Raw genomic sequence first — 144,179 nt, forward strand, 5'->3', positions numbered from 1 at the left:
CTTCACTGCTGCGCGCGGGCTTTCTCTAGTTGCAGCGAGCGAGGGCTACACTTCGTTGCGGTGCGTGGGCTTCTCATTTGCGGTGGCTTCTCTTGTTGTGGAGCACGGGCTCTAGGCGTGCAGGCTTCAGTGGTTGCGGCATGCGGGCTCAGTAGTTGCGGCACGTGGATCCTAGAGTACATGGGCTTCAGTAGTTGCGGTGCTCAGGCTCAGTAGTTGTGGCGCACAGGCTTAGTTGCTCCACAGCATGTGGGACCTTCCTGGACCAGGGATCGAACCTGTGTCCCCTGCATTGGCAGGCGGATTCTTAACCACTGCACCACCAGGGAAGTCTCTTGATAAAAATTTACAAATAAGAGCTGTATACCTACCAACTTTTACCATTAACATTTACTATCCTTACTTATCTCATGTCTATCCATCTAGACACCATCTGTCCATCCATCCATCACCTCATCTTACTTCTTGATGCATTTCAAACCAACTCCTACTTATGTTTTTAATTGATTTCTTAGAAGACTAAATTCCTGAAAAACTACTTACTTCATATATTTAAATACTATCATTTTACTTGTGATGGTCATAGGTCACTTGGGATATTCTGCAGAATAAATCTTTGTAGTGTTGAGAAGGTCACCATGACATTTATTAAAAATTTGAAGCTGAAATTCAAGCAAGGATAAGCCCAGAGCTTATTAAGGAGAGACACTGAGAACAGGGAGGCTGTGGCATTTCTCCCACCTCTCTTTTGGGAGAGTTTTCAGACCAAGGGTAAGCAGCTTTCTGTCAGGAATGGTTTAGTGTAGTGTTGCCTGAAGGCAGAGAAACTTCCCAGGTGATCTATTAAGGTCCTTTTCATTAGAGCCAACTGACTGAGATCTCCCAGTCTTTACTAAAGGTTGATAATCAGGGTGGAAGAAGAAAAAAAAAATGATGAAAACCAGAAAGACACCAGATTCAAGCTATCCCTTCATTAAATAAGATTATACATCAAGCCTCAGATGGCCTTTCAACTCACTCAGTGAATCCTGGTAGGATGTTCATACACCAGACAACAATTGAGTAAATGTTTCTGCTCTCACCGAGGTCCCAGCCTTTCTTCCCAGACATCGCTAAGTTGCCAACTCACAGCTGGCTGGCCCACAGTTTACACTGATGCTATCCATAGTCCTAAAAGAATCTGACCTTTTCCTTTGGAGACGAGAAATACTATATCCCCTCAAGATCACATTCCCCAAACTTATCATGTTTAGCAAGTAGTTAGTCTCTCCAAAACATCAAAGCTGACAGGGACCTGTCTAAAGTGCATTGGCTGTAGACTGTGGCATTTCCAAACATCTAGGATGTTACTGAATGGATGGAGGTTGGAGTCAGTCAGTCAGTGAGATTTATTCAGTTATTCCAGGGCTGTGGTCAGGGTCTGAGCTGTTAGCGTGTTACCAGACAGGGAGGAAAGAGGACTCAACCACAGAGTGACCCTGTAACGTGGGTGGAGAGCTACTGAACAATGAGTAGTGAAGTAAGCAATCTGTATCAATTGGAAATTTGGTTTGGGGGAGGCAGAGGATGTGCATCTACCAGTTGATTCCGGGAAGATTTACTCTGGGCTCTGAATGGATGGGGAGCAGAAAGTTTGTCCACTAGTCTGGAGGATGAGAGAACACAGTGTAGCAGATGCTGAGGATACCCTGCCCGCATCACCCTGGGCCTTGACATTTTGTGCACAGCAGCCTGACTTCCAACTGCCGGAGGGCTTTGTTTGGTGGTTTGGGTTTGCTTTGCCTAGACACACAGCAGGCCAGAAGTGCTGGAGAGTTAGTGCCTTCCCAGCTGCAGCCTTCGACCAAACACTGTGGAATTGGTGTTTTTATACCCCAGCTCCATAACTCCTTGTTCAGGATAACTGAGGCTTACATTCTGCACTGGCCCCCCAGAGTTCCCCAATAGGGTTAAGTTCCAATTGTCCATGGTGGCATCTTCCTTAAGCAAGCACCTCCTATTGGCTTCCGTCCCTCCTGTCTCTGTTCCCCACTCCCCTACTCAAATAAACTACTTGCACTTGAACTTTTGCCTCAGAGTCTGCTTCTAAGGGAACCTAAACTAAGACACACAGGCAGTGGACAAATGCTTTGAAGATCCCTCTGGCTCATTATTTTCTCTCTTGTAATGTGTTAAGACAATCAGAAAACAGAGAAGACAGGGACTGCCAAGCACTCTTACCTCAGCCCAGGAAATGCAAGGACATCTTTTCCTGGTAACAAAAAAATTCTTTGCCTTTGGGAACAGCTGCCACATTGTCAGCTCTGGCTTCATATCACTTACCCACACAATACTATCTTCCATTATAGAATTTGAGAGCCATCAGAAATACACTGAGAGAACAGTGACAGAATCCTAGCTGTTGCCTCAACAAATCTCCTGTGTTCCAGCTCATCTCTGCCCCAATCTGATATGTAGCAACATGAAATATTTTCAAATGCAAATCTAATCACTAATGGAATCCTTGTAGAAGAAGTTTTCATGCCCTTGGAAGCCACTGTGCTTACACTGAGCATCTGAGTGAGAGTCAGGTGGACAGATCGATCTTCAGTTTTCCCCCAGAAATTAGGCCAGGAGACAGCCACTGAACTACTAGGACACAAAAGAAACTGTTTCTCCTCCAATGAGGTTAAATCCTTTGCAAAATCAGCACTTAGAATAGTGATGTTTGTCTGGGGATGTAATCCATTTTCTGGAGGTGGTAGGAAATATCTCTATATTTCGTAGAACTAAAATAACTACTGTTGTCTATGTCCTTACACTAACAGAAGTTCAATCGTGGAGATAAAGTGTCATCTGCTATCATGGGAGGATAATTAGCATCCTAAGGCTCTTTCCTCTATGATGTGGGTCATGGTGGGAAGCAGGATTCACTTCCTATTGTAGAAGCAAGCCAAGCCAGATGGCCCTTTCCCTGACCCCTGGCTGAAGAGGGCAGTCACATTATCCAGCCTCAGCAACTCAGGTGTTCCCACCCTGGATTTTTAATTTAGACTCAGGAACAGTTCAGAATTCCATGGCAGCAGAGGCACTTGGGCTCTTGGCCTCAGCTGTGGTGGTGTCCATCAGCCAGAGAGGCATCAGGGCCAGGGTTAGGGACATTCAAGTCAGGCTGTCCCTGCAGCATGACCTCAGCTGTGTTCCTGCGGCCCAGCCTCTCTCAGATCCTGCCTGTCTTTAAAACCTAGTTATCCAGGCTTCTGGTCAATTCTGTTAGCCCCCATTATCCTTCTACTAAAGTTAGCTGGAGTCTACTCCTGTTATGTGCCATCCAGAACCCCGAGGGGCACAGAGAGTGATATCCCCAAGTGTACAGAGTCTCTCCTGTAGGTCAGAGACCTAGCTCTTGTCTAGGGGACATCTAGATGTCTAGATAACTAGTCAAAGGAGCCTTATCTCCTTCGCTGCAGGGGGCTTGATTGCATAATTGTTAAGTTTCCTTTCCTGTTCTAAAAGCCTATGACTCTACATGGAGTGTTGGACAGTGAAGACACAAAACTACTTGAGCTTCTGTATCCTTAGTGGTAAGAAGAGGGTTTCTAGAAAAATAAATGCCATTGTGTGAAGCCCACAGATGGATCTGGTCCATATCAAACAATCAAAGAGTATCTCAAGTCTATACTATGTATATGTCCCCAAATATCTCAGTTCTATATCGTGCATATGATTGTATCTGGTAAACATTGTTTGGGGCATATCAAGGCAAAGGAAACCCATAGTTCAATTAACAATGTTCACAGGTGTCTGTTATATGAATGGTCCCATTGGAGACAAAGAATCAGAGATGTTAAGACAGGGAGAGTGACTGGCACTTTTACGTACTCAGTAATATGAATGACTTTGTAGCCATGAAAACAGTCTGGAGAGTGGGCAGTGTGGTCATAACATGCATAGATCATGGAGTTTGGTTGGGAGAGTAGAGGTCATTTGTTTTTAAGCCCTTCCCATGGTCACACTATAACAATTTCAGGGAAAACCCACTTGAAACATTATGAATCAGGGAAACTTTTGTAGTTAATGATAAACCAATCTGGAGAGTGGTTCAAAACAGTTTTTGAAGGAAAGGGAGACTATTATAGATTAAAAGAGGCTTAAGAGATATGTCAGCCAAAAGCAATGGTAGATCCTTGTTTAAATCCTGATTCAACTAAAACTGTAAGAACACAGACTATTAGATGATGTTAAGGAGTTATTGATGATTATCTTGGAGGTATTAGTGGTATTGTGGTGTGTTTTTTTCCCCAAGTCCTTATCTATTAGACATACATGCTGAATCTATGGGTGAAATAAAAGAATGTCTTGGATTTGCCTTAAAATATTGTAGCACAGTATTACTGAAAGTGTGGTCTGTGGATCAGTGCCAGTTAGCCAATTGTGTGCTATTAGTCTGTGGTAAGTGCAGACATTGACAATGAGTGTTTAGAAACAGTGACAGCACTTTGCATTGTCATGGCATCCAAGCAGCTATGAGTGGACTTGTCTCATTGACCAGTGCAGAGCCCAGTTGGGTATTGTTGAACTTGCATGCCCAACTGCCTGTGGTCCATGACAGATTGGAAATTAAACAGAAGGATTCTTCACCACTGATAGCTTAAGAAGAATTGCTTTAGCACACACACAAAGAGGGGCAGGGGTGGGTAGAGATAGATGAAAAAGAATGGCAGAAAGTTGATGACTGTTGAAGCTAGGTGATGGGCACATAGTACAATTCTCTCTATTTTTGTGAAGGTTTGAAAATCTACATCATTTGGTTTATTAAATAGTTTTTAAACACCCAGCCTGTTAATGGAGATATTTTAAATACATACATTTTCAATGCATATATTTATATCTAAACATATAGTATATATGTATGTGTGTATTTCAAATAAAATAATATAAAAATGACACAGAATTCATAGCTCACACAGCTTACATAACATATGTAACGTTATTTTACAGAAATCTTAGGTAAACAAAGTAATTTCCTGGATCATAAGCTTGGTGAGCTTTTATTATGTAATTATAATAAACAGATTATATAATAAACACCTTGAGGCCAAGGATCCTGTGAGATATCACTTCTGTTCCTCCACAGCACTCAACCCACAGTACTGCAGAGTTAATGGTCCCTAATAAACCCTGGCTGATAGGCTAAACTCAGGAACTGAATTGTTATGAAGAGTGGTTTAACTCTCCATGCACTAACAACACACCACTCAATCAATCAATTTGAAAATCAGTTTCCTGAATCCACCCTCACAGAGATTTGTCACGGAACATTTGAGACTGAGGAGGACTTCAAGCTTTGCTAATGTCCTCATTTTGCAAATGGAAATGAGGGCCAGAGAAGTTATATGAGCTTCACTGGATATTCTGCTTGTTAGTGCCAGGGCTGTTGCCTCTGATGCCTACAATTGGACTGTTCCTTCTGCCATGATGTTTCTCAGAACGTACAAGTTCACCTCCCACCCCCTGCCCCTTGCTCCTCGTTTAAAATTATATGGTTTCAGTTGTAGGAAAGAGAAAGAAGTTGTCAAGCTGACTCCACCAGGAGGCTGAACAAGAGGTGCGACTATAGAATAGGTTCATGTAATGGTCAGTATTTGCCCAGCACTGCTCTGCGCCTCTGGCCTTCAGGAACTTTCTGTCTATTTGGGGAAAGCAGATGTACACATGTTAATAGAGGATGGTCCTGATGTGTAGGATTAAAGCATAAATGAGTAGCTGGGTACAGCTGGGGGTGGGGGGTGGGGCTGGAGAAGGGAGGAATATCTTGGAGGCCGTAGAGCTTGGGCATGAGGTCAGAGAACCAAGGAGAGGGAAGAATCCTAGGGTTAGAATCACACAGACCTGGGTTTGTGCTTCAACCTGTTGGTATTAAAGAGCTTGGGAGGTTTCTGTGGGGAACAGGATGGGATCCAACACTGACTGGATTTAGAAAGACCAATATGGTAGCAACAGTGTGTGGGAGTGTCTGGCAGCAGGGAGAACCATGAGGAGGGCCTAAGGAGATGAAAGCGTAGAGCAGGTGATGGCAGTGGGAAGAGAGAGAAAAGGCAGATGTGAGAACTTTGACTTTTAAGTAAAAAAAAAAAAAAACACCAAAAATCCCCCCAAGACTATGTGATGTGCCAGGTACTGTTCTAATACCATACAAATCTGAACTTATTTGAACACCCTGAACTAGTATTATTGTTATTCCTGAAACTGAGACACAGGAAGGTTAAGTCACATGCCCAAGGACACACACTGATAAATGGTAAAGTCAAGATCACACCCAGGCAGTTTGGCTGCTGCGTCTCAGCTCTTCACCACTGCATGCTATAGTGAAGTAAAGGTGTTACAGGTTAAAGTCATGATGACTCCATCATGACTAAGTGACTTAGAAACTGTTAATGCCATTGACAAGTTAGATACATTAAATGAGAATATTAGCCTGGGGGAAAGCAGATACATATACTTGGTTTTTTATATGTTTTGTTTAAGTTGACAAGGCTGCATCTGAGTAGAATGTCCTGTGGGAAATTAGAACTATAGGACAGGAACTCGGGAGAGATGTGGTTGTTAGTTCCTTTCTGTCAGCACTTGAAAAATGTTGTGCCACTTCATTCTGGCCTCCATGATTTCAGATGAGAAATCTGCTGTCATTTGAATTGATATTTGCCTGTAAGTAATGCATCATTTCTCTCTTGTTGCTCTGAAGATTTTTTTCTTTAGTTTTCAGAAGTTTAATTATGATATGTTTTGACGAGGAGTTTTTTAGATTTATCCTATTTCAGGTTCACTTAGCTCTTGAGTCTGTAGGTTTCTGTCTTTCACCATTACTTCAGCCATTATTTCTTTGAATGTTTGTTTAGTCCCACAGTCTCTCTTGTCTCCTGCTGGGATTCTGATGGTATATATGTTAGAGCTTCTGTTACTGTCCCACAGGTCCCTCTTTTTCCCTAATCTCTCTTAGCTGTTTTTCAGATTGAGTGAATTTGATTGAATAGTCCTCAAGTCCAGTGATTCCATCTTTTGTAATCTTCAATCTACCATTAAGCCTATCCTATGAGTTTTTTATTTTAGTGGTTGTACTTTTCAGTTCTATAATTTTCACTTGGTTCTTTTTTGTAACTTCTATTTCTTTGCTGAGGTTTTCTATTTTTTCATGTTTCTGGGGATTTCATAATTGCTGGCTGAAACCATTTTAGAGTGGCTGCTTTAAAATCTTTGCCAGATAATTCCAACAACTGATTCATCTCACTAGTGGTGTCAGTTGATTATCTTTTCTCATTCAAGTTGTGATTTTCCTGCTTCTTGGTATGACAAGTGATTTTTTTTTATAGTATTTGGACATTTTGCATGTAATGTTAGGAGACTCTTGATCTTATATAAATCTTCTATTTTACTGGGCAGCCACTCTGTTTAGTTTGTTTTAAGGCTTACTCTTGTAGGCTATCATTTCAATGACAGTTTAGTTTTCTGAGCCCTTGCAATGTTGCTCTGATCCACTTTGTTCTTCTGGCTCTGCTTAAGCTCCAACTGGATCCCTACATATGATGCCTACATGGGTTAAAGGTGCTTCCCTGGGCTGCTTGGTGTCATTAGGCAGATGAAGGGGGTTGCCCTGGGTTACCTTCTGTCACTGCATAGAAGGCTGGAGACACTGAGCCTGCTGGCACTACTAGTGAATTTGGAGGGGCTTGCCTGTTGTCATCTGGTGTGGGGCAGTGGATGAGCTTGGTTCCTGGGTTTCTCTGTTTCCACCGATGTGGGCAGATTGGGTCGACTGTTGTTTGGGGTGGGAGGGTAGGGCATGGGATGGGTTGGCCGACCTGCATTTTGCTGTTACCACCACTATGGGCAGATCAGTCTGCTGCTGACTGTGACTGTGGGGTGAGGGATGGGTTGGAAATTCATTTCTGCTTCTTGCTGCTGCTGTGAGTGGGTTGGTCCTGCTGCTACCACAGGGTATGAGTCTCCCCACTAAGGCTTTGGTATCATTCTCTTTTCCTGGTCCTTTAGCCAGAGAGAACAGGCTTTTCTCCCTTCCTCCTCTCCTTCTTTCCTTCCTTCCTTCCTTCCGTCCCTTTCTTGCTTGCTTGCTTTCTCTTGCTCTTTCTTTCTCTCTCTCTTTTTGTCCATTGTTTTTGTTTTTTTTTAAATCTGTTGTCTGTTGTTGGTTTCAGGTTGGCTGGTACCCAGGATCTATGGAAGATAAAAGAACACTCAGAGAATTCACCGTGGTGTTTTTCTTCAAGACATGAGGTCCCCAGCCAGTCCTTTTTCTTCTTTCCATCTTTAAGAGTCCTTCAGAGTAGGATTGTCTGTCGAATTCTTTCCATGGCATTTGGCTGTTTTTAGAGGGGAGGAGCCAGGAAAAATGAGTCTATATCATCTTCTCCTGGAACTGGTAGCTGCCTCAGGATTTTGAGCAAATGTGTTTGTTTAAGCCACTGTATTAGCTGCTGACTGCTGCTGTAATAAATTACCACAACCTTAGTGGCTTAAAACAACACAAATATATTATCTTGGGGCTGCATTCCTTCCAGAGGCTCTGGGGAGAATCCATTCTTTGCCTTTCCAAAGAATGCTATCTGTGGTCCCCTTCCAGCAATGGCATCACTTTGACCTCTGCTTCCATCATCACATCTCCTTCTCTGACTCTCAAACTCCTGCCTCCCCTATATAAGGACACTTGTGATGATATCAGGTCTACCTGGACAATCCAGGATGACCTTTTCATTTCAAGATCCTTAACTGAATCATACCAATCATATCTGCAAAGTCCTTTTTGCCACATAAGGTAACATATTCCCAGGTTTTAGGGATTAGGTCATGGACATCTTTGGGGACCAGTCTTCTGTTTGTTACAAAGCTAATAGATCTACTTTTGGATATAGATTCCCCAGCTCCCCAGCTCTTCTTCACAGAGGCAGCAGGAGTTATGTTTCTTCTGCATGTCTCCAAAGATATTTTACGCATCCACAAACATTTCTCTTTTGCCTCCATTTCCCCCACACAAATGGTAACTCACTGCATAGACTCTTTTTCTCCTTGCTTTTGTTTTCCAGTTAATAATAGAGTTTGGAGATCTTTCTACATCAGAATAAAAAGAACTTCCTCATTCTTTTACAGCTGCATAGTGGTCCATAATGTGGATATGCCATAATCTATCTAACCACTCCTTACTATGGGAAATTAAAGGCTCCGCTGGGATTTGAGGGGGTGACTAACGATGGCCTTACTTTCAAGGGGAGAGGGTACTAGTCACAGTCATGGCTGAAAGGGGCTTCAACTGAGCAGCAGTAGGGCAGAGGCCAGATTAGAAAGGGATGATGAACTAGTGAGCACAGAACATTACTGCCATTCTTACAAATTCACAATTTCACTGTGCTCTATAATTTACAAAGGGCTTTCAGGCATGTTTTATATTAAGATATGTTGAATATTCATTAACTTATGAGAGCCTCATAAAGACTTTGAGACATAACAATCACCTATTATCTACAATTTGCAGATAAGTAAATTCAGGCCCACAGAGGTTAAGTGACATGCTTGGGGGTGAACAGCAGCAGAGCCATCTCAAGGTCTTCTCTGTTTCCAAATTCCAGCAACTTGTGTCTTAGCTATTTCCTTGGTCCAGAAGATGGAAGCAAAGGGAAGAAAAGGAGCTGGAACAGGGCTAACATCATTAAATGAAGGGTTTTTTTTTTCTCTCTCTCTCTGTGTGTGTGTGTGTGTGTGTGTGTGTAATTCTTTTTTTTTAAGATAAAGGAAACCTGGAAATACATGATGGAAAAGTGAGAGGAAATGGGAGAAGGCTGAGGATACAAGACAGTGGGGAGAGAATGTGAAAAATCACGGGAGGGTTAGGCACTGCATCCTTGCTGCCAGGAGTTCTTGAACCAGAGCATCTGAGAATTCCACACCTTATATCCAAATGGGCCACACACCTTCTAGAGAGTCAGTGGGGCAAGCATTAATCAGGATCCCAGGGGTATCTGGCAAAGGTAACCAGAACGCTTTCACAGCTCGAATACACATGAACTACATTCTCATAAAATAATAAAGTGTGCTTAAGGCATCTGACATTAAGCTGCAAATGCTGAAGGAGGCCGAGGAAAAAATAACAGTGACAGAGGGGTCCTGAGTCTTGTGTCTTCTGTGAATGCACTACCCAGAAAGACAGCAGTTGGAAAGGATTCACTTGGGTGGATTTGTAGAATTCTTGCTTCAGCTGCTGGTAAAACCACTTTCTCCAATGCACAGCTTTCAGGTATTTAAGAAAAAAGCAATGAGAGAATAAGGCCAGTGGGTTGCAAGCAGGTAAGCAGGCTTGAGTCTGGTTCCACAAGCCTATTTCTTGAGAGAATCATTTATCCCAAAGGGGCTGTCATTTGGGTCTCCTTAACATGGACTTTCTCCATCCAAGCAAGAAACTGACATAGGTCGCCACAGAAACGACTGTGCAGAGGTAACCCAAGCCCTCAAGGGACAGTTTGGGTTTTCTGAACACTGTGTTTTTCTGGTAAACGAACCATGAGAACTGATCAGCTCTGGAAGGTCTAAAATCATGGCCCATGGACCAATAACATTCAGGGATGTGGCCATAGAGTTCTGTCAGCATGAGTGGGAATTTCTCGACCCTGTTCAGAAGAAGTTGTACTGGGATGTGATGATGGAGAACTATAGTAACTTGGTCTCAGTGGGCCATTCCATTTATAAACCAGACACAATTGTTTTATTGGAGCCAGGGAAAGAACCCTGGATGGTTGTGAGGGAAGAAACAAGAAGCTGGAGTACAGATTTGTATTCAAGTTATAAAATAATCAGCGAAAGAAAAACTTTTTTATCTGGAAAATGTTCATCTCTTTCTGCATCAGAGAATTCATAGTGGTGAGAAACTCTATGAAGATAAAGAATGTGGGAAGGCCTTTAGTTATGCCTCAAACCTTGCTCAACACGGAAGAGTTCATATTGGAGCAGACAGCCAGGACTCCAAGATGGCATCAGTCGTACCACTGAAGGAGAAGTTCCTGGATGTCAAATTAGGGGAGCTGCCACACTGGATACTAATGCAGGATTTCATCCCTAAATACATTGCTGGAGCATTTCAAAGAGGTTATTACCAGTATTACCACACTATTTTAACGTGAAGAAGGGGAGTGTTGCTGGGCTTTCTATGGTGCTGGCAGCTTACGTGCTTTTCAACTACTGCCATTCTTACAAGGAAATTAAACATGTGAGTTCCCTGGCGGTCCCATGGTTAGGACTCCACTCTTTCACTGCCTAGGGCCTGAGTTTGATCTCTGCTCATGGAACTACGATCCCGGATTTTGGGGTCTTGGTTCCCCAGCTGGGGGTCAAATCTGAGCCCTTGTGGTGGGAGTGCCAGTCCTGACCACTGGACCACCAGAGAATTCCTGGCCCCAGGGAATATTAATTGTCATGAGCTCTCCCGGAGGTCCCCATCTCGGCACCAAGACCCAGCTCCACCCAACAGCTTGCAAGCTCCAGTGCAGGACGCCTCATGCCAAACAACCAGCAAGACAAGAACACAGCCCCACCCATCACCCATCAGCCTAAAGTTGTACTAAGCTCACGGACACCTCAAAACACACCCCTTGACACGGCCCTGTGCACCAGAGGGACAAGACCCAGTTCCACCCACCAGAGCACAGGCACCAATCCCTCCCACCAGGAAGCCTACATAAGCCCCTGGACCAATCTCACCCACTGGGGGCAGAGACCAGAAGCAAGAGGAACTATGACCCTGCAGCCTGCAGAAAGGAGACCACAAACACAGTAAATTAGACAAAATGAGATGACAGAGGAATATGCTGCAGATGAAGGAATAAGGTAAAAAGAAATCTTCCATAAACATGAGTAGCCAAATGAGTACCACTGAAGAGGGCACACTCTACATTCCTGACCATGACCTTTGCCTGACAGCCCTGAATCCTCTCATGTCCTAATGGAAAATTAACAATAAAAGATGACTGGTTAAAAAAAAAAAAAAAAGGATCTCTCAGCAACTTTCAAGTATGTAATACAGTAGTATTAACTCTGCTCACCATGTTGTATGTTACATCCCCATGACTTATTTTATAATTGGAAATTTGTAGCTTTTGACTACCTTCACCCATTTCACTCACTGCCTCTGGCAATCATCAATATGTTCTCTATCTATGGCTCTGGTCTCACTTTTGGGTTTTTTTTTTTTTTTGGATTTCACATATAAGTGAGATCATACAGTATTGGTATTTGTCTTTCTCTGTCTGACTTCACTTAGTGTGATGCCCTCAAGATCCATCCATGTTGTCACAAATGGCAGGATTTCCTTCTTTTTATGACTAATATTTGACTGTATATATGCCACATTTTAAAAAACCCATTCATCTCTTGATGAACTCAGGTTGTTTCCATGTCTTGGCTTTGTGGGTGGTGCTGCATTGAACACTGGGTTATAGATATATTTTCAAGATAGGGATTTTGTTTCCTTTGGATGGATACCAAGACGTGGAACTGCTGGGTTATATAGTAGTTCTAGTTTTGATTTTTTGAGGAACCTCCTCACTGTTTTCCATGGTGGCTGCACTAATTTGCATTCCCTCTGGCAGTACATAAGGGTTCCCTTTTTTCCACGTCCTTGCCAACACTTGTTATTTCTTGTCTTTTTGATAATAGCCATTCTTACAGGTGTGAGGTGATATTTTATTGTAGTTTTGATTTGCATTTCCCTGATGATTAGTGATGTTGAGCACCTTTTCCTGTACCTGTTGGCCATTTGTATGTCTTCTTTGGAAAAATGTCTATTCAGATCCTCTCTCCATTTTTTAATTGGGTTGTTTGTTTAATTTTCTATTAAGTTGTATACATTTTAAAAAATATATTGTGAATGGTAAGTCAACTATACTCCAGTATAAAGTAAAAATTAAAAACAAAAAACATGGGCTTTCTCTGAATGTAAACTTGCTCATAGAGATTGTGCTCTCTGACAGATAGGGAAAGTGGTTTTCCCCTGGAAAAGAAAGTAGAGTCTGAGAGAGTCAGCCACTGCAAAGTAACCTGGGAGAATGGGAATAGAGAGAGGAAAGGAATAAAAAAATGTTTTGAGTAAAAATGCAGACAAAAGCAAACTGGCTTGTCATTTACTTGGATGTACACAAACCAACATGCGAATGAAATTGATCGTATCTGCTTCATCTTGCTTCCACTGAAGTATTTTAAAGTAAATTACAACCATCAAAATGTTTTACCGCTGAATCCTTCAGTACACATCTCTAAACAATACAGACATTTCCTACATTTTATTTTATAAATATAAATAAGTATCGCTGTTTGCCAGCCTGGACGTGCTAGGCATGGGTGAACAAGATAGAGCTCATGTTCCTTTGGTGGGGGTGGGAGATGGAGAGGTGGGAAGAGACTTAAACCATGTACCACATCGTTACATTTGTTTGGTGTAATCAAGTTATGAAGGTGATGCTCTGTGCTGTATCCATCACCTATGGAAGGTAGCCCCTCCCATAAGGGAAGGTGGGAGGGAGCGGTCCCAGAAGGCTTCTCTGAGGAAGGCACATTGTGGGTGGCCCTGGGGTGGGAGGAAGGTCAGCATTCTGGAGCAGGGAGCAGAGGAGGATAGCTTGGGGTTAGGTATGGGCTCTGACACCACCTCCACTACCTATTAGTTCTCTGTGCCTCTGTTTCCCCATCTGTAAAATTGGGCCAGTAACAGGGGTGTTTGGAATGATGGTTGACACTTATTAAGGAATCCACAGTCCTACCCAAAACCTGTTGGTTAAGGAGATGGCATGTTGAGCAACTGAGAAGCCACTGTGGCTGCAGCAAAGAGAGTAAGGGTGAAGCCCTGGGATGGGCAGGACCAACTGCTAGACCAAGGGCAGCGAGAAGCATGGAAGGCAAGTGGCAAGGTTGGGTCTATATTTTTAATTTTTCAGTTACTTATTTCATTGCAAAGGTAATACATGCTTTCATTTTGGATTGCCATGTCCCCACACCTTTGTTAACACTTCACAGGATTGATCTTTTCAATTTCTTACCAATCATATATATTCTAAAATGGCAACACTTTTTAAAAACTGCATTTCTTTTTTCTTGGCTGCATTGCGTCTTCATTGCTGTGCACAGGCTTTCTCTAGTTGCAGCGAGCAGGGACTACTCTTTGTTGTGGGTGTGGGCTTCTCATTGCAGTGGCTTCTCTTGTTGTGGAGCGTGAGCTCTAGGCGTGCGGGCTTCAGTAGTTGCCCTGCATGGGCTTCAGTAGTTCTGGCGCACAGGCTCTAGAGCTCAGGCTCAGTAGTTGTGGCTCACAGTCTTAGTTGCTCTGTGGAATGTGGGATCTTCCCAGACCAGGGATGGAACCTGTGTCCCCTGCATTGGCAGGTGGATTCTTAACCACTGTGCCACCAGGGAAGTCCCTAAAAACTGCACTTCTGTGATAACTTATATCAAGCGGCTATTCATACTGTCCCCTGAGAAAAAAATGCACAACCTAACAGTTGCGAGTATTCAGGGAACTTACTGAGGACTATAGCCTGGGAAGGCAGCCTCCCAGATAGCTCTGGGGAACTGTTCCAAAGAGCTAAGGGAGGAGCCAGGATATATAGGAGTTTTTGCTGAAAAACACAAAACAAAACATGTAGTTGAACATCAAAAGATTACTGCTAATCCCCAAAACCAGACATTTCAAGTTAATGATTTTAGTGCTTTAGTATGGGAAGATGCAAGAGTCTGGGCTCATTGAAATTATTCCTTTGATATGAACCTTAACTATGAAGGGCCAGCATCTAGTTTTTCTCTGTACTGAGTTCCCCTCAGGGTGCACCATCAGGGCAGCTGCCTTGGCTGAGGGCGTGATGGCTGCAACAGTCATTGTTTATTGAAATGCCAGGCAATGCTTTTTGCCCACAATATTTACTAACAATTTGCATTTCTTCTGTGAAGTACCTGTTCATACTCTTAGTTCATCTTTCTATCCATTTGCCATTTTAGCATTTATTTACAGAAACTCTTCATATATTACATTAAACTCTTGTTTGTTAATATCTGAGCAAATTTTTTCTCAAGTCTGTCTCTTGTCTTTCAACCTTTCTTTCCTTTTTAAATAAACTTTTTTTCTATTATTAAGATTTCATACATAGAAAAGTAGAAAGACTAGTGAATCTCCATATACTCATTACCTAGATGTGGTAACTGATAACATTTTGTCATATTTGTTTCATTATCTTGTTTCTGATAAAGTATTTTAAGTATTATATTTTTTTTAATTTAATAAAAAATTATAGACATTAAGACATTTACCCTAAATCCTCCAGTATACATCTCTATTTTTTTTACAAAACCATAATACCATTATCACATATTTATGATATCTTTCAAAGTTTTTTACTTTTATGTAGTCGTAACTGTCAGTCTTTCATTGTTTTGCATTGCTATCTGTTTTAGGAAGTGCTTTCTCATGCAAAGATTATTAAAAAACTTATCTTTATTATCATCTGCAATTCTATAGAGGTTTTTTTTTTTGCACTTAGATCTTTAATCATCTGGACTTTATTTTTGTGTATATTGTGAGGTGGAGATCTCACCATTTATAGAATATTTAGGTGATTCAACATTTACCAGCGTTTTGAAATGTTGCCCTTAACACAGACTAAATTCCCATGGGGACTTCCCTGGTGGTCCAGTGGTTAAGAATCTGCCTTCCAGTGCAGGGGATGCGGGTGCAATCCCTGGTTAGGGAACTAAGATCCCACATGCCGAGGGACAACTAAGCCCACGTGCCACAACTACTGAGACCGTGTGCTCTGGTGCCTGCATGCCACAACTAGAGAGAAGCCCGTGAGCTGCAACTAGAGAAGCTTGTGCACTGCAACGAAGAGCCTGTGGGCCACAACGGAAGGATGCCACATGCTGCAACCAAGACCCAATGCAGCCAAATATATAAATTAATTTTAAAAACTTCCATGAATATGGCAACTTATCTTAATTTTGCTTAAAATCTTCAAGTCCCACTGTCTTTAGAATAAAATTCTAATTCCTCATCTGGGCTTAAAAGGCCTCCCCCTGCTTACGAAACTCATCTACCACTCTGCCCTCTGCAGACTGTGCTCTAGCCCCAGGGACCTCCTTCCATCTGGGCACTCAGAGCTCATACCAGGCTGTTTCACACTGATTTCGCACATGCCATTCCCTCTGCCTGGATGCTCCAGCCTCTGTGTGGCTGGCTCTGGGGAACCTTGCAGCTCTTAGTTCAAATGGCACTTCTTCAGAGTCCTTCTCAGACCACCCAGTCTAAGCAACCACCCCAGGCACTACTACATCCCTTTTATTGCCCCAAAGCACCTCTCATTATTTGAAGTTACCTTGCCTGTTCTGTCACCCACTAGAGGGTAAACTCCATGACAGCAGGAGACCTTCCAGGTCTGGTTCCCTGCTGTTGGGTCAAAGAAAGTAGACTTTCATCATTTTGATAGAAGTTGCCAAATTGCCCTGAGAAAAGCTTTGCCACTTTACTTTCCCCTTGATAATCAATCAGAGCACTTGTCTCTCTGTACTCTTGCCAGAACTAGAGTCCTTCCAACTTTTTACCACCTCCAAAATACAAAAATCAAGAAACAAAAACAGACAAACCCAAAACAACTAAGGGTATCTTATTTAAATAAATTAAAATTTAACCTCATAAATTGCAGTTCTTCATGTTTGAGTATGGTTGTTATGCTTATTAGCCATTTATATATACTTTTTTCTTAACTATCAGTTCATATCCTTTGTCAGGTTTTTCATTTGGTTTATTTCTAATAATTTGTAAGAATTCTGTTTATTAAAAAAGTCTCTTTATTACATGTGTTCCCAGTATTTTTCCCCATTTTGATCTTGTTTATGACCTTAAATATTTTTTGCCTGCAGAATTTTAATATTTCTAAAAAGTCAAATTTATCATATTTTTCCTTTAGGATTTTCAGGTTTTGTGCCATTCTTAGAAAGATCTTCTCTATTCCAAGATATCTGGATAGCTCTTTCCATATATGTATATGTATACACTCATTTTTTATTCTAACATTTTTATGATTTTATTTTTAAATTTTGAAATCTTTAATCCATCTGGAATTCATTTTGATGTCAGGAGTGAGGTGAAGAATCTAACCTTTTTTCTTTTCCTCCCCCAGGGTGGGGAGCCAAATGTGCTAAGACCATTTGCTAAAAAATCCACTTTTCCTCATGGATTTGAAATGCTACCTTCATCATATATTCAGTTTCCATCTACATTTATATCTATTTATGGGCTGAACTATTTTTCTTCGTCTATCTTTCTTTTCTAGTTGCTTTAATCACTGTAGAGTTAGAAACATTTTCACATTTGACAAGGCTAGCTCCTTCTCTTTAATTTGCTAGCTATTGATGCATATTTTGCTTTTTAAAAGGATTCGCACTGGGAATTCCCTGGTGGTCTAGTGGTTAGGACTCCACCCTTCCATTGCTGGGGTGGGGGTGCCCAGGTTCCATCCCTGGTCAGGGAAATAAGATCCCACAAGCCACGTGGTATGGCTAAAAAATAAAGTAAAATAAAATGATTTGCACTATGGCTGCAGGGTAAAGAGAATGGAAAAGGTGGATGTGTCTTGACCTGATGGAACTTCCTTGTAGTATTCCAGGAGAGAGATGGTAGAATAGAGAATAGAACACAGAAGTTACCATAGATTACCCCATTGTATTCCAAATTTTAGTCATTTTCCAGTATACTACCTTTCATAATTATTGATATATCTAAATGTTACCTACACTATTATTAAGTTAATTTTTCACTACTTCAATTCATTTTAAAATTTTAAATACTTACATTAGGTGCATCCTATGTAATATCTGTAAAAGCATAGATCAGACATAGTAGTTATAATATTTTATAGTTATAAATGAATAGATAACAATGAAAATAAACATTGTCCATCTAGCACCTAAAGTTCTTTTGTGTACAACCAGTGGTTTGAGAAACGTTGATCTGAGCAAACCACTCTGATCAGTTCTTTGAAAATCTCCACTCAGCCTGGGCTAGCTGATAGTGCCTGCTGCCTGAGCGGGACGCTGGTTAACAGGTGGGTTCAGTTTGCAAAAATCTTCAAGATGTTCACTTATAAACACTTTTCTGTGTGATTGTAACCAATAAAAAGTTTAAAAAGTAAGTTTTTAAAAGTGTTAAAAGTATCACTGTATTGTTTTGTGCTAATTACCGGTAATAAAATCTATTACATATATAGGTCATGCAAAGAAACAGATTAATGAAGTGAATAACAGTTACACAAACTTAAAACACTGGTAGCTGTTCTCTTCCTTAGAATTCTGAGGTTCCTGCAAGCAAATCCATCCTCCCATACATCTCTGAAATGGGTCACAGATGATATCTTAGATAGAACATTCAGAGGATGATAAGACGTCAGTGAAGTGATCTGTAGGGCAGAATTAGACAATGATGCCAGAGGCCAGAGCCTTAATATCCTTATCTCTTAGTCTTCATTAAAGGTAAACAGTGATAAATGGAAAATGCCATCCTAACTGCATGAAGATCAAATTAAGGAGTGAGATTGCAGGGAATCAAATATTTTGTACTGACCTGTCACAAGCACTTACTCAGAAACAAGTAAACACACACCACAGTCTTTTTTTACCTTAAGGTGATTCTGGTTTTTAGACTTCTAAATACTCTGCTTTCAGAGTTTACCTTTTTTCTGAACAGCCACAGCACTGATATTAATAAAGTTTACAAATTCGCTGATATTAAAATCTCACTGCCAAACAGAAGCTGCTGCTTCCCAGCATGGAAATTCAAATAGCTTGTATCTTTTGTCCTTCAAAAACAGTATAAAATAATCTAGTTTCCTTCTGTTGGTAGCCATGGAAACTAAAGTCCAATATTTCGGTGACAGAATAATGCTAAAGACTACAGCATTCCAGGGCATCTATGGATTTGCTACACATCAATAAACAATAAAACTAGCAACTTCAAAATTCAACCTGTAGATTTTCAATTATAAGTCTCCCTGGTTTCATAATTATTGGGGGGGGCAACTGAATTGGAGAAAATGCAGTTGATTGCTTGTCAGAGGAAGATCTGGTGTCTTGTTTTCTCAAGGACGTGTTCATTTCCTATTTCCTTTCTGTTAGGTCTCCTTCCAGTGGTGCCTGCCCTTCGAGGTGGATATTCTTCCTACCTCTAATCATCCCAAAGCTGGAAGCCTTACTATGTAATTCCTGACTTTTAAAAGGGCTTCTCTCTCCAGTCAAGAGTCCCTAAGAGACCTGGCCTGAGAGGGTGCCTTCATTCTTAACATACACACGTAGGCTGATCTATTTGCATAATCTGCTTTCTGGAAATTTTACAGAGTCTTATGCCAATTAAATTTCATCCAGAGTTTCTCAAAGTCTAATTTTTCAGTATTTCCAGCTTCTCTCACTGTTCCCCAGTCAAGTGATAGAGCCCTTTCTGTCAGTACAATTTGTTCGAAGGACCTTCGAGAGAGGGATTAGCGCAGCGATTAGCGCGAGGCTTCTGATTACAATTTCAGGGAGCTCAGTGCGGGGAGATGTCCTTCTACCAACCAAATCTCAAACGAACATTCGGGACACAGCTGAGAAGCAGAGGACTTGCCAGCACAGGCCTGCTCAGGCTATTTAAAGCTGCGCTCCATAAAAAGAATGAAATAATGCCATTTGCAGCAACGTGGACGGACCTAGAGATTGTCATACTGAGTGAAGTTAGACAGAGAAGGACAAATATCATATGATATCACTTATGTGTGGAATCTAAAAAAAGGGTAAGGGGACTTCCCTGCTGGCGCGGTGGTTAAGAATCTGCCTGCCAATGCAGGGGACACAGGTTTGATCCCTGGTCCGGGAAGATCCCACATGCCGCAGAGCACCTAAGTCCGTGCGCCACAACTACTGAAGCCCGTGCACCTAGAGCCCACGCTCCACAACAAGAGAAGCCACCCCAGTGAGAAGCCTGTGCACCGCAATGAAGAGTAGCCCCAGCTCACCTCAACTAGAGAAAGCCCAAGTGCAGCAATGAAGAGCCAACGCAGCCAAACATAAAAAAATTAAAAATAAATTAAAAATATAAAAAAAGGGTACAAATGAACTTATCTACAAAACAGAAATAGAGTTACAGATGTAGAAAACAAACTTATGGTTACCAGGGGGTAAGGGTGGGGAGGAATAAATTAGAAAATTGGGATTGACATATACACACTACTATATATAAAATAGATAACTAAAAAGGAACTACTATACAGCACAGGGAACTCTACTCAATACTCTGTAATGGCCTGTATGGGAAAAGAATCTAAAAAAGAGGGAATATATGTATATGTATAACTGATTCACTTTGTTGTACACCTGAAACTAACACAACATTGTAAATCAACTATACTCCAATAAAAATTTTTTTAAATTAAAAATAAATAAATAAATAAAGCTGCTCCCTGGCGAAGCAAGGGAAGGACAGGGGTGAGGGGCCAGCCATTCAGAGGGTGACAGAGGGTGCTGGCAGCAGGCAGGCAGAAGACAAAAATAATGAGAGGAAGGAGTCCACTTGGGCAAAGGATTCCTTTTTCTCTTCCACCACAAATTGACAAGCTTGCATCCATCAGCCTAGCTTATCATAAGTGATCTTACACATACTTTGGTGGGTGGTACACATTTTTTTTTCTCACCTTTCATGTTTACAATCTGGTGGAGATGAAAAGCCTTTTTTAAAAAAAATGTGCGAATCTTAGCTGTTATTTTAGATGGCTCAAATGTTCCTTCCATACCCAGTTAATGTTATAAAACAGGAAACTCTGGTTTTGGAGAGGCAAAGGTATGATTAAGATGTGATGCACTTTTTGGAACCATATTTAAATCTTTGTATTATTGGGGGACATATGTTCCCAATCACATGGTCACAGTTTTACAATTTGGTAAAATTCTTATACTTGATTCAGCATAAGGCTTTGTTTCCTTCAAAAAAACTCACTGAGGGCTTCCCTGGTGGTGCAGTGGTTACGAATCCGCCCGCCAATGCAGGGGACACAGGTTTGAGCCCTGGTCCGGGAAGATCCCACATGCTGCAGAGCACCTAAGCCCGTGCGCCACAGCTACTGAGCCTGCGCTCTAGACCCCGCGAGCCACAACTACTGAGCCTGCGTGCCACAACTACTGAGGCCCGCGTGCCTAGAGCCCATGCTCCACAACAAGAGAATACAATGCAATGAGAAGCCTGTGAACCACAACAAACAGTAGCCCCCGCTCGCCGCAATTAGAGAAAAAACCCCATGCAGCAACGAAAGACCCAACACAGCCAAAAATAATAAAAATAAAATAAATTAAAAACAAGAAAAAAAATTCATTGAATGGAAGCCTATTCTCTTAGGTCGGCTTCTTCCAGAAGTAGAATCTGAGTCAAGGGTTCAGGTGCAAGAGATTTATTAAGGAAACGCTCCCAGGAGACACCAGTGAGTGAGAGAAGGACAGGGGAAGGAAGGAGCCAGGCAAGAGTGAGATATCATGCGAAGCCCCAGCCTTGGCCTGGTCAGGAGGAGAGCTCTGGAACTTGAATCATGCCTCAGAGCATGTCCTTCCTGGGGACAAGGAAGCTGGACTTTCAGACTCGCAAACCAGTTGGTCACCAGCCTTAGGTCAAAGGGTGGGGTAGGAGATGGGGTGGCCACAGAGGCAATAAAACCCCCAGACACTGCTGGCTCTCCATTTGGGCTGAACTGGCTCCAGGACCAGATCACATATGCCAGCCTTTGCCTGCAAAGCACTTAGCTGGGGGTTGGGCACACAGAGCTGGCAAGAGACCTGAGGGGTTCTGGGTGATGCACCAACAGTATCAGCCACAGGGCTACCCCCCATATGCTTGCTCTCACCACCAGGCAACAGTTATGGGTCTTTCATCAAGTTCTGCTGCAAGAGGAAATGAATAATTTCTTTTGAAAGTCCTGGGGTCAGCTTGTCATCCTCCAGAGACGCACTTCCTTCTCTGGTTGGGTAAAAGTGGGCGTCCCTGGAATGCTTCTGTAAGATGGAGCAGCCGTCCCGGTTGAAGATGACCCGCGCCATTTGAAAACTGCGGAGGGTGTACTTTTGGTTCTCCTTGCCCTTCAGTTCATTGATTTTCTGAGAAAGGCACTGGTAGACAGATGTGGAGAGTGAATTTCCAGAGGCTGGCTGTGGATGGCCAAACACTTCATAGAAGGTGTCCAGAGATTTCCGAAGTCCAGCATCCTCTGCGTTTGTCTCTGGTGGGCCCTTCACAGAAGGGTCAAGCCAGGAGTACTCAGAGGTCCAGGAATCATTTTGTTCAGTATTTAAGTTACTAGTGTCTGCAAGACAAAACACATTCCAACACTCAAACACATATTTTAAAACATCAGAAAGCAAGGCAGGGGCAGATGATGTTTCTTTTCAGTCTAACACACTCACTGTTCCTGGGCAACTGGCAATGGACAGGATCAGCTGATGGCAGAATCTGTTCCCACCATCCTGGGATTATGCCACTTGTTTGCTCAAAGTAAGATACTTGCATGTATCAGGGGTTCTTAACCTGGGAGTCCTTATATAGAAATTCAGGGTGGCTGTGAACTAGTATGGGGGAAAAATCTTATCTTATTTTCATTAACCTCTACCTGAAATTAGGAATTTCCGTCCATGATGAATGTACGCAACAAACTTATTAGCAGCAGTACCTGTGATCCTGTTGCCAACAGATCACAGTTATTTTCATTTCATATTAGAGCTTGTCGAAGATGTTTTAAAATACCATTTATGCTTATCATTATGCTATAGAACAAACTGTGTCCCTCCAAAATTCATATGTTGAAGGCCTAATCCTTAACGTGACTATAATTGGAGATGGGGCTTTTAGGAGGTTATTAAGGTTAAATGAGGTCATAAGGGTGTGGCCCTAATCAGATAGGACTGAAGGCCTTATAAGAAGAGGAAGAGACCCCTCTCCCTCCTTATTGCCTCCTACCACCCACCAGATGTGCAAAAAACCAAGGAAAGGCCATGTGAACATGTGAGGACACAATGAAAAAGTGATCTTCTGTAAGCCAGAAAGACAGTCCTAACCACAACATGACCATGGTGGCACCCTGATCTCAGACTTTCAGCCCCTGGAACTGTGAGAAAATACATTTCTGTTGTGTGAGCCACCCAGGTTACAGTACTTTGTTAGGGCAGCCCAAGCAGCCTAAGACACACTACTCTGAAATCACCATAGTTATTAGTTCTGACACTAGCTCTTATTATGTGAGTCTTAATAAAAAAGCATTACTGGGCTTCCCTGGTGGCGCAGTGGTTGAAAGTCCGCCTGCCGATGCGGGGGACGCGGGTTCGTGCCCCGGTCCGGGAAGATCCCACGTGCCGCGGAGCGGCTGGGCCTGTGAGCCCTGGCTGCTGGGCCTGCGCGTCCGGAGCCTGTGCTCCACAACGGGAGAGGCCACAACAGTGAGAGGCCCGTGTACCACAAAAAAAAAAAAAAAAAAAAAAAAAAAGCATTACATATTCTTTACAATATCATATCTTTGTTCTTTAAATATATATATATGTATATTTTTTTTAATTTGCAAGTTGTAGAATTCCTTATAAAACTACCAGGTTTATTCTTTAAAACTTCATACTTTAAATCAAAGTATATTTTCCTTTTTTCACTCCGATATAAGCTTTATTAAATTACTAACTTTAACTCCACACACACCCCACCCTTGCTAATTCAACAAGTAGTTATAATAAAAAATATTTGTACTTGCTAATGATGAAGAATGTTGAATGATGCAGTGGGTGAAGTTTTAGAAAAGGAGGCAGAATTTGGGGTTTTGACTCTAGTTTTACTACCAGGTAGATATGACACCTTTCTGAGCTTTGGATTTCTCATCTACAAAACAAGAGTTTTACTAAATGATCTCTTGCCTAGAACTTCTATGGTAATACAGGGAATGGAGAAGTATAATCCAAAGCATTAGAGTATCCAAAAAAATGTGGACACATGTTCTGTGAGACACACGCAGGGCCACACGTGGACAAGCATTCATTGACTCAACACACATTTACAGAAAGGTGATGATATAAATGTAATTCATTACAAGTTGCTACAAGGTAAACAGAGGATGCTGAAGACCGTGTTCTTCACCTGAGATAGTTAGACCTTAACTAGGAAGAGGAGACATACTTCTAGACATCAGACAACTGGAAAATACTCACAGGATATACATAAATACACAAAGATGTGATGACATTGACTGGGGACAGTGTGGATGCAAAGGCAAATGCAGAGTAAGGGAAGGATCAGCATGTAGCAGAATTAGTGAGGAGTGCCTCTTTGGAGAAGGCTACGTGCAGTCTTATTAGGAAGGGACCAGAATCAGAAACTGTGGAAACAGGAGGGTTAATGAACAAGGCCATGTGGCAAGAAGAAGCAGAAACTAAACTACTCCATGGCTGGTTGTCATTATCCCCCTCTACCAGCTGGCTGTACCTTCAGCAGCCTAAGACCCAGCCTGGAGGCAGAAGGAGAGAGAATTCACAGAGTGGCCAGACAGGCTCCTGGGACAGACAACAGCGACCACACTTTTTAAACAATTCAGTGGCAGGGATGGCTTCCATTACACTGGATTTCAGTAAGCCTAGTTTATGTCCCAGGTCCCTCAAGCCTAAAAAATAAAATAAAATTTTTAAAAAAGGAAAATAAATTTCCTTTGCTGCTGCTATGCCCAGAGCTTCCGCCTAGTTCTGCCTAAGTTCCTCCCAACAAGCCCATTGCTGAACTGCAGCCTCCTGGATGGGCAGAGGGTGAGGGAGGCAGAGGCTGGCCTCTTTCCAGTTCTTGTGTCAGAGAAACTGCAGGAGAGGACTTCCTGGCCACCTCACTTGGAATGCTGAGCACACTTTCCAATAGCAACTTTCTTATCCATGTAGGTCAATAGGTTCTACAACGTGGAAGGTGATGTGGATAGACAGAGTGGAAAGCTGGGGATCATCTAAAGCAGAGTGATCTGTAACACAGTCTCCAAAGTCAAGCAGACCCAAGTTCAAATCCCTGCTCTGCCAAATTCAAGTTGTGCAACACTAAGTTACTTAACATCTCTGAGACTCAGTCACCTGGTGTGCAAAATGGAGACACTACCAGTTATCAGCTCATGATTCTCATGTTGTGAGAATTAGCTAAGATAATATATGCAAAGCATTTAGCCCACCCTGAAGAATGGCTGATTCCAGGCTGGTGATGGGAAAGTACAAGATGAGCCTGGGCATCTCACCATTCTCTAATGCTCAAAGAATGATGGGGGCACAGCAAGGGGGAGCTGAGGCCGGCTCAAAAGGGATCCCTTGGCCAAATCTAGAACAACTTGAGCATCAAAATAATGAGAGTTAACAGATTATAACCCATTTATTAAAACAGAAAACCATGAATCCATAAAATAATTGAAAGTTTGAAGAGGAATGGGATACTTACAGCCTCAGAGTACCTCCCCATAAGATACTTATTAGTTACAAAGGGAAAAAGAATAACTTTAAATACAGTGGAGAAGCGTGGCAAATATCACCATCCACAAGTGATCTAAATGAGCACCATCAGTAACGGGACAAATCAAAATCATGTGCCACCTGACCAGGTGTAACAGGAAGACCCAGCATCACTCCTCGGATAGTCCTGCCAAAGGTGCATCACCTGAACCAATATGGGGAAGCGGCAGACAAAACCAAATCAAGAGACATTCTATGAAATAAATGGCCTGTACTCTTCAGAAGTGCCAAGTTCATGAAAACCAAGGAAAGGCTAAGCAGTTGTTCCAGACTGAAGGAGACTACAGAGACAGGACAACTAAATGCAGCACACGATTTCCTCTGGCTCCTTTTGCTCTACAGAACGTTCTTGGGCCCCATGAATGGGGTCTGGGGATGAGATGGTAGTAATGTGTCACTGTTAATTTCCTGATTTTGATGGTTTCATTGAGCTTTGTAGGAGAATGTCCTTGTTTGTAAGAAAATCAAGGATGGTGGGCAACAGGTTGGTGGCTTACTCTCAAATAATTCATGAAAAAAAATGTTACTTGTACTTGCAAGTTTTCTGAGTTTGAGATTGTTTCAAGAAAAAAAAATTAAAACAAACCTCTGGAGGAATAATTGTTAAAATTTCTTTGGGTGGCCTATTTGAACATTAAAACAAACCAAACAGCCTTAGTCCAGGGCTTGGCAAATGTACTCACCTAACGAATGTACTGCCATTAGAGAGGCGAGGGGAAAGGGGAAGGGGAAGGGTCCCACCATGGCAGGATGAGGTGTTCCTTCCCACCTTCTTCCCCACAGATGATCTGGTCCTGGGGGATAAGGCAGGAAGCCAGAGGCTGAGAAATGTCAATGGGAAGAGTGGGAGAGAGAAGGCGAGCTCAGCAGTGACACTCCAAGTAGCAGGGCATGTACTTATTCAGTAACTGGTCAATAACTTTGATATGCAGATTTAAAATTTTTCATCTGTGTCTCACTGTTATATTTCATTTAATTTTTGAAATTCAGTATCCACAAAAGAACCTAAAAAACTAGCCTGTCTCCTCTATTTTACATGCAAATGTCAAGCAGACAGCAGCTCATCTTCAAAGAAACCCTCCTTCCCCTTTCCAGAAGAGTAATGACAATATGCATTGAGTTATTTACTACATCAGTTCTTTTGAACACTGCTTCCAGTTCATTTCAGACTTTGATTTCCTTTTAAAATTTGCTTTACTTCCAACTACAAAGCCATCTCTCTAATCATGTGGCTGTTGTGGCCTTTTGGGCATATTAAATGTTTGGGTAAATTATTTAAATTTAAAACATTTAAGTTAAATTTAAACATTTAATATGTTTGGGTAAATTTAATCTAAAAATTATTAAGAGTTATTGTACGCTGTTCAGTTGCTAGGGAATGCACTGCCATTCATGCATGCTGCACAAAGCAGGTGTCAGCACTCACTCAGCATTTACTGTGCTCCCACTGGGTGTGAAGCACGGTCCTGGTGGAGCAAATCCAACCAAGAATGAGGCTGTGAGGCATCTAGGCTGTCTTCCTCACTCCATCCTGGGAGGAAGGCATCCAAATCATTTTAAAATATTTTTATTCTAACATAAAGTAATCCATTTGTTCTCTAAGACATGAACTTTTCCGTCAGCTCTATCCTGTTGCTGTTGCAGTTGAAGGGTTTTGTTTTGCTTTGATTTTTATTTATGTGTAAAGAAACCTGCTGCAATGATTTCACAGATGAGAAACAGGCAGAGAGATACAGGGGTTTAGAAAGTTGCACAGCTAGTTAGTAGGGAGGCTCACACTTGACATTGGGATCCTGACATTTCATTTCTCAGATAGTTCAAGGATCAGTTTTGGCTTTCAAACAACTCCTTATTTTTACATTGGCTCATACTATTTCTTAGCTATTTGTACCCACCATTCCCTTGACCCATCTCCAAAAAAGGTAAACGTTTCATTAAAGAATTTCTAATTAACATTTATAGTACAAATAAAAAACATTATATCATGAAAAAAATTATTTAAATTTAAATTTACCCAAACATATTAAATGTTTCTTCACCAGTATACAAAGCCAATCACTTCTTTTCCTGATGCACCTACACATGGACAGAAGATGGATCTCTGATAACTTGGTCAGTTCCTTCTCAGTGGAGCATCCTCACAGCTATATTCAAACCCCACTTTATTCTACCTGTTGTTAGAGCTCAGACCTGTAGGGCTCTCAACTGGGGACTCTACTCTAGGGACAGACTGGGGACGTTTTTTTGTCAGTGATTGGAAAGTGCTACTTGCATTTAGTGAGTGGGATCAAGGATGTAAACATCCTACAGTGCACAGAACAGCCCCATATATCAAAGAATCATCCTCCCCCCAAATGCCAGTGGTGCCCTCCACCCACAGAAAGCAACACTGGCTCAAAGGATTCTGGAAGGAGTGGGAAGTGAATGCTGAATCCTACTGAATTGTAATAGATTGATTTGCCTTGAGCTCCCCGAGGCACCTTTGCTACTGATCCCTGCATAGTGAATGCCCTTCTTGCTGGCACCTACTTGCACCATGCTTTCCTTCCTTCTCAGACCTTGAGATGGCTTTTTTTTTTTTTTTTCTCAGTAAGGGCCCCAGTCCTAATGATTTTGGCATTATATAAATTGGGTGGAATTTCCCTTTTTATTTCAATATGCTTTCCATCATGAATAGATTTCTTTAGGATTTGCAAGAAGGGAGAAGGGTGGGGCTTGACGCCACAATGCTCTTGCATGCATTGCTTCCAGGTCATCTATTCACCAGAACATCCATTTGTTAAATTTTTTTTTGACCAAGGAGAGAAGAGATAACGTATAGATATTTGAGATTCTTATAAACCTAAAACTATTTTTTATATCTTGAGGAGTTATAGAGGTTATTTGAGTTTAGTAATCTGAGACAGTCAATTAGCATGGAGCATTTGAGATTAATGGCTGCGTTCTGAGATTATTGCCATTGGCCGTCAGAAACCCGGATATTTAATGGGGGTTTCTTCCAGCGACTCTTCTGTGCCTACTCCTGCGGCTGATAAGCGCACAGCGGGGTTTGACCTCTGCGGCACATTTTAGCTTCCATCCTGAACAGGTTCCCTTTAAATGGGCTTGACGTTTAACTCTGCCTCCTCCAGGCAGCAGCATCAATAGCCGCCCACTCTGCCTATTTGTCCAGAGTTTCTTTTACCAGCAACTGCTAATTGGGGGGATCTGTGGCTTCAAGGCTGTACAGAGCTGAAAGAAATCTACTCTAAGACAATAAAAATATGGCGAATTATCAGGATTCAAGGAAAGAAGGAACATGTGGTTTGTATGGTCTTCTATGTTGCTTGGAGGGGAAGCTGCCCCTTTCTCAGGGCACTGCATGGCACACTCCTAAGGGTGACCCTGCTGCCTTGGTTCGTCTGTTGGAGGCTCTAAGAAAAAGCCACGGGCATGAGAACAAGGTGAATGGGAGGAGGGCACACTTTGGATGCACTGACTCATCTTCTTCATGACAGCAGTCAGAGGCCTCCCAAGGTCTCTACATGGGTGAGCTACCAATTTTAGTATATTAGGGTTTGTGGTCCAAGGATGTGGGGCACCACTCTGCTAGGCTGCATCTTCCTGCTCCAGATCTCACCTACCTTTCCTTCATATCCTCTCCTATGCCTCTCATTCCTGCCTCCCCACTCCATACTTTGTGGAGGAATAGAGGATTGAACAGGATCACTGGATGGACAAGAATATGTCCTACCTCCAGCCCCACAGGCTACAGGGTGCTGATACCTCTGCATCCTGGCTTCTTTCCTGATCCTGGAACGTATCAGGAATGTTCCCTCTTCAAAACCTTTGCACTTGCTGTTCCTCCCTGTGGAACATGCCTTTTCCACATATCTGCACAGTTGGTTTCCTCACAACCTTCAGTTCTCTGCTCAGATGTTACCTTCTCAGTGAGGCCTTCTATATTAGTCAGGATGGGCTAGGGTATACTACTTAACAAGCAAGCCCCAAATCTCATAAAACAGCAAAGGATTGTTTCTTACTACTCGCACTCTGTGTCATACTACAAGTGGATCTGTATCATCCTTGCCCTTTCCCTGGAAGCCAGGCCACTGGGGCAGCCACTACCTCAATATTGCTTAGTGACTATAGCAGAGGGAAAAGAGCACAGTGGAGCAGACAGTCACCAGGAGAGCTCTGTCACTTCTGTTCACATATCATTGCCAATGTTAAGTTGTATGGCCAAACCTGATTTCAAAAGAATGAGGAAGAAAAATTCTCCTGTAGGGAGAGGCAGAGATTACTGGTGAACAATAATTCAGTCTGCCATACTTTCCTTGAGCACACTATTTAAAATTACATTTCCTTCACTCCCTAGACCCAGGCTGTCCTTATCTCCCTTGTCTGCCTTATACTTTCCATATAAACCTACTAGTACCTAATAATATATGATTTGTTTGTTTCTTGTCAATCTTCTCCTACTCAAGGCTTTTTGTCTCTCTTGTTACCCGGTGTATCCCCAGGGCCAGCACATGGTAGATACATTTTTAAAATTTTGATGTTTTGTTTTATTTGATGAGTTTTACTTTCAAATGCACATGTAAATGTGTGTATTACTAGGGTGACCACTATTCACTAGTGTGACTGGGGTGCTTGCCCAGGAAATCCCCAGTTTGTGCCTATTGTCTCAATTAATTATTAATAGCACCCTTTTTCACTCTCAAAAGGGCCTTGGGTTACACAATCCACTATGTGAATACATGAATCATGATAAATTACATATATAAGCTGATGCTGGAGGAGGGGGCAGATATATCTTGGTCAACAGTGAGACGTTCCACCACACATACCTGGGGTGGGGCAGGGGGGTTGAGTTTGATGCCAGAAATAATCCCAGTCTGTGGTATAAATAATGTACCTATAGACTTTTTTTTTTTGCTAAACGTTCTGTGGATTTGTTCTACTGTACTCCAAGACCATCCTCTTTTCCTTTCTCTTCTCTTTCATACCTGGTATTTCTCCTACCCTCTTGCTGTCTTTTTATTACTGCCCTGCAAGTGAAGGGCCTCAGTTCACTCTACCCCATCAGCAGCTTGCTTAGATTCCTCTTTCTGGTTTCATCTGACTGTCCCCCTCCCCTTAAGGTATAACACCAGCCCTGTTACTTACTTCCTATCTTATTAATAATGTAAAATTAATGACAAGAAAAATCAATCAGCTTAAGCCTCCTTTTGCCTGATGGTTTATACATTTTAGAATTTGCAGCTGTTCCTTTAAAGGACAAAAACCACATACAAGGGAGCCCAAGGAGGTGTGGACATCAAGATATTTAATCCCAGTTAACACCTCAAAGGATGGATGGTCTGGTCAGGTGCTTTTGAAACCACAGTCCAGGTCTGTACTTACTTACATCTGAAAGTAAAAACTGGATGAATCACCCATGCTGTCACCTTTCATCCTAATGACGAACAGATGCAATGGGCAGAGGACAGAGACCTCTAAAAGGCAACTGCTGAGAAATAAAATGAATGCTGGAAAAATACAAAAATATGTGTGATAGATGAACAGCCCTAAAAGTAGGTGCCCGGGGCAATTAATAAGGCCAATCTTTACTGTCTGATTCATAAGCTATCCTACTTTTACCTTGGCATTTTATGTTTTTATCTAAAGAAATTAAAATGTTCTGAAAATTACAGGGAACTATAATATCCAAGTTCACACCACTCCAGATTGACAATTAACATATGTCATATTTGCTTCAAGTCTTTTTTCCTATTAAAGAAGAATTAAACAATTCAATTAAAGTTGACATAGAAATAGAAATTCCTACATAGAAATTGATTCCTTCCAGCCCATCTTTATACCTTACATATATATGTATCCATAAGCAAGACAGAATGTTGCTTTATGTGTGATGATCTTTTTAATCTTATTTTCAATATACAAAGTTTTGCTTTTTTTCACCCAACCTTATGATGTTTTACTTCTAGCCATTATTGATATATATATATATATATATATATATATATGAATGTAGGGACAGGCTGCATTAGTTTTCATCCATTCTCTTGCTGAAGGACATGTAGGTTGTGCCTAATTTTTCACTATCACAAACAAGGCCTTAGTGAGCCCTTGAGCACTTGTGAGACTTTCTCTGGAAATACATACAGGAGTGGAATTGCTGAGTTGAAGGAAACGTGTTTTCAATTTCACTAGATCCTGCCAGATCACTCTCCAAAGTGGTTGCAGCATTTACAGTCCCACCAGCACTGTCTAGATTTTCCTGTTTCTCCACAGCTTTGCCAAACCCTGATATTGTCAGACATTTCAAGCGGTATCTCATTATTGGGTTCACATTTCCCTGATTACTTGCATGGCTGAGCTGCTCTTCATATACTTATTGGTCACTTGAGTTTCCTTACTGTGAACTGCCTGTTCATATTCTTTACCATTTTTCTTTCTGTTTTTTTTTCTCTTTTCTATATTCTTTTTAACGGCATAGAAAATGAATTATAAAGAAAACAATATCTTTCTCTGACTTTTCTCCAATTAATCTCATGACTAGTTTTTTTTCCAGTCTGAAGGGGATTAAACAAAAAAAATGTGAGGATGAAATAAAGACTTCATGAGAAGCCTCAAGTTCTGTTTTTGTTTTAATGGCAAACCTTCTAAAGCAAAACAACTCTCTTGGTGTCAGCTTATCACTAACCAAAAAGTGATATTATGTTTCTACTTGATTTAATAAAAAAGTCATACACCAAGCCTGATCCAGGGGCAGGGATCACATCCAGCTTACTGAGTCTCATTTTCCAGGCAAGAAAATTAAGATAGGACCAAGTCTCCAGAGTCATTTAATGCAGGGATTGGCAACTAGAACACAAAAAAGGTTAATCTGCTCATTAATTTTCTTAATTAAAATCATTTTCATGTAACTATCATTTGCCATAATGAGGATCGCTGTTGGTTTCACACGTTGGTGATGATGGGCCAGGCAAGGGGTTCAAGAGCCTCCCGAGATGATTCATAATTGACGTTTAGAGAGCACAGGCTTGGATCCTAGAAATGCATAACAATTCTCTTTTTTACAATGAGACTGAGGATTAGCCCAAGTTAATGGGACAGAGAACCTGACCCTTTCACAGCTGGAAAAGCCATGGGGAGTTACCTTGTTCAACTCTCTCACTTTCTGGACCAGAACTGTTTAGCTCCAGTTGGAACAAGAACTGTGGTCCCCACAGACATAGAGAATAGACTTGTTGCCAAAGGGAATGGTGGGTGGGGGAGGGATAAACTGGGAGTTTGGGGTTAGCAGATGCAAACTATTACATATAGAATGGATAACGACAAGGTCTTACTGTATAGCACAGAGAACTATATTTAATATCCTGAGATAAGCCATAATGGAAAAAATATTTTTAAAATGTATATATATATATATATATATATATATATATATATATGTATAACTGAATCACTTTGCTGTACAACAGAAATTAACATTGTAAATCAATTTTTTCAATTAAAAAAATTGTTAGAAAAAAAGAACTGTGATCCACTGATTGTTAAAAAAAAGAACTGTGATCCATTGACCCCGTCCATGTCTGGGTACGAGGAGCCCTGAGAAGGGATGACCAGGAGAGGCCATCAGACAAGGGACCTAAGCTCCTTCAGGAGCCATTGCAAATTAGGAGCTTCACAGTAACATTTAAAGCCTGTGTTTTAAAGTGTTTTTCCCCCAGGTGGTTTTTAAAATCGCATTTACATGGGATGTTTCAGCAGATTTGTTTCAAATCCTGGCCTAGATAGTAAGGAACAATTGTGAGCAGAAAAAGCAAATGATTTGGATTTGGGTTGCTATGGTAACATTACCATTTTTGAATACGGCTCTTTACTTCAGCAGCCTTGATTTAAATGTGAGCCGCTAATTAAGATGATGCTTGAAACTTTAACCTTCACTGTAAGAAAAAAGTAAGCACTTTAAAAATGATGCTTGAAGTGTTGCTGGAGACATATTTAGCAAGAAGATCATTCCCCTTTGCTGGAGAAGCAGAAACCCAATCCATTTTCCTTGAAGAAGAATGAGGGCCTACTCACAATCTGTCCAAATCCACAAGTCAGTATCTCCTAGTTTGTTTGTTTGTTTGTTTGTTTTTGTGGTACGCGGGCCTCTCACTGTTGCGGCCTCTCCCGTTGCGGAGCACAGGCTCCGGACGCGCAGGCTCAGCGGCCATGGCTCACGGGCCTAGCGGCTCCGCAGCATGTGGGATCTTCCCGGACCGAGGCACGAACCCGTGTACCCTGCATCGGCAGGCGGACTCTCAAACACTGCGCCACCAGGGAAGCCCCAGTATTTCCTAGTTTTAAGATTTAAAGAGGAACAGAACAGAATTCCTGTCAAAACTGAGCCAGTTCCAGTGTTGACACCAGCAGTAAGACTTTCTGAGAGTGACAGACAAGGAAAGTCTGATATTTCTCTACACATAGCAGTATTTTTGTTAGACACATATTTGTGTAAACAGATTTCACTCCACATCAAATCAAAGTTAAGTACATCTATGAAGTGACAGACTGAACTGGAAACAAATACACCAGAATGTAAATATATAGCTGAGTGTTCCCCCTTCAAAATAATCACCCTGGGGAGTGGGGGGCAAGCTCTTATTTTAAAAATGTTGATGTTGCTGAGAACATTTTGGAGCCTCTTAGAAAGTGTCTTCGCTTGCTCTGGAAACTTTTTTTTTTTAACATCTTTATTGGAGTATAATTGCTTTACAATGGTGTGTTAGTTTCTGCTTTATAACAAAGTGAATCAGCTATACATATACATATATCCACATATCTCCTTCTTGCGTCTCCTTCCAACCCTCCCTATCCCACACCTCTACGTGGTCACAAAGCACCAAGTTGATCTCCCTGTGCTATGTGGCTGCTTCCCACCAGCTATCTATTTTATATTTGGTAGTGTATATAAGTCAATGCCACTCTCTCACTTCATCCCAGCTTACCCTTCCCCCTCCCCGTGTCCTCAAGTCCATTCTCTACATCTGTGTCTTTATTCCTGTCCTGCCCCTAGCTTCTTCAGAACCTTTTTTTTTTTCTAGATTTCATATATATGTGTTAGCATACATATATGTGTTTTTCTCTTTCTGACTTACTTCACTCTGTATGACAGACTCTAGGTCCAGCCACCTCACTACAAATAACTCAATTTCGTTTCTTTTTACGGCTGTGTAATATTCAACTGTATATATGTGCCACATCTTCTTTATCCATTCATCTGTTGATGGACACTTAGGTTGCTTCCATGTCCTGGCTATTGTAAATAGAGCTGCAGTGAACATTGTGGTACATGACTCTTTTTGAATTATGGTTTTCTCAGGGTATATGCCCAGTAGTGGGATTGCTGGGTCGTCCAGTAGTTTTATTTTTAGTTTTTTAAGGAACCTCCATACTGTTCTCCATAGTGGCTGTATCAATTTACATTCCCACCAGCAGTGCAGGAGAGTTCCCTTTTCTCCACACCCTCTCCAACATTTATTGTTTGTAGATTTTTTGATGATGGCCATTCTGACTGGTGTGAGGTGATACCTCATTGTAGTTTTGATTTGCATTTCTCTAATGATTAGTGATGTTGAGCATCCTTCCATGTGTTTGTTGGCAATCTGTATATCTTCTTTGGAGAAATGTCTATTTAGGTGTTCTGCCTATTTTTGGATTGGGTGGTTTGTTTTTTTGATATTGAGCTGCAAGAGCTGTTTGTAAATTTTGGCGATTAATCCTTTGTCAGTTGCTTCATCAGCAAATATTTTCTCCCATTCTGAGGGTTGTCTTTTCATCTTGTTTATGGTTTCCTTGGCTGTGCAAAAGTTTTTAAGTTTCATTAGGACCCACTTGTTTATTTTTGTTTTTATTTCCATTTCTCTAGGAGGTGGGTCAAAAAGGATCTTACTGTGATGTATGCCATAGAGTGTTCTGCCTATGTTTTCCTCTAAGAGTTTTATAATGTCTGGCCTTATATTTCGGTCTTTAATCCATTTTGAGATTATTTTTGTGTATGGTGTTAGGGAGTGTTCTAATTTCATCCTTTTACATGTAGCTGTCTAGTTTTCCCAGCACCACTTATTGAAGAAGCTGTCTTTTATCCATTGTATATTCTTGCCTCCTTTATGAAAAATAAGGTGACCATATGTGTGTGGGTTTATCTCTGGGCTTTCTATCATGTTCCATTGATCTATATTTCTGTTTTTGTGCCAGTACCATACTGTCTTGATTACTGTAGTTTTGTAGTATAGTCTGAAGTCAGGGAGCCTGATTCCTCCAGCTCTGTTTTTCTTTCTCAAGATTGCTTTGGCGTTTTGGGGTCTTTTGTGTTTCCATACAAATTGTGAAAATTTTTTTTCTAGTTCTGTGGAAAATGTCATTGGTAGTTTGATAGGGATTGCATTAAATCTGTAGATTGCTTTGGGTAGTATAATCATTTTCACAATGTTGATTCTTCCAATCTGTGAACATGGTATATCTCTCCATCTGTTGGTATCATCTTTAATTTCTTTCATCAGTGTTTTACAGTTTTCTGCATACAGGTCTCTTGTCTCCTTAGGTAGGTTTATTCCTAGGCTTTTTATTCTTTTTGTTGTAATGGTAAATGAGAGTGTTTCCTTAATTTCTCTTTCAGATTTTTCATCATTAGTGTATAGGAATACAAGAGATTTCTGTGCATTACTTTGGTATCCTGCTACTTTACCAAATTTGTTGATTAGCTCTAGTAGTTTTCTGGTAGCATCTTTAGGATTCTCTATGTATAGTATCACGTCATCTGCAAACAGTGACAGCTTTACTTCTTCTTTTCTGATTTGGATTCTTTTAATTTCTTTTTCTTCTCTGATTGCTGTGGCTAAAACTTCCAAAACTATGTTGAATAATAATGGTGAGAGTGCTCAACCTTGTCTTGTTCCTGATCTTAGTGGAAATGGTTTCATTTTTGTACCATTGAGAATGATGTTGGCTGTGGGTTTGTCATATATGTTCCTTATTATGTTGAGGTAAGTAAGTTCCCTCTATGCCTACTTTCTGGAGGGTTTCTATTATAAATCGGTGTTGAATTTTGTTGAAAGCTTTTTCTGCATCTATTGAGATGAAATTAGCTAATCCAACAGCACATTAAAAGGATCATACACCATGATCAAGTGGGGTTTATCCCAGGAATGCAAGGATTCTTCAGTATACGCAAATCAATCAATGTTATACATTGTTATACAATGTATACAATGTTATACAATGTATACAATGTTATACAATCAACCATATTAACAAATTGAAGGAAACTTCTTTTGGATGTCCTCATTGGTGGCAAATCTCCATCCGCAGAAGACAGAATTACGCTTTTGGAAAAAAGAGGCATTAGGAGTGAAATCTGATAAATAATGTAGGTGATCCTGCAGGGTAACTGGGCATGGGTTAAAAAGCAAGGTTTATCTCCAAAAGGAAATTGCTTTTCTTTTGTTTTGCATGCTGGTTCTGAAAGTAGTTCTCACAAAGGAATTCCAAAGTCAGTTCTATGCAATAGCAAGCAGCATGGTTTCAATGTACATATATGTTCAAATTTGCTACCTTAAAGGACAGGCTAATGTGGATTTAAGTTCCGACTATTGTAAAAAAGCTCATAGTCATAGATTAGAAATCTGAATATTTTTGTCCTGACAGATAAGATGTTGGTGAGCGTGGACTTTGTATTTAGAAGACTTGAGTTTAGTCCTACCATGGCCACTTACTGCCTATGTGACCATGGGCAAGTTACTTTACATCTCTGAATCTCCATGTCTTCATCTGTAAAATGGGAATAATAGCTCTGCCTCATAGGACTGTTGTAAGAATTAAATGATTTATTAGTATAAAACCTAGCATGTAGTAAGTGCTCAACAAATACTTTATAATTATCACAGTGACAAGAGTAGTACCAGAAGCAGAGTTGTTACATGTAGGTATTAAACTATTTGCCATTTAGCATCTAGGACTATTTTTTTGTTTTTTGGCCATGCCATGCGGCACATGGGATCTTAGTTCCCTGACCAGGGATTGAACCTGAGTGTCCTACACTGGAAGCACGAAGTCTTAACCACTGGACTGCCAGGGAAGTCCCAGCATCCAGGATTTAAAAAAGTGAATTGCAAATGCTCCTGTAGGTCTTCTCTGCAGTGATAAATTAACATTATAAGCAAAGTCTAGATGAACAAGCATTCATTCCTGACTGAAAGCAACATCACTTTTACTTACTGCTCCATCCTGGTGTCAGAGTTAGTGGGATGAATCATAGTGAACATTGCCCATCTCACAGCAGTAGGACTATGATTACAGAGAGGTCCCAAGTGCATGCTCTGCAAAGCAAACACAATCCCACTGTGGGTGGAAACAGCAGATTCCTCAGCGTGTGGGCATGTCAAACACAGAAGCCCAGGCTGGTGGAGCCCTCATCTGTCCCCCCAAGGAGCACCAGCACCAGAGTGTGGGTGGGACTGAAATGACTCAACCTCCAGGGAGTCTGTGGGGGTGGTTGTTTTGGAAGTAGATGGAGATCAAGTGAAGAGCTTCAGGGAAAGTTTAGGTTAATAAATACATATGAAAGAGAAACAGGTTACATTAAAAATAAAAAAAAAATTGAGAAACTAGGAAGAAAAGATCTGGGTTCACAGAATGACTGCTGGCTGAGTCAGAATTGTAGTGCTGAGTTAAATTTTAAAAGGCAAGATGAGACTGGGAAATACAATGAGAACAATTATAGTAGATAATTCTTAATTTCCTTCTCTCTTCTCCCTTCTCTCACTAACAGCTGAATCTGAAGAAAGGCAAAGCTTTGCACCTTCTCTTCTGTAACAAATAACTTCAGAGAACACAGAAAACTCAGTGGAAGTGGGAAAAAAGCCATAAACAAAATTTTTAAATAGCATAATATACAACCTATGCAGAAAAGGCCTATAAACAGCAGAGAAGTGAAAGCTAAGGCTGACTGAACGACAGAAAATATGGGCTGTGAGGGGTTTAGGATGTATTTGTGTTGAAAATGTTTCTAACATGGAAACATGAGCTAGAAGGGCTAGAAGTGGGTGCAAATATGGAATTTTAAATTTCCATCTTTATAAGGATATGACAAATCCTCCCTGTGACCAAATATCTAAAAATGCTGGCTAAGATATTTTTTAAAAATCTCTTACAGTGCATGACTAAGCTGGAATAAAGTAAAGAAAGTCCTCAGAGACCAAAAGGAAAACAAGAGTGGGTGTTCCAAGAGGTAAGTGAATCCTGAGCTGGTGCCTAAACCCAGCATATCAGCTTTAATGGCCACACAGCATTCAGGACACAAAGTCTAGGTCATGGCTAGATGGGGTGCTTGAAAGGAAACTCACTGCACAAGGCCGAGAGCCCTGTAGCTCCACCCTCAGAGAAAAGATGGACTAGAAAGAAATGTGCCTTGGAAAGGGCTGTAGGAACTTCCCTGGTGGTCCAGTGGTTAAGACTCCAAGCTTCCACTGCAGGGGGCATGTGTTCAATCCTTGGTCAGGGAACTAGGATCCCACATGACATGTGGCGAGGCTAAAAATATTTTTAAAAAATAAAAAAATAAAGAAAAGGGTTGCACTAAAAAAACTTGCCTGTCTTGGCTTTGCTCTGAGTGGAGAGAAAAAAAAGAACCATCTCTCCAGAAATATAACCATGAGCCAGACCTCACATATATTTGTGGCCTGAGTTGAGACTATTCTGTGATCTAAAATCCTCTATGCCAGGTATTTATTTTAATATGGTTCCAGATTAATGTGCTCTCATATGTTTAGAGAAAGCAAATGCAAACCCTTTTTAGAAGATTGTACTCTCACTCCAAATCTCAAAAGAAACCCTACTCACAAAGTTCCATGGAATATGTTTACAATAAAAACAATACTCACAAAATACCTATTTAAACAAGGCACCTTTGTTGAGAGGGAGTAAAGAAAAAGCACCAGCACTAGAATGAGACCCACAGAAACAGATTATTGGAGTTAATAGAATATAAAATAAATGTGTTTTTGTTAACGAAATAAAATAGGGATTCAGAAGTTTGACTAAAGAACAAGAAACTACAAAAAATAAACAGGTAAATTAGAAAAAGAGAAAAAAGCTTAGAAAAATGTCAAATTATAATAATAGGTATTTATACCTCAGTATATAGGTAAAACAGAAGATTAGACACTGCTGGACAGAAAATTAGAAAATGGAAATCAGATTTGAAGATTTACTCATAATTTACCACAGAAACAGAGATGGAGAAAACAAAACAAAACAAAACTGAGATGTGTAAGTCAAAGTGAGATGTTCTAACGTGCATCTAATGGGAATTTCAGAAAAAGATAATAGAGAGAATGTAGGAAAGGCAATGACAATAAGTTAATGAGTGAGAATTTCTTAGAACTGATAAAAGCATGAATTCTCAAATTTAGTAATCACAGTGTTTTGCAAGCAGGATAAATAAAAAGAATTCTGTGGCTAGGTACCAGATAAAACTGTAGATTATCAAAGGCAAAAATAAAAATCCTAAAACCAGCCATAAAGAAAAGACAGATTACCTATAAATGAATGATAATTAAGTTGACTGTTGATGTCTCAATAGCAGCAATGCAAGCAAGAAGGCAGTGGAATAATATCTTCAAAGTTCTAAGAGAAAATAACTGCCAACCCAGGGCCACTCAGGAAATAATGAGGAAATTAAGACATTTAACTGGCCATTTAACAAAATCATAAATGTCACAGCCAGACTTCCCTCATATCCAAAGCTCATTCTCTAAGAGTGCTTAAAATGGACAATATTCATACCACCTAAGTCAATTTATGGAGGTTTTATCTTAAGGCAGAGGAATGAGCTACATAGAATTTTCATGTTTTCTTTTCCTTTTGGTGATTCACTAATATAGTTCAGCTATCCTTGAAATGGTATTCCAATGCTAGACTTTGATCCCAAATCACAGGTGATCACCTTAAAAGTGTAGCTTATTCTACATTTTGTTTCCCAAAAGTTTCATTCTGTAATGAATTAATTATGCAAAATCATTCAACTTCAAAGTTGTTCTAGTTGGTTTTATTAAAAATGTAGATGCTTTTAATGTTTTGCAGATGTCATTTTCTCTCTGTAATCAACTGTTTCCATATGTTTTTCAAAAATTACTAACTTGATCTTCCTAAGTCAGCTCATGCTGCTACTCTAGTGCCCTCAGTATTGCAATATTAACTGTGCAGCCATTGGCCTACAGACCAAGCACTCTTTGGGAAAAAAAGGAAAATAATTATTTTTACTCTCTCATGATATTCACTCTCTTTGAAGAGATCACATGAAAGAAGAAATATAGCTTAATTTTAAGAAAGCAAACTTTCTTTTAGCCAATGAACCATGCCAATCATAAGAAGATAAACAGAACAGAGGTTATGACTCACAAGCTTATTAGCGGTAACATTTACTGCCTTATTGATTTTTTGTTACCTAAGATCCTTCTTAAATTCATTTCATTTCACATATAAATGAAACCGTTTTCTTGCATAAACCTAGAAAGGGATACAAATTTGTAGGGGACTATGAAGAAGGAAAAAGAGGAAAATGACCTAGTTATACTGGTCATTCCAGATAACTAAATTTTTTTGACCTCTGAGTGGCAAAACCTCAAATGCATTTGAAACTTCAGCTCTTTTAAAAGGAGCCCCCCCAAACCCCATGCACACAATAAATCTTTCATGCATATTTCTTTCTTTTTTTTTTTTTTTCGGTACGCGGGCCTCTCACTGTTGTGGCCTCTCCCGTTGCGGAGAACAGGCTCTGGACGCGCAGGCTCAGCAGCCATGGCTCACGGGCCTAGCCGCTCCGCGGCATGTGGGATCTTCCCGGACCGGGGCACGAACTTGTGTCCCCTGCATCCGCAGGCGGACTCTCAACCACTGTGCCACCAGGGAAGCCCCATGCGTATTTCTGTTTTCCTATACCCTGACCTAGGTCATAGATAATTGGGTATACACATATGTAAAAATCCACCAAGCTGTAACACATAAGACTTGTGCACTTTATAAGAATTGTATCTCAATGTTAAAAATATCTGCACACATTAGCTTCTGCTTGGAAAGCTGACCATTATACAGCTCTTATGGACTGGAAACCTTGAGACTAAAACCTGAGGTGTATTCTCTGTTATCTGGAACTGTATTTCCACACATCCTTAGCACAGTTCCATCTGTCAGTCTGCCTATCTCTCTCTCTCTCTCCATCTATTCACCCACCCATCCATCTCTCTATGAGAATGACCCAGATAGCAGAATAAAAACATTAAACTGTATCCAAAATAAATATATCAATAAGTATGGACTAAGGCTGAGAGGAGTGAGAAGGGTCACTTCCAAGTCATAGGATGGAAATGTTGAAAGTTCCCCACAGAGGAGAATGTGTCAGCTACTTTTTAAAGACTATAATTTGGAACAGAGACCCTTCTGGGGTGGGGGAAAGAGGAAATGCTTCATCTGACATGACAAGTTATAAATCACAACACAGTCAGTTTGGGAAGGGTAAATATTTGCTGAAGATTAAGTACATGGCAAAGGTACGTCATTAAATCTAAAGTGATTAAAAAGCTCAGTTTGTTACCACATACCTCTACTCCATCTTTAATGAGCACACAGCCTCAATAACCATGAGCTGTAGTCTAATCTATCTCCACGGTGCAGAAGGAAATGATAAATGTTTTCAGCATGACTTCCAACAAAATGAGTCTGAATTAATTATTCCATGTGCAAGTGCAAATGGATTTGGTTAAACAAATGAGCCTACCCACCAAAGACATCAGCCAGATACTGGACTGAATTCATATATTAATCAAACGTACATCAGACTGAATCAGTGACGTGCACAGAAGTAGGACTGCTCAACACTTATATTTTATTGATAATTCCTAACTAATTTTTATGTTTATAAAAGTAATATGTGCCCAGAGCTTTTAAAAGTCAGATGAGGATAAAAGTCTGACAATGAGCAATAATACTTTGGAACATCCCTGGTGGCGCAGTGGTTAAGAATCCGCCTGCCAATGCAGGGGACACAGGTTTGATCCCTGCTTCGGGAAGATCCCACATGCCACAGAGCAGCTAAGCCTGTGTGTCACAACTACTGAGCCTGCGCTCTAGAGCCCACAAGCCAAAACTACTGAGCCCATGTGCTGCAACTACTGAAGCCCGTGTGCCTAGAGCTCTTGCTCCGCAACAAGAGAAGCCACTGCGATGAGAAGCCCGCGCACTGCAACAAAGAGTAGCCCCGCTCACCGCAACTAGAGAATGCCCGCACGCAGCAACAAAGACCCAATGCAGCTAAAAATAAATAAACTAAAAAAACCCCCACAATACTTCCTTGCCTCCTCCATCCTCCTCCCCATTTCTCAGAGTCTACATTCCAACTTGCTGTTCCACCTAGTTTTTAAAATCTTTTTATGTCTAATGACGATGATCCTGTATGATAACTTATCAGTCTTAGACACTATATGTTGATATCATTAGGCCTCATCACGTACACTTACACATGCCCCTGTGCATAGAGACTTACCTTCCCCTGTTCTCCAAATACAATTATGTCACATTTTTAAATTAAATCAACATTCAGTTTTTAAGTTATTATAACTATATAAAGTTGATCACTGCTTTATTGTACGATATTATTGTTTCTGTGCTTAATAGTTATTTCTCTTTTGCATTTGCTTGCTTTGCTTTGTAACTATCCCTAACTCTACCCACACCCCCCAAGAGCCTCTCAGTGTAACGTCCACATGTCCACCTGGCAGAACAAGCTTCCAGTTCCCCAGCCTGCTGAGCACTTGCCTCTGCAGCTCTCCACCCTCCAGCTCCAGGCCTGCTCCACGGCTGTTGACCCGGGTCTCCCCTTTGTTGCTCTCCTAAATTTTTTATATTATTTCTATGATGATTTCCTCTGCCCCACTTTTTGTTTTGTTTTTTGTAGATTTATTCTGCTCCATCATTGTCTCTGTTTCTTTTGAGTTCTTTATTTCATATTAGTCTTGGTTTCTACATTTTACAATGGAGGATTTCCACAAATACCTGGTGATCTTTGGCTATGAGTCCATAATGTAAGGGTGGGGTATTAAAACGCTAATTGGAAGCTCTTGCCATGGGTAGGGTTTATAGACTGGTGGCTGGTGGACTTCATATAGGGTGACTGATTTTCATTCAGGTTTTCCAGAGATGGATCCTCTCATCTCCACAATGGCCAGGGAGTGATGCATGAGGATCCTGTTTTAGACAGAAAGGTCCAGACAGTCCTCTTTGAGGAGATGGCATTTAACTGGGAAGCCCTAAATGCAACAAGGGAAGAAGCAATGTGAATATCTGGGGCAGATGGGTTTCAGCAGAGGAAATGGCAAATGCAGAGTCCCTGAGATAGAAACAGGTTTAGCAAGGATGAGGACCAGCCAGGAGGCCCTGTGGCTAGAGCAGAGGAAGCAACAGGGAAACAGAAGGAACGACGTGCATTTATAATTTATGGAAACAATTTTCACAGAGACCTTGTCAGAGACATTAAAAAGCCTAATATCAAAATATTTAGTGACAGTTTATAAAAACGAATCTGAATCATTTTTATGGTACTTGACATCAGACAAAAAAGATCACAGTAACTTGCCTTTGTTTGGTTAATCAGGCAAGCTTACAGTTATGTGAAATTGTTTATCCTTGTTCAACCTTGTGAAGATTGTGAAAAATGAAAACTCTATACCTCATAAACACTTACACTAGAGACTCTGAATAAGATATAAATCTGTCCACACATCTTAACTAAATCAAAGGAAGCAGCTCATGTTGAGAAAAATCGAAAACTTAAAAAAAAAAACCCAACCAGTTGCCAAGGCAACAAGAAAAAAAATTAGACAGAAAATAAATTTTCCATCTCAAACACTATCACATTCGAAAGCTGAGTATCTTCTGGCCCTGCTTTCGAAGTTTTATTTAACCTTTATTCAGTCATTTCCAGAGACAGTGGAAGAATTGAGAATCCACAGAACCCAGGCCTCTGCCAAAGCTGGGGGGTGGGCAACACACTAGTAAAAAGCACTGTAAGGGGAGGGGAATAAACCCTCTGGTTCACAGGCTAAGGCATAAGAACTACCTTCTTTACTTGAAATTATTCTGCGACTTTTCCTGTATGACACAATTTTGCAGAGAACTTCCACTTATGAGCTAGACACCAAATGGTTATTGAGAGAGTGGAAGGTCAAATAATGTGCTGGAGGATTTCCAGATCCTTCCCCTTGAACCTGTACAATTTCAAAGGGTGACTCAGAGCTGACATTAAACACCATCTGTGCTCCTCAACCAGCCACCCCGCTAAAAGCCCTGCCGCCCGCAGGCTGCCAAACACGGTCCCGACTCTCCCCTTGCCAGCTTTCTCCACCTGGAGGCTCCAGTGCTTCTTGGGGTCCCTGTGGCCCCTCCTCTATGAAGCCCCCGCAGGTCCCCAGGCAGAGCTGACCGGCCTGCCCCACGCCCCGCAGGGTCCAGTGTATGGCACCCAGTGTCTCTTCCACATCCTGCTGAAGGCCAGTGCACAGCTATTTTCTTAGATCTGGTTGTGGCTTCCTCGAGACAGGGACCCTGTCCCAGCTACAGTGAGACACTGGGCCCAACACGAGCTTGGGGAAAGTAGTTTTAGCGAATGAGACAGAATTAATATACTGCTCTAGATTTTAATGCTAAAGAACAATCTCAAAACACCATCAACAAGTAGAGGGAAGAATCTGGAAAGCGGGTGGAGGGTAGAGGGAGGCAACTGTGTCTGGCCCCAGCTCAGGCCCTGGCCAGCCGTGTGACTGCTGAACCTCTCTCATTTTCCAAACTGAGTCTGCAGAACGCCTCCTGTGTCCTGAGAGATGGTAGCAGGTGTTCCATGAAAAAGGGGCTCAGTTTTCCAATAAGTTCCAGATGGTGGGGTCAAAAGCATAAGTCAGGTCTTTTTACCGTAGGCCTTTGTGCAATAGTGTCTCACCTGGAGGAGGATGGAAGGAAGCGGAGCAGGCCAAGCCCCTGAAAACACTGATTCTCATTTTCATTACTGTTGCTCTTCTCATCCATCTACACTCTGTAGATTTTTTTTTCCATAATGACGATAGATTATTTTTCATTAAAAAAAAAAGCTATTTTACTAAAATAATTAGTCAAATTAGAATGTAACCTAGTTGGATGAGCTTGTATTTATTTTTCCTGTATTATTATAGAAATGATCCTTTTTCTAAAGTTACACTCTATTAGTTTCGCTATCAAAATAATTTTTTTTAACTTTGGAAAGTTATATTTGAAGAAAAGCACTCACAGGATAGGAGAAACTCTCACCCTGGGTACGGGAAGCCTCCACCATAAACCTTCCTCCTGGCAGGCAGCTCTGTTCCGGCCTTCAGAAGGCTTGGGCTTAGAGGGTAGCTCCCGATCTGCTTTCCCCAAAACTGGCACTGCGTTCCTGACAATAAGGGCATAAATACCACATCTATGAACACAGCTTAAGCAGATATCTGCATTCCAAGGGTCACAAAGATGAAGGGAATCAAATGTAAACACACGTGAAGTTTTGTCTCCTCAATGCCAAGGACAGCAGGCACTTCTTAGATGAATGGGTTCTAGGCAAGAGAATTATAGGACCACTCAGGTAACTGAACATAGGCCATGGTTTAGACAAAATGGAAATGATAAAGATGCAAATCCAAACTTTAGCCTCTTTCTCTTTTCTATAACTATTTCTACAGCTAGCTTTTATATAACTATTCTGTGTGTGTATGTGTGTGTGTATTTCTCTCTCTCTCTGTCTCTCTCTCATATCTCACACACACACACACACACACACACACACACACACACACACACCACAGGATCTGCATTAGATGGACTCTGTTCAGGACAATCATTTATAATAACATGGTGAAGCAGAGGCCTAGAGATAATGCAGATGTCACGAGGTCCCCAACCAGAGCTGAGCTGAACAAACAATGTTCCCATTAAGGTATTTTAAAGATCAAGAGAAACAGTTTTTCAGGGTTACAGGGGTGATTTTTCTTCTTACCAATGAATAATCTCATTTAAATGAGTATCATTTAAATCCTTTAAGAGTCTAAAGAGAAACTAGGGACAAAACTCAGAGGAATCTGGAGCAAAAAACTGAAGAAAGGAAGAGGAGAAGCAGAGGAGCCTATTTTAGGACTATTTTAAGAGGAAAAAGCAAAAGTACAACACTGTAAGGTGTGTGCACCCAAGGGCACGACAGATGGGGAGCTCCGGGTGTGACAGGAGGACAGACCCATCAGCCACATAGCACTGCTGCAGGAAGGCAATGACCACCTTGTTCCAGAAATGTAAAGAACAGCACAGCCTTGGACAGCTGCCCAGAAACCTCCTCCTGGAGAAGCAGATCTTCTGTAAGATTCTTGAGCAGAGACCTAGGGTTAATGAGATGTTAAGGTCTAAAAGATGTTAAAGTCTAAGAGATCTAAAAGATCTCATCCTGCTTTCAGGATGAGACTGAGAACAATACTATTAGTAAACAGAATGGCTCTATGCTGGAAGCATTCTAAGGCTTTTCAGTGATTTGGAGTATAATATACCCACCAGCCATGCTAATCTCAAAAATGTAAGCAGTGGATAAGAGAAGCTTCAGTTAAATAACATGAAATACTATTCTACGGCCTAGAGCTCCATCTAAGCTCCCCCTTCACACAGGGAGAGTAAAGGAAACCAAGGCAGGAACACATGCAGTTTCCACTCTATCCAAGAATCCTTCAAAAATGTGGAGAAGTCTCTCCTAGGCTCACTTCCATTACTCTTATGAAATGAAAAAAAGAAAACAATAGGGGGAGAGGAGGACAGGGAGCATGAAAGTAATGCATTGTAAGAAAAGAAAAAGAGAATATAACAAAATTGTAAGAGTTTCTCTCTGAGTGGAAGGATTATGGGTGTTTATCTTTTTCTTCTTGTGCTTTTTTATATTTTCCAATCTTCTACAGTAAACATGTAAACAACAAAATGTTTAAAGAGAGAGATCAAAGGGACTAGAGAAATCAAATTGAGACAACTCAAAGGAAGCGACACAACTATTGCCACTTAAAAGCAAATGCTGGGCTTCCCTGGTGGTGCAGTGGTTGAGAGTCCACCTGCCGATGCAGGGGACACGGGTTCGTGCCCCGGTCCGGGAATGTCCCACATGCCGCGGAGCGGCTGGGCCCGTGAGCCATGGCCGCTGAGCCTGCGCGTCCAGAGCCTGTGCTCTGCAACGGGAGAGGCCACAACAGTGAGAGGCCCGCGGACCGCAAAAAAAAAAAAAAAGCAAATGCTTGCTCTGTCTCAGGCAGTGTCTCTGTTCATCTTCCTGTTTCTTCAAGGACAACAGTCATTTGTCAAATATTTATTAAATGTGCACCAAACGCCTGACCCTGGATGGAGAAATGAAAGGTGGGGCTGTTGTCCTCAACAAACTTGCAGTCAAGAAAGACCCAAAAGAAATAAAACACCAAGAGCACTATAAAATGCTAAACCATGTTCTTTTGATGACAGTTATACTCAGAGCTCATAGAGAACAGAGTCAGAGATGCCATAAAGAGTTCACCGAACTGGGACCCCAGACCTGGCTCCTAAAGGAAATGGGGATTTGGATAAACTCCCATGGTTTTCCACAAAATGATCAAGGCTAGGTTGAAGTGTCTCTGCTTTCTTTTGGTAGTTAATTAATATGGTCCTGTTTAAAGACAATGCAGGGCTTGTGTGCCTGGACCTTTTGTCAAAGTGTCACTGTAAACTTCTACCATTTCTAATGAGTTGGCATGAAAATTATAGCAATGTTATATTTTCAAATTGATATATTTTTAACTTTTTATAAATTATACACATATGAAAGTGCCTAAATCATAGCTCTATTAATCTTCACAAACTGAACATACCCGGTATAACCAGCACCCAGAGCAAGAAACAGAACAGCACCAGAACCCCAGGAGCCCTTCTTGTGCCCCCTCCCAGTTACTACCCTTCCAAGTGTTACTCTCATTCTGACTTCTAACACCTAGGTTGCTTTGTCTTTTTTATAGTGTATATAAATGGAATTACACAGTACATACATTTGATATCTGCCTTCTTTCACATAACCTTCTGTTTGTGAGACTCATCCATGTTGTTGTAGAGAGTAGCAGTTAGTTCATCTTCAATGATGTATGTGTACCATTGTATGAATACATGACCATTTAGTTATCCATTCTACTGAAGATGGGCACGTGGGTGGTTTCCACTTAGGGATGTTATAGTTGGTGCTGCTATGACTATTTCAGTGCATGCCTTTCCATGAACATATGGGTGCATTAACTGATGGGATACAGGGTACACAAATGTTCAGTTTTTAGAAATCCTGCAAGTAGGTGTCATAGCTTATCTGAGAATTAAGGGCCCATCTCTGCTTTTTCCTGTTCCTGGCTCTAATGATGGAGTCCTATATCAGGCCTGGTCCAAATCTGATCTATCACCAAAGATGGGGAGCCCCCAAACCATTCTATTTTCATCTACCTTAAAAATATTGTCTTCATAGACATTGCCTATGCTTATTTTTTTCCCAAAGAAAAGGCTGTTAACTAAGAAGGGCAGAAGAAATTACATTGTTATTAAAGGCAAATTATAAAGGACAAGCTGTCTAGTAAAACACAACTTATAATTACAATTATCTTCAAAATAAATCAAATTATCTGTATAAACCCAATGACTCACTGGTAAATTAATGAAAAATATGACAGTGTTGAGTTTTTAATTGCTTCTTTTGCAAAACCCCCAAACCCAAACTTCGGTTATCAGGCAGAAAAGAGGCAATTAGTTTGTAACAGATGTGTCAGTAAAAACCTGTTACAATGTGGCTCCAGAGTTAATAGTTTCCAAATTTATGAAGTCCATCTGTCCAATTTTTTCAGGTTTTCACTTTAGACAATCCTACTTAGATAGTCCCTCCAAACTAATTGCTTTTTGTTTTGTTTTGCTTTTGATCAGGGTCTTTTTTTTTTAATATTTCCAGTATATAAGCTTCATATGAGCCCTGTTATCTCAAACTCCAAGTTTAATTTCTTTTCCAGAACATTTTTTTCATAATATTAAACCTCAGAAAAACAGCAGATGACAAGATTATTGAGCAATGGTAGGGCTGAAACAAATTAAGGCTTTCAGGCTGTGCTGTTGCTGCTGTTTGCAAAAAGTAATCTTTTTCAGGTTATCAAACATCACTTGTGACCTTTAAAAAGAACTCCCTGAAGTCATTCATTCATAATAAAATCTGGTTAGACTATTACAATAGTGAATAATGTAAAATGATGCCAATTTTCAACTATAAGACCTGATAATGCTTATTACACATCTTCAGTATTATTGAATAGGTTTGAAATGATCCAAATAGCAATCAAATATATTTTGCTTGGCACCATCAGATGAAGAAACTACAAATAAACACAATAAGGAAAGAGAAATGAGAAATAGAATAATTTCAGGGAAAAAAATTGCCCCAATAGTATATCCCCTATGGAGATGGAAGGAAAGAAGAATTTGCCCTTGGTACAAGATCTACTCCCATTCAAGTAGAAAGGGTGGTTATTCTACTGATGGGAGAGTGGGGTCATAAAGAAATGACCCCTTAAAGCAGTAAGGAATAACTTGAAAGGCATGAAAAGGAACTTCATGGGCCCTTCCATGGCACCTAGAATCCCTACTCTGCTGGCTTCCTGAGGTTATGACATGACACAGACCAATATGTTTATTCATTCAACAAATACTTATGAAGGATCAATTATGTACCATACACTGTTCTACAGTCTGGAGATTCTGTGATGAAAAACACAGCTATGGTCCCTGCCCTCATGGAGCTAAAGATCTAGAAGAGGAGGTAAGACAAGAAATAGATAACTCCACAGATAAATTCTAGTAAGTGACATATAGGGTGCCCCAGACAGCAACTAAATACTGGATATTTTAGGGAGAGGCAGTTGGGGGTGACTTAGTTACATACGACATGTGATACCAAGTGTCAACCAAGTGTTAAATATGCTGAATCCATTATTCATAACTAACACCATCTGTAGCCAGGTAAGTGATATCAATATTTACTGCATCTTTCCATTAGTCATTTCAATATAACTATTTTGGGGGGGCACTTATTTTTATTTCAACCACAAATAAATGCAGAGTTGAGTATGGTGAGGTCTCTCTTCAAAGAGTGGATGATCAAGTCTACAGAGGAAGCAGCCCCACAAATAACCCTCCAGACCACAACATGAAAGGCACTGTAATGAAGCTGTGAGGGAATCTAACTGAAGGCAGGGGAAGACTGCAGAGAACAAGGGTATCCAGGCTGGACCCTGTGAAAATGTAGCACTTCTCCAGGCCTAGAAGGAGAGAAGGGCACTCTTGGGAAAGGGAATGGGCATGAAAAACCTTAAAGTGGTACACAGGTCATGGCATGTTTGATGGGCAGCCTGCAGACTGTCTGAGTGGCAGGGGAGGGGACCAGAGTGGTGGATTCCAGGGCAGAGACAGGAGGGCTTATGGGTGGAGAGATGGGTGTGGGCCAGGCTACAAGGGGCCATGACTCAAGGCCGAGTGGGGGCTGCAAAGCAGGGGTACCACAGGGCACTATGCAGACATTTTCCACCCACCCTCTTACCTAGATCCACTCTTTACCTGGCTCCACCTTGCTCTGCCCTGGGAGGCTGACCACATGGACTGCACAGATGGTCACCCGTGCCCTCTCTCTTGGGGTTGAGAACCAAAGAGAGGCCTTGCAGGAGATGCAAGGAGGGAGAAAGGTAAGGTGGGGCTACTCCCCTGGCTCCCTTCCTGGGTGGTTGCCATGGGATGACTGCATCCCTCCTCCAAGCTCACGACTCCCATCAGGCAGCCCACTCACCACAGCTCCTGGAAGCACACTCCCTCAGGCCCTGGCCATGCTTCCCCTTGTGGTTTTCTCACTCCTGCTCACAACTTGGTACATAATCTCTTTATTAAGCTTCCCTCAAATTACCTGGTTGGACTGTGTTCTCTGTTCCCCACCAAGACCTGAACTGATGCAGTCATGCAGCAAGGAAATCGGGAGGTGGCTGAGGAAGGCATTAGAGGCAAATGCAGAGAGGGAGATGCCTGTGGGAGAAGGAGGGGACTGGGGGATGGAAGGTCATGATGACAGAGAAGAGTGGGTCATCGGGGAGGTGGAATGCCAGACTAGCCACAGACTACAGCACTTATGTGAAAACTGCCGTGTGCCAGGCACTATGCCACAGGCTCTAACAAAACTCACTTAACTCTTACAGCTTCCTAATGAGGCATCCCATTGAACAGATGAGGAAACTGAGGCACAGAGAGGGTGAGTGACTTGATTAAGGTCCCAAGCTAGTAAGTGGTGAAGCTCAGATTTAAACCCAGGGAAGTCTAGTACCAGAGTCATGTCCTGAAACCTCTGTGCTAGCCTGACCGCTCTGGCTGGGCAGAGAAGGGCCCTTCAGAATTCAAGATCTTGGAGGAGGCAAGGCAATGGTGACAACAACTCTGGGGAAAGCCATCTGTGTAGATTGCTGAAGTAAGGCTACTTGAAGAAAACCTTGCTACCCTGTACAAACTCTACCTTAGTGACAATGTAGAATCTTGTGCAGAAATCTAAAAAAAAAAAAAAAAAACTATGTCCAAATAAATTACAGTCAGTTGGGAATTCCCTGGTTAGGATCCTGGGCTTTCACTGCTGAGGTCCCAGGTTCAACCCCTGGTTGGGGAACTGAGATCCTGTAAGCTGCGAGGTGTGGCCAATAACAGAAACAAAAAAACCCACAGATTTACCATAAAACCATAATTATGTTCCTAAGAAACCTCACACTATCAAAACACATATCACATAAATAGTTATTTCAATATGGGAAAAAAAGGGGGATGGTGGTGAGAGATGGCAAGACTAGATAATTTTTCCTGTAGTAGCTTCGACAATAAAGTTTAATTATATTTTGTTACCATCTAAAAAGAATAAATGACTTGATCACAGACCAACAGAGAACCACAAGCAAAACCTGAACAGCACAGAAAAATAACCTGCATCCAAGTTCACAACCAACAAAGACAAAGAAAAGGGGCCTCACATAGTGCGGCCGTGTGCCCTGTGCTCCACGGGCAGCCGCTTCCTTTCTCCAGCCCAGGGGAGCCTGTGAGGGCACTCACATCACAACCCCTACTGGTCCAGAAAATGCAAAACATGCTTCCAACACACTCAGATGCATAATAACCAGTTCGCAGAATGAACTTACACCGTAAGGAAAATATTGGTCAATAATGTTTGTGTGGGGTCTCCTGCAGCAGGTAAAGTCATGAAATCAACAGGGCTCTGTGACGTGTAATTACAGCAGGGCATGTCCCGTGACTTCTTTTAAACGGCATCTCACCATCTCAACTCACTACCTTAACTCAAATAACTTCCATAGCAACAACTTTCCTTTCCTTAAGGAGAAAGAGAGGAAGGGAAAATGCTCCCTAGCCAGACTCGTGTATTTTTCATTTGCCCGGTGCACTGCGAGGTTGTAATGAGGAATGCAACAACGAGCTCTTAGAAATGTCGCGGGGGGGTGGGGTGGGTTGCAGCTGCACGGTGGGTGTCTGACGATAGCTGACCTTAGCTGCTGACTGTGCTGAAGGGTCTCTGCTTTATTCTGTTCTTCCTGAACATCCTCAGGTGGGGTCCCGGGCACAGGAAAGACGGGGGCTGCAGAGAATAGTCCGTTTCTGCGGTTGTTCCCTCGACATCAGGGCAGGTTGCCGTGACTGTGTGTACACTTAAATTCTTTTTGCAAGAGGGGGCAGCTGGCAGATGACATTTGTTAATCAGTACTGTTCCATACACTCATATTAAAAGGAGCCAAGAAACCTACGCTACTGTGAATATTTATCCTTTCAGGTTCAAACTGCTAATTTGTTTTATAGGAGGACACCCTCTCTTTGCCGTATAACAGGAGACAGTCAATAAAGGACTTTGAAAGGGATAATATGGTTTAGCTGAGTGTACTGCCAATTTTTAAAACCTCCTATTTTCTTGATATCTCAACACCCCTGAGCAGAGGCTGTGAGCACCCGCCAGGCGACCAGATGTGCAGTGTGATGAGGCTGGTCCCTTCTTGCCCTTCCCTGACTGTGACTGAGTGACATTCAAACACACCAGTAAAAATCCCTTCACACCTTTTGCTTGTGTGGGGATCGTGCCTGAACCTGGGTGCTCACTCTCTCTCAGCTCCTGTATAATAAACCCTCTCACTTCGTATGCTTCTCCAAGTGCGGCTGTGCTGACAGCATCCTTAAGGACCCCACAAGGGGCACTAGCTCCCCATTTTCAACACACTAAGCAATCTGGTGGTTCTGAAAAGGAAGCTAACGCCTCTGATGACTGTGGCAGTTAGGAAGACACAGACTTCAATCCACATTGCAGAAAACTGGAGATCTCATCATTAAATTCTTCCATGGGAACATATTTCCCTTAAAAATGCCAGTTTGGGAAAGAGAAATTTTTTTAGCCTGGATATGGTCAATTTATATACAAATGTATATAATTTTAACTAGTTCTATTTCTTATGTTTCTGATCTATTTTAAAACATTGAATCCAGATTTCTTTTAATATGATTTATCCAATGACTGGTAATATTTCTCTCCCTGTTACCATTTGCTTTCAGCTCACTCAATTCCCTAAGCCCCCTCCTTTTTCCAAGAAGGAGAGGTTCACTTCACTCAAACCATGATCATGGGTAAAATTCATAGTCAAAATTCTAGTCCACTTTAAACTACGTTTGATAGCTACCATAAAGAGTAGCACTTCTAGTCCTCTTGACTAAAGGGTAAAAGTAGACAGTAGATAGCTGTAGGCTTTAGATCCTTGTGCAAGATGGTAACTTGAGCTGAATCTTGTAGATTCTACATTGCTACTGCTTCATTTGGGAAATAACACTTTAGATCAAGGCAAAAAGTAGATACACAGGTTAATATTTCATCCCAGATCTCTACTGCAGTGTTTAAACGATAGTTCTTCAATTATGGCGGAAGAGGAATATTAATTAATTCATTCACTGTTTAACACAAATTTCTTGAGCAGCTGTTATGTGTCAGGCATTATTCTAAATGTTGAGGATAGAGCAGTGAATAAGGGAAACAAACAGCTTGCTCTCATGGAGCTTATGTTCCCACTGGTAAAACAGACAATAAACAAGCAAATAGAGACTTTAACTAGAGACAGTGATAAATCCCACGATGAAGATAAAGTAGAGGAAGGGGATAGAGAATGATGCGGATGGGGAAGACAGGTTGGATGGGGTAGGCCAACAAGGCTTCTGGGGAGTCACATTTGAGCAGAGATCTGAAGGAAGAGAGGGAACAAACAATGTTCCAGTGGAAGAACATTCCAGGCTAAAGGACCTGCAAGTGCAAAACCCCAGAGGTGGGAATGAACTTGTGTGTGGCTGGTGAGAAGTGGGTGAGGAGGAGGGGGCATAGCCAGGCAGGGAGGGGCCAGATCACGTGGAGCCCAGAGACCAATGGAAGAGATTTGGATTGTGTCCTAAGTACACTGGAGGGGTTTAAGCAGGAGAGTGAAGTGGCAGAACTGAAAGTTTACAAAGAGGTTGCTCTGGCTGCTGCTGGAGAGTGGATCAAAGAGGGCAAGAATGTGACTGGAGACCAGTTAGGAGGCTACTACAGAGTTAGTGCAAAATGGCAGCTTGGGCTTGGGTGGAGTGATGAAGGTGGTGAGACACTGCCATACCTGGAACACAACTTGGAGATAGAGCCTGTGGGATTTATTTGCACTGGACACAGAGGGTAGGTTTGGGGCCTGAAGAACTGGGTGAAGAGAAGAAAATTAGGAGAGAGGCTGAGTTGTTTGTTTGTTTGAGGGGGATCAAGAGTTCTATTTGAACTTAAGTTTGAGGTGCTTATCAGATGGCCATCTAGAGCAACTGAGTAGGTAGCTGAATGTACATGTCTGGTGCTCAGGGAGAGCTGACGTCAAAGAAGTTAAAAGAGATCACCGAGGGACTGACGCAGAGGGTGAAGGGAAGAGGCCTGAGGTCTGAGCCTGAGATGCTCCAGGGGTTGGAAATCAGTTAGAAGAGCCAGAACCCAACAAAAGAAGCTGAGAAAGAGCAGCCAATGAGGAGGAGGGAGAAGCAAGAGGAAGGGGTGTCCCAGAAGCCAAGTGAAGAACAGGTGTCCAGGAAGGGGGTGACCAGCTGCATCAACTGTGCTGTTTGGTTAAACACGATGAGGACTGAGAACTGACCACGGGAGTTGGGAGACAAAAGGCACCACAAGTACACAATAATAGCAGGGGTGCAGTGTGTGGAGGTAGGGGAGGGGAGGCAAAAGCCCGACTGAGTGGCTTGGAGAGAAATTAGGAAGAATGAAGAGTGTGTCAGACAAGCTAGACTCCTCTTTCACAGCCCTTTGCTATAAAAAGGAACAGAGAAATGGGGCAGTAGCCGAAGAGCAATACGGGGTGAAGGGAGGATTTCTTTTTCTCAAGATGAGAGGTTTTATGCTGGAAAGAATGACCCAGTCAAGAGGGGAAAATCAATAATGCAGGAGAGAGGAGATAATTGGAGGTGTGATGTCCGTGACCAGGAGAGAGGAGTGGGAATTGCGTACAAGTGGAGAGAATGGCCTTAAACAGGAGCACAAACTTAGTCACTGTAACAGACATGGGCCTCTGGGGACAGAGGCAGATGGTAGGTGATGAGAGAGTTCTTTTTCTGCTGTTTGAATTTTCTCAGTAAAATGAGAAGCAAGAAGCAAGGTTTATTGCTCATAGGGTGATCCTTAATAGAGGCCGAAATGACCCTGCTTCCTCTAGACCCGGGCAACAAGCAGCCGATGGTCCGATGGGGACACCAAAGCCCACTGGGCAGCCCAGCTCCCCACGTGAGAACTGCCAACTGCCAAACCCAATTCTTTTTCTTTGTTTCTTTTTCTTTCTCTCTGTCTCGCTCTTTTTTTTTTTTTTTGTGATTGATTCCCATTGCGGAGTTTACTCATGTTGTAAACTGAGCTACAATTTAGTTTTAGCAAAATAATACAGTGTATAACATTTAAATTAATGCTGTGATGTAGCGAATGTGTTAATTATTTTGATCTTGGTAATCATTTCAGTGTATAAGTATATCAAACCATCACACTGTAAACTTTAAATATATACAATTATATTATTTTCACTTATTCCTCAATAAAGCTGTAAAAAAAAATGATGAGCCCATTTCTAAGAAGAGGAAACAGTTGTGAGAACCTGACTTAGCAGCCAGGAGAAGGCAAAAGAAGGCAAATCTCTGAGGAATCAAAACCAGGCAGGGAAAAACTACTAATCCTTCAGCAACACTTAAAAAATTAAAAATATTTGATCCATTTGCTTTCAATTTCCCTAGTGAACCTTGCCTACTTAGTGAGAAAAATACTAATGTTCCAATAGGGAAAATAGGCTAAGGACATTTACAAAGAATTCATAGGTAAAAAATGTGAATGGCCAATCCATATGAAAAAATTACTGCATTTCATCCATAGAGGCAGAAAGTAGAATGGTGGTTGCCAGGGGTGGGAGTGAGGGAAATAGAGAGTTAGTGTTTAAAAGGTACAGAGTTTCAGATTGGGAAGAAGAAAAAGCTCTGGATTTGGACGGTACATAAAAAAAATTCTGGATTTGAGTGGTATAAAAAGTCCTGGATGGACTTCCCTAGTGGCGCAGTGGTTGAGAGTCCGCCTGCCGATGCAGGGGGCACAGCTTCGTGCCCCAGTCCGGGAAGATCCCTCATGCCCCGGAGCGGCTAGGCCCGTGAGTCATGGCCACTGAGCCTACGCGTCCGGAGCCTGTGCTCCGCAACGGGAGAGGCCACAACAGTGAGAGGCTCGTGTACTGCAAAAAAAAAAAAAAAAAAAGTCCTGGATGGTACAATGTACTTATTGCCAGTAAACTATACATTTTAAAAAATGGTTAATATGGTAAATTTTATGTTATATGTTATATACCACAAATAAAAAAATTTTTGCATTTAATTGGTAAAGAAATGCAAATTAAAACAACGAGATGGGGACTCCCTTGGTGGCGCAGTGGTTAAGAATCCACCTGCTAATGCAGGGGACACGGGTTTGAGCCCTGGTTCGGGAAGATCCCACATGCCACGGAGCAACTAAGCCCATGTGCCACAACTACTGAGCCTGCACTCTAGAGCCCACGAGCCACAACTACAGAGCCCGTGTGCCTCAACTACTGAAGCCCGCGTGCCTAGAGCTCCATGCTCCGCAACAAGAGAAGCTACCACAATGAGAAGCCCGCGCACCATAATGAAGAGTAGCCCCCGCTCGTCGCAACTAGAGAAAGCCTGTGCAGCAACGAAGACCCAATGCAGCCAAAAAAAAAAAAAAAACAACGAGATGATGGTTTGCACCCATACTCTATCCTCAGTGAGGTCACCGGGTGGGTAAGACCCCTGTGGAAGAGGTGGATGTTACCCAGGATGCAGGTAGACCAGCCCCCTCCCAGCTTGCTGGGTGGAGGATAAGCAATGTCACTTTCCCAGAGGGCTATGGGACTCAAATGCTTTGACACTGTAATTTGGCTGTCAAGAGTCTATTCTAAAGAAAGCATCAGTAGCCAGGCTCAGAATATCTAAGTGCATATGTATGCATCCACTGTATGCTGGAAGGCCACGAGGGCACTACCAATGGATGACAGCTTGGAGGAGTGTCTGGAAGACACAAAGCACAATGGGCAAGATAGACCATAAAACTCAAAGGTGCTGGACACCCACACCCCACCCAGCTGAAAGAAAATGGAATGCAAAAAGTGAGTTTTCTAGCAGAATCTGAAATGATCCTGCAGTAAGAAGCAGGAGGAGTTGGAAGGAGAAAGTGTGGGGAAAGGAAGAGGAGGAGGTCTGTCTGGATATTATTTAAAGGGATCAGTAGAGTTGAGCCAGGTCTCCCCCGTCACACACCATAAACATGTTCCTTCTCAGAGCTGCCAGCTCTGGTGTGTGTCAGCAGGATGCAACACGAAAAGCATGGGACACTGATGTGCACAGTGACATTATTTGTAAGAGTAAAAATATTAATAATAGCTGGCAAAAATGGTTAATAAATTATGGCATATCTATATAATGCAATATTTTTCAGCAATTAAAAATGATATTTTTGAATTTAGATGATATCAGAAAAGGCTCACAGTATAATGTCTAAAGAAAACAGACAATTGGCAAAAACTGAATCAGGTCTGTGGAATAATCCACAGTGGAGCTCTGTATAAATGTTGATTTTTCTGATTTTGATAATTGTACTGTAGTTGTATAAGAGAATGTCCCATTTTAGGAAATACACACTGTACTAAAATATTTATGAGTGAAGGAGCATTATGTCTACACTTACTCTCAAATGATTAAGAGAAAAAATAATATAATTCTCAAATGAATAAGAATGATGAAGCAAATGTGGTAGAATATTCTCAATGGGAGAATATGAGCGCAGGGTATAATTTTTTAGAAAAGCAAATAACCCAATTTAAAATAAAGAGCCAGTGATATGGACAGATAATTCACAGAATAAATTAAAATATCTAAGAAAATTATATAGGATGATGCTCAAACCTTACGAGTAATCAGAGAAATGCCAATTAGAACAATGAGTTCTTGTTTTTCACCCATATCAGTAAGGATGTGGGAAAACAGTCACTCTCAGACATTTTTGGTACAGGCTTTTGGAGTGTTAGCAGTACTTATGTAACAAATTTGGAAATGTGCATGCCCTTTGATGCAGTAATTCCACCTTCTACGCACCTATTCTACAGAATGAAAAAAAGCAGCATGCAAAATTATACATAGAGAATGACCCTTATTTGGTTAAAAAAAAAAAAAGAGCTACAAGTAAATCACAAAAATGGTGACAATGATTAAGGATTATCACCAGGTTTTAAAAGGAGATGGTTTTCTTCTCAGCATTGCTTTTAAAAATGTATGAAATACTCAAACAAGCAGGAAACATACAAAACTGAAAACAGCAAACCTCCATGTACCCAGCAACCATAGTTCAGTGATGTTAACAGTTATGAGAAAATAAGTCATCAGATATATTTGAAGACCATCCCAACTTCTTTCCATCCTTTTCAGAGTTTCTTCTTTCTAAGCTTTCTTCTTTAAGTTTGTTTGTATTTTACAATGTTAACCTATTACCATTATAACAAATACGAACCTTTAGAAAAGCAGCGTTGAATGGAAACAAGCAAATCATTTGCACACTGCTCAGAATGCCTGGGAGACCTCTGTAATTCCCTCTATTTGTTATTGGAGAAACTGGGGTACTGTCAGGTACCTCCACTTGCATGCCATAAGATTGGCTAGTTACAGGTCTCTGAGTGGAAACAAAATGCCATTTAGAAACCAGTAGATTTCACATCTGAATGCCCAGGTAACTCTTCAGTGGATCAGTACCTGGTGAAACAGCAGTTGCAACATGACTGAGCCGGAAGGAAGGCCTGTGCTGATTACCTTTCTTTCTAGTACAACCACTTTGTTACTGTTGAAGAATTTAAGTTCTAGAGCAAGCATGTGACTTGCTCAAGACCAGACCAGGGACTCATATAGGGGAGAATAAAGGAAGGGCTCTACCAGCAGCCTGGTACTGGATCTCTCTTTCCCTTTTTGGAAAATGAGGGCTAAAAGGCACCATAGCTTTGAGAAGGTGTTCCCAGGATGTTCCACTGAAAATAGGTTCCCTCCAGATTTCCCACACCTTGAGCCTGGTCAGTGCCCCCTTCAGTGGACACAAGAGAAGGGGCTTTTCCCTTGTACTGGGTCCCTGGTCTTGTTCAGGTTGAGATTGTTCATCCAAATCCAAAAGTCTGCTTGGTGATCAATCTGTGCCTCTCAAGTATCAGCTCTTTGGCCCTACTGTATGATAAGAAACTATATAATTGGCCTCATTGTTGGGATTTAAGGACACACACATGAACACACACATTCACAGCCCCACAGCTCTGGATTTTCACTTTATATGTCTCAAGAAGATGAACAACAGAAGCAGTAAATATCAATTCACCTGACCCAACATGATGGACTTTTAAATGAAATGACCACCTGACCAATAGCCCACATGGTTGCCAAGACTCCAAGATGACCCCTAATGATCCCCATCTCCTGGTATTCACACTCTTGAGTAACCTCCTACCATGCTGTAGTGGGGTAGGCCTGTGTGACGCATAGAACATGATAGAAGTGATGGTCTGTTGCTTCCAATATTAGATTATAAAAGGCACTGTGGCTTCTGTTTTGAGCACCCTCCACCTCTCTCTCTCTTTCTCTTAACTCACTTGGGGAGAAGTCACCTGTTTTGTCTTGAGGACACTCAGCAGCCCTGTGGAGGGGCCTGGAGAACTGAAAACTCCAGCCAGGAGTGACATGAGTGAATCTTGTTGGAACCAGATCCTCCAGCTCCAGTCAAGGCTTTGGCTTGACTGAAACCTCATGAGAGACTTAGAGTCAGAAGCCCCCAGCTAAGCCACTCCCAGATTTTTGACCCCCAGAAACTGTGAGGTAATGAATGTTTGTTGTTTTAAGCTGCTGAATTTTGGGGTAATTTGTTATCACTCCCAATAGATAACTGAGCTCACTGTCCCTCAATACCCAGTATGCTACAACAAAGTTTTTACCAAATTATATTTTAGAGGTTAAGAAATGTTGGTCACAGACTTCCACAAGATTTTTTTTTGAATTTTATTTTATTTGTTTTTTATACAGCAGGTTCTTATTAGTTGTCTATTTTATATAAATTTATTTATTTATTTTTATTTGTTTATTTTTGTCTGCACTGGGTCTCTGTTGCTGTGCGCGGGCTTTCTCTAATTGTGGCGAGCAGGGGCTACTCTTCGTTGCAGTGTGCGGGCTTCTCATTGCGGTGGCTTCTCTTGCTGTGGAGCACGGGCTCTAGACACGCGGGCTTCAGTAGCTGTGGCGCACAGGCTTAGTTGCTCAGTGGAATGTAGGATCATTCCCAGACCAGGGCTCGAACCGTGTGCCCTGAATTGGCAGGCAGATTCTTAACCACTGAGCCACCCAGGAAGTCCCCATAATTTCTTATTTTCTCAGTTGATTAAACTCTGATAGTAAAAGATGTTTCAAAGGACTACAGATTGTTGCCATAACCCAATACCTGAGCAAACTGTGCCTTTCAAAGTAGGACTGGGAAACTCTCTCATAAAGGTTTTCAGGATGCTGCCTCCCAGCAGGCTCCCCCTCAGCAGGATGCTGAAATCCTCCATGTGCCTCTCAGATGGCTCTGGATCTGGGACAATACATCAGGCTCTTAGGTATGGCCTGGCTGGCTTTGTCATCCCTGGTCCCTTTCTCCAGGACACGGTAAATCAAAGGCCCAGGCTAAAGCTTACCCATCAAACCCGGAGATGAAAAGAAGACAAGACGAAAGGAGACATAAATAAAACCTTTCCCCTGTGAGACAGCATGACAGCAGCCTAAGCGATCATTTAATATCAGCCTGCAGTAACATTTTCCTCTCTTTATTTTATGAACTTTACTTGGACTTCCACAGCCATTCTTTTTTAAACCTACCCGTGACAAACAACTCTGAGTTTGCTGATAAATATATCACTGGGGGAAAATGTCTTCTAATCTGGACATTTCAGAAATGGGTTGCTTGGATTTTCTATCACTAAAGGGTAAATTTAAATTCTAAGACAGCAGAGACTGTATCTAGTTCACACTTTCTCCCCAGGAGCTAGCACAGTGCATTTATTCACCAACTATGAATTTACTTTCCATCTTTGAAGGCCTATCAGTCAAAGGGTATCTGCTGAGTGCCTATGGGTACAGCATGGTGGAAGGAGCTGTAAGGGCCATGAAACTTAACATGGCATAGACCTGAGGCACTGAAAAATACTATCAGGTCCCCATGTGTGTCCACTGGAATCCAGTAGTTCTTTAGGCATAAACACAAACGTGTGACTTTCTTAGCAAATTACCTGCTGTTTAAATAGTTTATAGAGTTGCTATGGTGCCTGAAATCAATAAACATTCATTGAGTACTTATTATATGTAATGAAGGCAAAGCAGTTACAAAGGTGAGCATTACAGTTAACAAGCAAAGTTTGAGATTGAAAATAATGGATAAAGGTAAGAGAATAGATGATTTTTTTCCTTCTAATGTTCTGTATTTTCAAAGTGTCCTAAAATTAGCATGTATTGGTTTTAAAAATCAGAAGAAAATGAATGGTATTCCTGAAGGGGTGGAATCAGGTGAAAGGGGGAAAAATATCAGGCAAGTCAGCAAAAATGAGTCAGGGAAAGGCGACCTCTGCTGGTGAACCATTACGATGACGAGCACGAGCTTTGGAGTCTGCAGGTCTGGGTTCAAATCTCAGCATTGCTGCAATATTAGCTGTGTCTGTGGGGAGGTAATTTTGCCTTTCTAAGCCTCAGTTTCCTGATCTATAAAATAGGGATAATAGTGTCTTCTTTAGGTAGAGAATGAAGAGTAAATGAGATAATACACTGAAGGATCTCAGCTCAGTAAATGGTGGCTATTATTTCTATATTATTATGGGTGACAGTGAGTGATATCTGATACAGCTCTTGGTGTTACTATAGCAGCCCCAGATTTCTCTCCTGATACACAGCTGTAGAGCTCTCTCCTACCCCATTCTTCTACCACTTTTCTTTTTTACTGTTTTCTCTTCTCTTTTCTCCGCTGCTTTTGTCTCTGCCAGTTGGAACCAGTAACACTCACTGGGGTGCTTAGGTCTGCAGGCAGGCTGTAGTTTAGTGAGGCAGGGCCAGATAATGTGGTCCACAGTTCCTGCCATCCTGCCAACTCAGTGTGTGATCTCAAACCTCTTAGTCACTCTTGGCAACTCTGTCATCTAACTTATAAAATGGAGACAAGATCTCTGCCTTTACTTACTACAGAAGAATAGTCGAAAAAAAAATCTAAGTAAATAACCTCCAGCAATGACAGACTAACTGGTACCAGACTTGCACTTCTGCTGTAAACAACTAGAAATCAGGACAAAATGTATGGAACGACTGTTTTCAAATATTGGACACGGGTAGTATAGGACTTTGACCCCTGAGAAAAGGGAAACAAAACAAGATGTGCCTACGACTGCCCCAGCTTCCTGCCTGGAGGCACTTTTTGGACCACAGTGCAGGGAGTGGGATCCAAGCAGAGCACAGCAGTCTCCACAGTGAGGAGACAGAGATTCGAGCTTAAGGTACCTGGAATTTGTGAGGCTAAGTTCTAGAGAGAAGGGAGCTACACAGAGAAAGAGCTCCAGAGACTGGAACAGGGATTCTTTTTGAGTCTTCCACTGAACACTAAGCTGTGCATATTTATGGTGAAACTCCATAAAGCCAGGCAAAGCCAGGGAGGGAAGCTGAGCTGAACAACTCCAAGAACTTGCACAGGGCTGGGAGACCTCCATGTTCTGACAGCCACAGTGGAGAGACCCTGTTGAACATCCAGCGTATTCAGTAGAGACCCAGAACGGGCACACCTTGGTAGTAAGCTAAACTAAGTACAGAGTAAAGGATACTCCAAAATCTCTCTAATGAACTTAAAAACAAGCCTGAAACCATCAAGTTGATAAGCAAGTAACTTAACTGCCTGCCAAAACAAACTTCAGTACTTTTTAAAGACAGCAAACTCCAGACACTTAACAATGTAATATCATGAAGTCCAACCATCAAGTAAAACTTGATGGAGAAGAAGCAGTAATAGGTATTTTGAAAAAACCTGGCTCATTTCTAGATAAGTCCAAAACAGCCACCAGTCCTGTTTGTTTCTTTTTGCTTTGTACTTTGAGGAAATAGTGCTGTAAATATATGACTATTTCTCTAATTGTTATTTTCTGATATTTGCATTTTCTCCTCTTCCATATAAAAGTGTAGAAGAGGCTCTTTATCACAGAACTAACTTTACAAGCAAAGGAAAAATGTACTAATTTACTCCACTAAAACTAAAATTCTTCCAGCCTCTATGCGCATGTCATCTGTCAGAGGACTTTCCTGGCCATGGTGCTTAAATTGCACCCCATCTCTTATGCTGCATGCCTTTTCTTCATAGCACCAGCTGATACAGTATTTATTTATTTGTTTTGTTGTATATTTACCCCTTCTGTACCACCTCCAAACAGGACCCTGGTAACTAGAATAAAAGCTCCTTGAAGGCAGGGTCTTCATCTATTTTGTTCACTATGTATGCCCAGTGCCAAGCACAGGGCCTGGCACATAGTAGATGCACAATAAACATTTATTGAATGGATAAATGAACAACATCCACTGCATTTTAAAAAATCCAGTCATCAGGGGTTCAGGTAAACAACTGATTACAATATGGAGAAAACAGAAAAGAACTCAGCATGTTGGTGAAGCATTAACACCTGGTGAGAGAGATACACATGGAAAAATTACTTCTCATTAACCTAATGATTTGCTCTAGAAAGCAGAGAGACATTTTAACTGAGTTTGAATCTTGGTATAATCTACTAAAAATATGATCCACAAACTTTACAGAAATCTCTCCACCACAGAAAATTTAATCAACAGAAACGAATAGCCAGCCACCCATTCACTTGTTCAAAGATATCAGAATTTTTAAAAACTGAAGGAATCAAATTTCATGCATCATAATCTCTAAGAAATAGTTATTAATAGTATTTATTACCATTTCCCAGTTGCCTATTAAGTACCAGGGCACAGTAAGCAGTGCTTTATATGCTCTGTACATCAAAGCGTCCTGAGTGCGGGCCTATAAACTCATGCTGGGCCATGATGAAATTCTCACCAGTCCACGGCCAAGTGAGAAAACCAGTGACTAGAGAAGCCTGATCGTGATTTTGGGATTAGGTTCTTCTTCCATTTTGGATATTAAAATATCGTGTCTTTCACAAAATGATGGGGGATTTGTGGAATGACTGGTATAGGCTGTTTTTTTGTTTGTTTGTTTTTGTTTTTTTTTTTGCCATACGCGGGCCTCTCACTGTTGTGGCCTCTCCCGTTGCGGAGCACAGGCTCCGGACGCGCAGGCTCAGTGGCCATGGCTCACGGGCCCAGCCGCTCCGCGGCATGTGGGATCCTCCTGGACCGGGGCACAAACCCGTGTCCCCTGCATCGGCAGGCGGACTCTCAACCACTGCGCCACCAGGGAAGCCCTAGGCTGTTTTTAAGATCTTTCGTTGGCAAAATAAAAAGTTGGGCCAATCTCTATTGGGCCTCAAAAAAAGGAGGAGGAGGAGGTGAGAAAGGAGGAGAACCCAAACTGTATCCAAACACTGCGAAATGTCTCCAGGGGGCAAAATCACCCCTGGTTGAGAATCACTGGTATGGAGTGAAAACTTGAGTTATCTACAGAAGTGAGGGAGGATGGAAGCATTGTTGTAAGACATAGAATAACAGTAATTAGAAGAAAATTTGTCCTGGCCTGTAGCTGGAGCTGCCGAGGGCCATTCTTGGTGGCAGAGTGGCAGTCCCTTCAGGAGCAAGCTGGAGTGTGGCACTGGGGACCCACCTCACATGAGACACACAGCTTTCCCAACATGGACGCCACTAATCAGACACCTGACCGAAAGGATGTGCCCACAAAGGGAAAAGGGGATTTAAGTGTGAACACAGAACAAATAAATCTAATTCTAAGGATCTGTTTAAGGAGAGCATATCTGTTCCCCACCCCCATAAATTATTTATCTATTTTTATTTTATTTTTTTAATATCTTATTGGAGTATAATTGCTTTATAATGTTGTGTTAGTTCTGCTGTACAACAAAGTGAATCAGCTATATGAATACATATATCCCCATATCCCCTCTGTCTTGAGCCTCCCTCCCACCCTCCCTATCCCACCCCTCCAGGTCATCACAAAGCACCGAGCTGATCTCCCTGTGTTATGCAGCAGCTTCCCACTAGCCATCCATTTTACATTTGGTAGTGTATATATGTCAATGCTACTCTCTCACTTCGTCCCATGTTACCCATCCCCCCTGTGTCCTCAAGTCCATTCTCTACGTCTGCGTCTTTATTCCTGCCCTGCCCCTAGGTTCATCAGTACTATTTTTTTTTATATATTCCATGTATGTGCATTAGCATACAGTATTTGTTTTTCTCTTTCTGACTAACTTCATTCTGTATGACAGTCTCTAGGTCCATCCACGTCTCTGCAAATTGCATAATTTCGTTCCTTTTTATGGCTGAGTAATAATTGCATTATTTATATATGTACCACATCTTCTTTATCCATTCTTCTGTTGATGGACGTTTAGGTTGCTTCCATGTCCTGGCTATTGTAAATAGTGCTGCAATGAACTTTGTAGTACATGTATCTTTTTGAATTATGGTTTTCTCAGGGTATATGCCCAGTAGTGGGATTGCTTGGTCATATGGTAAATTTATTTTTGGCTGCGTTGGGTCTTTGTTGCTGCACACGGTCTTTCTCTAGTTGTGGCAAGCTGGGACTACTCTTCACTGTGGTACGTGTGCTTCTCATTGTGGTGGCTTCTCTTTGTTGCGGTGCGCGGGCTCAGTAGTTGTGGTGCACGGGCTTAGTTGCTCCACAGCACGTGGGATCTTCCCAGACCAGGGATAGAACCTGTGTCCCCTGCTTTGGCAGGATTGTTAACCACTGTGCCACCAGGGAAGTCCTTATTTTTAGTTTTTTAAGGAAGCTCCATACTGTTCTCCATAATGGCTGTATCAATTTACATTTCCACCAACAGTCCAGGATGGTTTCCTTTTCTCCACACCCTCTCCAGCATTTATTGTTTCTAGATTTTTGATGATGGCCATTCTGACTGGTGTGAGGTGATACCTTGTGGTTTTGATTTCTATTTCTCTAATGATTAGTGATGTTGAGCATCTTTTCATGTGTTCGTTGGCAATCTGTATGTCTACTTTGGAGAGGTGTCTATTTAGGTCATCTGCCCATTTTTGGATTGGGTTGTTTGTTTTTTTGATACTGAGCTACATAAGCTGCTTGTACATTTTGATGATTAATCCTTTATCAGTTGCTTCATTTTCAAATATCTTCTCCCAATCTGAGGGTTGTCTTTTTGTCTTGTTTATGGTTTACTTTGCTGTGCAAAAGATTTTAAGTTTCATTAGGTCCCATTTGTTTATTTTATTTCCATTACTATAGGAAGTGGGTCAAAAATGATCTTGCTGGGACTTCCCTGGTTGCACAGTAGTTAAGAATCCACCTGCTAATGCAGGGGACATGTGATCCAGCCCTGGTCCGGGAAGATCCCACATGCTGCAGAGCAACTAAGCCTGTGTGCCACAACTACTGAGCCTGTGCTCTAGAGCTCATGAGCCACAACTACTGAGCCCGCGTGCCACAACTACTGAAGCCCATGTGCCTAGAGCCTGTGCTCTGCAACAAGAGAAGCCACCACAATAAGAGGCCCGCACACTGCAATGAAGAGTAGCCTCCGCTCATTGCAACTAGAGAAAGCCCGCATGCAGCAATGAAGACCCAACACAGCCAAAAATTAATTAATTAATTAATTAACTTTAAAAAAAAAAGGATCTTGCTGTGATTTACGTCATAGAGTGTTCTGCTATGTTTTCCTCTAACAGTTTTATAGTGTTTGGTCTTACACTTAGGTCTTTAATCCATTTTGAGTTTATTTTTGTGTATGGTGTTAGGAAGTCTTCTAATTTCATTCTTTTACATGTAGCTGTCCAGTTTTCCCAGCACCATTTATTGAAGAGGCTGTATTTTCTCCATTGTGTATTCTTGCCTCCTTTGTCAAAGATAAGGTGACCATATGTGTGTGGGTTTATCTCTGGGCTTTCTATCCTGTTCCACTGATCTATATTTCTGTTTTTGTGCCAGTACCATACTGTCTTGATTAATGTAGCTTTGTAGTATAGTCTGAAGTCAGGGAGCCTGAGTCCTCCAGCTCTGTCTTTCTTTCTCAAGAATGTTTTGGCTATTCGGGGTCTTTTGTGTTTCCATACAAACTGTGAACTTTTTTGTTTTAGCTCTGTGAAAAATGCCATTGGTAATTTGATAGGGATTGCACTGAATCTGTAGATTGCTTTGGAGTATAGTCATTTTCACAATGTTGATTTTTCAAGTCCAAGAACAGGGTATATCTTTCCAGCTGTTTGTATTGTCTTTGACTTCTTTCATCAGTGTCTCATAGTTTTCTGCATACAAATCTTTTGACTCCTTAGGTGGGGTTTATTCCTAGGTATTTTTTTGTTGTTGTTGCAATAGTAAACGGGAGTGTTTCCTTAATTTCTCTTTCTGATTTTTCATTGTTAGTGTATAGGAATGCCAGAGGTTTCTGTGCATTAATTTTGTATCCTGCTACTTTACCAAATTCATTGATTAGCTCTGGTAGTTCTCTGGTGGCATCTTTAGGATTTTCTTTGTATAGTATTATGTCATCTGCAAAGAGTGACAGTTTTACTTCTTCTTTTCCAATTTGGATTCCTTTTATTTCTTTTTCTTCTCTGACTGCTGTGGCTAAAAATTCCAAAACTATGTTGAATAATAGTGGTGAGAGTGGACAACCTTGTCTTGTTCCTGATCTTAGAGGAAATGGTTTCAGTTTATCACCACTGAGAATGATATTGGCTGTGGGTTTGTCATATATGGCCTTTATTATGTTGAGGTAGGTTCCCTCTATGCCCAGTTTCTGGAGACTTTTTATCATAAATGGGTGTTGAATTTTGTCAAAAGATTTTTCTGCATCTATTGAGATGATCATATGGTTTTTATCCTACAATTTCTTAATATGGTGTATCACATTGATTGACTTGCATATATTGAAGAATCCTTGCACTCCTGGGATAAACCTCACTTGATCACGGTGTATGATCCTTTTCATGTGATTCTGTTTGCTAGTATTTTGTTTGCTAGTGTTTTGTTGAGGATTTTTGCATCTATGTTCATCAGTGATATTGGCCTGCAATTTTCTTTTCTTGTGACAAGAAAATTTTCTTGTGACATCTTTGCTTGGTTTTGGTATCAGGGTGATGGTGGCCTCATAGAATGAGTTTGGGAGTGTGCCTCCCTCTGCTACATTTTGGAAGAGTTTGAGAAGGATAGGTGTTAGCTCTTCTCTAAATGTTTGATAGAATTCACCTGTGAAGCCATCTGGCCCTGGGCTTTTGTTTGTTGGAAGATTTTTAATCACAGTTTCAATTTCAGTGCTTGTAATTGGTCTGTTCATGTTTTCTATTTCTTCCTGGTTCAATGTTGGAAGGTTGTACTTTTCTAAGAATTTGTCCATTTCTTCCAGTTTGTCCATTTTATTGGCATATAGTTGCTTATAGGAGTCTCTGATGATCCTTTGTATTTCTGCAGTGTCAGTTTTTACTTCAAGGAGAGCATATCTGTTAATGCTATCAAGATTTACTCTAAACAGTAGTTAGTATTCATTTCATGGAATTAAAATGGGTTGCCCATTTTTGTGCAAACATGTACATTCAGCTCCTTTCTACTATTTTGTTGTACATCTAGTTCTTTAGTGACTTTTTATAAAGCTGTCACTTTTATCACTTATGAACACAGTTTTAGAAAGAAGAATCCACCCCAACACTTCTCACCTCCTCTTATGAAAAATTCTTTTATAGTTCCACCTCTGGAAGAACATTCTAATGATGCATGTGCCACAGCTCTGTATCTGCCACTATGGAAACTCATTTAAAAACGCCACCCCCCTTAAATTCCTTCATGGCATATTAATTTGACATTCTAAAACAAATATTTTACCGTGAATTAACTCCTAGCAAATAGTAAGATCAACCCAACTAACCTGACTTCTATAGCCCTTCCGCCATCTGTAAATGTTTCTTATACATTCTTAAAGGGATCTTTTGTTAGTCAATAGGCTTTATTATAAATATTCTCCACTAAAATCTACTAAATCACTAATATTTAAAATAAAGCAATATAGTTCTCAAGAAATGATTCTATTAATGAGAGTATTCATTCACCAAATGCATTGGGTAAGATATGTTATGAGGAAACCCACTACCAGATTTTCTGTGAGAGTTAAAAAGTGGGGATGACCTAAACATCCACCAACAGACATCACATCAGATAAAGTATGGTCCAACCATACAGTGGAATACTCTGCAGCCACCCAAAATATGAGATTTACATGTACTAAAATGGCAAGATGCCTTAATATAGCATTAAGTGAAAAGAGTAAGATACAAAATGGTATGTATAGTAAAATCCCATTTGCATTTCTAAGAAACAGATACATGAGCTGTTTGTGTTATGTGTAATATATGTGGTGTATGTGTATGTGTGTATATGTATGTATGGGTAAGTATAACTATATGTATGTATATGCTTATAATTGCATAGAAAATATCTGGAAAGATGCACAGAAGTTATTTATGATGATCTCTAGGGAGAAGTACTGAAGAGACATGAGACTTTTATATTTCATTTCATACCCTTCTGTGTTATTTATTTAAATAAATTTTTTAAAAGGATGACTAATGTCTTCATCACTAATATCATAACTATCCCCAAAGTGGGGACCTCCCTCCAAAAATGTAGCAGCAAGTCTGCAACAAGAAAGATATGCTTTGGATTTTCTCTACAGCTCATTGCCTGAAATCACTAATGGCTTCCAGGGCACGAATCCTGAAGCCTGACAAAGAAAGGCTATATCTTTAAAAAGGAAGTCTCCAGGGCACTGCTTTTCCAGTAGTGTTCAAATAATTCTAGGGTTATCTGGCTTGCCAAATTGGGAACATTCCACAGAAATAGGACTCTAACTTATGAAACTGCTTTGAATAATGTAGTATCCTATATATTATTTTCAGAAATATTTTCAGAAGTCAGGAGTTTACACTGTATTTCTGGATTTTAATTTTTTTAATACCAAACTGATATCATTGTCCCAATTTTGAATCACAATTCAAGCAGAATCAAATGTGGCCAAGAGCTGCCCTTGGCCCAGCATAGGAAAGGGACCCAAGACATAGAGCACAGCCCTGCGGGGCTGCAGTTGAAAGCAGTGGGCACTGTCCCAGCATGTGGCTGCTAGCCAGCTGACTTCTAAGCTAGTGTGCTCATGAACACAATGAGGATTCAAGGCAGAAAATTACAGGTGATGGTTACAGGACAACTCACTTGCTCTCAGGTACTAAAAGCAAGTCTTGCAGTGAAAGACACAATCTGTGGCATATTAGTGGAGAAGATGGTGACAGGGCTGGCAACCATCAATGCCACTCTACACCCTCTCTCGCCCCAAGTCACTCAGTTTACATCCCCTGGGTGTACAGAAACAAAAACAGGGGATACAAATAAGGAATGTTGGTACCTTAACTGATCAGCACAGCATAGGCAGGCAAGATGGCTAGGAAAGTCAATTCTCCCATCACTCTGAAGAGACATAGTGATGCTGAATCTCTCTGTCCATAGCCAGAAGCAGATGCCAGCGACCTCAACAGATCCAGGGACAACACTGTGGGCCTCTGTTCCACTTCTATCAAGATTATTGTTTGATTTCTTTTAGCCCTAAACCCAATTCCTTCAGAACTTGGGAAGTAGTTTATCAAAACTCAGGCCTGACTGGTAAGAGTAGAAATGGGCACAAGGCATTTATTGCAGATGATACGCTTTCTCACAGTAATATAGGAAAATGATCAGTGCTCTTAACCATCACAAGAGATGGATATATGACAGAAGAAAAAGAGACAAGTGTCTTAATTTTCAACAGGGAGGAAGAAGGTATAATCCAGAAATCTATACATTATGGACCATTGAGCCTGATGCTTAAACAAGAGTTAAAAGTATAGAGGGGAGGACTGTCATTTGTGACACCTGTTGTGTGTCCAACCCCATTGGTTAGGTGCTATTAGCCCCATAAAACAGATGAAAAACTGAGGCTCAGAGAAGTTCTTAACATGCCTAAGGACACCCAGTAAAAAATGATAAAACCCTTTAAGCCCCCAAAGCTGTACTTTCTCCCCATTCAACAAAGAAAAGGAGGTCGCCAGGCCCAGCCACGTGTCCTACAACATTAGGCTCACCTCTGTCTGATCACAAATTTAGCAGACAGTTCAAATATTTACATTCTTACTTTGTTGCCTGCCCCAAAGTACCTTTTTCCTGTCTAAAGAAACCGAAAAATGTACCACTTGTAGAAAGGTCTAATTTCTTTATTTCAAGAAACTAAAAGGGTGATGGGGAACTGATTGATAAAGGACAGTGAGCAGGGGAAACACAGTCATGTTACAGTAGCTTCATGACTGTTAGACCAAGAGCTGAGCATCAGGTACAGCTTTCCTATGTCTGGCAAAACAAGATTATCTTCTGGGAGGGAAAGGGGGCATTTGGGGACAGTGTTGTAAGATTTTTGTTTTTCCCTCAGCTGATCACCGTGGGATGCTGCCAGGGCTCCTGCTGCCCGGACTCCACAAGATTTCCCGGGCTGGGCAAAGGCCTTATTCACCACCAGCACATAACTCTCTTTTCAGTAAATAAACTGCCAAAGAATCTGAATATGTGGTATCTCTTGGGTTGTTTGTTGTTTTTCTCCTTGCCTTCAAACACTTCAAGTTTATCAAGTCAATAGGAAACATCTCATGCAAAGCTGAACAAGAGGGCTTCCCTGGTGGTGCAGTGGTTGAGAATCTGCCTGCCAATGCAGGGGACAAGGGTTCGAGCCTTGGTCTGGGAAGATCCCACATGCCGCGGAGCAACTAGGCCTGTGAGCCACAGCTACTGAGCCTGCGCGTCTGGAGCCTGTGCTCCGTAACAAGAGACGCCGCGATAGTGAGGCCCACGCGCCGCGATGAAGAGTGGCCCCTGCTCGTGGCACTAGAGAAAGCCCTCACACAGAAACGAAGACCCAACACAGGCAAAAATAAATTTATAAAAAAGAATTATTATTAAAAAAAAAAAAAGCTGAACAAGATCCGGCTTCTAAACATAAATCCCTGTTAGATGCACCAGCACATGTATCCACATATCCATGCCAGTGGAAAAATGTCAAATGCACTGGTCTACAGGGTTAGTTAGGTGACAGACACCTTCATCTAGGGCAATGTCTGCGATGGAATTCCTGTTAGGCCATCACGGAAATGTTCTTGTACAGTCCCAGATTGGTTCCAAGACAGTGAAAGATTTTACAGGATGTGGCAGACCCTGAACAAACAAAACTAGCCTGCAGGGACCTTAAAGTCACGTAGAAAACACACAAGAGACTGAGTGGAGGATAGATTATTCTTTTCGGGAACTATACTAATGTTTTGCATTAATTTTAATGATCAAGTCATAGGAATAGGCAACTTCCTCTTTTGATTGAGGAGGAAGGAGACAGCCTCCCAACTCCGAGTTAGCAAGCCCATCAACACCTCCTCTTGTCATTGTTGTTTTATTCCTTTAAATGTTAAATCAAGGCCTAGGCTTCTGGCGGGGGTTCCCCCAAAACCGCATGCTACATTTGAGGCCCCCTTTTTCCCCCCGTGGGGAAAGTTTTCATTTTTTCTATCAGATTTTTTTTTTTTTTCGGCTGCACTGCACGGCTTGCAGGATCTTAGTTCCCCGACAAGAGATTGAACCTGGCCCCAGCAGTGAAAGCACCGAGTCCTAACCACTGAACTGCCTGGGAATTCCCCAGATTCTTTCTTTTTAAAAACCATTTTAAAAAAATTGAAGTATAGTTGATGTATAATGTTGTGTTAGCTTCAGGTGTAGAGCAAGATGATTCATATATATATACACACATCTATCTATATATATACATCTATATCTATATCTATATATTCTTTTTCAGATTCTTTTCCATGATAGGTTATTATCAGACATTGAATATAGTCCCTGTGCTATACAGTAGGTCCTTGTTGTTTACCTATTTTATACATAGCAATGTGTATATGTTAATCCCAAACTCCTAATTTATCTCCCCCTTTGTCTCTGCTATCCCCTTTGGTAACCATAAGTTTGTTTTCAATGACTGTCAGTCTATTTGTTTTGTAAATAAGTTCATTTGTATCATTTTTTAGATTCCACATAGAAGTGATATCATATAATATTTGTCTTTCTTTGTCTTACTTCACTTAATATGACAATCTCTAGGTCCATCCATGTTTCTGTAAATGGCATTATTTCATTCTTTTTTATGGCTGAGTAATATTCCTTTGTGTATATGTACCACATCTTCTTTATCCATCTATCAGATTTTTGAAGGAATCTTCAGTCAAACAAGATGAAGAACAAATGTCCTCATGCCTCTCTGGTTTTCAAGAATGTTGTGTTGAAATTCAGCCCCTCTTGAATTACAAGTGTTGTGGGCTTTTTGAGCATATGCTTAGGGTGAGAATAAGCCCAGGACAGTGAAAAGGGAAGGCCAGGGCTGGTGATCAAGCCAGATGGGAGCCAGAGCAAAAAGTCACCCATTTCCCTTTATCCTGGCCCTGGCCCAGGAGTGTGTGTGACAGAGAACTTGATGGTGTCAGCCTTGGAGGAAACCTCGAGAAGCACTGCTGCTTGAGGGAACCACTTGGGCAATATTGTGTATGGTGGTCACTGACAAAGCTCTGGAGTGAGACTGCCTAGTTCTACCATAGCCTTGGTTAAATAACTTAGCTGGGCCTCAGTTTTCTCAACTCTAAAATGGGGATGAGGGAGTTCCCTGGTGGTCCAGTGGTTAGGACTCTGTGCTTCTACTGCAAGGGGCACGGGTTTGATCCCTGGTTGGGGAACTAAGATCTCACACGCCACACAGCCAAAAAAAAAAAAGAAATCTCTAAAATGGGGATGAAAACAGTATCTCTCCCCTTGCTTATTGAAGGATTACCTGGGATAGGGCCAAGGAAACAATATATGTCAGCTATTGTGATGACTATTTATAAGTGACTTTATACTCCCTTTGTAATCATTCTTTTGTGTGACCTTTGCAGTGAGCACTTCCTGAGGGTGAGAGATGTATCACAATCTCTATGTTAATTCTCCTTTATAAGAACTTCCAGCCACATGTCTTAAAAGTACATTCTAAAAAAAAAAAGTATATTCTTACCTCTGCTACTTAACTATTTCAGAACTTCTATCTTCAAAGGACCAAAGAAAGTTTATTTCATCCATGTTTTTCTAATATTTTATCTTCTGTACGTATCACATGAAGTCTACAATGATTTGAACATTTCTAACCTAACAGACAAAATGACAAAGTGAATTTTCCAACCTCTGCCATTGATAACACTCACTGGCTAAAAATTTCTCATATGTGTGATGCTTTGAACTTCTTTCAGTGCTTTCATAACTCTCTTTATTTTATTTTTGTGGTTCTTTACTTACTTATACCCCTACCTTTTCCCATCAAGGACTGAAGGTGGCTTTAAGGACACACAAAATCACAAGATAGCATAAAATAAAGACAGAGCCAAGGAAGAAAAACAAAGAAGAAAGAACACCAAAATCCCTGGGAATTGGGGAGAAAAAGGCCTTGTTCCTATTTCACAGAGAAGGAAAGCAGGGCACAGAACCACTAAATGACTTTTGAAGCTGTGTGGGTTAAAAGCTAGAAATATCATGGGCTTCCCTGGTGGCGCAGTGGTTGAGGGTCCGCCTGCCGATGCAGGGGACACGGGTTCGTGCCCTGGTCCGGGAAAATCCCACATGCCGCGGAGTGGCTGGGCCCATGAGCCATGGCCACTGAGCCTGCGCATCCGGAGCCTGTGCTCCACAACGGGAGAGGCCACAACAGTGAGAGGCCCGCGTATCGCAAAAAAAGAAAACAAAAAATTTATTGTGATACAGCAATTTTTCTTATACAAACATAGCTTGAAGAACAATTTAAGGTATATATAAGGGTTTAACCATAAGAATGTTGAACACAGCCCTTTATAATAGCAGAACATTAGAAAGAGTGAAAATGATCAAAGATAGGCAACTGTTTATTTGTATAATGATTTTAAAAGTTGTTTCAGAGAAATATAAGGCATAACAAGGAAAAGGTGATCTGACAGGCATTTTAAAAAAAAAAGGACCAGTATTTCTTGAGATGTCCAACAGATTTTTTCACAGGAAGTTTTATTGAAATAAGCCTGAGAAATAATGCAGATAGATCCTGTGAACTTCTACCCACTTTCTCCTAATGTATTGTACTTCAAACTGTAGTATATTGACATTGATAAATCCAACCATCTTATTCATATTTCTCAGTTTTACTTAAAATAATTTATGTGTATCTATACGATTTTATCACATGTGTAGATTCACACATCCATAATCACCATCAAGATACAGAATATTTCCCTCACCACAAGGATCCCTCATGTTGCCCTTTATAACCAGGCCCACATCCTTCTGCCCACCCCAATCCCTGGTGTCCGCTAATCTGTTCTAAAATTTCTAAAAATACTGTCATTTCAAAGATATTATATAGGGCTTCCCTGGTGGCACCGTGGTTGAGAGTCCGCCTGCCGATGCAGGGGACACAGGTTCGTGCCCTGGTCGGGAAGATCCCACATGCTGCGGAGCAGCTAGGCCCGTGAGCCATGGCCGCTGAGCCTGCGCGTCCGGAGCCTGTGCTCCGCAACGGGAGAGGCCACAACAGTGAGAAGCCCGCGTACCACAAAAAAAAAAAAAAAAAAAAAAAATTATATAAATGGAATACAGTATGTAGCCTCTGGGAATTCGCTGTTTTTTCCCATGCAGCCTAATTCCCTGGAGATTCACCCAAGCTATTGTGTGCATGGCTAGTTCATTCCTCTACTGCAGAGCAGTGTTCCATGGTCTGAATGCACCACAATTTAACAATTCTCCTATTGAAGGATAACTGGGCAGTTCAAGTTTTTAGCTATTATGAATAAACATGCTATGAACATTCATGTACAGGTTTTTGCACAAATCTAAGTTTTCAGTTCTCTCAGATTAAATGTCCAAGAGTGCAATTACTGGATCATGTGGTAACTGCATGTTTAGTTTTATATAAGAAACTGCCAAACCATTTTCCAGAGTGGCTGAACCATTTTACATTCTCACCAGCAATGTATGAATGATCCAGTTTCTCTACCTCCTCACCAGCGTTTGGTGCTGTCATATTTTTTAATCTTAGCATTCTGATAGGTATCATTATGGTTTTAGTTTGTATTTCCTTGTGGCTAATGATGTTGAACACATTTTCACGTGCTTATTTGCCATCTGGATATCCCCTTCAGAGAAATGTCTCTTTGTGTCTTTTGCCCATTTTCTAATTGGATTGTTTATTTTTTTCTGTTGAGTTTTGAGGTTTCTACATACTCTAGAGATACTGGTCCTCTGTCTGATATCAGATTTGCAAATACTTCTCCCAGTGCGCATCTTATCTTTTCATCCTCATCATGTGGGTTTTCAGAGAGCAAAAGTTTTTAATTCTGATGAGGTTCAATTCATCAGTTTTTTGGCTGTTGTATTTTTCATTCTACCATTTACATTTGCTTCTTTTTCTAATTCTTTGCTGAGATTTTCTATTTTTCATTTATTTCCAGAGAATTTGTAATTGATTGTCAAGCATTTTTATGTTGGTTGCTTTAAAACCCTTGTCATTTAATTCCAAATCAGTGTGATTCATCTCACTGTTGGTGTCTGTGACTGCTTCTTCGTTCAAGTTGTGACTTTTCAGCTCTTGGTTTGACAGGTGATTTGGGGCTGTATACTGAACATTTGTCCACTATGTTTAGAGACTATTCATTTAGAGAATCTTGGTCCTATTTAAATCCTTCTTTTTAGCAGGCAGCCATTCTCTTTAGGTTCAGCACTCAGGTTCTGGCCTGCTTTCATGGGCTGCGGTCTAATTTTCAGAGACTCTGCTGTTCATTGTGGTTTGTCTGGTGCTGCTGAGGCCCCCACAGGTCCCTGCTGGTATTGTCTGAGGGCCTGGCCTGGCCTATAGGTGTTCCTTGGCAGGGGGAGATCTCAGGCCCCTGGGCAGACTTCCCAGGCAGGGCTGCTTGTTGAGGTGGGGTTCCCCTTTACAGTGCCCCCCTCTTTGCTGCTCCCCAGCTGCCAGAATGAATGTGGGTAAAGGAGGGGAGTCTCAGGCCCATGAAGATAAAGGGACTTCCCAGGCTGGGTCACTTGCAGTGCTGGCAGAATCCCCCTGTTTGTGCTTCCTGGATGCCTAGGTCTGGCTTAGTAGGGGAGGGGCATCTTGGGCCCAGTGGAGGAGAGCACTTCCCCTGGTCACTTATTGCTACGGGTCTCCTATAGGCTCCCCCTTGCTGGGTGCTGGGTTCTCCTGATGATGTTGGATAGACAACCTGTCAATCATGGGGTGAGAGGAGCCTATGTGACCCCTTCTTGTTTCTAGATGTAGGTCAGGGTGCACTGGTCCTGGTCACCTTCTCTATGCTGTTCCTTCAGTCCTGGGGCCCCCAAAACAATTCATCTTATTCTTACCACTGCAAATGTTCTACTTTGGATGCCACTTGCGTTTCCAGGGTGTATAGTTGTACTTAGCAGAGAAAAGCAGGGAGAAATGGGTCTACACTATTTTATCAGATTACAAAAGATTTTTTAAATCTCTTACCTTTTAATGCTCCTATAATTTCATCAAATAAGGCATATTTAAATCCTTTGATCTTATCTTTTCAGAAGAAAATATAACATTTATTTGGCAAATGTGCAAAAAAAAAAGTCAGATAGCATTTTTTATATCTGTATTCTACCCTGTAATCAATCAAGCAAGATATGTGAAAAGGTGTCCTCAAATTATATAACATGTGCAGTAACTAGGCCTAATTAATAAGTCACTTTCTCAGACTTCAAATGAGTAAAATAATCTCTAACAACTTTGTTCATCTTTGTTTTAAGATGAAAAAACTCTGCAAAGAATGAATTACAAAGGCTTAACACATGGTACATTTAAATTCTTTTTCTCTGTAAGGCTAAGGAACATGAAAAAAGTGGCCACAAGAGGGCAGCAGACTCAAACTCTGCCCCATAGCAAGAGCCTGCCAAGCACGTGTCCAGGCTCCAGACCCAGAGTAGCTGCTTAAATTAAGTATTACTGGCTAAAAACACAGGATATTATTTTAACCCATTCTCCCCTTACACTTTACTTCTAAAATGGCATTGGTCCATGGATAACGTCCTCATCTTTTTATCTATACTGTGCTTAACATGCCCCAATATTTTCCAAAAACTTCTTTGTAAAAGAAAATTCTGGACATAACAATTACTGAATACATTGTAAAGAAATGAAGTTAAACCGCTTTCCTTGTTTGTTTTTAGAATTTATTTTAATTTTCCACTCGTCTGTATTATTTTGTAAGCAGGAAAAAACTCACAATACTATAAAATATAAGAATACAGTTTTCTTAATAGCTTTAAAAGACAGTCTTTAGGGGTATCCTTAAAACTGTAATCTCGGGATTCCCTGGTGGCGCAGTGGTTGAGAGTCCGCCTGCCGATGCAGGGGACACGGGTTTGTGCCCTGGTCTGGGAAGATCCCACATGCCGCGGAGCGGCTGGGCCCGTGAGCCATCGCAGCTGAGCCTGCACGTCCGGAGCCTGTGCTCCGCAATGGGAGAGGCCACAACAGTGAGAGGCCCACGTACCGCACAAAACAAACAAACAAACAAAAAAACAAAAAAACCTGTAACTGCAGGCAGAGTGCACAGAAGTAAACAAGCCTCTTCTCCCACAGCAAGTGTCCTTGACACTCAAAGGATGATGAGAGATGGTACAGATCACAAATAGCATTCCTGAGCCTTAAAAATAATTCTACTCGGGCTTCCCAGGTGGCACAGTGGTTAAGAATCTGCCTGCTAATGCAGGGGACAAGGGTTTGATCCCTGGTCCGGGAAGATCCCACATGCCGCAGAGCAACTAAGCCTGTGTGCCACAACTACTGAGCCTGTACTCTAGAACCCATGAGCCACAACTACTGAAGTCGGCGTGCCTAGAGCCCGTGCTCCGCAACAAGAGAAGCCACCACAATGAGAAGTCCGCGTACAGCAACAAAGATCCAATGCAGCCAAAAATAAAGAAATGAATAAATAAATTTATTAAAAAAAGAATTCTACTCAAACTGTTATCACCTCTACTGACTATTTAACATTGTCTACAATTTAGCAGGCTAAAATACAGAACTATATGTATGTACGTATATATATATTTTTTTAAGGGATAGAAAAGTCACAGTTAGAAGTAGTCTGTAAAGAGGGTCTCCAAGGAAATAGGAGTTGCCAGGTCACTATGTGACTTTCAGTGACTTTCTTCAATATCCTGGGGTTCAACTTCCCCTTGGAGAAAATGAGACAACTAGGAGACCTTGGTAGTTTTCAAACCTTTTTTTTGGCCCTGACATCCTTTCTTCCAATGAATAATTATCTGGAGGATGAGCAAGAGTGGAGAGTCCAGGGCTCACTACTGTCTCCCAGTCCTGACCTGTAGCTCTCAAAAAGCTGCCTGGAGCACAGTTTGGGCACACTGGCCCAGAAGCTGTACCATTCTCTAACTCTGTGGGCCTTAATCATGTACACTTAGGGTTTACCCTTCACTCCTTGGGTCACACAATTAGGACACATTGCTGCCTTCCAACAGTGGCAAGAAAAGAGTTCAAAACCCGTTTAGAACCTGAAAATTAAGCCTAGTTGGCTGAATCTGCATAACTCAATCCAGGAAGTGGTAACAAAATGCAGAGATGCATTGCCATGAAGAATACTCAAACTTCCCAAATAAAATCCATCAACTTGATATGTGATAGGAAGTTTCAGATTTTGTTCTATGATTTCTCAGAGAATTGGCTCATCAGTCTCCTTCTTTCCCTTCCTGAGTGTATCTTAGGTCCAGTTTAGAGGAGGCTCTGTCATTAGCTACTAGGTTGGGTACTATTTAATGCAGCTATAAAGAAAATGTCTTTAACATTATTTCCACGTCTGAAATATACCCTGACTCCTGTTTAAAATGACAACACCACATCCAAAATTCTACAGTTATTATGTAAATTCTATTTTAAGATTTTGAATTTAAGAGCTTATAATTTCTTATGGAAATAAAATATTCAAGAACTACAAATGGATACCACATGAATAGCAGAAAGGAAAAAGACATGCTTATCTACTCTTAAAAAATAAATTCCTGGATGAAATGCCTAAACACACAGGTTATAAAATGGCCTTTGAAGATTGGGATGTTGACAGATTCCAAAAGAAGAATAAGGAGCATCAAACCACCATTTACTTTAAACTTATAGCCACTTGTCAGCAGGGCCTTTAATCATCTAAGACACTGTGTTTAATATTCAACTTGCTGTATACACTCAACTAATTTCCCCAACAACTGCTCTTAGAAGTTCAAGTTGGAGGAAAGGGCTGAGGTTTCCCACCTCCACGCTGCAATGTCAAAGCAACTGCAGAGGAACACTGTGTCCTGCATTAGAATACATCTTGGGTGCTCTCCAGGATAAAGGTTTGCAAGGGCTCTGATGAGACAGGCCACGTGAGCTACCCAGAGTTTATCAAGCTAGAATGGTACACACAGGAACTGCACCTCCAGGAAGCCTTTGTGACTTTGAGTTTGAGAGGTTTCTCCAAGACTATTTGCCATTTCACTCTGCACTTTCATTCTGTTTACTATATGCTTTCTTCAAGCCCAGTAATGAAAGAGAAAGGAAATGTGTATCTAAGAGGCAGGGAGTTCAAGTCCATCAACAAAAATGTACTTGGGACTAACTGACAGGTTGAATTCATCAGTCTCCGGAGTAGACTGGAGCTAATCAGGGAGGGGAGAGCACACTTCAATGAGGGAAACAATGCAGCTGAGGCACCAGGGCCTGACTCAGCATAGAAACAGGCCCGACTGGAACAGCAGGCCTGTGTTAATGAGTACTTAGACACCAGCAGGGGCTTGTATTCAGCTGGTGTGCACCTGCACAGCCTTGCCAGTTGTTAAAATATTGCAGTACTGTTGAATTGGTTGTTAAATATTTTGAACAAATACCCCAGACATCACATTACACAGTCCTGAAAATGAGGCACAGGAGCCTTGCGAGGAGTTGGCAGGAAAGTGAAGTGGACCAGGACATCTCAAGGGGATTTAAATAGAGGACGTGAAGCCAACCGTGTTTCGGGAGGACCTTCTTGGCGTGTGGCTCTTCTGCCTGATCTCCCCAGGAAGCGCAAAGGCGGGGGTTTCACAATCCTGTGCTTGGCCAAGGTGATAAGTTGTTGTTTGCTCCCCAGCAATTCATAGGAAGTGGCTAATCGGTCACCTCAGGACAGATGAGCTCTGTTTATTTAGACAGAGCCTGGCCTCACCTGCCTTTGGTACCCAGACAGAAACGACCAAGGCTTTGAGGTTTTTCTAATACTCTCAGATTCTTATCAACCCGCGCACTTCTTGGAAAGCACTCTCAAGCCTCACGTCCTTTGCCACGAATCCCCTCCCCCAGGGCACGGGCAGTGAGGTGGCAGCTGGGCACAGCAGATAAGGGCAGAGGAGTATCTGTTTCGCTCCCGGCACCTGAGCAGGAGCAGTTGGGGTGGAGGTCACGGCCGGAGAATGAGGAAGAGTCTTGCATGAGGTGACGAGGGAGGAGGGAGAGCAGGGCCTTCTTCCAGAAGCTGGGTCAGTGACAGGCCCACAAAAGAGGCAGATGCATGGTGACACGGGGAATCCATACAAAAGGAGCCAAGTGCAGTGAGTCCCAGGTTGGATGCGCCCAATGCTGGGCGACCCTGGTGACTGCAACTGGAAACTTTTGACCATTCACCAACCCCTAGAAGAGCAATTTCCTAACAACACACAGCAGCAAAAAGCAAACCAAGAATGAAGTTGGCTTGGGAAGTGGATGTGTTGAGAAGCTGAGACGGGATGGCCACCATCGGGACACCTGCAGAAACCAACGTGCAGATAGGCCGGGTCTCTGACAAACTAGGGATCCAGAGTTATTGGACTAGATTAAAACATGGGCCAAAGTCTCCAGACGGCTGGTGAGGGAGAGAGCCTGTAACCACAGGCACCTTAGAACATGCAGTGAGGGGAGGAAAGCGACTCAATTTACAAGTAGAAAGTGAACCCTCAGGCTCCTGGACAGTCTGAGAAACACGTGGTGGAAGATGGTCAGCGCAGAGCCCATTGGCTGGGCACTCAGGGCAGTGACTCCCCCAGAGGTTAAGGCTGTCCATCTCAAGTTCATGGCTTGGTAACGGCCAGATTACCAGTGACAACCTAAGTTTACTATGTAGAAAATCTTCTCACCAAAGGCAGATCTAGAATGTTTACAACAAAATAAACAGCTTTCCATGTAAGCATCTCCTACTGATGTCAGAATGAAGTCCTTTTGTGGTGGATAAACCTGAGCCCAGTTATTTCCATTTAGCATAAACTCTCAGATGTGGGCTGTTAAATAAACGGATGGCTGCCTCCCATTTGACCCCAGCATAATCCTTGCTCCCATCATGGCTCAAACATACCATTTCCACTTAGTTCACAGGAACCTCTGGGTGATCTGGTCCATTTTTAAAACAGTCACGAGTATTGTCAGTAATAAATGGCATAACCTACAAAAGTACTAGAGTGGCCGGGTGTACAGCCGAAGAAAATTTTTGAAAATATTTAAGTCTGAATAATATAGTATCAAAACCTAATATTCCTCCCTAAAATTACCCCCTCCCAAAATGAGTTGTTTGCTCTATCAAGCTAACAAACTTGCCTACATTTATTTCCAGCAGCTCCTTGTCCCATGGGTATCAGCCCCTTGGTTACTTTCCAGGTTAGAAAAAAGCAAACTTGTCTCAAAGTATGACTTAAAATGCTGCCTTTGGATTCGCCCCAGCTCTGCCATTTAATTAGTGACACTGGGCAAGTTTCCTAACTTCTCTAAGCCTCATGTCCTCAGGTATAAAATAGGGCTAATTTCCATTTTTCAGGTTTGTGGTAAAAATGGAAAGTGGCAAAGGTTTGTGAAACACTAAGCGTGGAGCCCAGCAGCACAGAACCTGATGGGCAGCAAGCCCTCCACAAACAGAAGCAATCATTGTTCACCCATTCTAAGACATTCCAGAACGCTGTTGCGCAGAGAGAAATGCCCAGGCACAGAACCTTCCTTGGGGGACTGTGTGCAGCCCAGCGGGAGTGCTGGGAGTGCTGCAGAGGGTCAGGCACAGCCACGGGCAAAAGGCGGGAGATGGACACTAAGGACAGTTCCACTGGGAAAGGTCAAGCTCCGGGGTGGGGAGGGGAGGGGAGTGTGAGAAGGTGTGGGGGTGGGAAACCTAAACAGGATGCTTTTCAAGGACAGCAGACAGGCAAATCCCCAAATCTCTCTCCTACCTGCCCTGATTCCAGAAATTGAAACTCTCTTTTAGGTTAAGGCTCAGTACTCTTAAGAACTGGGACTCCAAAAGCACAGAGGCGGGTGACTCATCTGTGTGTGTGTGTTTGCCTTGACAGAAGCGACAGAGTTTAAGCCGCTGCACAAGAGTCTATAACTTACTTTACACATGATATATATATATATATATATATATATATTTTTTTTTTTTTTTTTGCTGTACGCAGGCCTCTCACTGTTGTGGCCTCTCCCGTTGCAGAGCACAGGCTCCGGGCACACAGGCTCAGCGGCCATGGTTCACGGGCCCAGCCGCTCCGTGGCATGTGGGACCTTCCCGGACCGGGGCACGAACCCGTGTCCCCTGCATCAGCAGGCGGACTCTCAACCACTGCGCCACCAGGGAAGCCCCACAATATATTTTTTTAAATATTTATTTATTTATTTGGCTGCGCTGGGTCTTAGCTGCGGCGTGCAGGATTTTTGTCACCGCGTCCGGGATCTTTGTTGCAGCATGGGGGATCTTTTCTTTAGTTACAACACGCAGGATCTTTAGTTGCGGCATGAGAACTCTTATCTGTGGCATGTGGGATCTAGTTCCCTGACCAGGGATCAAACCCGGGCCCCCTACATTGGGAGCGCGGAGTCAGACACTGGACCACCAGGGAAGTCCCACTTTGCACATGTTAAATGGCTGACAGTTCTGCCGTGTCTCCATCAGTTACACATTTTGACTTTTCTTTTGGGAGGCAGAGGAAATCTGACAATCTCCTCCTCCAACACTGAACATGCTATGGGGCTAAATTCAGGCTTTGAAACTGAGGAGGACCCTGTGGGGCTCCCAGGCATGGAGACTTTTCTGTCCCCCGTTTCTTGTGAGCAAGACTCCGGCCTCCATAACCTTCCCTGAGTTCCAAAGGGCAGATTTGAACTGCTGCTAATCAAGGGAGGAGCAGCCAAGAAACCACCTGAGGCCAGATTAAAGACCAGAGAAGCTCATCAAGATTAGGAGATCACCTGAGACCCTGCACACACCCTCATCTTGTCAGCAACCCCACCCTTGAACTATTGCTATAAACTCCTCATCAAATCCTCCCAGGTGGGGACACATGGTTTTTCAAGACAGGAGCCCGCTGTGTCCCCCTTTGCTCAGCAAAGCAATAAAGCTATCCTTTTCTACTTCACCCAAAACTCTGTCTCCAAGATTCAATTTGGCACTGGTGTACAGAGAGGCTGAACTTTCATAATCAGCTTCACCTAATTCAGTGCTGCCTATGACTCCCAACCCTTATACTGGAGCCTTCCGAAGTTATCCATAAGCATCCTTAAGCTATGTATGTGCATGGGGAGTGGGGAGGGGAATGGAGACACTTTATGTTGTGATCAACTTCAGCCCTAAATAAATGTGGGCCTCTCTCGTAATGAAATAATAACAGCATTTACTCATCCATTCTTTCTTTTTAATTTTTGTTTTGTTGTTGTTTTTATTTTTACTCATCCAATCTTCATACAGTACCTGCTCTCCTGGAATTTATGTTCTAGTTGGGGGAGACAAACAAATAAATTAACAATAAAATACATAGGGTGCCCAATGACACTAGTGCTGTGGAAAAGAATAAAGCCAGGGAAGGACATGATGAGGGAGCATCAGCAGGAGAGAGGCAAGGCTGGGTGTCTCTGAAGGGTGAGCATGCTAGGCAGCAGCCCAGCCTGGTGTGGGAAGGATGGGTGATGGTACAAGGTGAGGTCAGAGAGGCCAGGCCCAGGGCCCCAGGGGCATGGGGCCAGGTTAAGTCCTCTTAAGTTTGGCTTAGGCTCTGAGTCAGATAAAAAGCCACCAAAGACTAATATAATATGATTTACACTTTGAAAGGATCCTCTGGTCTCTGTGCTAAGAAGAAACTGTAGGAGTGAGGAATCAAGATGGCAGAATAGGAGGATGCGGAATTCACCCTTCCTTACAAGTACATCAAGAATATATCTACAGGTGTGGCCCTGTTACCCTGGAGAGCTGAAGGGGTCTGGAGGTCCTGTGACGGTGTTCTGGGATGGAGATCTAAACAATATAAACATTAAACAGTACAGCTGCCTCAAATCCCAGGGAATTTCAGAATGACTGACACTTCTGAAGCTGTTACAAATTTTGAAGAGATGTTTGCCAGTAGATTCATAGAAGATGACAAAGAGTACCAGGAATACCTGAAACGCCCTCCTGAGTTCCCTCCAATTGTTGAGGGATGGAATAGCAGAGCTGGTGGGAACCAAAGAAATAGAGGCAATCAGTTGCAAGATAACAGACAGTTTAGAGGCAGGGATAGCAGACGGGGGTGGCCAGGTGACAATCGATCCATCAATGGCATGGACAAACCTGGGGTAACAATTACTCACAGCACAGACAAGAACCTTACTATCCCCATCAATATGGACACTATGGTCACAACCAACGGCCTCCCTATGGCTACTACTGATAGAAATGTCAGCAGCTTTTAGTAAAACCATTTACTCTGTTAACATGACAAAAATTTATGTTGTATTTTCTGTTGGTCATAGTTTTACATCTGATTGTAGAGAGTGGATTGATTTTTTGGAACTTGAGAAAGAAAGAAAAAACAGAAGAAAAGAAATGAGAAGGGCCAGCATCCCTGGCGGGGAAATCAAGGTGGGGAGAGGTTCCTGCACTCAGAAAAGCCCATTCATGGCGGGAAAATCAGCTGGGGCAGAAAGGGACCTTTGGGGAATTGGAGGTGAACACAGCAACCGGTCTGTGGAAGGCAGGACAAAGTAAGAACTGCATACATGGTCCGTGCCACAGCCCTGCGCACCCCAGCCTGAGTCACGTGTCTCCTGGTGTGGAGGGGGCTGGGTGCTGGAAACTGGGGTTTGGAGAGTGGACCCGGGGAGGACAGCGATTGGCTGTGAAGAGACAGCCTGAAGGGACAGGAGTAAGGAGCTCCACAACAGGGGAGGTTTTTGGAAGAAACCCAGGCTGCTATAGAAGCAAGGTATCATTGTTGAGTGGCACACAAGGAGAGGAGCCACCATTGCAACCCCCTTCCCCACCGCTGGCCCCTGCCTCCACGGGCACTGGGAGGGACTCCCACCAGAGCGAGCATGTCCCAGTCTGTTGCAACTTCCTGCCAGTCTCTGTCACCGCAGACACTTTACACGACCCAGTTGTGGCTGCCTGATCCCTCCACAGCCTGAGTAAGTTCCCCAGTCAGCCTGGGTGCCTCAATCACTGCTGCTTTCACCACCTCTCGCCTGGGTGGGGAAAAGACACCTAACGGTAGCCCACATGCAGAGGTGGGACCAAAACCAAAGCTGAGCCCCAGGAGCTGTGCTACTAAGGAAGAGGAACGGAATTCTCTCTGTGCAGTTGCACGAGCTGTGGATTAAATCCCTGTGATCTGCTTGGTAAACCCTGCATCTGAGGAATATCTGAATGGACATGTGCTCCCACAACTGAGACCAGTCTAGCTTTAGCAGCTGAGGGCAAGTACATGTGGGAGATGGGCCAGGTCAGAGTCTGAGCTGCTCCCACAGGGCCCACAGCAGGTCCAGAGACCTACCTAGAGGTATTGGAGGGCCTCCTGGGGAGGGAGGGGTTGGCTGTGGCTCACTGTGGGGTCAAGGACACTGAGAGTGGAGGCCTCAGGAAAATATTATTATTACTATTGTTTTTCTATTTTTAAATTAATTTTTATGGGGTATAGTTGCTTCACAATGTTGTCTTAATTTCTACTGTACAGCAAAAAAGTATGGAACGCTTCATGAATTTGCATGTCATCCTTGCACAGGGGCCACACTAATATTCTCTGTATCATTCCAATTTTAGTATATGTACTACTGAAGCAAGCACTCTTTTTTGGTTTGTTTCACTTTGTTCTGTTGTTGTTTTCTGTTTTAATTTTATTTAATTTTTAAATATATTTTTTACTTTTCTATTTTTACTTTATTGTGGTTGTGTGGTTTTTTTTCTTGTTTCTCCTTTTGTTCTTTTTTTTAATCGTCTTTGTGTGTTTGTTTTATGTTATCTTTGCTTTTTTTTTTTTTGGCGGTACGTGGGCCTCTCACCGTTGTGGCCTCTCCTGTTGTGCAGCACAGGCTCCGGACGCGCAGGCTCAGCAGCCATGGCTCACAGGCCCAGCCGCTCCGCGGCATGTGGGATCTTCCCGGACCAGGGCATGAACCTGTGTCCCCTGCATTGGCAGGCGGACTCTCAACCACTGCGCCACCAGGGAAGCCCCATCTTTGTTTTTAGTTTGCTTTCTGTTTTGTTTTGTTGTTTTTGTTAGTTTTTTATTGTTTGTTTTGGGGTTCTTTTGTTTGTTTGGTTGTTCTCTTGGGTTTTTTTGTTTGTTTGTATTTTCTTTTTTTCTGTTTGTCTGTTTGGTTTTGCTTTTATCACTTGTCTTGGGTTTTGCTTGTCTGCTTATTTTCTTTTATTCTTTTTCTTGGCTGTGCAGCTTGTGGGGTCTCACTTCCCCAGCCAGGGGTTGGGATAAGAGTGCCAAGCCCAGGACACCGGACCACCAGAAAACTCCCGGACCCAGAGAATATTAGTCAGCATGAGCTCTCCCAGAGGTCTCCATCTTGACACTAAGACCTGGCTTCACCAAACTGCCTGCAGATTCCAGTGCTGGATGCCTCACACCAAACAACCAGCAAGACAGGAACACAGCCCCACCCATTAGCAGACAGGCTGCCTAAAAGTCATACTAAGCTCACAGACACACCAAAACACACTACCTGACACAGCCCAGCCCATCAGAGGCAAAAGACTCAGTTCCAATCAACAGAGTGCCGGCACCAGTCCCTCCTACCATGAAGCTGACACAAGTGCCTGGACCAACCTCACCCACCAGGGGGCAGACACTAGAAGCAAGAGGAACTACGACCCTGAAGCCTGTGGAAAGGAGACCATAAACACAGTAAGTTACACAAAATGAGACAACAGAGAAATATGTTGTAGATGAAGAAGCAAGGTAAAAATCCACAAGACCAAATGAATGATGAGGAAATACGCAGTATACCTGAAAAAGAATTCGGAGTAATGATAATAAAGATGATACAAAATCTTGGAAATAGAATGGAGGCACAGATTGAGAAGATAAAAGAAATGTTTAACCAGGACCTAGAAGAACTTTCAAAGAACAAACAGTGATAATACAATAACTGAAATGAAAAATACACAGAAGATAGAATAAGTGAGCTGGAAGATAAAATGGTGGAAATAACTGCTGAGGAGCAAAATAAAGAAAAAAGAATGAAAAGAAATGAGGACAGTCTCAGAGACCTCTGGGACAACATTAAATGCACCAACATTTGAATTATAGAGGTCCCAGAAGACAAAGAGAAAGAGAAAGGGTCTGAGAAAATATTTAAAGAGATTATAGTCAAAAACTTCCCTAACATGAGAAAGGAAATAGCCACCCAAGTCCAGGTAGTACAGAGAGTCCCATACAGGATAAAGCCAAGGAGAAACATGCCGAGACACATACTAAATACACAAAAAAATATTACATACAAAGAAAAAGTATTAAAAGCAGCAGGGGAAAAGCAACAAATAACATACAAGGGAATCCTCAGAAGGTTAACAGATGACCTTTCAGCAGAAACACTGCAGGCCAGAAGGGAGTGGCAAGATATATTTAAACTGATGAAAGGGAGAAACCTACAACCAATATTACTCTACCCAGCAAGTATCTCATTCAGATTTGACAGAGAAATCAAAAGCTTTACAGACAAGCAAAAGATAAAAGAATAAAGCACCATCAAACCAGCTTTACAACAAAAGCTAAAGGAACTTCTCTAGGCAGGAAACACAAGAGAAGGAAAACACCTACAAAAACAAACCCAAAACAATTAAGAATATGATAATAGGAAAATACATATCAATAATTACCTTAAATGTAAATGGATTAAATGCTCCAAGCAAAAGACACAGACTGGCTGAATGGATAAAAAACAAGGCCCATATATATGCTGTCTACAAGAGACCCACTTCAAACCTAGGGACACATACAGACTGAAAGTGAGGGGATGGAAAAAGATATTCCATGCAAATGGAAATCAAAAGAAAGCTGGAGTAGCAATATTCATATCAGACAAAATAGACTTTAAAATAAAGAATGTTAGAAGAGACAAGGAAGGACACTACATAATGATCAAGGGATCAATCCAAGAATATATAACAATTGTAAATATTTATGCACCCAACAGAGGAGCACCTCAATACATAAGGTAAATACTAACAGCCATAAAAGGGGAAATTGACAGTAACACAATAATAGTGGGGGACTTTAACATTCCACTTATACCAATGGACAGATCATCCAGACAGAAAATTAGTAAGGAAACACAAGCCTTAAATAACACATTAGACCAGACAGACTTCACTGATATTTATAGGACATTCCAACTAAAAGCAGCAGAATACATTCTGTTCTCAAGTGCACACGGAGCATTCTCCAGGGTAGATCACACCTTGGGTCACAAATCAAGCCTTCATAAATTTAAGAAAATTGAAATCGTATCAAGCATCTTTTCCGACCACAACACTATGAGATTAGACATCTATTACAGGAAAAAAAAACTGTAAAAAACATAAACACATGGAAGCTAAACAATACACTACTAAATAACCAAGAGATCACTGAAGAAATCAAAGAGAAAATCAAAAAATACGTAGAGACAAATGATAACAAAAACACGATGTTCCAAAACCTATGGAATGCAGCAAAAGAAGTTCTAAGAGGGAAGTTTATAGCAATTCAATCTCACCTCAAGAAAGAAGAAAAATCTCAAATAAACAATCTAACCCTACACCTAAGGCAACTAGAGAAAGAAGAACAAAGAAAACCCAAAGTCAGTAGAAGGAAAGAAATCATAAGGATCAGAGCAGAAACAGAAACAAAGAAAACAATAGCAAAGATCAATAAAACAAAAAGCTGGTTCTTTGAGAAGATAAACAAAATTGATAAACCTTTAGCCAGACTCATCAAGAAAAAAGGGAGAGGACTCAAATCAATAAAATTAGAAAGGAAAAAGGAGAAGTTACAACTGACACCGCAAAAATACAAAGCCTCATAAGACACTACTACAAGCAAGTATATGCCAAAAAAATGGACAACCTGGAAGAAATGGACAAATTGTTGGAAAGGTACAACCTTCCAAAACTGAACCAGGAAGAAATACAAAATATGAACAGACCGATGACAAGTAATGAAATTGAAACCGTGATTAAAAATCTTCCTGCAAACGGGACTTCCCTGATGGTGCAGTGGTTAAGAATCGGTGCTCCCAATGAAGGGGGCCTGGGTTCAATCCCTGGTCAGGGAACTAGGTCCCAGATGCATGCCGCAACTAAGAGTTTGCATCCCTCAACTAAAAAAGATCCACCATGCTGCAACTAAGGAACCAACGTGCCATAACTAAGGAGCCCACATGCCACAACTAAGGAGCCAGCAAGCCACAACTAAGACCCAAGCAACCAATAAATAAATAAAATAAAATAAATATTAAAAACAAATCTTCCAGCAACCAAAAGTCCAGGACCAGATGGCTTCACAGGTGAATTCCATCAAACATTTAGAGGAGAGCTAACACCTATCCTTCTCAAACTCTTCCAAAAACCTGCAGAGGGAGGAATTCTCCTAAGCTCATTCTATGATGCCACTATCACCCTGATATCAAAACCAGACAAAGAAGTCACAAAAAAAGAAAATTAGAGGCCAATATCACTGATGAACATAGATGCAAAAATACTCAACAAAATACTAGCAAACAGAATCCAACAACACATTAAAAGGATCATACACCATGATCAAGTGGGGTTTACCCCAGGAATGCAAGGATTCTTCAATATATGCAAATCAATCAATGTGATATGCCATATTAACAAACTGAAGGATAAAAACCATATGATCATCTCAATAGATGCAAAAAAAGCTTTTGATAAAATTCAATACCCATTTATGATTAAAAACTCTCCAGAAAGTGGGCATAGAGGGAAACTACCTCAACATAATAAAGACCATATATGACAAACCCACAGCAAACATCATTCTCAATGGTGAAAAACTGAAAGCATCTCCTCTAAGATCAGGAACAAGACAAGGATGTCCACTCTTGCTACTTTTATTCAACATAGTTTTGGAATTCCTAGCCATGGCAATCAGAGAAGAAAACTAAATAAAAGGAATCCAAATTGGAAAATAAGAAGTAAAACTGTCACTGTTTGCACATGACATGATACTATACATAGAGAATCATAAAGATTCTACCATAAAACTACTAGAGCTAATCAGTGAATTTGGTAAAGTTGCAGGATACAAAATTAATGCACAGAAATCTCTTGAATTCCTATACACTAACAATGAATGATCAGAAAGAGAAGGAAACAATCCCATTCACCATTGCAACAAAAAGAATAAAATACCTAGGAATAAACCTACCTAAGGAGGTAAAAGACCTGTACTCAGAAAACTGTAAGACACTGATGAAAGCAATCAAAGATGACACAAACAGATGGAGATATACCGTGTTCTTGGATTGGAAGAATCAACATTGTGAAAATGACTATACTACCCAAAGCAATCTAGATTCAATTCAATCCCTATCAAATTACCAATGGCATTTTTTACAGAACTAAAACAAAAAATGTTAAAATCTGTATGGTGACACAAAAGACCCTGAACAGCCAAAGCAATCTTGAGGGAAAAAAATGGAGCTGGAGGAATCGGACTCCCTGACTTCAGACTATACTACAAAGTAACAGTAATCAAGACAATATGGTACTGGCACCAAAACAGAAATATAGGTCAATGGAACAGGATAGAAAGCCCAGAGATAAACCCACACACCTATGGTCAACTAATCTATGACAAAGGAGGTGAGGATATACAATGGAGAAAAGACAGTCTCTTCAATAAGTGGTGCTGGGAAAACTGGACAGCTACATATAAAAGAATAAAATTAGAACACTCCCTAATACCACACACAAAAATAAACTCAAAATGGATTAGAGACCTAAATGTAAGACCAGACACTATAAAACTCTTAGAGGAAAACACAGGGAGAACACTCTTTGACATAAATCACAGCAAGATCTTTTTCAATCCACCTCCTAGAGTAATGGAAATAAAAACAAAAATAAACAAATGGGATCTAACGAAACTTAAAAGCTTTTGCACAGCAAAGTAAACCACAAATAAGACGAAAAGAAAACCCTCAGAATGGGAGAAATTATTTGCAAACTAAGCAACTGACAAGGGATTAATCTGCAAAATATACAAACAGCTCATGCAGCTCAATATCAAAAAAACAAACAACCCAATCAAAAAATGGGCAGAAGACCTAAATAGACATTTCTCCAAAGAAGACATACAGATGGCCAACAAACACATGAAAAGATGCTTAACATCACTCACTAATTATTAGAGAAATGGAAATCAATACTACAGTAAAGTATCACCTCACACCAGTCAGAATGGCCACCATCAAAAAATCTACAAACAATAAGTGCTGGAGAGGATGTGGAGAAAAGGGAATCCTCCTACACTGTTGGTGGGAACGTAAATTGGTACAGCCACTATGGAGAACAGTATGGAGGTTCCTCAAAAAACTAAAAATAGAACTACCATATGACCCAGCAATCCCACTCCTGGGCATATATCTGGAGAAAACTGTAATTCAAAAAGATACACATGCACCCCAATGTTCACTGCAGCACTATTTACAATAGCCAGAACTTGGAAGCAACCTAAATGTCCATCAATAGAAGAATGGATAAAGAAGATGTGGTACATATATATAATGCAATATTACTCAGCCGTAAAAAGGAACGAAATTGTGCAATCTGCAGAAACGTGGATGGACCTAGAGACTGTTATACAGAGTGAAGTTAGTCAGAAAGAGAAAAACAAGTATTGTATAATATTGCTTATATGTGGAATCTAGAAAAATTATACAGATGAACTTATTTGCAAAGCAGAAATAGAGACAGACAGAGAGAATGGATGTATGGTTATCAAGGACGAAAGAGGGGAGTGGAATGAATTGGGAGATTAGGATTGACATATATACACTATTATGTATAAAATAGATACCTAATAAGAACTGAGTGTATAGCACAGGTAACTCTACTCAATGCTCTGTGGTGACCTAAAGAGGGGATATATGTATACGTATAGCTGATTCACTTTGCTGTACAGCAGAAACTAACACAACATTGTAAAGCAACTATACTCCAATAAAAATTAATTTAAAAAAAGGAAGAAATGCAATTTTTTGAATATTCATATTTAGTTGACTGGGTGTACCTAGTTAACCATTATTATTCAATTATTTAATTATTTGTTTGTTTATTTATTTATTTATTTTGGCTGTGTTTGGTCTTTGTTGCCGCACACAGGCTTTCTCTAGTTGCGGTGAGTGTGGGCTGCTCTTCATTGTGGTGTGCGGTCTTCTCATTGCAGTGGCTTCTCTTATTGCAGAGCATGGGCTCTAGGTGCATGGGCTTCAGTCGTTGCAGCACGCAGGCCCTAGAGAGTGTGGGCTTCAGTAATTGCAGCGCATGGGCTCAGTAGTTGTGGCTTGCAGGCTCTAGAGTGCAGGCTCAGTAGTTGTGGCTCACGGGCTCAGTTGCTCCGTGGCATGTCGGATCTTCCTGGACCAGGGATCAAACCTGTGTCCCCTGCATTGGCAGGCAGATTCTTAACCACTGCGCCACCATGGAAGTCCCTGTTCAATGTTTAATTTAGTGACAATTTACTGTAATTATAGATGTCACTATACACAAAGCTTATCTTTATTATGAATTATTTCTTTAGTTTTGGTTAACAGAACTGGAATTCCTGCATGAAAAGTAAAATATTTCTAAGCCCATGTATATGTATTTCCATATAGTTTCTATATGAATATGTGAAAGCACAACTTATGAGTGAAGTTTCTCTGCTTTTATATATTCCATTAAAGATAATAATAGAAATAAATAAATTTTTTTTAAAAAAAGAAACTATAGGAGGATAAAGAGCAGATGTGAGAAAAGCTAGTTATGAGATTAACAATAATCCAGAAGACAGATGCTACTGGCAGGGACCAGGGTGGTGGCAGTGGAGACAAAGGAGAGCTGACAGGATTTGCTGATAGACTGGATATGAGATTAAAGAGAAAGAAAGAAGTTGAGGATGACTCCCAGGTTTCTGCCTAAGTGAACAGAAGGATGGAAGTACTTTTTTGAGATGAGAAAGCCTCAAAGAACAGGTGTGTCTATGTATATATGAGACGGTAGAGGAATCAGGAATTTGGTTATGTCAAATTTAGGAAGTCTAATAGAAATCTAAGTGATGATGTGAAATACATAGATAGTATAAATGTCAAGCCAGAGATCCAAACTAGAGAGAGAAATCTGGGACTGAGCGGGGTACTGAGAGCATTTAAGGCCCCGAGACTGGATAAGATCACTCAGGGAAGGGTGTGATGACAGACAGGAGAGCTGAGGACTCAGCCCTGGGCTCTCCAACACTAAGGGGCTGGAGAGGAAGGAATCAGGCAAAGAAGACTGAGAACAAATAAGACAGAAAAGTAAGAAAAAAAACATAAGATGCTGCTTCCCAGAAAGCCCACTGAAGAAATAATTCAAGAAGGAAAAAAGTCAATGCTGCTGACAGATCAAGAAGGAGAACGCTTGAGAAGTGACTACTGGATTTAACAATGTGGAGGTCATGACCTTGACAAGAGCTATTTCCATGGAGTGATGGAGATAGAAGCCATGTTGGAGGGTTTTAGGAGGAACTGGGAGGAGACGAACTGGGGACAACAGGTGTAGATTACTCTTCTGAGGGTTTTCTGTAGAAGAGAACAGAGGAATGAGTCTGTAACTAGATGGGGACTTGGGGTCTAGGGTGGGCATTTTGTTAAGATGGGAGCTATTAAAGCATGTTTGTATGATCATGAGAATGACCAGTAGAGGTGGGATCAACGATGCAGGAGATTACTAGAAGTGACAACCTTGAGTAGGTGAAAGCAGACAGAAAGAGAAGGACAGGCAGGGATGGGTTTCCCACAGAAACAGGAGGGAAGGAAGCTGACGGATGTGAAGTGTGAGTGTGTGCTCATTCTCTTTTGAGTGCTTCTGTTTTCTTGATTAAATAGGAAACTAAGATTATCAGCTGAGAAAGAGGTTGAAGGAGGTAATGGGGGTTTGCAAAGAGAGAAGAAGATACTACAAAGTCATCCAAGAGGGCAGGAGGATGAACATGCTAGGAAAATAGTGTGTGATGGATGGGCAGCAAGGAGGCTCAACTTGAGGTAGGAGGTCATGAATTTAATGGATCTTGTCATGAGGATGTGGAGAAAAGGGAACCCTCATACACTGTTGATGGGAATGTAAATTGGTGCAGCCACTGTGGAAAACAGTATGGAGTTTTCTCAGAAAACTAAAAGGAGAACTACCACATGACTCAGAAATTCCACTCCTGGGTACCTATCTGAAAAAAACAAAATCACTAATTAAAAAAGATACATGCTCCCCAATATTCATAGCAGCATTACTTACAATTACTAAGATATGGCAACAACCTAAGTGTCCATCAACAGATGAATGGATAAAGAAGATGTGGTATACACACACACACACACACACACACACACACACACACACACACACATACGCACAATGGAATACTGCTCAGCCATAAACAAGAATGAAATTTTGCCATTTGCAACAACAGGGATGGACTTGGAAGGTATTATGCTAAGTTAAAGAAGTAAGACCACTTACATGTAGAATCTAAAAAATAAACTAGGGACTTCCCTAGTGGTCCAGTGGTTAAGAATCCGCCTTCCAATGCAGGGGATGCAGGTTCGATCCCTGGACGGGGAACTAAGACGCCACAGGGCAACTAAGCCTGCGCGTCACAACTACTGAGTTTGCGCGCCTTAACTAGAGAGTCCATGTACCACAAACTACAGAGCCCATGCGCTCTGGAGCCTGTGCGCCACAACTAGAGAGAAGCTCATACACCACAACTAGAGAGAAACCCACAGGCCGCAACTAGAGAGAAGCCCAAGCACCGCAATGAAGAGCCCAACCGCTGCAACGAAAGATCCCACATGTCTCAACAAAGATCCTGTGTGCTGCAACTAAGACCCAACGCAGCCAAAAATTTTTTTAAATAAATAAATAAAATAAAATAAATTAAAATAAATAAATAAAACAAACTAGTGAGTATAACAAAAAAGAAACAGACTCAGAGATATAGAGAACAAACTAGTGGTTACCAGTGGGGAGAAAGAAGGGAGGAGGGGCAAGATGGCATAGGGAATTAAGAGGTACAAACTATTATGTACAAAATAAATAAGCTACAAGGATATATTATACAACACAGGGAATATAGCCAATATTCTATAATAACTATAAATGGAGTATAACCTTTAAAAATTGTGAATCACTATGTTGTACACATGTAACATATAATATTGCACATAAATTATAGCTCAATTAAAAAAAAAATGGAGCCTGGTCAGCGTGGTGGTGTGCTGAGGTGCCCAGGCACTGAACTCATGAAGAGCTGGATTTCCAAAGCCCACCACATGCCAGGCATTACACCTCATACACTTTGACCCTCATTATGGCTGCCCCGTGACAAGGTAGGCATTACTATCTCCATTTTACAAATGAAGGAACCAAGACATGGAGGCCAAATGACTTGCCCAAGGCAAAACCACAGAAAAAAGCAGAACCAGAATTCAAACTAGACAGTCAAATGCAGCACCACCACTCCCCATGCCGTGCAAAATGGTTGTCTCAGGATATGAGTGCTCCTTCCCATGTTTAGACCTTTATAAGGGCTTCCAAAAGAATCTTTTTTCATGAAATGTCTAGATTTTAAACAAATACTCCAATATAAATATTTCAATGGTCAACTCAATTCAAATTAATAACAGTTGCTTTCTTTGGGATGGAAAGTAATGTAGAGGCAGCAGGATGGGAAGGGGAAGAGGAAAGGTTAAATGAACTAAGATTCTGAGCCTAGAAAGAAAAAGGATAAGAAATGATCTAATTCTTGCTCTGGAACTAAATTAAACAGGAATCTGACTGATCCTGATTACTATGTCCTGAAAATCAGAAAAGAATCATCAGGGAGTTTAAAAGTATTTTTTTTTTCATAGAATTCTTAAAGATAATGACAGGTGCACACCCTACTTACTGCCAATGTTGAACTCATCTTCATCAAGGCCCACATTTTCTTAGTACCTGCGTGCTCTTTAAAAATATATATTTGGGTTTCTTAATATTAACAACAACAACAACAATAATAATAGCACCAGAATACTGTAATAGCAATTGCCTGAGCACCAATGTATGGCAAACACTATGATGTGCCCCTGCACTGTTCCCTGAGTTAAACCTACTCCATGAAGCAAGCATTTTGATCCCCATTTTGTAGCTGATTCTGGAACTCAGAGGGGTTAAGAAATATGACCTGAGTCACACAACCAGTAAGTGGCAAAGCTTTGAATATGTGGACCTACAGGCCTGGATTAGGCAATAAACAGGGAGGAGATGGGCTTTACAACCAGAGATGGTCACTAACTACGTCAAAGAATTATCATTAAACTTAAAAAACAGACTTTTCGGCAATTCGGTCAGGGGAACTTACAGAAAAGTTGTTACCTAAATCCAGAGTATACTTCATAAGAGGAACACTAAAGTCCCTATGACACACAACAGGCCCACATGGCTATTTTCTGAAGTTTTAAAAGAACAAAACAAAAAAAACAATTCTACCCTCTCCCAGTGAACCAAGTGCTCCCTGCCTCTAAATGGATTTGGATGGAGATCAGAAAGGGACTCAGACAAAAAGGCCTCCAGGAAACAGCTCCTTGTCCTGGTTCCACCAGGGAGGCTGTCCTTTGAAGTCTCTCCCAACAGTTTTGCTTAGATAAGATGTTTTTCTCCCCGAGACAATGAGTGATTTCTCAGAGATCTGCCTTTGGAAGACAGAGAAACAAACTATCACATATAGGTATATGTCAGGATTTTTTTGTTTGTTCAATGTTAGTTTGTTTTAAACTGTGCTTCTTACCTGGATCTGTATCAGAAGAGCAAGGAATAGAAAAGGCTTCCTCAGAACTAAAAGCCTCACTGTTGGCCTCCTGGCTGGGTCTCTGCAACACGTAATCCCTTATGTCATAAGCTGATGGCAGGTCCAAAGCATTGCTCTCCTCTGATTGGCTTCCTGGAGTGGCTTCCTGATTTGCCATAGTCCTGCCATGGAAAATATAAAACAATTCAATACAGAAGGTATTGCATAAGAGGAGCCTCCATTACAGCCATGGCTTAAAGCACCTTAAAGGCCAAAAAACAGTAGAACCAAAATAATTTACTTTCCTGTTACTAACAGTCTTCCTTGTCTTTGCTTTACTTTCCTGTTATTAATGGTCTTCCTTGTCTTTGCTTTAGACCCAGTATTTGTTTACCATGTTTCTTCATCATGAGAAACAAATAACTCTCAGCACAGAAAGAAACCATGAATCATTTCAGCTGGAAAGTGAACTGCATGTCTGATAAGGATGAAATACTGTTTAGCACTATAATCCAAGGACTACACAAATATTTAATGAGATGGGAAACTGTCCATGATATAGTAAATGGAAAAAGATTTAAAAACTATAGGTAGGGTTTGATCCATATTTTATAAAATATCGTGTGTGGGATGTGTGTGTATGAAATATACAGACCTATAGCTAGAAAAAAAAAGTCTAGAAGGGTATATCCCAAATTAATTCCAGTGATAATTAACTCAGTGGTTTAATTTCTGGGTAGTGAAATTACAGGTGATTTGCATCTTCTTCTGTGGCCTTCAGACAACTGTTAACATGCCAGGCCCCAGGGATGCAAAGATGAATGTGATAGACACTTCCTTTGAGTTGCTCAGGTTGGGATGATCCAAACACAGAGACAGACAGTGCTAACACCATGATAAGATGAAGAGGCACCCAGAGAGGGGCAGTAAGGCTTTCTGGAGGAGGCTGTCCCCAAGTGTGGGGCAGGCCATGGCCAGGGGACAGTATGAACCCCAGAGGAACCAGCTTGGGCAACCATAACTGGCAAGAGGTGTTGAGAGTTTTGGACATTTCTTGTTAAAAATTAGGTGTCCCTTATCCCTCCTGGTTGATGTCTACCTGTGGGCTGGAGGGCTCTTTGCAGTACATCCAGCCCTGCCCACCTCTCTGTAAAATAATTATGGGCCTGGAGAGATCCTGGACCCTCTGCTACTCTCTGCCTCTTAAGTTGTCATCAGTAAATCTTACTATGGTCAACACCACACCCTGTGACTACCACAGGCCACCATGTACCATGCAGAGGAGACACATGGTCAGATCTGCAGATTTGGCAGCTGGACAGCAGGCAATCTCAGGAGCGACAGGAATTCAGACAACTGTTGTGGTCCCAGTGAGAGAGGAAGAGCATGTGAATGAGGGCAGGGCACTAGCAGCCAAGAGCAGGGGACAGACTAAGAAGATATTTAGGAACAGAAATAAGAGTCGAACTTAATAACTGAATGGATAAAAGGGCTAAAGAGGAACCAGAAGTCAACAAAGAGTGGTGGCTTCAGTGACAGGGTTGTATTATCAACTGAGTGAGAGCAGACCGGAGAAGGATAGGTTTGGGAGGAGGCAGTATTCCAAATTATGGGATATTATCCAGCTGTTAAAATGACAGTCAGAACTTGAAAGATCTATGTCTGAATGACAGAAGCAATTTCAGAATAACATAAGCAGTATAATAATACGAGTAGTTAACATTTATTAAGTGCTTTTTGGTTGCCAGGCATTGTGCTAAGAGCTTCATCTGCAACAGCCCTATGAAGCAGGTAATCTTATTATTACCCACATTTACAGTCAGATAGTCGGCCCCAAACACAGAAGAAGTAGAGTAACTAGCCCAAGGAAACCCGTCCAGAAAGTACCAACCTAGGATGAACCCAGCTCCAGAGCCTCCCGACTGCAGCCCAAACTACCACCTGATCAAGCAAAGATAGGAGGTATAAAAACAAATCAACAGAGAGACCTGGCAAGACACCTCTCATTTGAGGACACCCAGTCACATGCTGTTGTGGACATTCGCTCAGGCAGACAGTGAGCCAAGACATCAGCTGATTGCTTCTGGAAGGAGTGAGGTGATCAAGATTCCCAAAGAAGCAAGAACATCCTGTCTTTGCACACTGCTATTTTAGCCAACCAAGCCCGAAGTTTCAGCAAACACCTCTGCTGCAGGCATCTGTGGCTCCTCCTTCTGCCCTCATCTTACCAAACACTGCTCTGGAGGTTTCTGGAAGGGAACAAACAGGTTAATAAATGACAGCCACGTATCCTGCTTGCCTACAAAGTTGCATTGAAATCAGCCAGCAACAGAAGTCGTTATTAATGACGTGGAACAAAAGGAATCCTTTTTGAAAACAAATAGCACCTTGATGTGATATCTATCTTTTCTTTTATAATCACTTATATTAAATGTCAAATACATCACAAACTGGTTATTTGAACAAAAAAAAGAAAAAAACAATCTACTGAAAGGCAGAATCCTGTTTATTACAAAATAAGTACCTGTGCATGTAAAACATTATTTTGGATTCAATGAATTTGTACAGGAGAAATCAAATAATAGGGACAGGTGAGACCCTTCTAATGATCTGAAACTACCTAGGCTGGCCAAGTAGAATGCAATGATTATCCTTTGCCCCAAAACTTTTGATATGTGGTTCAATTTCCTTCTCTAGAAGTGCTTATTTTCTTCTATTAAAGGTGCTTTAATTACACAATCTATGCCTTGTGACTGCAGGCACAAGAAGTTTCTCAGTACATAAATACCTGCTTACCAAGAGAAAGCAGCCATTGCTCTACAGATTCTTACAAATCTACAAAAACAACTCAGTCAGGGTCCATGTATAAGAAGCAGTTTAATTTCATTTACTTTTTTCTTTTTCTTTTTTTTTGGCCGCACCATGTGGCTTGCGGGATCTTAGTTCCCCAACCAGGGACTGAACCCAGGCCATGGCAGTGAAGTGCCAGGTCCTAACCACTGGACTTCCAAGGAACTATGTACTTTTTTTTTTTTTTTCCAATTAAGGCTCTTTCCTCCCAATATTTTACATGAAAAATTTCAAACAAAGGACAGTGGAAAGAATTTAATACAATGACCATCCATATAGCTACTGCCTAGATTTCTTTATTCTTACTCAATTTACTTAAACACCAAAACAAAACCAAAAACAGTTCACCCATTTCTTCCACCACTCTCCCCCCGCCACTTCTGACAACCGCCAATCTGCTCTCTGTATCTATAAGCCTAATATAAAGTATTTGTATTTCTCTGGCTCATTTCACTTATAATGGTCTCAGGGACATTCATGTTGTTGCAAATAGCAAGATTTCATTCTTTTTTATGGCTGAATAATATTACATTGTACATATATATCACATCTTCCTTATTTACTCATCCATCAATGGACCCTTAGGTTGTTTTTCTATCTTGGCTATTATAAATAATGCTGCAATGAACATGGGGGTGCATATATCTTTTCTAATTAGTGTTCTTGTTTTCTTTGGATAAATACTCAAAATTGGAATTCCTGGATCATATGGTAGTTCTAGTTTTAACTTTTTGAGGAACCTCCACACTTTTCTATAGTGGCACCAATTTACATTGCCATGAGTTTTCCATTTTCTCTATATCTATGCCAACACTTGTTATTTCTAGTCTCTATTTATTTATTGGCCACGCCCTGTGGCCTGTGGGGTCCTAGTTCCCTGACCAGGGATCAAACCTGCAACACTGCATTGGAAGCGCAGAGTCTTAACCACTGGACCACCAGTCTTTTTTTTTTTTTTTTTGCGGTACGCGGGCCTCTCACTGCTGTGGCCTCTCCCGTTGCGAAGCACAGGCTCCGGACGCACAGGCTCAGCGGCCATGGCTCACGGGCCTAGCCGCTCCGCTGCATGTGGGATCTTCCCGGACTGGGGCATGAACCCGTGTCCCCTGCGTCGGCAGGCGGACTCTCAACCACTGCACCACCAGGGAAGCCCAGGACCACCAGTCTTTTTGATATTAGCCATTCTGACAGGTGTGAGGTGATATCTCATTGTGGTTCTGATTTGCATTTCCCTGATGATTAATGATGTAAAGCATCTTTTCATGTACCTGTTGGCCATCCATATTTCTTCTTGGGAAAAAATGTCTACTCATATCTTCTACCCATTTTTTAATTGGATTGGTTGTTTTTTTGCTATTGAGTTGTATGGGTTCTTTATATATTTTAGATATTAGCCCCTTATCAGATATATGATTTGCAAATACTTTCTCACATTCAGTAGGTTGCCTTTTCATTTGTTGATGGTTTCCTTTGCTGTGCAAAAGATTTTTAGTTTAATATAGTCCCACCTGTTTATTTTTGCTTTTGTTGCTTTTGGTTTTGGTGTCAGATTCAAAAAATCATCATCAAGACCTATGTCAAAGGGACTTCCCTGGTGGCACAGTGGTTAAGAATCTGCCTGCCAATACAGGGGACATGGGTTCGAGCCCTGGTCTGGGACGATTCCATGTGCCACAGAGCAACTAAGCCCCGTGCGCCACAACTGCTGAGCCTGCACTCTAGAGCCTGCAAGCCCCAACTCCTGAAGCCCCTGCACCTAGAACCCGTGCTCCACAACAAGAGAAGCCACCATAATGAGAAGCTAGCGCGCTGCAATGAAGAGTAGCCCCCACTCACCACAACTAGAGAAAGCCCGCAAGAAGCAACGAAGACCCAATGCAGCCAAAAATAAATAAATAAATAATTTTTTAAAAAGATGTATGTCAAGGACTTTATCACCTCTATTTTCTTCTAGGATTTTTACAGTTTTAGGTCTCAAGCTCAAGTCTTTAATCCATTTTGAGTTAATTTTTGTGTATGGTGGTCCAATTTCATTCTTTTGCATGTGCTGTCAATTTTCCTAGCACTATTTATTGAAGAGATTGTCCTTTCACCATTGGACATTCTTGTCTCCTTTCTCATAAATTAATTAATATATGCATAGGTTTATTTCTGAGCTCTCTATTCTGTTCCACTGATTTATGTGTCTGTTTTTATGCCACCCTACTGTTTTAATTATTATAGCTTTGTAATATAGTTTGAAATAAGGGCACATGATGCCTGCAGCTTTGTTCTTTCTCAAGATTGCTGTGGCTATTCAGAATCTTTCATACTTCAAAATTTTTTTTTGTTTGTTTTATTACTGTGAAAAATGTCATTGGAATTTTGATCGGTATTGCATTGAGTCTGTATATTGTTTGGGGTAGCATGGACACTGTAATATTAATTCTTCCAATCCATGAGCACAGAATATCTTTCCATTTATTTGTGTCTTCTTCAATTTCTTTCATTAATGTCTTGTAGTTTTCACTGCACAGGTCTTTCACCTTCTTGGTTAAATTTATTCCTAGGTAAAAACAAAAATCTTTTAAAAAGAAAAAGAAAAAAACTTATTCCTAGGTATTTTATTTTATTTTATTTTATTTTATTTTTCTTGCGGTACACGGGCCTCTCACTGTTGTGGCCTCTCCCGTTGCGGAGCACAGGCTCCGGACGCGCAGGCTCAGCAGCCATGGCTCAAGGGCCCAGCCGCTCCGCGGCATGCAGGATCCTCCTGGACCGGGACACGAACCCGCGTCCCCTGCATCAGCAGGCGGACTCTCAACCACTGCGCCACCAGGGAAGCCCTATTTTATTATTTTTGATGCAATTGTAAATGGGGCTGTATTCTTAATTTCTCTCTCTGATAGTTCATTATGCAACCGACTTTGGTGTGTTGATTTTGTATCTTGCAACTTTGCTGAATTTGTTTATTCTAATAGTTTGTTGATGGAGTCTTTACGGTTTTCCATATATAATATCATGTCATCTTCAAACAGTGACAGTTTTACTTCTTCCTTTCCAATAGAGATGCCTTTTACTTCTTTTTCTTGCCTAACTGCTCTGGCTAGAACTTCCAGTACTATGTTAAATAGAAGTGGCAAAAGTAGGCATCACTCTCTTGTTCCTAATCTTAGCTGTGGGCTTGTCACATATGGCCTTTTCCTAGATTTCATAATTAACATTTTACTATGATTTTCTTTATCAGATAACCAGCTATCCAACTCTCTATTCATCCATCAATTCACTTATTTTTATACATATTTCCATTTAAAAATTGATATAATGAAAGCTTCTGAGGGGATGTGTATGATATAATCAATTTGCATCTTCAAAGGCTCACTCTGTCAGCTGAGTGAAAGACAAATGAGAGGAGGGTAAACGTGAAGTAAGGAACACAGCTAAGAAGCTCTGCAAAAATGTCCAGAGATGTGCAGGGGCTCTGGAGTTGGAGAGACTGCTCTCACTTTTTAGCTGTCACCTTGGGCAAGTCACTTAACCTCAATTTCCTCATCTATAAAAATGGCTTGATTACTATGCTTACCTCATAGGGTTGTCATAAGGATTATATTAAATTAATGCATGTAAAATACTTAGTACAGTCTCTGTGCTCATGATGGTTAGCTCCAATAAGTAAAACAGTAATAATTAAAAAACAAATCACAGGCTCCTCTCTTCCCAGCCAACCACCAGCCCATTTGCCCCTCTACTTCCCATCCTATAGCCATGTTGCTTCTTTCATTCTTTTCCAGTAGATTCTATGGTTCACAGTCTTGTTAATACCCTGAACTTCCCTGCCCTGCCCATTCTGTCTTTTCATCACACTCCTTTGGCAAAATTCAGCCTAGACGACCTCAACTATCTCCCTATTTTCTGTGTGCTGGACATGAGAGTCATCAAACAGGTCAGGGCAGACTGGCTCTCTCTAAGTGTCTGAGCACCCACCTGGAATGGGCTATCTGGCTAAATGGATCCTGAGATGTTTATCTCATAACTTCCTCTCAACCCCCTCCTCGACTCTTTCATATTTTCTCCACTCTTCTTCAACTCAGACCCTCTCCATCACTCACATACCTTCCTCCTCTTTTCAGCATATCATCTCATTTCCTAATTGACAAGGGAAACAGAAGCCAGCACAGAGGAACTTCTTCAGCTCTATCAACATAACAAAGGCTCCCACGTCCGCACACTGCTTTACCTCTCCGTAAAACAGGGAGCTGTCCCTTGTGTGGCAAAGGCCAACCACTCCACCTGGGCTTTAGATTCCACTCTCTGGACTTTTCCAGAAGCCTTCGGAGACGATAATCCCTTCTTTGGCTTCTGTTCCACTGGATCTTCACTTACACTTTTCAACAGGCCCAAATCACTCCCATTTTCAATAAAACCTGGTGTGTAAAAGAATATCCTTATTCTTTGGAAATACCACTCAAATATTTAGTGTTAGGGAGACATGATGTCTGCAGTATATATATATATATATATATATATATATAAGAGAGAGAGAGAATGATAAAGTAAATGGGGCAAGTGTAGACAATTGATGAATCTGGAAAGTGTTATTTGGGAGTTCCTTGTACTAGTCTTGCAATTTTTTGAAGGTATAAAATTATATCAATATGAAAATTGTCAAGAAAGAAAAGCAAAACGAAAACCTTTGACACCTGCCTTCCTCACAGCCAATCTCCTCTCACTTCCACAGACTTCTCAAGAGTCTAGAATTGGCTCATTTTCTCATCTCCACCAACTCAATCACTCCACCATAACTTCTAGAAATTCCTTCTTCTGACACTCTTTCTTTACTTTTCAGGAAGCCACTCACCCAGCTGACATCCCAGATAGGCCTGTTCCCTCCTACCTCCTCTGTGGCTCATCTTCCATCTCCAATTGGACTTCCTCAAGGATATCCCAAGGCTTTCTCCTCTTCTTTCCTCCTCTGAAACATTAATTACCACCCAGAAACTTCTAGCCTGGTTCCCCCAACCTCTGACCCCACTTCTATCTTTCCATCAGGTTTTCCAATAAGCCTTGCTTCTTCCCGCTGCACCTGTCCTTCCCTCTTGTTGATAACTATTCTAAAAAATGGAAGACGGAACACTTCCCAGTTTACGCAATGAGCCCACTGTTATCCTCACACCAAAACTAGACAGAGACATAACAAGAAAACTATAGAGCAGTATCATGAATACAGACACAAAAATCCTTGACAGAATACTAGCAAAATGAACCGAGCAACATATAAAAAGGATTACACTCCCTGACCAAGCAGAACTTATCCCAGAAATGCAAAGTTGCTTTAACATCTGAAAATCAATCAATGTAATACACTATATTAGGATATGGGACAGAAACAACAACAGACACACACACACACAATCAACTGACAAAGTCAAATACCCATTCATGATCAAAACACTCAGCAAACTCGGAAAAGAAGGGAACTTCCTCAATCTGATAAAGGGCATTTTTGAGAAAAACCATAGCTAGCATCGTACTTCATGGTGAAAGACTGAATGCTTTCCCCTTAAGCTCAGGAACAATTTAATATTAACTGCTCTCATCACTTCTATACAACATTGTACTGGAGCTAAAACCTTTAGCTGCACAATTAGGCAAGAAAATGAAATAAAAGGCTTCCAGATTGGAAAGAGAGAAGTAAAACTATTTCTATTAGCAGAAGACATGATCTTGTGTATAGAAAGTCCCAATGAATCCACTTAAAAAAAAACTACTAGAATAATTAAAGTTAAACAAGGTTGCAGGATACAAGATCAATACAGAAAAATCATTTATATTTATACACACTAGCAATAAACAACCTAAAAATGAAATTAAAAATATAATTTTGGACTTCCTTGGTGGCACAGTGGTTAAGAATCTGCCTGTCAATGCAGGGAACATGGGATTCAAGCCCTGGTCTGGAAGATCTCACATGCCGTGGAGTAACTAAGCCCATGCACCACAGCTACCGAGCTTGCGCTCTAGAGCCCACAAGCCACAATTACAGAGCTCACGTGCCGCAACTACTGAAGCCCACATGCCTAGAGCCCATGCTCCGCAACAAGAGAAGGTACAGCAGTGAGAAGCCCGTGCACTGCAACGAAGAGTAGCCCTCGCTTGCTGCAACTAGAGAAAGCCCATGTGCAGCAATGAAGACCCAACACAGCCAAAAATAAATAAAATAAATTTTTTAAAAAAGAATGTAATTTCATTTACAATAGCATCAAAAAGAATAAAATACTTAAGTACACATAATGAAAAATATGTAAGTCATGTACACTGAGAACTATTTTAAAATGTTGAAAGAAACTAAAGCTCCAAATGAATGCAAAGACATCCTATGTTCATGGAATTGAACACTTACTATTTTAAAATGGCAATATTGCCCAAATTGGTATATGGATCAATACGGTTCTTACAAAATCTCAGTTTTGTTTTTTTTTTAATTTGCAGACATTTGACAAAACTGTTTAAAAGTACATATGGAAATGCAAGGGGCCCATAAAGCCAAACCAATCTTTTTTTTTTTTTTTTTTTTGCGGTTCGCGGGCCTCTCACTGTTGTGGCCTCTCCCGTTGCGGAGCACAGGCTCCGGACGCGCAGGCTCAGCGGCCATGACTCATGGGCCCAGCCACTCCGCGGCATGTGGGATCTTCCCGGACTGGGGCACTAACCCATGTCCCCTGCATCAGCAGGCGGACTCTCAACCACTGCGCCACCAGGGAAGCCCAAGCCAAACCAATCTTGAAAACGAAGAACACAAATTTGGAGTACTCATACTTTCTGATTTCAAAACCAATTATAAGCTGCAATAATCAAGACTGTGTAGTATTGGAATAAAAACAGTCAGTGGAATAAAACTGAGAGTCCAGAAGTAAAATCTTACAGTTATCGACTGAAGTCCCCTAGATGCCAAGACAATTCCGCAGGGCAAGGACAGTCTTTTCAACGCTAAGACAGCTGGATATCCACATACAGAAAGGTAAAATGGCTCAAGTACTTTGGAAAACAGTTTAGCAGTTCCTCAAATGGTTGGATCAGGCGATCCCACTCGTAGGTATATGTGCTCAAGAGAAATAAAAACATGTGTCCACACAAACTGTACACAGATGGTCATAGCAGCTTTATTCATAAGAACCAAAAAGTGGAAACAATCCAAATGTCCATCAACTGATGAATGGATGAACAAAATGTGGTATATGAATACAAGGAATATTTTTCTGCAATAAAGGAATTAAGTTCCGATACATGCTACAACAAGAACAAACTTTTAAAACATTATACTTAGTGAAAGAAGCTAGTCAAAAAAGACCACATATTGTATGCTGCTATTTATATCAAATATGCAAATTGACAAATCTATAGAGACAAAAAAGTAGACTATCAGTTGCCTAGGACTGGGAGGCCATAGTGAATAGAGAGTAACTTTTAATGGGTACAAGGTTTTTCTTCGAGATGATGAAAATATTCTAAAATTAGATTGTGGTGATGGATGCACAATTCTGGGGATATATGAAAAGCCACTGAATTTTACACTTTAAATGGGAATTTTTTATAATATGTCAATTATGTCTCAAGAAAGTTGTTTTTAAAAAAAAGAAGAACCGAAGTTCATTTAGACACACTGCACGCAAATTCTGGGGCTTCCCCAAGGCGTTCAATGCAGAGGCCGCCCGTGGTGGGGGAGGGGTTTGGGAGCAGGCCAGGGAAAGCAGCCGTAACTTCCCAATTAGGAGAGAACAGCCTGATGCCTTGCGGAGACCCCCTCCCGTCCCCCAATCCGATCCACTCGTGAGTCCGCAGAGAAAACTGGCCCAGAAAAGTCGCCAGGCCCCGATTACACTCACCGCCCCGCAACAGCAGCCGCCTCAAACCGGAAGCGGTGACTCCACGTTTGTTACCGGAAAAGCAGAGTTTGAAAGGAAGTCGCAGGAACCATCTTTGCTGAGGTCAGAAAAGAACAAGGGAAGGCAGTTACGGCCATCTTGACTGAGGGCATTGGCCCCGCCAACACTGCTTTCCACAAATGGCTAGTTCGGGCAATTTCTAGAGGTTTATTGATAAATGTGCTTGGTGGATACTAAAGGGAACAGGAGAAATATTTTAAACGTTTAAAAATTTGAACGTCTACATTTAAATAAACATAAAAATGTAGAGTGAAATTAACAAAGAGAATGTTAATATTTCAACATGTTGCATTCAGGTAGCTGTACACAACTACCAGAACTGCAGGACCACGCGAAAGAGTTGAGGGTTATTGTTCCATTTCATCATCTTCTTGAAAACGTCCTGTACACTCACAGCCTCCTATAGATGTCTACACTGGGATAGAACCCCATAAATCAGGAGTCCTACACTAGCTGAGGTTTGGCCAACTACCTGCCAGATACTTTGAGCTTATGGCAAGCAAGCTGACTGATGTAGTGACCTTTTGAAGACAATTTTTTTAAAAAATAAATTTATTTATTTATTTATTTTTGGCTGCTTTGGGTCTTCATTGTTGTACGTGGTCTTTCTCTAATAAGTTGCAGTGAGGAGGGGCTACTCTTTGTTGCGTTGTGCGGGCTTCTCACTGCAGTGGCTTCTCTTGTTGTGGAGCATGGGCTTTAGGAGTGCGGGCTTCAGTAGTTGTGGCGCACGAGCTTTGTTGCTCCACGGCATGTGGGATCTTCCTGGACCAGGGCTTGAACCTGTGTCCCCTGCATTGGCAGATGGATTCTTTTTTTTTTTTTTTTTGCAGTACGCGGGCCTCTCACTGTTGTGGCCTCTCCCGTTGCAAAGCACAGGCTCCGGATGCGCAGGCTCAGCGGCCATGGCTCACGAGCCCAGCTGCTCCATCCACAGCATGTGGGATCTTCCTGGGCCGGGGCACGAACCCGTGTCCCCTGCATCAGCAGGCGGACTCTCAACCACTGCGCCACCAGGGAAGCCCATATTTAGACAAACCTAACAAGGCGACTGTAAATTTCACTTTTGCTTCCAGCTTTATGCTTTGATAATCAGTGTATAAGCTTTTTGTTAATACTTACTTATTTATTTGCTGCACAGGGTCTTAGTTGCAGTATGTGGGATCTAGTTCCCCGACCAGGGATCAAACCCAGGTCCCCTGCATTGGGAGTGCAGTCTTAGCCACTGGACCACCAGGGAAGTCCCAATCAGTGTATAATTTTGATTTTCACTTTTTTCCATGTGTATCTCACAAAAATACACATGCTACTCTTCCAAAGTAGCATTATAGATTGTGATTAGAGAAAGCCTGGAATGACATTAAGTTATTTTCCCATCCGTTTTAGGAATGATAAACTCAAATATAATTGAATGAAATTAATTATCTCATTATGCAACCATTAAAACTGACTTTAAAAATAACATCTTGTTGGGGAACTAAGATCCCACATTCTGTGGGGTAAGGCCAAAAAAAAAAAATTACGACTTGCTACAGGACTTCCCTGGTGGTCCAGTGGTTAAGACTCCATGCTCCCAATGTAGGGGGCCCATGTTCGATCCCTGGTCAGGGAACTAGAACCCGCATGCCGCAACTAAAGGATCCCCCGTGCTTCAATGAAGATCCCGTGGCTCACCCAAATAAATAAATATTAAATAAATAAATAAATAAATATATATATATATATATATCAAAAGAAAATCCTGGATCATGCTTTGCATTCTGTTTTCATGTCTCTTTAGTCTCCTTTAACCTCCGTTTCTGTCTTTGTATTCTTGACGTTGACATTTTTGAAGAGTACAGGTCAGTTATGTTGTAGAATGTCTCTCAGTGTGTTTGTCTGATGCTACCACCTGGTTCTCAATGGCATTGAACATTGCTGATCACTCCCTCTCTCTGGAAAGCCCTTGTCCCTGAGGTCCCCTGATACCACCTTCTTCCAATGTTTCTCTTTCGCCTCTCAGTCATCTAAATCACCTTTACAAACTCTTTCTCTTCAACGTGGACCTCTCTCAGTGTTCTTAAATCGTCTTCTCTTTTCCCTCCCATGCAGATGATTCCCAAACCTCTAAGCCAGTCTCCTCCTGCGATTCAAGTTGACATATCCTCCAATACCTTTATCTCAACCTCCGCCACAAAAATTGTAAGAAAGAAGTGTTTATTATTTGCCGCAAGTAAGAAAAACATCAGGACCTCTCCCAAAGCAGTGTCTTCCCAAAGCAGTGTCTCCCCGAACAGCATAATTGAGGAATTTTTAAGCTAAGCATACATGCATATTCATGTAGGGGTCTGAGCAGAGGATAATTAGCATAGAATTGGGGCAAAGGTTGACAGAGTCCAAGCTTTAATTGACTGAAGTCATGAAGGTCAGTAAATGTCAATATCTTCATCCCTTAAGTTCCAGTTGATCTGGTGGTTGAGTGCTGGTGGGAGCAGTGGTTAAATTCTGCAAAACAGCTCAAGAAATTGCTTCAGGTTAATTTTTACCATTGAAACAGAACTGGGAGTATTTACAACAGATTTATTATCTTTGTTATTGTTACTTCTCTTGCCTGATAATAGTCATTTGTTCCTGCATTCTTTTTTTCCCTTAAGATCATTAATTACTGAGACTCATTCAAGGGCAAGCATTGTGCCCAGGCTTAGATCACAAAATTGGCTTAGGCCAAAAATGGCTCCTCTTACGTCAAGAAAGCCATGCCTGGTTCTCTGAGGAACCCCTACCCTATCTGCTTACACTCACCCCCACCCCAAATCTCCTGTCTCAGTGAGTCAGACCGTTTGGTTGCCAAAGACAGAAACTTTTTCTCCTCCTTTGTCAGCATGTCCCATATCCATCAGTAATCTTACAGATTCTTTCTCTTAAAGATCTACTGAATAGATCTTAATTCTCTCCATCCTCACTGCAACTTTCTGAGTACAGCTCACCATTATTCACTACCTAGATGACAAAAGCTTTCCATCTCCCCCTGAAGCCAGAGTTCTCTTTCTCTTATTTTTTTCTTTTTTTTTTGGTCCCTGCGCTCAGTGCTGAGCCCTAACCACTGGACAACAAGGGAACTCCCCAGAGTTTTCTTTTTTAAATGAGGAGTAATCATACCACTCTCTTGCCCTCCCTCAGGCTGAAACTCAAACTTCTTTCTTTTTTCAATTATTTAAAAAAATTTTTTGGGGGGAGGCCACGCAGTGTTGCATGTGGGATCATAGTTTTCTAACTAGGGGTTGAACGCAGGCCTCCTGCAATGGAAGGGTGGAGTCCTAACCACTGGACCACCAGGAAATTCCCTGAAACTCTTAACCAGGCTTAGAGGACCCCTACTCCTTATCTCCCATTACTATCCCCCAACCCTCCATCTATGCACCATTTTCTTTTCCTTAAATACTCCACACTTGCTCTCTCTCACCTCTGAGCTTCTTACCCATACAATTTCCTCCTTAGGAACACTCTCCTCTCCTCTTCTTCTGTCTCTCCCATGCTTCTGATCTCAGCTTTAGGGAATTCTTCCAGGAAACCTTCTCTGACTTGTCAAATATGAGTTAGTTGTCCCTCCCAGGAAAGCTCACACTCCTCCTGATTATCCTAAACTCCTTTGCCTTCTTGGTTTCCCCTACTAGACTGTAAGTGCCTTGAGGGCAAGTACCATGTCTATTTCATACTTGTAGTCTAGAGCCCTGCCTAATGACTCACATGGAAGTACTCAAGAAATTTCTGTTATATGCAGGAATAAATAAATCTCTTCCCAGGTCTCCTCCATTCCCCACCCCACTCAACACTTACAACCTGCAAGAAGTGTAAAAAACATGACTTTTTCCTGACCTGTTATCAGTGAAACAACCCTTGGAGCCTTTTGCCACAGTCATTCTTTCCCTGAAAAACAAGTTTGTTTACTTATAAACTAATTCTCATTTATTCTCCTGTGGCCTTTCTGTGATAAGTTTTATCTTTCTGATGGGAGCAATTTCCTGGAGCAATTTCTGAAGACTGGAGTGACTTTCTTTGCCATATAGCATGCCTCAGACCATCCTTTTTGGTAATACCACTTTCACTTGGTCAGTGCACAAGAAATGAAAACTAATTGAAGTCATCATCAAAACAAAATAGTTAATAATTGGGACCTTTAATCTGCAGAGATGGCAAAACAGTTTATTGCATTCCAAAAGGGCCAAAAGGGAATGCTGTTTTGCCATTGATTGTATAATGACTGTATAAATTGAGTTATGTCACAGTTTTATGAAACTTTTATATTTCAGAGTTGATTTTTCTACCATCAGCTAAGCAAGCTACTTTAGCCAAATCTATTTCGGCAGAAAGAAGTCATTTTAGGTGAAAGACCAAAATAGCTCTTTCAAAGTAGAATAATATTGTTTGCAATGACCTTATCTCTCTTTGTCATTCTGAACTGTGATCTAATTGCTCTTCCATCTGGGGATTTACCTTTAAGAAAGAAGAAAGGAAAACTTACTTCAAGGGTTAGGTAACTGATGAATTTCAAGGCATTTTATTGTTTTTCAGTCATGCAATATTATAAAACTATAACTAAGCAATAAGTTGATAACAAAGGAAAGAATATCAGATAGATATTCCCTGACCAGACTGGAAGATCCATAAGGGTGGAGGTGTGGGTTTTATTTACCAATGAATACCCAGCACTGGACAGTGTCTCACTCATTATAATGAACATAAGCTTGGACCTTAAGATCTAAAAATCAGTGCTAGCACAATACTAGGCAAATAGTAAAGACTTTAAAAATACTGCTTATTGGACATTCCATGATACTGGAGAAAAACATCTATTCCTAGCAACTCGACCCTATGAGGACTTAACAAATAACATATGATTTCATGATGAAGGGGACAGATATGTCTGACCAACAGCCCAGAGCCACCATGGACTGTCTACACTCAACCGTGGAGCAACAGGTGCCTGAATGTGCTGTCAGGAGACTGAGCTTCAAACCTAACCAATTCTATGAGTGTAGCCATTTAACCGCTGTGAGCCTTAATTTTCCCACCTCTAAATCCTTTCCAGGACTATTAAAAAAAAAAAAAAAAAACTGCTTGATGGAGTAATTGACTGGCTGATGGCCAACAATACTAAATTCACTTTTCTCCCAAATTAATGATTTGAGCAAGGCCAGTGTCTCCCTTGATGTAACAGGAAGAGAACGACCAAATCTCTAGAAACTCTTATCAATGGAGAAGGCACTGACTTAAATCTGCATAACAAGCTTTCCCTTGTTTACTGTGCTATTCCTGTGCCCATAACTGACTGGCCCCACCCTCAACATCCTCTCTTGTCTTTAGCTGAGCGTAGTCTTTAAGGTGAGAGTTTGGGCCATTTTGGTGAGTTACTCAGTTTTCTTGGGTCTCTCCCATGTACACATGTTATTAAACGTATTTAATTTTCTCCTGCTATTCTGTCTCATGTCAGTTTAATTCTAGACCAGCCAGAAAAACCTAGAAGGATAGAGGAAAATGTCTTCCTTCCCTACAGAGGCTTATTATCCCTTAGGGTTTCTGTGGGCCAGTTTTCTGGCAGTGGCATGGTTAGATGCAGTCGTGTCCATACTGGCTTCTTCACAGAGCTATAAGAGTGTGCTCACAGCAAAGTGCCTGGATTCCTCGAAGCAAGGGTAGCAAACTTTTTCTGTAAAGGACTATATAGTAAATATTTTAAACCTTGTGGGCCACCTCCAGGTTCTGTCATAAATTCTTCTTTTTTTAACTATATTTTAAGAATATAAAAACCAATCTTAGCTCACAGTTTATACAAAAACATTCTGCAGGGCTTCCCTGGTGGCTCAGTGGTTGAGAGTCCGCCTGCCGATGCAGGGGACACGGATTCGTGCTCCGGTCCGGGAAGATCCCACATGCCGCGGAGTGGCTGGGTCCGTGAGCCATGGCCGCTGAGCCTGCGCGTCCAGAGCCTGTGCTCCGCAACGGGAGAGGCCGCAACAGTGAGAGGCCCGCGTACCGCAAAACAAAACAAAACAAACAAAAAAAAGACATTCTTCAGGCTGGATTTTGTCCATAAGCCCTAATTTGCTGGTCCCTGCCCTAGAGTACGCAATCCGAGAGACCAAGATAAAGCTGCCGCGTCTTTAAAAGCCTAGCCTGTGAAGTTACACACTGTCCCTCCCACTGTATTCTGTTGTCACTTATGGCCTGATTCATTGTGGAAGGGGAACTACACGAGGGTTTGAAGACTGCTGAAGGCAAGGATCATCTGAGGCCACCCTGGAGGCTGACCCACACGGTGTGTTTAAACATGTCTGAGAAGCATACATTTGATTGTCTCCAGATGATGTTTTTATTATCTTTGACAATGACCTTCTGAAATAAGGAGAGACCATGCAGAGAATTGTGCTTACCATAAAATATAAAATAATTTGCTCCTAATTGCTTGGTATTCTTCTAAATTATTCCCTGAAAAGGTTTAGAAAATAGCAAAGAATATAAATAACTAGATAGTGAGTGGAGACTATGATTTCCTTTTTCCTTTTAAAAAAACTTTTTGGCCACGCCGAATGGCATGTGAGATCTTAGTTCCCTGACCAGGGATCAAATCCGTGCCCCCTGCTGTGAAACTGCAGAGTCTTAACCACTGTCCCGCCAAGGAGGTCCCAAGACTATGATTTTCTATTTTCAAAAACCCCACAACTCCTAACAAAATTATTTTGAAATAGTAGACATTAATAAATGGTTGTTGAGTTAAAATATATATATTTCTTTCCACAAAATAGCCCTTCTTTTTTTAATTCCACCCAATTATTTGGTACTCTGTAAGCCAGATATAAAGATTATTTAACTATCTATTTTTCAGCTAGTTGTACTGACTTTATACAGATACAATATGATTTTTTTCTGAGTAAAAAAGAAAAATGTAGGAAAAAGCATGTTTTAAAAAAAGTAGAAATGCCTCACTGTCAAAGATACAGCAATCACTCTTTTTTTTTCTTTTTAAATACCCACTTGTTGGGACTTCCCTGGTGGTCCAGTGGTTAAGACTCTGGAGACTTCCCTGGTGGCATAGTGGTTAAGAATCCACCTGCCAATACAGGGGACACAGATTTGATCCTTGGTCCGGGAAGATCCCACATGCTTCAGAGCAACTAAGCCCATGTGTCACAACTACTGAGCCTGTGCTCTAGAGCCTGTGTGCCACAACTACTGAAGCCCACGCACCTAGAGCCCATGCTCTGCAACAAGAGAAGCCACTGCAATAAGAAGCCTGCACACCACAACAAAGAGTAGCCCCCGCTCGCTGCATCTAGAGAAAACATGTGCACAGCAACGAAGACCCAACGCAGCCATAAATAAATAAATAAATAAATATTTTAAAAATACAAAAATAAAGACTCCGTGCTTCCACTGCAAGGGGGCCAGTTTCAGGGAACTAATATCCCTCAAGCCGCACAGGGCGGCCAAAAAAAAAAAAATTAAATATCCACTTGTCTTTTTGACATATACCTTTGAGTGATATTCTCAACAATAAGTCTCAATGCCCAGATGTGAGCAAGTATGCAGCGGACTTGGTGGACCTTGCAAAGAACTACTGGCTTTGGCTGGCTTTATCAGTCACTTTTGAGTCTCCAATTATTTTGCTTGTTATTATCTTTGACAATGACCTTCTGAAATAAGGAGATAAAGTAAAACCACTTTCTTACACACCATGATGGTTAAATCACAGGTTCAAACATCAGGCACCAAATTACCGACCTTCCCCTTCCTCCCAACACCATGACCTAGAGGAAGCCCGTGGGGTGCAATTCAGAGACCTGTGCAGACTGGTGTCCTCAGGCCTGCATTTCTCATCCTTAGCTGAAGATAGCATTCCCCATGACACCAAAAAGCATTTCAGTCATTTGCCCTCTTCCAGTAAAAAGTAAAATACACTCACATTAATGGATCACAAAATTTAATGTTGAAACTGTTGTCAACCCAGGTACATGTGCCCGAAGCACAGTGGGGCCAAACAAGCTGAAACGTCAGAGTTCAGAGCAGAGAGAGGTTTACTGCAAGGGCTAAGCAAGGGGTATGGGCTGCTTGTGCTCAAAAGACCTGAACTCCCCAGTGGTTTGGAGGAAAGTTTTTAAAGACAAAATTTGGGGTGAGGGCTATAGGTGTGTGACTTTCTTCTGATTGGTTGGTGGTGAGGTAACAGGGTGGTGTTCCAGAACTCTTGTGCTAGGCTTGAAGTTACCATCCTCCACCTGGACGGGGGCCTTAGCTCCTGTCGAACATAGAGATTGTATCAGATTGTTCTGTATATCCACGGAGGAGGAACTAGGACTCTGCTTTATTGATGCACTATTGTGTGCCCTAACTAGTAACTATTTGAATCTGCACTTTGGAACTCAGGGAAGATCTAGGAAGCTGAGGCCTTTTTTTACCAATAAAGAATGGAGAACGCAGAAAGTCTTTTGTACCTGTGATACAGAGCAGGGCCCTATGGGGCTGCTGGACACAAAGACTTTCTGTGTCCTCCATTTCTTTGATTACAGAAAATAGCCTTCATTCAGCCTCCATGACCTTCCCTAAGTTCCAAGGGGCAGAGTCAAGCAGTTGTTAATTAGGGAAGGGAGGATGTGAGACAAGGGAGAAACAAACAGTCAAGAGAAGCAATAGTGCAGCCTTAGGGCAAGGTCCTCAGTCCCCATCAAAGGATACACACAACAATATCTTTGAGTTGTTTTGCAGATACTGAAACTCCCTCCAGGTGGCAGAAGTTAACGATTAACAATGGTATGCTGCCCACAAGCATGTAGACCCCAGACCAGTTGGAACCTGAAGGTTGATGATGCTGACTCCTACTTACCTCACCACCAACCCATCAGAAGAATGTCCACGAGCTGATCATCCCTCTTTGAACCATTACTGTAAAACTTCTGACTATCCTCTCCAAGTGGGGACACATTGTTTTCAAGGCAGGAGCCCGCTGTGTCCCCCTTTGTCTGGCAAAGTAATAAAGCTATCCTTTTCTACCTCACTCAAAACTTGGTCTCCGAGATTCGATTCGGCACCGGTATACAGAGAAGCTGAGCTTTTGGCATCACCTGGGGGAGCCTTGCAGAGCCCTGCTTGGTTTCAAAACTGAGTCCCCCTAAAACCGAATTCCATTACCAAGTTTATGATTAAGCTCTCTATCTAAAAGTTTATTCCCTTTCTTGTCCCCTCTGACCTCAGCCCTGTGCTAACTGAACACTAATCAAGCAGAGTCAGATGACTAAAATTGCTGTTGTCAATAACATCGTTAATGTACTAAAATTGCTATTATAGACATCACCATTAATGTACAAACTCAGGTTGTTTCTCCAGGGCAAGATGAACTCACAGACCCCCGAGCCATGGATGACCTGGCCTGAGAATCATAGACTGGAAACATGCTGACTCCCAAAACTGGGAACTGTCACAGAAACATCACGAAACAGTGATTAGTCCCAGCCTTTTTGTTTTTCCCTTTAAAAAACCCCCTAAATCAAAGACCAAGATGGACTGGATCTGAGGCTTGTTTCCTACTCCCTTGCTTGGTGCCCTGCAATCAATGATGTACTTTTCACCCAACCTCCTGTCAGTAGATTGGCTCTGCTGCGAGTCGGGCAAGTGGACCTGAGTTCAGTATGGTCCACTTTGTACGTTCCAAAAGTTCCCTTGAGTTGTGCAACTCTTTGTTTTCCAGTGCTGGGAAGTGTATTTCTAAACACTAAACACTGAGAAGGTCTTCCTAACCATTACAAACCCCATCAGGTGTGAGAAAAAGAGTAAGAATTTGACTACAGAGAAATGTGAAAGGCACCTAAACACATAATGGAGCCACAAACAAATCAGACAAGGAGCTAATAGCCATGTTATGTAAAGAGGTGGCTCCACAGGATCTGTTCTGGAAGGATATCCGTGGTTAGTTGTTAGATGGGACAAGCAAAGTTCTAAGGCAGTTGCATGAACGTGCATAGAAAAATTGCAGTCAATATACACCAGTTATCTCTGGGAAGTATCTCTAGGAAGCAGAATAGGGTGGGGCTGAGTGAAGAGTGAATAATATCAGTTTTTACTTTATAAACATCCATACTTTTTAGATTTCTTTTTACAAGCTTCAACTGGTAATTCAATACAACTATAATGTGTTAATAATAACTAAGTTTGGTAGAGAATTCTAGACTGTGCTTGAGCATTAATGAAATGGATTTCCTCACTTAATCATTTATAACAATGCTGTAAGATACTATTATTACGCCCATTTTACATATGAGGAAACTGAGGCACAGAGAATGTAGGTAACTTGTGACAGAGCTCACAAGTAGCTGGTGTAAGGCCAACTGGCCCGAGGCAGGGGAACACAATCAGATTCACAGGTTGCATCAGAACGAAATTCTCCGGACCACCCAGTTCCAGAAACTGCCCTGGAGACATTCCGGACCACCCAGTTCCAGGAACTGACCTGGGGACTTTGAACCCAGCCCAGCCTTCCCGCCTTTCGAGGAGCGGGACTAACGGTCCCCCAGGATACCCGAAAAGACCACCAAATAAGGAATACCCTGCGCCCTCCCAGATTCACCACACCCCTTTCCCTTCTTCCCCTATAAAATCTTGCCCAACCCTCGTCCGGGTGCGACTTCTCTGGCCCCTGTCTCTCGGGCCAGTGAACCTCGCCCGGGAGCGCTCCCTAATAAAGCTCACTTGAAGCTTTCCTCTGTTTCGCGGTGCCGTTTGTTAAGATCTGACCTTACAGCTGGCTAAAAAGATGCAGTTTAAAATATATAAACTGAAGAATGCGATTGACTATCCTAAAATAGTAACCAGAGTTACTATTCCCAGCTTTAGAGAATAATTTAAAAGAAAGTTTTAATTAAACAAAATTGAACTGGAGCACACTGAACTCATAAGCATTGTTTAGAAACATTATTAAAATAGAGCAGATGCAGTCCTGTACTGGATATCTGTGATCCAAATCCTTTGTGTGTTTTAGAAACATCCCTGTGTGTGCCATAAATCCCCCACGTCAGAGTGCCTCGTTGCTAATGTGGCCCGTTTAAAGGACAAGAGAGGGAAAATCACTAACAAAGCATAAATGAAGTATGTAATTACAAAGCGTAAATGCTCCAAATCAGTTGATGTTGAGAATAAAAATTTAAAGACATCCGTTTCACTGGGTTTACTCTCTTAAATTGGCTCCCTCCTTTGTTGTGAGAGAGGCAGTGTTTGCTTGTAATCTGCAGTGACCCTCCAGGATCAGCAGCCTCACAGTTCCTGTGGTTCCCGATGCTCCTGTTGTATAAAAAGGAGATAATAAAATCCATCTTCTCCAAGGCCTTAGGGCAATGTGGTAAACATATCCTCCTTTTGCTACCAAAGTGATTGTCATGGCTCCCTCCCTGCTCTCTGAAAAAAAGAGAAGCTCTTACCTTCTGTTCCCTGATAATGTCCAGTTATAAATACCCATTATCAGGAAGTCCTTTGAGCAGACTGAAATCCATTAACCTCCAAAGAAGACAATGAGTCAGTTGTTCCTAAAGTTCCAAAGGGCAAAGCCAACCTCTCAGGAGGGTGAAATGGGAGGCTACCTATTAGGTCATTTGAACAGCTCAAGGTAGAACATTCTGCCTCAGAGTATCTTTCATCACTTTGTAAGTGAAGTTCCACCTTTAGAAATGCATTCCTTTGAAACATGTGGAGCCCTCCTTAGAATGAAAGTACTTTCCCATCAACTCTCCACACTGGCAGTCAGTTCGAAGTTGAATCATTAGGAATAATGCCTAGAAGGCCCCTGGTCCTCGAGTCCAGAGGTGTGAGGGGCCTGCCCAGGAGAGAGACATAGACCATCTTGTCTTGGGCCACCCTAGGATCCCAAAGGCTCTAGACCTTCCAGGTCAGCGTGTGCCTACATAAACAAGGACAGGCTGACAAGCTGCTTTCCAACTGCACGGAAACCTCCAGCTTTGGCTGGGTTCCCCTGAAGTCTCCTCCCTCCCCACCTGGGAACAGCAGTTTCCCAGCACAGAACTGGACTCGGGCAGTGCTTAGATGTAGACCTGAGCTTCCCAGGCAGGACACTTAGAGGCTTTTCCTTCCTTTGAACCCCAAGAAGACTGTTTTTATTTTGTTTTGTTTTTCTTCTTTGAAATTATACTGTTACTACAGATTTCCTAATCCTTTCCACAGAGAATGGGTCAATATTCTGCTCTAATTAAGGATCATTAAGTCCTAAATAAGCATGCCTTTTCCCCTGTACAAAAAGAACTCACTACATCCACATTCTTTCTCTGGACATATAGCCTACCATCCCCTAAGCTCCAACACTGCCAAACTAAGGGCCATTCCCCCCAGCCCGGGTGAGAAAAGGTTTTCATAACAGAAAAACATGAATGCACATTTAATCTATAGAACGCATGGGGCTGGGGGACGGGCAAGGCGGGAACTAGCAAACTGCAGATGTTTCTTTAGATGTTTACTGCCCCACAGTCAGTCATCCAGCCAGTTGAGAGGCAGACACACCCCATGTACCAGCCCCTTCAGAGAATCATCTCGGAGATTAATAGCATTAGGAAGAATTAGGACTTTGAGCTCTGGACAAGGATTTACTCAGCCAGCCATGTCACAAAAGGCCGTGAGCTCTAGTAGTTTTCTGGTAGCATCTTTAGGATTCTCTATGTATAGTATCAAGTCATCTGCAAACAGTGACAGATTTACTTCTCCTTTACCAATTTGGATTCCTTTTATTTCCTTTTCTTCTGTGATTGCTGTGGCTAAAACTTCCAAAACTATGTTGAATAAGAGTGGTGAGAGTGGGCAACCTTGTCTTGTTCCTGATCTTAGTGGAAATGCTTTCAGTTTTTCACCATTTAGGACGATGTTGGCTGTGGGTTTGTCATATATGGCCTTTATTATGTTGAGGAAAGTTCCCTCTATGCCTACTTTCTGCAGGGTTTTTATCATAAATGGCTGTTGAATTTTGTTGAAAGCTTTCTCTGCATCTATTGAGATGATCATATGGTTTTTCTCCTTCAATTTGTTAATATGGTGTATCACATTGATTGATTTATATATATTGAATTCTTGCATTCCCGGAATAAACCCCACTTGATCATGGTGTATGATCCTTTTAATGTGCTGTTGGATTCTGTTTGCTAGTATTTTGTTGAGGATTTTTGCATCTATGTTCATCAGTGATATTGGCCTGTAGTTTTGTTTCTTTGTGACTGGTTTTGGTATCAGGGTGATGGTGGCCTCGTAGAATGAGTTTGGGAGTGTTCCTCCCTCTGCTATATTTTGGAAGAGTTTGAGAAGGATAAGTGTTAGCTCTTCTCTAAATGTTTGATATAATTCGCCTGTGAAGCCATAATTCAAAGAGTCATGTACCAAAATGTTCATTGCAGCTCTGTTTACAACAGCCAGGACATGGAAGCAACCTAAGTGTCCATCATTGGATGAATGGATAAAGAAGATGTGGCACGTATATATAATGGAATGTTACTCAGCCATAAAAAGAAACGAGGGCTTCTCTGATGGCACAGTTGTTGAGAGTCCGCCTGCTGATGCAGGGGACGCGGATTCTTGCACCAGTCCAGGAAGATCCCACATGCCGCGAAGCAGCTGGGCCTGTGAGCCATGGCCGCTGGGCCTGCGCGTCTGGAGCCTGTGCTCCGCAACGGGAGAGGCCACAACAGTGGGAGGCCCGTGTACTGCAAAAAAAAAAAAAAAAAAAAAAAAAGAAATGAAATTGAGATATTTTGTAGTGAGGTGGATGGACCTAGAGTCTGTCAAACAGAGTGAAGTAAGTCAGAATGTGAAAAACAAATACCATATGCTAACACATATATATGGAATCTAAGAAAAAAAAAAAGGTCATGAAGAACATAGGGCTAAGTCGGGAATAAAGACACAGACCTACTAGAGAATGGACTTGAGGATATGGGGAGGGGGAAGGGTAAGCTGTGACAAAGTGAGAGAGTGGCACGGACATATATACACTACCAAACGTAAAATAGATAGCTAGTGGGAAGCAGCCACATAGCACAGGGAGATCAGCTTGGTGCTTTGTGACCACCTAGAAGGGTGGGATAGGCAGGGTGGGAGGGAGGGAGACGCAAGAGGGAAGAGACATGGGAACATATGTATATGTATAACTGATTCACTTTGTTATAAAGGAGAAACTAACACACCATTGTAAAGCAATTATACTCCAATAAAGATGTTAAAAAAAAAAAAGAATAAAGTTGACCATACACAAAAATAAAAAAGGCAGTGAGAGCCTGCTCTGATTTAAAAGTGATAAGATAAACTTATTGCTAGTCTTCTAACAGTTGTCCCTAACATTCCTCCCAGGATCTTCTTTCTCTGCCTCTCTCTATGGCTGATATTGCTCACCTGTTTTACTGGGGAAATTTAATGAATTGGACATAATATTTTTCATGTAAATTAACTGCTTCCTGCTGACTGGTACTTCTTTTCCTCCCTCCTTCTGGTTCTCCAGGAAAAAAGTTCTTATTTATTTATTTTTTTTGGCCATGGGATCTTAGTTCCCTGACCAGGGATCGAATCCAGCCCTGGCAGTGAAAGGGCTGAGTCCTAACCACTGGACCACCAGGAAATTCCAGAAAAAAGTTTCTCACAAAGATGGAGTTGAATTAGAAAGAACTTCTTTTCCCTGAGGAGACAACAGAAAGTCAAATAACTCAGTTTTCAAGGACTGCCAGGGAAAGTCACTCATGGAGTACAATGGCTTCTTTGTAAATTCACCCTCAACAACTGCACTCACCCAACAAGGTGTGGTCTTTCCTTGCATTTTTCTGGTCAGTGCAGGCTCCTCCCCTTCATTTCAAATTTCTCTCCTCTCCCTCTCAGCTGCTAACTTGCTTCCTAATGCTATTAAACCTCCAATACCATCAAGATCCAGACCACCTTCTCCTCTTTCCCTCCATTTAACACAGAAGTTGCTAACAGTCCCTTTTTGTCTTTCTTTGCCCTGTCCTCTCTCCCACAGTTTCACAGGACGTTGGTCACCCTAGCGATCTTCTTTCCCTGCTCCCTTTCTCTGGCCAGTTGCTCCCTGTCAACTGATCCTTCACATCTACATCTATATATCCATTCCTTTACCTGTAATACACATAATATATATAATACGTGTTGCAAATGTTTTCTCCAAGTTTGTCATTAGTCTTTTGACTTTGTTTATAATTTTTTTGTTTGTTTGCTTGCTTATTGTGTTTTTAGCCATGCAAAAGTTTCTTCTTTTTAAATAATTCTGTTTATCAATCTTTTCTTTTATGGCATCTAGATTTTGAGTTGCAAATACCTTTTCCTGCCCTGAAAATATAAAGGAATTCACACACGTTTTCTTCTAGAACTTACATACTTTCCTTTTTACATCCAGTCCATTTGGAATTTATTCTTGTATATGATATGAGATGTGGATCCAGTTTTATAATTTCCACATGGCTATTTAGGCATCCCAACACCATTTATTAAAATATATTTTAATATCTTTATATTAAAAAGATTTGAGAGATTTGAGATGCCACCTTTATCATATTCTAAATTTCCATTTGTATGAGTCTATTTATGGATTTTCTGTTTGCTCTGTCTATTCATGTCTGCCATAATAACAAAACAAAACAAAACCAACCATCCCTCAGCCTTACATGCTTCTCTAGATTTTGCCTTAACTCTCCGTCCCCTTCATAAACTTTTCAAAAGAATTTTCTATACTCTGCTTCCATTTTCTTACCATTCACTCCTCAGTTCCCTCCAAGCTAGCTTTCACCCTCATCACTCCATCAAAAGATCTGAGCTTGAGTCATCGCTATAGGCAGATTTCAACCTCACCTTATTTGACATTGTTGAATACTCTTTCTTTGAAATGCTCTCCTGATTGGCTTTCAGGTCTCTACCAGCTCTTGGTTTTCTTCCTTTTTCCCTGGCCAGTCTGGCACACTTTCCTCTGCAAGTTCATGCTACCCTACCAGACCATTCAGGATTGGTGAATTGAAAACTCACTTCTTACCCCTTTCTACACATTCTCTCTAGGTGATCTCCTTCCTGCCCACAGCTCCAGTTCTTTTATTTATTATATAGCAGGTTTTTATTAATTATCTATTTTATATATATTAGTGAATATATGTCAATCCCAATCTACCAATTCACCCCCCACCCAGGTTTCCCACCTTGGTGCCCATACATTTGTTCACTACATCTGTGTCTCTATTTCTGCCTTGCAAACTGGTTCATTTGTACCATTTTTCTAGATTCCACATATATGTGTTAATATGCGATATTTGTTTTTCTCTTTCTGACTTACTTCACTCTGTATGACAGTCTCAAGGTCCATCCATGTCTCTAAAATGACCCAATTTCATTTCTTTTTATGGCTGAGTAATATTCCATTGAATATATGTACCACATCTTCTGTATCCATTCATCTGTTGATGGGCCTTTAGGTTACTTCCATGACCTGGGTATTGTAAATAGTGCTGCAATGAACATTAGGATGCATGTGTCTTTTTCAATTATGGTTTTCTCTGGGTATATGCCTAGTAGTGGGATTGCTGGGTCATATGGTAATTCTATTTTTAGTGTTTAAAGGAACCTCCATACTGTTCTCCATAGTGACTGTATCAATTTACATTCCTACCAACAGTGCAAGAGGGTTCCCTTTTCTCCACACCCTCTCCAGCATTTATTGTTTGTAGATTTTCTGATGATGCCCATTATAACAGGTGTCAGGTGATACCTCATTGTAGTTTTGATTTGCATTTCTCTAATAATTAGTGATGTTGAGCAGCTTCTAATATGTTTGCTGGCCATCTGTATGTCTTCTTTGGAGAAATGTCTATTTAGGTCCTCTGCCCATTTTTGGATTGGGTTGTTTGTTATTTTAATATTGAGCTGCATGGGCTGTTTATATATTTTGGAGATTAATCCTTTGTCCATTTGCAAATATTTTCTCCCCTTCTGAGGGGGTCTTTTCACCTTGTTTATGGTTTCCTTTGTTGTGCAAAAGCTTTGAAGTTTCATTAGGTCCCATTTGTTTAGTTTTGTTTTTATTTTCATTACTCTAAGAGGTGGATTGAAAAAGAACTTGCTGTGATTTATGTCAAAGAGTGTTCTTCCTATGTTTTCTTCTAAGAGTTTTATTTTTGTGTATGGTGTTAGGGAGTGTTCTAATTTCATTCTTTTACATGTAGCTGTCCACTTTTCCCAGCACCACTTATTGAAGAGACTGTCTTTTCTCCATTGTATATCCTTGCCTCCTTTGTCATAGATTAGTTGCCCATAGATTAGTTGACCCTTATCTCTGGGCTTTCTATCCTGTTCCATTGACCTATATTTCTGTTTTTGTGCTAGTACCATATTGTCTTGATTACTGAAGCTTTGTAGTATAGTCTGAAGTCAGGGAGTCTGATTCCTCCAGCTCCATTTTTTTTTTTTTTTTGGCAATACGCGGGCCTCTCACTGTTGTGGCCTCTCCCGTTGCAGAGCACAGGCTCCGGACACACAGGCTCAGTGGCCATGGCTCACGGGCCAGGTTGCTCCACAGCATGTGGGATCTTCCTGGACCGGGGCATGAACCCGCATCCCCTGCATCAGCAGGCAGACTCTCAACCACTGTGCCACCAGGGAAGCCCTCCGGCTCCATTTTTTTTCCCTCAAGACTGCTTTGGCTATTCAGGGTCTCTTTGGTCTCCATACAAATGTTAAGAATTTTTGTTCTAGTTCTGTAAAAAATGCCATTGGTAATTTGATAGGGATTGCATTGAATCTGTAGATTGCTTTGGGTAGTATAGTCATTTTCACAATATAGGTTCTTCCAATCCAAGATCACAGAATATCTCTCCATCTGTTTGTGTCATCTTTGAATTCTTTCATCAGTTTCTTATAGTTTTCTGAGCATAGGTCTTTTACCTCCTTAGGTAGGTTTATTCCTAGGTATTTTATTCTTTTTGTTGCAATGGTGAATGGATTTTTTCCTTAATTTCTCTTTCTGATCTTTCGTTGTTAGTGTATAGGAATGCAGGAGATTTTTGTGCATTAATTTTGTATCCTGCAGCTTTACCAAATTCATTGATTAGCTCTAGTAGTTTTCTGGTGGCATCTTTAGGATTCTCTATGTATAGTATCATGTCATGTACAAAGAGTGACAGTTTTACTTCTTCTTTTCCAATTTGTATTCCTTTTACTTCATTTTCTTCTCTGATTTCTGTGGCAAGGACTTCCAAAACTATGTTGAAAAATAGTGGCGAGGTGGACATCCTTGTCTTATTCCTGATCTTAGAGGAAATTGCTTTCAGTTTTTCACCATTGAGAATGATGTTTCCTGTGGATTTGTCATATATGGTCTTTTTTATGTTAAGGTAGGTCCTCTCTATGCACACTTTCTGAAGAGTTTTTATCATAAATGGGTGTTGAATTTTGTCAAAAGCTTTTTTTGCATCTATTGAGATGATCATATGGTTTTTCTTTTTAAATTTGTTAATATGGTGTATCACATTGATTGATTTGAGTATATTGAAGAATCCTTGCATCCCTGGGATAAATTCCACTTGATCATGGTGTATGATCCTTTTAATGTGTTGTTGGATTCTGTTTGCTAGTATTTTGTTGAGGATTTTTGCATCTATATTCATCAGTGATATTGGTCTGTAATTTTCTTTTTTTGTAGTATCTGTCTGGTTTTGGTATCAGGGTGATGGTGACCTCATAGAATGAGTTTGGGAGTGTTCCATCCTCTGCAATTTTTTGGAAGAGTTTGAGAATGGGTGTTAGCTCTTCTCTAAATGTTTGATAGAATTCACCTTTGAAGCCATCTGGTCCTGGACTTTTGTTTGTTGGAAGGTTTTTAATCACAGTTTCAATTTCATTACTTGTGATTGGTCTGTTCATAGTTTCTATTTCTTCCTGGTTCAGTCTTAGAAGGTTATACCTTTCTAAGAATTTTTCCATTTCTTCCAGGTTGTCCATTTCATTGGCATAGTGTAGTCTCTTATGATGTTTTGTATTTCTGCAGTGTCTGTTGTAAGTTCTCCTTTTTCATTTCTAATTTTATTGATTCGAGTCCTCTCCCTCTTTTTCTTGATGAGTCTGGCTAATCGTTTATCAATTTTATTTATCTTCTCAAAGAATGAGCTTTTAGTTTTATTGATCTTTGCTATTGTTTTCTTTGTTTCTATTTCATTTATTTCTGCTCTGATCTTTACGATTTCTTTCCTTCTGCTAACTTTAGGTTTTATTTGCTCTTCTTTTTCTAGTTCCTTTAGGTGTAAGGTTAGATTGTTTATTTGAGATTTTTCTTGTTTCTGGAGGTAGGATCATACTGCTATAAACTTCCCTCTTAGGACTGCTTTTGTTGCATCCCAGAGGTTTTGGATCATTGTGCTTTCATTATCAGTTGTCTCTAGGTATTTTTTGATTTCCTCTTTGATTTCTTCAGTGATTTCTTGGTTATTTAGTAACTTATTGTTTAGCCTGCATGTGTTTGTTTTTTACCTTTGTTTCCCTGTAACTGATTTCTGATCTCATAGCATTGTGGCCAGAAAAGATGCGTGGTATGATTTCAATTTTCTTAAATTTACCAAGGCTTGATTTGTGACCCAAAATATAATCTATCCTGGAAATGTTCCACACTAGAGAAGAGTGTAATCTGCTGTTTTTGGATGGAATGTCCTATAAAAGTCAATTAAATCCACCTGGTCTATTGTGTCATTTAAAGCTTGTGTTTCCTTATTAATTTTCTGTCTGCATGATCTGTCCATTGTTGTAAGTGAGGTGTTAAAGTCCCCCACTATTATTGTGTTACTGTGAATTTCCTCTTTTATAGCTGTTAGCAGTTGCCTTATGTATTGAGGTGCTCCTATGTTGGGTGCATATATGTTTATAATTGTTATATCTTCTTCTTGGATTGATCACTTGATCATAATGTAGTGTCCTTCCTTGTGTCTTGTAATGTTCTTTACTTTAATGTCTATTTTATCTGATATGAGTATTGCTCCTCCAGCTTTCTTTTGATTTCCATTTGCATGGAATATCTTTTTCCTTCCCCTCACTTTTGGTCTGTGTGTGTCCCTAGGTCTGAACTGTGTCTCTTGTGGACAGCATATATATGGGTCTTGTTTTTGTATCCATTCAGTGAGCCTGTGTCTTCTGCATCATCCTCTGACTCCCTTCCCCAGCCCCTTCCGTGCTTGCCTGAACTAGAATCAATGCTCCCATCATATCCTCTCTGGGTACCATGTACCTCACCTTGGAAATGTTATAATCACAGTTAGAATTTTATGTTTACATGGGAGATTTATTTTTAATATCTGTGAAGACAGGACCACATCAGTCGTTTTTGTCAATTTATCCCAACATGTACCTCTGGGCCTGACATATGGTAAATAAATGAATGAACATAAATAGACTCTAATTCTTTCAAACTCTTTATTTTCTTTACTTTAAACTTTTAAAGTGGGAGTTCCTTGGTGGTCCAATGATTAGGACTCATTGCTTTCACTAAGATCCTGCAAGCTGTGTGGTGCAGCAAAACAACAACAACAAAAAAAACAAAAACAAAAAAACAAAAAACCCAACCAACCAAACAAACAAACAAAAAAAAACAAGAAACTTTTAAATAAATAAGATTTTATTTTTTGAAATGTTGTTATGAAACATGGGATAGCAGCCAAGTGTGGAATTTGTTATTATGGCTAGGATATTGGGAATCAGGAAACTCAACTTCTAATTCCAGTCTTATAAACTTCAGTGGTGAATTCAGAAAAAAATTTTTAAATATTGCATACTTACACAAAGCATACAAAATATGGCATCCTTGCTTCTCTTTTTATTATGTTAATTGCTTTGTATTCCTCTCTCCCACTGGCTTGTCAAATTCTTAATGGAATACTCCATGTTTTACTGATTTTTGTGTCTCCCTGGTGTTCACCACTAAAGAGTACATAGAAGGTGCTAAATCAATGTTGTATAATTTAATTAATAAAATGTAACATATGATGGCATGGTTATGAATAGCACTGTGAAAATAATGCTGTGTTAAAAATAGTTGAGGAAGGATCAAGGGACTTTCCATTACAATTTAATCAGAAGTAAAATATAAGCAGAATTGCACCAAATATAATAAACCATTAGTCAGAGATTTGAACAAGCAGAGCTGATGTCAGGTCAAACCATGGGTATCTGTTAAAAAAGACATTAGAATAAGCTTAAACAGGAGGTTGAGGAATACAGATAGATCTGGAATTGACAGTATATAAATGTAGGTGAGGCTTTTCAAGAGAGCAGTAAGTATGCACAGTCTAGTATTAGCTTCAGCTATATATAACAGAAAATTTATTTAAAAATAATAGAAGAGTTTTCTTCATGTAAATGAAGTCCAGAGGCAGGTGGTCCAGTGATTGTCTGGGACTAAAACTCCTTTTATCTTGTTGCTTTGTCATCTAAACATATAGGCTTCTCCCTCCTTATCCAGAATGGTTGCTTGGGTTCAAGCCATTGTATCTGCATTCCATCCAGAGAGAAACAAGAAGAGAGAAAGATAGCCATACCCAATCCTTAAAGGACACTTACTGGCATGCATATTCCATTAGTCACATGGTCACATCTAGTTGCAAAGGAAGCATGGAAATGTAATCTTTGCTCAACAAAGCCACATGCCCAGTTAAAAGTTAGGAAGAATGAATAATGGAGGTCAAACAACAGTCTCTTCCCCAGCATGTAATCAGAAGAACTAAAAGAGGAGAAACTAAATTAGGAGAAACTTCATGGATTGAGCCAATATTCACATTTCTGTTCCGTACACACCGACTGCCAGGTGCTACACAGCTGCACAGGTAGTAGCCAAATGAGTGTTCAAGGATACTTAGGTGGATCTCAGCACCCCAGTTAATCCTTCACTGGGGCCTGGTCAGCTCCCTCCTTCACTCCCATAGAGGCTGTTCCAAACCTTCACCATTCTTCTGAAGCCACTGTTCTCCCACCTCTCTGACCTCTGTCAACCCAGAAAAAATGAACGCTTTCAAGGATGGGTACCTCAGCTTTCCATCCCCATATTTACAGCTTTATCTCTATCATTCACCCCGAAAACACCTATCCTCTAGGTTTTTTGCTTGTTTTCTTTCTTTCTTTGTTTTATGATGCCCTCTCTCCTGGTCAAGATAATTCCTGCCCCTCAGGAACCACTCTCTATATTGAAAAGATCTTGAGATGGAGAGATGATCTTAGTGGGACCAATGTAATCACAAGGTCCTTATAATAGGGAGGTAGGAGGGTCAGAGTCAGAGAAGGAGATGTGAGAATGGAAGCAGAGGTGAGAGAGTGAGAGAGAAAGAGAGTTAGTTGAAGATGCTACCCTGCTGGCTTCGGAGATGGAGCAAGGGGTTACAAACCAAAAAATGCAGGCAGCCCCTTGAAGCTGAAAAAGGGAAAGAAAGAGATTCTTTCCTAGAGCTTCTAGAAAGAATCCAGTCTTGCTGATCCATTTTAGACTTTTGACATCCAACACTGAAAGGTACTAAATTTCTGTTATCTTAAACCACTAAATTTGTGGTAATTTGTTACAGCAGCAATTGATAAAAACCACTTATTTTTGTTGTTTGTTTCAGAAACTAAACAAGACTTTTGGTAAAAGCATTTGGGGAAGAATTCTTTTACAAATATTTACAGATTAAGATTGGGTCAATGTGACAGGGAGTTTAAATGAAGCCGTGGACAGTGACTTTTGGAAGCAACACATGAAGTTATTGAGAAGAACAACAGTCTGAGATCACTGTTGGAAAATCAACTATCCTTCTGCTTAGGACACAAATACTTACATGGCATGTAACGTAAATATACAACATTTGAAACATGAACTGGTTAAGCTTGTTGTGACAGGCCTGGATTATATTTATGTAAATCAAAACAAGCTTTAAATTTGTCCAGGAATTTATTCACACTTCTGACTCTGGGTGTATGAAATGGTGATGAATAACAAATCTCAATAGACTATTCAAATCTCTGGAGTAATACTGTGAAATTGGGCATGCCCAAATCCTACAATTCCCTACAACTAAAAAACGGAATAATTTACTTCTTCATATCTGTGCTGGGGTATGTGAATAACAAGATTCTCTTGAGAATCCCTCCCTTCCTAAAGCCTTCCTACATCCAGCTCCGGGTCTGTGAATTATGCTGATATAGGGTATAATATAGGTATAAATTCCCCCTTGTCTCTTAAGTTAGCTCAAGTAGCTTCTATAACATACTACAGATAGTCAATTAATCCAGAAAGTACCATAAAATTACACCCACACTCTCAGTGAACCAGAAAGTTCTGCTCCACTACACAGCCTGTGAGAATTTCTTTCTCACAGTCCTGAAAACACAATGATTGTTAATCTCTTCACAGGTAAATGAACAAGTCTTCAACTACCCTCTGGCATTCACAAAACCTGACCTGAAGACCTGGCCATCACATAGAGCAAGATGTTTGTGGTCTAAGGCAACCCAGCATGGAACAATTTATTCCCTAATTACTCTGGCTGGAGCAGTGCAAGCTCACCAAGCTGCCCAAGATTTAGTGATACGTGGCAGGAGGAGGAAGTCAGAGGAAGTCAAACATGCATGAGCAGGAACAGACTGATATCAATTCTGCAAGCTCCCCAACTCCTACCTGCTGCCTGACAGGGTTCTGAATCCTAACCTCTCTATCTCTACTACCGGACCACCTGCATTTTGATGTCATAGGTAGCCCTCTATATAATGCTATTTTGGGAGAGGAGCAGTGTTCTGACCAAAAGTATCCTCTTTCTAGCAGCCTATCATGGTTCATAAAATTCTCATTATTGACTTGTGCTTTTGGTTAAGATATTATGTCTAGAATGTCACTGCTAAAGTATGGATATACTATAAAAGTACAGAAAAAGTCTGGAAACATAGTCATTACCGATTGAGCTCTGCCATTCTGGATAGGCCATGGAGCAGCTTGGTGACCCCAGGCTTATTGGCTGAGATCCTCACTACCACTCCATCCTCCATAGATGTCCATCCACACAAATCTGTCCCATTGAGGTCCTGCCACCTCTTGGGAAATCTCGCATGGACAGGGGCTGGCTCCACCTCCTCTTCTTCTCCCAATGGGAAGGTGGAGTTTAATGTGATCAGAGTGGGAAATCCAACATCATCCTCCATCTTATCCTGGAAAAAGAACATCTCTTTCTCTTCCCTCTCTGGGACAATCGATATAATGCCCCAATGGACCACCCCTTCTAAACAAAAGTTGGAGACTGGGGAATGTCTTCAACCTCTATGTTCCTGGTCAAAGGAAACTTGACCAGCATGTCCTTGCTGTTCAGGGTAGGGTGGCAGCAGATATATTTATTTTCATACTTTTTGGTGATCAAGAAAGGGATTGCACAAAAGGAGAAGCATTAAATTGTCTTAAACTCAGTTGGAATTAGATTCATTCATTTGTTGAATGCCTACAGTAGACAATGGGAATACAAGAAACAGGCTCCGCTTTTGTGAAACTTAGAGATTAAAGGAGACGGATATAGATCAAATAGTCACTCCAAGATAGTGTTTCCAACGAGGGGCAATTTTGCCTTCCAGGGGACATTTGAGAATGTCTGGAGACATTTTTGTCACAACTGGAGGAGTTGCTACTGGCATCCAGTAAGTAGAGGCCAGGAATGCTGTTAAATGTCCTCTAATACACAGAACAACCTCTCCATAGTAAAGAATTATCTGGCTCAAAATATCAATCGAAAGAAGGATGAGAAACCCTGTACTAAGGCAGTGGTTCTCAAGTTCTCAGCATCAGCTGGGAACTTGTTAGAAATGCAAATTCTTCGGCCCTACCCTAAATCTACTGAATCAGAAATTCTGGGGTGGAAGCCAGCATTCTGTGTTTTAACAAGCCCTCCAGAGGATTTTGAGGGACACTAATGTTTGAGAACCACTGAATTAAGGAATGAAAGAATCTGGGGCTTCCCTGGTAGCACAACAGTTAAGACTCTCAGCTCCCAATGCAGGGGGCCTGGGTTCAATCTCTGGTCAGGGAACTAGATCCCACATGCATGCCGCAACTAAGAGTTTGCACACCACAACTAAGGAGTCAGCAAGCTGCAACTAAGGAGCTGGTGAGCCACAACTAAGGAGCCCACCGGCTGCAATTAAGGAGCACACGTGCCACAACTAAGACCTAGTGCAACTAAATAAATAAATTAATTAATTAAAAATACACTTTTAAAAAAGAATCTATCATTACAAAATGAAGTAAATGCTCTGAAGGAAAAGTACCCTGCACCAGTGCTACTCAAAAAGTGGTTTGTCTACTACTGGCAACATCAGCATCATCAGAGAGCTTGTTAGAAATACAAAGCCTTGGGCCTCAGCCTAGACTGCCTGAGTCATGGGGAGATATGTAGGGGCCAGATGAAAAAAATCACTGGAGGCCATTCTAAGTAATTAAGACTTTACATGATGGGAAATTGGGGATCGCTGAATGATTCAAGTTCTGGCAATAAACAGGAATAGGTTGAAGAAAAGATTAGAGGCAGGGAAGCCAGTAGGGAGGTTAATGAGGTGGCTCCATAGGCGTGTGAACTAAGGCAGAGATAGCAGGGATAGAATGAAGTATATGAGAGAAAACCTCGGGAGGTAGAGTGCAGAGGATGTGATGACTGATTGGATTAGGGTATGAAGGTGTGTCAGGAATTCTTTTGATTGCAAGTAACATGGCTTTACAAAAGAGTTTATTTTTCTTTTATAACAAGAAGTCTACACTGAGGCCACTGCCACCTTTAATTCAACAATATCAGTTCGGTGATTCAGCAATACCACGGTTGGTGTCCTTGTGATTCTCTTGGCCTTTCCTTAATATTTGTCACCTCATAGTCACAAGATGGTTGCTGCCTCTCCAGATATCTTTTCTGTGTTCAGGGACAGAAGGAGGAAATAAGAAAGACAGGGTGTGTTCCTTTGTTTTTTTTTAAAGATTGTTTTATCACTTTATTATTTTTTACTTGTTTTCTTGGCTGCAGGCTTTCTCTAGTTGCAAAGAGCAGGGACTACTCTTTTCTGCAGTGCATGGGCTTCTCATTGTGGTGGCTTCTCTTGTTGCAGAGCACAGGCTCTAGGCATGTGGGCTCAGTAGTTGCAGCTCATGGGCTCTAGAGTTCAGGCTCAGTAGTTGTGGCACATGGGCTTAGTTGCTCCATGGCATGTGGGATCTTCCTGGACCAGGGATCAAACCTTTGTCCCTTGCATTGGAAGGCAGGTTCTTAACCACTGCACCACCAGGGAAGTCCCTGGCGTGTGTTCCTTTTAATAAGAAAGCAAAAGTTTTTGCAAAACCACTTGTGGATTTCTATTTATTGGAGTGTTAGAAAGTGTTTCTCTCCATAGAAGAGAAAGTTTTTGGGAATTAAGCCATTCACCTATAGTACCTGTAAGGGAGGAAAGAGTAAACTAGAATGACTCTGGCTTGAGTGAATGGGGAGACACTCGCACCATTCCCTAGGCTAAGAAAGACATGAGAAGGAAGAAGGTTGGAATAGGAAGAGTCACCCCTGCAAATTCCCTTTGCCAGGTAAGGGAACATATTCAGAGGTCTCAGGGATAAGGACATAGATATCTTGGAGGGCCATAATTCCACCCACCACATTGTTATTGGGGTTATTCCCTTGATATCACAATTTATAAACATCCCAAATTAATTTAGAAGGAGGAGCTCTGTCACTGTACACATTTTCAGGTGATTGTAGGAACCCCTATAGTGTTCGCGTTTACCAGCAGAAATTTATAGGAAATGCAGTGGGCTGAGAAAGCACCATCACCCAGCAACTCACCAGAGGTGCTTGCCCCTTTGGAGTTGAGAATGAATTTGGAATAGAGTTGGGTGCCAGAGAAAGCAGGAGGAGAAAGAGGAGCAGGAGAAATAGGGGCAGAAAACTCTCTTTCAGCCAGCTGCAAAGAGTGGTTGCACGGAGCCTCTAAACAGGTAGAAAATTTGGTTCTGGGAGGGAAAAAAGGATATTAGGCGTTAGTGCTGCATTTAACCTAAGGATTCATTTGTTAGTTTGGGAGTGATTCTTCAGAGAGACTTCCTGCTTCAGTGATTCTTGGCTTTGCCAAATTTTGTTTTACCCAAGCTTCTCCCCAAGTCTGCTGTTGATCTGACCAAGTTTCCCATCCCACTCACTCTAACCGCTCTCAGTTTAGGTTTAATATATTTCCATGTTTAAAGGATACTTTTTATTATCAAAGTATGTGTACTTACCAGTCATTCTCACTTTATCTTGTCTCTTTATCAATAAGCAAAGGGTTATATTTTTCCCTTCACCAGTCTATAGGAAAAAAAATATTAATTATTTTTGTTTAAACTAAGCAAACAGATTCATAGGCCAGAGATATTCTTAGTCTCTACACTACCATATGAGAAAAATTAAGATACATTTTATGCCCAGTATGGCACCTTGTATTTTCCTATTTTCCAAACATGGTCACAATTAACATCTCCCTTCTCCCTCGTTCTTATGATGTAACTGACACTCCTTCCCTCAAGAGATGTAGCCTGTGTTCCCTGCCCTTCAATCTGGGTGAGCATGTGACTGTGGTGGAACTAACTCTGTGTGACCTCTAAGGCTAGATCATAAAGAATAGCACAGCTTTGCTCAGGTTCTCTTGGGATACTCACTCTTAGAACCCAGCCTCCTTGTTGTGAGGAAACCCAGAGACGAGGACAGACCATATGCTGGTGTCCCAGCCCAGCCCTGCCCAGCTGAGTTCTCAGCCAACAAGCACTGCCACGTATGTGAGTAAGAAAAGCCCCAAATAATGTCAACTTCAAAATGTCAAGTCACTCCCTTATGTTTGAATCTTCCCCGATGGGGCCCCAAGCCCTATGGAGCAGAAACAAGATATCCCTCTGTGCCCTTTCTGAATTCCTGATCCCTTGGATTCATAATTATAAAAAATGGTGGTTGTTTTGTGCTATCAAACTTGGAGCAGTCTGTGAGCAGTGATAGCTACTGGAGCACTCAGGTTAGACACAAATGTAGAAAGATGCATTCTCACCAGCAAATGCAATAACCTTAACAAGATGCCCGAATCTTACCGTTTTTGCAACAGCTTATTTCTTAAAAATAACAAAAGTCTCAACCCCATTAATTGAATCTAGAGCTAGCCTTTCCTTCTTCCTCCAATGCAATTCATCTTTTCCAGAAAAGAAATTCATGTGGCCAGAGCTCAATGCTATAGAGATTTCATGAAACCTCACAGAACCCAGAAAGAAATCTTATTTAAAAGGATACACTTAGTTTTTCTTAAAAATTATTTTTGTAAGATGTGGTCAGTGAGGCAACAAAGCATGAGGGAAACTCCTTTTCTGGGGGGCGAAGAATAGAACCAAAAGACAAAGACAGTGAGGTTACAAATGATGATAGCTATTCAGTGGGAAAAAAAATACTTATTTTCACTTTTCTGAGGTTTCCCCATGCTTAGAATATTAGTGATTACAGATCTGTTGGAATAGAGCCCTTTCCTGAGATAGTTTTTGGATCTATTTTGCTAGGTTAAATCTCCCTTCCACTCTGTCCACACTTCAAGAATATCTGTAGGGGCTTCCCTGGTGGTGCAGTGGTTAAGAATCCGCCTACCAATGCACGGGACACAGGTTCAAACCCTGGTCTGGGAAGATCCCACATGCCGCAGAGCAACTAAGCCCACGCACCAAAACTACTGAGCCTGCGCTCTGGAGCCCACGAGCCACAACTACTGAGCCAGGGTGCCACAACTACTGAAGAATGCATGCCTAGAGTCTGTGCTCTGTAATAAGAGAAGCCACTGTAATGAGAAGCTGGCACCACAACGAAGAGTAGCCCCCGCTCGCCCCAACTAGAGAAAGCCTGTGCACAGCAATGAACATCCGACACAGCCAAAAATTAAAAAAAAAAAAAAAATCTGTAGACTCTGAGTTCAGGGAGTAATTGTTCCTGATAAAGTGTTTTGTGAGGTTAGTTATATGGAAGAAGCCATTCATTCTTTCATTCAACAAATATTTGTGTTAACTCTGTCCACAGGAGGGACGATGAGGAGAGATGATGGTTGAGATGTGCATTTTGGGTGAGCAGATGGATGATTTTATCAATCTTAAACAAAGTATGTGTGATTTAATTAAGTGCTCCTATGCTGACACTAAGGAATTTGCTCATTTCTCTGTAGAATCATTTAAACTTACCTTGTGTTCTTTGAAATTCTTTTAAAGAATGTGAAGTAGAGAATTGGCTTATTTAATAAAGTCTCTTGAATAATTATATCAGATACTTATTCTTTTTAATGTCAGCTACTTATTCTTTTGAATGTAACTACTTTTTTGATGGATAGCTCAAGAAAGCCAAAGCTGGCTTACGTGTGTGTGGGTTGATGGATACAGACTGTGATTTCATAACAGTTTATTAATGTTTGATTTCACTCAAAAACACAGCTTATGGGAAGAGGAAACTGAGAAATTTGATGACTGAAATCCTCTGACATTCCCTAAACTACAGTACTGACACTGTCCACCTCTTCCCCCTAGCCTTATATAGCAGATAGCGATTTGCAAATAGGCTGAGAACTGTTCCACTACCCTCCTTTCCCTGAGCTGCTGCTGCTGCTGTCAATCAGGAAGAAAAAAGGTGACAGTCTTTTTTTTTCAATATCTATGTAATATCTTTGTTTCTTTAAATTTATTTATTTATTTATTTTTGGCTGTGTTGGGTCTTCGTTGCTGCCCGCGGGTTTTCTAGTTGCGGCGAGCAGGGACTACTCTTCGTTGTATTGTGCAGGCTTCTCACTGTGGTGGTTTCTTTTGTTGCGGAGCATGGGCTCTAGGTGTGTGGGCTTCAGTAGTGGTGGTGCACAGGCTCAATAGCTGTGGCTTTCAGGCCCTAGAGTGCAGGATCAGTAGTTGTGGCACACGGGCTTAGTTGCTCCACGGCATGAGGGATCTTCCTGGACCAGGGCTTGAACCCGTGTCCCCTGCATTGACAGGCAGATTCTTAACCACTGCGCCACCAGGGAAGTCCTGGTGATAGCCTTTTTGATGATGCTTAGGGACACAAATAATCGTCCTCATGACACACTAGCATCTCTAAGAAGGCTTCAGATTGTGCCTCATTTGTTCTATCCCAACCAGGGCTCAGAACTTCAGAAATATTAACTCATTTAGTCCAAGTAACAATTATAAGGGGTAGATTACATTATTGCATCCCATTTAAAGATAAGAACGCCGGGGCACAGATAGGCTAACTAACTTGTCTGAGGTCATAGTGAGTGGAAAAGTTAGGATTTGAACCCTGAACTCTGGCTCCACAGTCCATGATCTTAGTCATTACACAATGATTCTATTGAGAGTTCATGTCCCTCTTTATTTAAAAACAAACAAGCAAACAAAACATACCCCCAAGCAAAAATTCTAAGAGGCCAAATTGCTGATGCATTTGGCATTTGTTCTAGATTCATCTATCCAGTAATTGATGGAAACAACAATTCTAGTCTTTTGTAGTTATTTTTAATCAAAGAGCATTAAAACCTACTGTTTTGGAGGGCCCATTCTTGGAAAGGACACATTTATGACTAGCAGACAGCAGGATCTCATTTGCACAACATTTTCCAATGAAACAGTTGGTTTTCAGAAGCTGCCAGGGCTTCTAAAACAAAACCTGGGGCAATGTTCATAATGGAAATATGCAGAGACCAGGAAATGGCTAACTAACCTTTCACGACCATCTGAGGCAAACTGGGAGGACTCAACTGGTCATTTACATACATGATCTCATTCCATTGTATCTCTATAACTTTACATACCCCCATCATTGTGGTTGTGCATTTATTGCTAAGGCCAAGTGGAAGTTTCAAAATAATTATAGGGAATTCGGTTCATTTATATTATCAACATTAGCTGGCTTGTCTGCAGCATTCCCCTTGAAAATCTCTACCATCACCTCACCCCATCACCCCCCCACCCCACCTACACACACACACACACACACACACACACACACACACACACACACACAATGATTTATTGGGAAAAAAACAGTCTCAGTGTACTGTAACTTTTCCCATCAAGAGATGGAGTCAATTTTTTTGTGTGTTTTGAATCTGGACTTGGCTATGTAACTTTCTTTGTTCAATGTTATATTGCAAATAGGATGCAAACAGAGGCTTGAAAAGTACATTGCAATGGGGCTTACCTCTGGTGCTGGGAGCCTCTTCTACCATCAAGTAAAACAAGCCCAGGCTAACCTGTTGGATGATGAATGACATATGACCAAGTCATCTTGTCACCCCAGCTGATATCAAAACAAGTACCAGATGTGTGAGTGAACTGCCTCCCACTACTCCTCCCCCAACCCTGAAACCAATCAGCTTACCAACCAGCAGACAACTGAGTGAGGTCATCCTAGACTATCCAGGCCCAACTTAGCAGGCCCAGGCAGACAAAATGTCCATTTGACCAGCAGAATTGTGAGCAAATAAAACGGTTGCTGTTTGGGGATGGTTTCTAAAATAACAAAAGTTAACTGATACCCATCTTTACCTCTCCACATGGCTATTTGAGAACCTGTATTTTCTTACATGATTTGCCTATCCTCCCTCCCTTTCTTCACACACCCACAGCTGATTGGCTCAAGGATAGTGATTGACCTAAGCTTGGCCAATCAGATTCTAGCCCTGAGATTTTTCAAACTGCACCTAAGAAAAAGAAGTAGTCTTCCTCTAATAGTAGAATTTTTAAGTGTGAAATCGGAGATTTGTTCATAGTCCTGTTTCCTACCATGTAGACAATGCTAGTCTGTGGTGAATAGGAATAAAGCCAGCACAGAGAAGAAAGTAGAAATGAGAGATGGAGAGAAAATTTATTTAAATACTTAAACATCATTCCTGATATTCCCACAGTTGGATGAGTTAACTCTTCTTTGGGTTTCATTAGCCAAAAATTTCCACATTTTCCCTAAACAGTTTGACTTGGGCTTCTATCACTAGCTCCCAAAAGAATACTGATCAATATATCCTGTTCATTTACATATATAACCATTATTTATGCAATAAACAGATCAATGGTTATTTCCATCCTTATGTTTAGTAGGACTTCAGGGACTGTTTTTATTATCAATTACTATTAAACAAATCACCCCAGAATTAGCAGCTGAAAACAACCACCATTTTATTAGCTCTCATGGATCTGTTGGTTGACTGGGATCAGCTGGGTGGTTCTTCCATTGGTTTCATTTGGGGATTTGAATGTGGTGTAGTCAGATGTGGCTGGGGTGGAGTCATCTGGAGGCTGAAGTCTCAGTTGGCTGAAACATACAAAATGGCTTCTTCACTTACACATCTGGGATCTCAGGGCTGCTCCACATGGCCTTTGTCTCCTCATGGCAACTAATCATCTAGGACCTGTTCACAGTTTCTCTCTTTCCAGTAGGATAGCTAGACTACTCATACAATTTCCAGTTCTCTATATTCCAGAGGAGGGAATTAGACTCTACCTCTTGATGATGAGTGGCAAAGAAATTGCAGCCATTTTAACCTACCACAGTAACTTTCTGATTTTAACAGATGTTAGTTAAATTTCAGCTTCAAGGTGTATGGTATTTGGAGATTCAAAGTAAAGAAAACCTAAACTTTAAAAAATGTTAATGGTCAATAAAAATTCCCCTTACAGCCTCATATTTCCATGTCTATGTATTTTATTCTAGACTGGCACCAGCTTCAAAAAGACTTTAACAGATCTGTTAAATATAACTTTCCCCCCAAAGTGAGTTATTTGTGTACTTATATGTTTAATGTTAGCCTCCCTCGCTAGCCTAGGAAGTTTGAGAAAGTACCACATTCCATTGGTACACAGTGTCTCCCTGTCACATGAGGAATGTTCCTTAAATGTTTCTTGAATGAATGAATGCACTGATTCTAAACCAAAAGTGATTTTGCCCCCAGGGGATAATTGGAAAAGTCTGGAAACATTTTTGGTTGTCACAACTGGGTGGGTTGTTGCTATTGGCATCTTGAGGGTAGAGGCTAGGGGTGCTGCTAAACATCTTACAAAGCACAGAACAGCTCCCCACAACAAATAATTGTCTGACTCAAAATGTCAGTAGTGCTGAGTTTAAGAAACCATGGATGAATGAATAAATTAATGAGTGAATAGGATGTGAAACTGATTGTGTTGTCATAGCCTAGTCTATTTGGAGTCTACCAAGCCATGGATTTCTCAGTCTTGTCTGCATTATCCCAGTTGATTACCCCTGGTTTTCCGGATGATAACATTGGTTCCACAGTGGGAGAGGAGCCAGGACTGGAATCCCATGCCAGCCCTTACCAGCCACCTCCTTCTGGGGTCCTCATTGTCCTCC

At 41.3% G+C, this 144,179-nt stretch overlaps 1 protein-coding gene, 1 non-coding gene and 1 pseudogene across 4 annotated transcripts; 1 reads left to right on the top strand and 2 right to left on the bottom strand.

The window, feature by feature from the left end:
* Positions 1-21,466: 21,466 nt before the first annotated feature.
* Positions 21,467-110,762, bottom strand: SHLD1 (shieldin complex subunit 1). 3 transcript variants are annotated; one of them, XM_089896586.1, is made up of 4 exons: positions 110,713-110,762; positions 102,001-102,249; positions 100,001-100,182; positions 21,467-22,385 (listed from the first exon to the last, which is right to left on the bottom strand). In XM_089896586.1, exons 2-4 carry the CDS (start codon positions 102,039-102,041, stop codon positions 21,943-21,945), a joined length of 666 nt encoding a protein of 221 aa, XP_089752712.1. In that variant the 5' UTR covers positions 102,042-102,249; positions 110,713-110,762; the 3' UTR covers positions 21,467-21,942. The 3 variants fall into 3 exon arrangements, with proteins under 3 accessions (XP_089752712.1, XP_022412167.2, XP_022412166.2); XM_022556459.2 differs by having other exon boundaries at positions 101,989-102,249; XM_022556458.2 differs by having other exon boundaries at positions 101,989-110,726.
* Positions 86,989-88,138, top strand: LOC115804083 (RNA guanine-N7 methyltransferase-activating subunit-like protein pseudogene; annotated as a pseudogene).
* Positions 88,661-88,767, bottom strand: LOC115804085 (U6 spliceosomal RNA). The gene has a single exon (XR_004024920.1). It is a non-coding gene; the product is annotated as a U6 spliceosomal RNA (small nuclear RNA).
* Positions 110,763-144,179: the final 33,417 nt, after the last annotated feature.

Source organism: Delphinapterus leucas, chromosome 15 (assembly GCF_059928025.1).
Source record: "Delphinapterus leucas isolate spDelLeu-1000000601 "Yukka" chromosome 15, BTC_Dleu_Yukka2, whole genome shotgun sequence".
In the NCBI taxonomy this organism is placed as follows: Eukaryota; Metazoa; Chordata; class Mammalia; order Artiodactyla; family Monodontidae; genus Delphinapterus; species Delphinapterus leucas.

Excerpts from the sequence above, each read along its gene's own strand:
- SHLD1 (XM_022556459.2), bottom strand. The coding sequence starts at position 102,041 with ATGTCCACAACAGCATGTGACTGGGTGTCCTCAAATGAGAGGTGTCTT. Across the intron at positions 100,183-101,988 it reads AATGAGAGGTGTCTTGCCAG|GACTATGGCAAATCAGGAAG; the intron begins GTCTCTCTGTTG and ends TTTCCATGGCAG. Across the intron at positions 22,386-100,000 it reads CTCTTCTGATACAGATCCAG|ACACTAGTAACTTAAATACT; the intron begins GTAAGAAGCACA and ends TTTGTCTTGCAG.